Here is a 144,179-nt window from a genome sequence, read left to right as displayed (position 1 = left end):
AGAAGAAAGGTTTCGGTCCTGTTACGGAACCCAATAGAACTCATTATAATTTATGGGTTCTTGGACCTTTAACAACGATGCTTGGCATCCACTAAGACAGCCTGAGTGGCGGAAGGGTTAGCGTAGCGCACCGGTTTGTCACCCCCACCCCTACGAGGACGGCTCCCCGGGCAGTCACCCGGTTCACCCGGCCCTGCATTCCGTCCAAGGAAAACGAGTGACGACAAATTTCATTTGGTTCAATGTGCTTATTACATTGGAATGTAAAAATGAATGTTATTCCTTTTAAAATAATTCAAAATAAATCATTGCCACAATTTCGAAGTGTGTTAAATGCCTTGCTCCACTTGGAAGGGTGTTATTTGTCATCTTGAAGAAAATAATGTTTGCCCCCCCCCCCCCCTCCTTGGAGAAAAGTCTTGTTATAATATGATGATTCGAAATCAATGCTAGTGTTGATCCGTAACTCTGCATACACGTTATATAGACGAATGAAACTCACCTCTTCTAAAGATGTGCAGACCATATCAAGTGTGCTTCATCGTTAGCTCCTACGCACAAGATTCTTCAACAAGGACGTTATTGCAGGATATCCATTCTGAAAGCAGTAAGAATGCTACAAATAGTTACATTTCTTCAAAGTATTTGTGTTACCGATCTATCTCTAATAGAATGTAAATTTTATAGGCTTTACAGGCTTGAGAACCTCATTTCCACTTGTAGAAGCCAGCGAGAGCTCCGTGCGGTGCGAGATATCGCCTGCACACTACACTTCAAGGCCAGTAAGCAGCAGTGTAGAAAAGGGGGAGCCGCTGTGAAAAATGCCCTTCTTCACACGGAATTACATATTGTTTCCATGTTTACAATGGCGAGAGATTTCGCACTGCACGAACGCGACCGACGAAGCCTCCTGCCTCGCTCACTTCCTTTTTTCCGCCAATCTTATAATGCCACATCACCTTTGCTTTCCCTGCAGTCTACCAGTGCATACGAGAGCGCTCTCTCACAAATCTGGCAGGTTGCCCAGGCCTGCCTGAAAGTATATGGTGTCTTGAAACGCTTCAGTTGAAGAGCACTGTTGACGCGACGTCAGTAACAAAGTGACAATACATTTCCAGCAATTTGTTTGGTCAGAAGAAAGCATGGAGGAAGTAAGAGGAAGGAGTTAGCCCTGCGCGTTATTACTGAAGCCGATGGCCTCCCGGATGGCGCAGTGGCAGCGTCGTCGCCTTGTAATCAAGGGGTCCCAGGTTCGATACCCGGTGGAGGCAAATAGTGGTTCAGATCCCACTTTAAACTGTACGTCCAGTCTCAATTATGCTTACTGTGTATAAAGTGGACTTAAAACACCAACCCAATCAATTACTAAAGCCGCATTAGGTGGTAGCATCGGCGAACTATAATCTGTGACTCAGACCATAATATTCTTAGGCACCATAAAGAACCATATAATTTGGTGAACTTTTGAATGCAAGTTAGCAAGGCGATGATGGCCTGTTCAGCATGTTGCTGCTGTACTAACAGAAGCGACAGGGAACCTAAAGGAATATAATTTCATTATAAAAGTTAATCACATTGTGTTCTTGTAATATTTAAGTGAAGTAAACCTTGCGTTCTTGCAAATAAAACCTGGTCACATGTCAGAGGTCTTTGACGTCGGGAAATAAGACGACCTTCTGTATATATATTTGATATAGGTGCAAATATTATTTAGATTAGGATGTCGTAGTATTCAGGTATGTACATTCCTTTCTTATGCATGAATGCATCGTTATTTAACACGAACGCACAAAAGAGCACTCGACAGCTGCCAGTTACGAGTTCGATTATTGAAATTATTTCAAAGTTTTTTTTTTCGGCCTCCCCCATGGCGCAGTGGTAGCGTCATTGCTTTGTAATCAAGGGGTCCCGGGTTCGATACCCGGTGGAGGCACAAGTGGTTCGGATCCCACTTTAAACTGTAGGTCCAGTCCCGATTAGCCTTACTGTGCATAAAGTGGACTTAAAACAGCAACTCAAAGTTTTTTTTTTCTGCTTGCTTATAGGTAACACATGTTATCTACTCTTAACTAATATGATACACCGTACACATAACCTTACTTTGCACTCTTGCTCAGAAAGCAAAATTTAGGGCCAACGGAAAGAAGAACATAAATCTAATTTAAGATAAATCCATATAGGTGGACCCGTCATGCGACATACGAAATATCACGGAAATATCTTCACTACTGACCAGCTTAAACGTGTTTCATTGACTGGTAGTTAACTACATACTTGTTTCTAGCTTTGGAACCCAATAAAATACATTTCAGCTTTCGAATCCCAAGATAATCACACGCGCACGAACGTTGCAACTTACTCCCACCGTATGTGCGCTTGCATCACGTATAGCGATGTTCTTCTGGCAGTTGAAGTAAATGCCGCCATCTTACGCAGACCATAAGCTCCGCCCACTGGCTTCAAGATCAAGATATTGAGTGGTACAGGTACTGCAGTGCCTTGGAAGGAAGATCTATACTCTGTTTGAGAATCTCTGGAGCTAGCTAACGATGTGTTTGTCTCTTATTCTTTCTCAAAAGGAACAAAGCAACAATAAGCAAAATAAAAATAACTTGCAATTAGATGTTGTTCATAACGTACGTGAACTGCAGAAAAGATGTGTATTTCAGAAAACCAGTTTCTTCACCCAATAAGAAGGAAATTTCACGAAATAAAGAAAAAATATGCTTCATTAAGGCTATTGCAATGCCATAAGGGTATAAAGGGGTGTCCTTTTCAGTCAAGTGTCGATCTCACTTCCTCACCCTGAAATTCATTCTTGCGCTTGGACACAAAGCCAGTATAACCGACTGTGAGACATGTGTTGTGTCCTGCCCATGTGTGTTTGTGACTGTCCTCTCATTAATTTTATTTTATCACTATCCATACTCATAGTCGCGATTAGCCAAGAGTAGTGCAAAAGTGACTCAAAATATGAAGATCAATGAATCAATTAAAATATTCAAAACATTTATATTCAACTTACGAGCGTACATATTAGAATGCACATTTAGTGATGCATTAAAGAAAACTGGGATTATGTGGTAATTCATATAGTGGAATGAAAGAACACTGTACGAAGATATGAAAGGATATCGGCTTAACCATCCTAACAAAACGGTACATAAATAAACCATTGTGCCAGTCTGTATATCAAACATCTTCGAAATGTGTGCAAGTATGTGAGCAGAAAGAATGAAGAGATATTTATATTTATTCATAAGAAGAAGTATTGTGTATATTTGTTTAATGACAATGTGAATAGGATCAGCAACTTCCATTTGTTTAATTCTATTACTGATGGTTCAGAATGTATAAAATGCAGTAAGATATTGTGTGATATTTATATTGAATGTTTATAATGATTTGTTGATTACTTTCCCCACTTAACTTAATGTAGGTTTGGTGAGATATTCTTATGTACGAGTAGAATCACTTGGTACAGTCTCAATATGTATTTTACATTTTGTATATGTATAACCTAACTTAGGTATTTTTCCTTAGGAAAAATGTTATAGTTCAAAATGTGAAAGACAGATTTATCAAGTGAAACAGGCAATAGTTCACTACTGTGATTTGACTATAGCTGTCGTACGAATTGCCTACGAGGTGAGAAGATCTTATCCAATGTAGGAATACCATCAGGAAAGAGAAAATTAAGTGACGTTCAAAACAGTCTCTTTTTCATGACCTAATACATGCAAAAAAATGCCCTATAAAATTAGAAAAATGACATAAAAATTCTGAAAGACTTGTAGAACAAATTTATAAACTACCAAGAGAAATTCAAATTACAAATTAACGTTACAGTATCTATCACGTGTTCATTGCGTATGATAGTACAAGTAAGAAAGTTCACTTTTTGTCATCTTTTACACTTTAAGTACTGAGTTGCAGTACACAATGAAAATCATATGAAAATTTTAAGAAGTGAATGATTGTCGATTGTCGGACAAGATAGCCTTCTCTCGACTTCCAATGAACTTGACTTGAAATGAACAATATCACTTGCTGTTAATTCACTTTCGATTTCATGTAGTGCAAATTGTTTCCCTGACAAAATGGTCCGATACAGAGCACAAAACTTTGTTCGGCGACAATGTATTTACTGATAGAGGGGGAAATCACATTGTTTGAGCTGAATTGTTACACAACAGCTTGTATCAACAATACAGTCGTTCAGAACTGCGCTGAAGGCATTTACATTTGCATGTAAAATGCCCCTTCTTTCACCAAAATGTAGAAAAATGCATAAGATGACTTTTAAAAGCCCGAAAAATGACCTAAACGGTTTAAAAAGTTTAAAAATGATCTTTATTCCAAAAAGGGTCAAAAAATGCAAAACAATGCCTTAACAAAGGCATCTCAATTTATTCACTTATGTGAATACGTTCCTATCTACTTATGCAACGTTTCTGCCTTACCAAAAGAAAGATGCATTTTTCATCAAAATCCTAGTCCTAATCATAACCCTAATTTCAGTACTGTATTTTAACCAGAGTGCAAGTCTGTATGGCTGACTGCAGTGGAAGTCAGGAGAGTCACGTAACAGTGCTCGAATACAAACAATTGCTCCTCGAAAAAACGAACGTGAATATTTTGAATGCCAGCAATTGAAAGTCCAGTGGAGGGATATTGACGGTTGAAATCAACATCTTTATTTCTCAGATCGTGGCAAGTGTGGCTACCGCAATGTAGTGTCGCACTTTTGGTGTGTGTGCGGTATTAGGAAACAGTTTTAGGTGAGTGTTCTCTTAAATCTGAGTGTATTATTTTATCGAAGGTTAATGCATAATTTTAATCAGATGCCTGTATTTTAAGTTTACAAGTGTTATTAATACATAGTATGCAGAAGTGAAGTACAATGATAAAATTGTTAATAATAGTAATAATAAATTATTATTATTATTATTATTATTATTATTGTAATGTCAGCATGGCCAAAAATAAAAGAGAGCCTAGGGGCCCTGCAGACATGCAGGAGGGTGTGAAAGTAGGACACGACACATTCACGATATTAGCCATTTGTAGAGGCGATGTGATCAACACCACATCCCCGACCGGGTTTACGCCCCAGTTACTCATTTATTATAAGTCTGGCGAACCCCATATTCACTCCGTACAGGGACACTGCCGGAAAATATCCCACCTGAAATTACACCACCCAAACCGGGAATCGACCCCGGGTCTCCCCCGTGGCAGTCAGACGCCCTGCCGGCAGAACTACAGTGGTTCTCGCGTGTTTGGTTATGGTGGTTTAGCCTGTCTACACATTTGGTGGGGAATTACTATGACGAGTAGGTTAGGCACGTAATTTTTCCATTAAAGCACCTTACTTTATGCTGTCATGCGAATCATTTAACTTAAGAATCAGTAACAATGAATTAAATGAATTCTTAAAACAATCAAAAATTTGACATTCTATAGTGCAAAAAACTTCATGATCTGGAACACTAACGTACGTAGCATTTGTTTTCGGAGGGGGTTAGGGGGGTTGGAATTGTAAAGGTGACTATTACATAGCTGCGTTCTAGGGGGAATGGACGGGATACGCTGTAAAATATTTCGTGAGTGCTACATCCAACCTTTGTTTTAAAAGTTGTTCAAAGACTAGAATGGTTACGAGGGGATCATTTTATGGAGGGGGATCATCTGGTTTTCCAGAGTTCTTCACTGCTTTCACTTCAAAATTTTGATTTTCTCTAAATTTCGGGAAGGGCCTCATCAGCTCTCTCTCTGGGTGCGCCAGTGATCTGGAATATATTCTGCAATATACGTTTCCTCCTCATTATTATTTCAGAACAGAAGGCCTTACTGATCATGTTTTCCAACAAGAAACCGTAAAGCAAGAAGGATTTACTCTATATCATTACCGTTCCATGAATGGCTTCTCATATCCTGCCCGGGCTTCAGTTATTTACTTATATCAATTTTATATGACTAAAATGTATACTGGTGCTAAAGTTTTAGAACCTTATATATTTTCAGGCCTCTTGAATTCATACGAATAATCTTGGTTGCACGACAGCAACTTGGAGATAAATTCTAACAGCATCAAACCTGACATGCCTAAACTACTTCCGGAGGCATGTAATAGCAGTAATAAACATATCAATAGGTTAGGTAGGTTAGGTTTAGTGCTCTTAGCGTAGCTTTCACAACATACAATAAATGTGTGACGTCATAACAGTCACTGCTGACAATGTATCTCCTAGCTCTCGCTAATCTCTAGTCATATAATACATACTACACACACATTAACTCACGTACCACATAGAGATGGCGCTGCATGTTCCTTAGTAGTTTCTGATTAAGTTATAGGTGTCGATTGTTGACTGAAGAAAAGCAAATAATAGCAAAATTGACGTATAATGTATAAGTTTGGATCTTTATTACTTTTAAATAATCAAAATTTAAAACTTTAATTTATATATTAAATATCGACAGGTCGCAATGATATCGATTGTCGAATAAATGATTACTTACTGTTAGTTTATATGTTCACAAACTTAATCACTGAGTGCACTGCTTAATCAATGTGGTTTTAGTGGTTCTATTTTTTAATGTTTCAGTGCAACAAACTCCAAAGCTCTAACTCTAAACCTGACCCTCCTAATGTAACCACATAATGCTTGTTTTGACCCAAGCGGAATTGTAGGCCAGGTTAGGAGCTCTTAGCATTTGAATTTAAATTTAAAATTTTGGGTGCGTCAGCACTTAGGCTATTTTGCACCCATCACATTATACGGGGGCCCGCCCCTTACTAGAACTAAAATAACATAACTAAAATGTGTAACTAAAATATAAAAATATTCTGACTGGTTAAAAGCTAAAGCTGTAGAGGGGCACTCAGCCCTCATAAGGACAAAAGAAGGACAACACACAGAATTATACTGGTCACAGGGGCAGACGCCAGAGCCTCGTTAGTCTGCAGTCCAGGGTGTACTACGTGGAAGAGAGCTTGACAATTGGGTGTACTAAGTGGAAGGTGACCCCTTACACTCCTTTCTTAGCATTTAGTTCTGGCGTTTGTTGACAGGTATAATTTATATTCACAATATTGCAAATTGTTACAAAATGAAATCAACGCAGTAGCAAAGTGGTGCCGAATAAATTATCTTAATGTCAGTATAAGTAGAAAGCAAATTGAATTCAATTACGGACTAAAAAATTACAAGGTGAACAAGATGAACGATCTTGGAGTTGAATTCAATCCAAAACTTACATTTGCAACACAGATTGTAAGAGTTGTAAAATGAGGCACATAGAAACCTAGGGTATGCAATAAGAACTAGTGAAGATTGTATAAATAAAGAAGTTATGAAAATAATATGTTAGGCTTTAGTCAGAACCAAGGTAGAATATGCAGCAGAAATATGGGCTCCTCAGGGCAAAAAATATACTCGGAAGATAGAATTGCTATAGTCTAAATTCGTAAGGTACGCAAAGTACAAAGAAACAGGCATGCATCCTCGATATAAATGCTACTACACTTTCCTCTGAAAACACCACAACCTGTCTTCTCACAGGAAAAAAAAGGCTGTTTCCTGTACAGAATTATGAACAATAGCATTCAGATATGTCCAGCTACTAAAACAAATACACATATATGTATCTCTCTCTATCTTCAAGACGCCCAAAGCAGTTCTCTTTTACTGTAGCGACATGAAATCAAAATTTATAAATAAATCACCTATCAGGATAATGTGTGAGCTTATACAGCGCGTTGGTTTTGGCTCTGAGCCGAGATAGAGCGTGAACAACTTTGAACAACTCTTATAACACAGGTTAGTACTCGTTCTGCAATATAAATATAATTGTCTACATGTTAAAGATACGTGCGTAAATAAGAGAGACGTTACGGGACGAGAATGCCGGCATCTGCGCCATGTCACGCACTCTCTCGGCCCAGAGCCAAAACGAACGCACTGTACAATAGATGCTCCGAAAGGGAACCAAAGTTAATTATATTTCACGTATTTATTGACACCTATTAAAAACATGGAATGAATGTAGGCATTTTAGTGATATCCATATGTTACGAGAAGACAACTGTTTTTCCTTGTCAACAGAACTTTGAGACACAGTATTCACTTTACACCTAGCCATTTTAGAACTCATATTAAGTAATATAATCCCTCTATCGTTCCTTGACCGTCTTATAAATATAGTATAATATCCCACATTTATACACTTCCATAATTTCATATTTGCGCGTCACTGTTATGAACTCATTTATTAAGACTAACTGCAATCCTTAAAGAATACAGAACCCTTGCGTAAGCTTTATTTTTAATTTGAAAATGAAGGACCAAATGTCACCACATCTAGTGGAGTTGTAATGAAAGAAAACAAAATGTGCTTCCAGTTCAAATAAGCAATCTGATTTGTGATATGTAAAAAAATACTCGATTAAGCTACAAAATTGTATATAAAAACATTGAGTCAAACGTAAGAAAATAAATAAGTCAGCATGTCTTATGATGTTGAATCTATCTTCTTTATTTCTCTGTATTAAATGTGAATTATTGTACTATTTTCTAGTCTGTAAACAACGTAAGAGAAGAAAAAATAACTTTACAATACTATAACGCACTCAACCGCGTTGTGCTTGAGTGAGAATGAGAGAGAAATCTATATTAAAAGAGGAAAATAGAAAAAGAAAGAATAACTTATAATGGGAGCGTGAGAAAGTTAAACAGCGTGTGTGTGTGAGAGAGAGACAGAGACAGAGAGAAATAAGAGAGAGGGGAGGGAAAAAGAAAGTGGAATTGAAAGTGAAGAGAATAAAAACGTGTGTGTGTATGAGAGGGAGAGAATGTGCATGATTCCGTACGGGAGAGTTAGAAAGATAATATGCATTTATGCGTATGAGAGAGAGAGAGAAAGGGGGGATAGAGAGAAAGTGAGAGGGAGAAGTACATACATGTACACACAGAGAGCGAGGGATCGAGAAAGAGAAATGTAAAAGAGATGGGAGAAAGAGAGAGAGAGAGAGAGAGAGAGATGTACACACACACACACACACACACACACGAAGGAGAGAGAAATAAATAAATAGTATGATACAATGATACATAGCGATACACACACACACACAAAGCGAGCGAGAGAGAAGAAATTCAACAACCGTAAAAGAACTACAACCTATCCTTTCACTGAACCAGTCAATATTAGAAAATATGCACTTTACTTGCGGGCAACCAAACTACGTTAATTGTTCCATTTAGAAATTGAATTGTATTCAACTAGTTTGTGTCTTGTAGGTAATCTTCCGCATATCTAAAGATAGACTATTGTGTAAACACAAACAGAAGAAAATATTTAGCTCGTGCTTTGTTCCACTTATTATTAAGAATGGCGCTCCAACTTATTATTAATTGATTGAATTTGCTAATCGAGGTGATGAGGCTGAGTGATGATAAAATTGATGAAGGGACACTCACAAAGAAAATCAGGCCGAGATTCGAACTCGGGACCCTTCCGACGAATTAAAAAGTTCTACTTTTTCACGAAAATGTTGTGGAAAATGTATTATAATCGAAAAGTTTATCGCAGAATATATGTGCAAAATATGAAACGCTAAACAAAATATACTAAATTTGCATTATTTCGAGTTTTATATTGATTGATTGATTTAGTTTATTTTACTTCGCGTTTTGTGCCTCTTGTCTAATTTGCGAAGATGGGGATGAGTGATGAAATTGATGAATGGAAATTCACAAACAACCAAGCCCGAGCGGGATTCGAACCCGAGACCCTTGGCGTCGCAGCGCGATGTGCTAACCACTCAGCCACAGGGTCCGGCTCGAGATTTGTAATCCTATAAAATAAGATTAGTGTGACATTTTACCTTTTTTTAAACCACATCTATTTTGTTTTTATTTTTTTCACATTTCATATCCTTAATATGCATTGTTATTTTATTGTTACACTCCTCGCTCAAAACAAATCTATGAAAGTTACGAGGGGTAGAGATTTTAGCCATCACTATTACCTTGTGTGGCCTCTAAAAAAAAATGAATTCTGGAAACTCGTGTAAACACTGATTAATCTTTAGATTTGGTGGTAGTATAATAAAGTAAAATTTCATTTACATTTTACAGGTAGTGTTGCCCACGGGACGAGACGGGACAGGCTTTTAAAAATTCGAGACGAGACGAGATTGATCATGTGTCATAAGACAAACGAATATTTTCGAGACGAGACAGCATTTCCACGAGGCTCCACGAGACGAGACAGGCCAAAGTCTCGTCTCGTGGGCAACACTATTTACAGGGATATTTATTAATTTATATTTATTTATTTCTGTGAATGATTGTCAAAAATAATAACTCTTTTGGTTTTATCACAGTGGCGGAGCCAGACTTAATGGTGTGGAAGAGAGCCACTGTTTCACTGCCAAAGGTTTGTGTGGGTCACGTCTTCAAATGAAAATATATTTTGAGTCTCACAGTGTTAGGAACACTCCTGTTACATGCAGCATTGTAATACACTCTTTCATTTCATTTCTGCCACGAAATTTGCATATTACAGGAACCTTTCGACAGGGTGAACAAGCAAGTAGACCAAAATGATTTTGATGTGGTCGTGGCCTTTCCTGGCCCTGTTTTATTTCTTTGATTCATTGATTGATTTTTATATTATGGGCAGGCCCATACTATCTCTGAGATCTGAAGTCTCCTTACCCTCCTTACCTATTAAAAGCTGAGGCTGTAAAGGTAGCGCTAAGCGCACACGAGGACAAACACAGGACAATACGACTCCACAGAGGATGTCATGGTCGTGGATCCAGGTGGCAGGACGTCGTTGGCCTGCTAGAAGCAACTACAGGGGCGTGCTACGAGGAAGTGATGTTGACTTTTGGGTCCCTTACCAGAAGGTCGCTCCCTTACACCCCTGTTTTATTTCTAATTTGAAATTAACGAAGCTAACTTGAGATGCCCACGACAAATAAAATCCAGAGAAAGGAACTGAGGAACTGTTTCTTGTGGCTAAATTCACAAATGAAATGCCTTGGATGCCCATTAACATCCGGAGTGAAGATAGCACTTGAAAATTAGGACCACAGTGACACAAACAGCAAAGTTGGTAGCAAATACCGCCTTGTGATTTCGCAGACGGTGAGTTTAAATTAAGTGAACCCGGCGTTAAGTGTGTCGAAAAAAAGTGCTAATTTGCACATCGACGCTGGAACCTTGCGGTCGTCGCCGCCCCTTTGGAACCAAGTCTTGGACATGCTTCGGCCATTGCACGTAGTTTCTCCGCAATGGCAGATCATTTGTAGGCGGACTGCGTCCCTCGCTCAAGTTTCGGTAGGGGCGTATCGCTATTATTCCCAAACCACGGCCCCGGAGGAAAAACTTTCCCTACGCCATGTTGTTGTTTCCGAAACGACGTCACAGCAGGCTGATCCGGGCAAAACTTGGACGCGAGGCTCTTGTGTTAGGCCTAACTGCGAAGGCAATGAGGCGTTGTGGAAGAGAGTTGTCTCGTTAGAGGAACGGTCGGGTTTATCCTGACAGCCATCTCTCCCCTCCACCTTTTTCCTAGTTCCAGCAAGGTAAGTTTGAAGCCGTGTGGACCTGGCTAATGGCTGCATTATGGAAATCGAGGTACTGCGAGAGGAACCGCGACTGAAAATCAGACGAGTTTCTGTGATGTAAGTCCGATCGACCCCGCGAAAGGTGGGGGGGGGGGGGACAACTTCAAGACCGAAATACAAAGCAACTCCCATTCTCAGACACACCTCTTTTGCCTCGAAAGCAGGTTGCTTTGGGGTCTAATAGGACTACAGAACGAGTCTTTCAGGGTGGGGTTTTTGCACTTCCAAAGAGCTAATGTTGCAATGCGCTTGCAACTTGGAGAAGGTGTATATTAGACGAAGATTGTCCAGAAAATACTAACCACACCAACCCATGGTTATACCTCTACTATGCAGGCTTCCAAGCGGTATAACCAGGATTGATAAAGGACTGGGAATGTTAAATAAATTCAATTCTGGTCCAGGAGAGAAAATCAACAAGTGTAAATGGGTTCTGGACCGTAAAGAACCTTTTTTATGTTTAAAGTATTTCAATTCGGTCCAGGAACCTTTTTTTTCCGAATGATTTTAAATACGGTCCGGGAACCTTTTTTCACTGAATACGCAACTTGGACCGAATTAAAATTGTGCGAGAATAAAAAAAAAGGTTCCGATCCTGTTGCGGAACCCAATAGTTTATGCTGGGTAGAACAACACAACATTTCAGCATTTTATCCATGTCTTGCTAGACCTGATACAGCAGAGGCGTCTGCTGAACGCATGCGGTGCATGTTGTGCATGCGTCAATTGTGGGGAAAAGGACGGCTTGCTCTGCGACGACATTAATGAGCATTTCTACATTCTAATTTCTTCATATAGGAGAAGAATTTATTTACACGAGAGCGCTCAACTAAGATTACATTACATTTCTTGGATCTGAAGTGATGCATGCGTCAGTTGTGGGAAAATAATTATTACTTTCTTTCACTTCAGTGGTTGCGTCATCGCCTTGTAATCAAGAGGTCCCGGGTTCGATACCCGCTGGAGGCACATAGTGGTTCGGATCCCACTTTAAACTGTAGGTCCAGTCCCAATTAGCCTTACTGTGCATAAAGTGGACTTAAGCACCAAATCAATCAATCAATCAATCCTATATGAAGATTGATTGATTGATTGATTTAGTTTATTTTACTTCGCGTTTTGTGCCTCTAGGCTAATTTGCGAAGATGGGGATGAGTGATGAAATGATGAAATTGATGAATGGACATTCACAAACAACCAAGCCCGACCGGGATTCGAACCCGGGACCCTTGGCGTCGCAGCGCGATGTGCTAACCACTCGGCCACAGGGTCGGGCCTCCTATATGAAGAAATTAGAATGTAGAAATGCTCATGAATGTCGTCGAAGAGAAAGCTGTCCTTTTTCCCACAATTGACGGATGGGCAGCATGCACCGCATGCGCTCAGGAGACGCCTCTGTGATACAGTGACCAAGGACGTATTTAGGAGGGAGTCCAGGTCCAGGAGTCTGGACCCTACGAGAGACTTATCAACTACCTTAAATTAAATAATGAAAATATAGTCTAGTAATAAATAATAAATGCATGTAATAATAGCATTTACGAGTGTAAATAGAGAGTTATTTACTTCCGACGAACGTACCGTACAGCTTTGAATGTCAGTACCAAAGAAGATTTATGTTTAATATCCATAAAATATTAAACATTGAATTCTACTTTTCGTCAGCTGGATCTAACATCGTTCTTTGCTATTGAATAATAAATATTCAATTATTTACCTATCTGGCATTAATTTCCTTGTTGATACTTGCAGAAGCTTTCTTAAGTGAATCTCTGATCTCTTTATAGGCAAGAAGCTGACGTCTCATCCTTCATCATCTAATGTGTGTTCCGGAAGTCAGGAGCGTATATTCTAGGCTAGCTACGCTATCTGCGAAGCCTGAAGTATAGAGAATAAAATAAAGGAGAAAAATCGTTCAGAAATTGTAAATAAAATTATTCATATTAGTGAGATGATGATGGTGATTCTGGAGTTGGCAACCTCATTTCTTGAGAGTTGGCAACCCCATTTCTTGTGAGTTGGCAACCTGATTTCTTGTGAGTTCGCAACCTGATTTCTTATGAGTTGGCAACTTGATTTCGTATGAGTTGGCAACCTGATTTCTTATGATTTGGCAACCTGATTTCTTAGGAGTTGGTAAACTTATTTCTAATCATAGCCTAGAACCACGTGATATAATCAGATAGCCCAGACCTTAGAGTCAGTATACGCCACTGCCGGAAGCTAACTAACTAACTAACTCTATAGCCTTCTTAAACCCGAAGGTTCATGGCTGCAGCAACACAGGCCTTCCATCTGTCCCTATCTTGTGCAAGATCTATATACTCTTTTCCATCCCTACCGATTTCCCTTAGGTCCATCTCAACGTTGTCCCTCCATCTTCGTCTTGGCCTTCCTACTGGTCTCTTACCATCAGGTTTCCCAACAAGAATCCTGTAAACTCCTCTTTCCTCTCCCATTCGTGCCACATGGCCTGCCCACCTAAGTCTTCTTCATTTAATTATTCTAATAATGTCTGGACATGAATACAAATTATGTAGTTCTAAATTATGTAACCTTCTCCACTCACCTGTCTCCTCATCCCTTTTAGGTCCAAATATTTTCCTAAGGATCCTATTTTCAAATACTCTCAATTTATGTTCCTCTTTCAATGTAAGGGACCAAGTTTCACACCCATATAATACTACAGGCAAAATTACTGTTTTGTATATTTTAACTTTTAGTTTCTTAGATATTAAACGAGAAGACAAAAGTTTATGAAGAGAGAAGTAACATGCATTTCCTGAATTAAGCCTACTTTTTATTTCCTCTTTAATATAATTTTCATTTGTTAATATTACTCCTAAGTATTTGAATTTGGAAACTGTTTTAAACGAGTTGTTACCAATAATTAGATTTTGATTATTATCTAACACTTGGTTTCGGCCTGTAAGCATATATTTAGTTTTCTCTTTGTTAACTTCCAAACCTATCTCTTTAGCAGTTTTGAAAAATATTTTAGCATTATTCTTAATTGTATTCACATCATCCCCCAGTAAGTCTACATCATCTGCATATGCTAACAACTGAGTCACACCATTTAATTTTAGTCCTTCTTTAGTTTCTTTAACCTTCCTAACAGCATATTCTAAGGCAAAATTAAAGAGCAATGGAGATAATGCATCTCCTTGTTTTAACCCATCATGAATTGTAAATTTGTCAGACATATTAATACCCACACGAATTTTACTTTCTGTTTCACTGGTGCATACTTTTATCATACTAACAAGCTTCTTAGGTATTCCAAACTCTACTAATATATTATATAATTTATCTCTTTTGACCGAATCATATGCTTTTTTGAAATCAACGAATAGCTGATGGACATTTTGATTATATTCCCACTTTTTTTCGAGTGTCTGTCTGATGTGAAAAATTTGATCTGTAGTTGATCTGTTGCGTTTAAATCCACATTGATAATCACCTATAATTTCATTAGCATATGGGGTTAGTCTTGTTAAAAGAATGTTAGATAATATTTTATATGTTGTTGAGAGTAGAGAAATTCCACGGTAATTATTGCAGTTCATTTTATCACCTTTTTTAAACACAGGAACAATTATGGATTCTTTCCACTGTTGAGGGATTTCTTCTTTATTCCATATTAAACAAATTAATTTATGAATTTGACATATTAATGAATTTCCACCATATTTAATTAACTCAGCTGGTATTAAATCAATGCCAGGTGCTTTGTTATTCTTTAGCCTTTTAATAGCATGTTTAACTTCAGTCAAGTTAGGTTCTGGAACTAAAGGTTCTGCTGTGTGGACTTCATTTACTTCTGATTTATCTCCTACATGGACATTTAAAAGGTCATTAAAGTAGTTCTTCCATCTATTTAGAATATCGCTTGGGTCAGCTAGAAAATCACCGTCTTTATCTTTTATCAAGTTTACTTTAGGTTGCCACCCCTTTCTAAACTCATTTACACCTTTATATAAATCTCTGATATTTTTATTTTTGCTGTTTGTTTCAATTTCGTTAATTTTGCTTTTCAAGTAATCTCGTTTTTTACTTCTAAACGTGCGGTTAACTTCTCGCTTTATTCTATTATAATTGTTTAGATTTGTATCATCAGAGTTATTTAACCACCTAAGTCTAGCCTGATTTCTTATTTCTATTAGATTATGACATTCATTATCAAACCATGGCTTACTTTTTCTCGGTTTATGGTATCCTATACTTTCTTTAGCTGCTGATTCTATTGCATTACGTATGTGCTCCCAATTCTTATTTACGTCTGTTTCATTTATATTTTCATCATCATTTAAATCCTGCAAAACATCAAATCTATTTGACAGTTTAATTTGGTAATCTTTCTTAATTCTTTCATCAGTAAACTTTCCTGTATCAAATTTTAGAACTTTTAGATTTTGTTGCTTATGATTTTTCACTGAGAGTCTTTCTCTTAATTTAGCAATTACTAAATAATGGTCACTGGCACAGTCAGCACCTCTATGTGTACGAACGTCAATTATACTAGTATGCCTTCTCTTATCAATGAGAATATGATCTATCTGATTATGAGTTTTACCATCTGGAGAAGACCAGGTATATTTATGGATATCTTTATGTTTAAAAGTGGTACTTTTCACAATTAAATTCTTTGAGGTTGCAAAAGTAATCAATCTTATACCATTATCATTACTTAATTCATGAAGACTTTCTTTACCAATTGTGGGTTTAAATATCTCTTCTTTGCCAATCTGTGCATTACAGTCACCTAACAGAATTTTCATATCATACTGAGAAAATTTATCAAAGACCTGTTCTAACTCTGTATAAAAATCATCTTTAGTATTATCATCTTTATCTTCCGTTGGTGCATGTATGTTTATTAAAATAATTTTACACCACCTACCCTGTAAAACTGCATATGATATCCTATCATTAATAAATTCTACTGTTTTAAGAGCCGAGATAATTCTATTATTTATGAAAAAGCCTGTTCCAAAATTATGATTTTCAGTACCACCATAGAAAAAAGTATAATTTTTAGTTTTACAATTCCCTTCTCCTGGCCACCTAACTTCCTGGACAGCTACTACATCTAATTTATACCTAACTATCTCATTAACTGTACACTGAAATGCCCCAGGCCGGTAAAGGCTCAGAACATTCCAGGTGCCTAATTGAATATCCTTATTCCTAACGTAGATCTTATTCTTAGTCCAGGGACCTCCCAAAGTAGTCCCCACCCGGAGATCCGAACGGGGGACTATTTTACCTCCGGAATATTTTACCTTGGGAACATCCATGGCCTTATATTGCTGATTCTTGACATGGCTTTTTACAGTGCAGAGTTGTCAGCTCTACGCCTAACCCCCAATATGAATGGAGGAACTACTACAGAAGACAAACACAAACACATTAGAGAGCACAACTACTACACAAGACATACACAAACACATTAGAGAGCACAACTACTACACAAGACATACACAAACACATCACAACTATAACACAATAAAAAACACAAACACACCACAACTACTACACAAGCCAAACACAAACAAATTACTACTACGCAAAACAAACATACTAGACAGCACAACTACTACACAAACATATTAGACAGCACAACTGCAACACAAGACACATACATACACACCACCGATACTACACAAGACAAATAGAAACACATTAGACAGCATAACTACTACACAAGATAAACACAACCACACTAGACAGCGCAGCTACTACACAAGACAAACCCACATACAAGCACATCACAACTACTACACAAGATAAACACAAACACACTAGACACCCCAACTACTACACAAGACAAACCGAAACACACTACAGAGCACAACTACTGCACAATACACCCAAACACATAGACAAGAAAAAACATAAACGCACAACTACTACTACATTTTAGTGCTAAGCACAGGGGAGCAATCAAATTTTAGATGCAAGAGAAAAAGCTATATATATATTTTTTTACTACAACATCAAATAACACTAAAATCATTAGTACACACACGCACGGAGGTTCTCTGTATGGAGTTGCGATCAAAAAAATTGCAAGCATCGCAAAACTGTACAGAGGTGTGACTTAACGTTAGTCGCAACCATTAGAACAATGAGTTGGGTACCACGCACCCTGGCGGGGTTAGGGGCCAGGTTTTTCCAAAAAATAAATAACCAAGTAACAGAAAGATTAACTGAAGAAGAGCGAATGGATATTAGCAAACCCTTTACGAACACTGAAGTAAGAAATGCAGTTTTCAAAGCGGCCAGAAATAAATCAACGGCAGAAGATGGCCTGCCCTCAGACTTTTACCAAACCTTTTGGAATCTAATTGGGGATGTTTTTACGCAATGGGTCAATGATGTATTACAGAGTGGGAAATTAGGGTCCTCAAGTAGAACAGGAATTGTGGTTTTCGTTCCAAAAAAACCGAAACCTAAACTGGTTACTGACTATCGCCCGATTACAATTCTAAGTAGCGATATCAAGATTATCAGTAGATGCATAAACATCCGCCTAATTCCTTACATGCATAAACTAGTAGGGGACACACAATATGCATGTAACCCTCAAAGAACAATTCATCATTTATTACAAACTATACGTGATGTAATTATTACAACACAAAACCAGCAAGTCAACAAAGCAATTTTAACAGTGGATTTCTCACAGGCTTATGATAGAGTTAGTCATAAATATATGTACAGTGTTTTAAGGGCTTTTGGTTTCGGAGATACCTTTAAAAAATACCACTGCCGGAAGTAATAAATAAATTTCATTTCTCTTTTCTTCTATTCCTTTCTCCGTTTTCCTATCAATTTCTCTCTTTCACTTATCCCTTTTGTTCTACATTTCTTTCTCTCTCTCCCTCTTTCTTTTCCCGTTTCATTCTCTATTTTTCTTTGTCTTCTATCTACCTGTATGTCTTTCTAGCTTCATCTCGTCTCTTTCTTTCCTTGATTCACTATCACTTCCTGGCTCGTTTCTTTCTCTCTCTCTCTCTCTCTCTCTCTCTCTCTCTCTGCCTGTGCTACTGTACAATCAAAGATTCTGAAAAGTTCTTAAACTTTGTTTTAGGTCCAGTTTATGATCAAATAGGCATATCGGGATGGCACATACAATTGAAAGTAGGATTCGAGATATTGTATTCTATATTTGTATATTTATTTAGCGTCACTTTTCTTCCACTTCTCGCTAATCACAACGATAAAGATGAGCGATAATTACATGAAATTAATGAAGGGGCAGTCACAATAAACACCACCTGTGCCCAGGTGATTCCAGGAACTTCGGTGGTGGGCTTCCACGAGAGATCGAACCCGGGACCCTTTGATTACGTAGTCCTATGAAAGTTTTCCGTCTAGGGCTACTAGGGGAGGAGCAATGGCGACATCCTTAAATATGTTTCTTTAGTGTCCAAAGTAACAGCCGGCCCCCGTGGCGGAGTGGTTAGCACATCGCGCTACGACGCCCGGGTTTAAATCCCGGCCTGGGCATGGATGTTTGTGAGTGTTCATTCATCAATCTCATCATATCATCACTCATCCCCATCTTCGCAAATTAGCCAAAAGTGGCACAAAAGGCGAAGTAAAATAAAGCAAATCAATCCCATTCGCATGTCGCTTATGAGAGTGGATGCTAACATCACGATATTCATAAATGTTTAGAAAACAACGACAAAACATCTGAACTAAGGTAAGCGTGAAACTCAGCGACTAGCTTTACATGTTAGAAGCACGGCATCAACTTTGTATTGCATTACCAGTACCTGAGAAAGGTTCAGAACAACCTTCGTGAGCGTGGTGAGCCAAAGAGATTTGAGACGCTGGAATATTTGGCGTTGTTATTTTGCAAGGGCTCACACGGAAGACACCAGGGTTAACTCGATTATCCTAGAGGGTCGGCTTTTGGCACAGCACCTGCCGAGCGTCACAGCGCTAACCACCCAAGTCTGGCCGCGGTCGGGCGTGTTGCATATTTCAAGGCGCCGGCAGCTCGTGTGTGTGTGTGCTCGCACGTGTGTGTGTGTGTGTGTTGCTCTCTGAGGAGGTTGTCTCGACTTCAGGAAGAGTAGGGGGGACACTGTAGCCGTCCGTCATTCGAGAAGACAAAACACGATCACAGTGCGTGTCTTCTCCACCTGTCTCAGCAGGGAACGTTCATGTTTCATTCACTTGGCCATTAGGAGTTTTCCGTCTAATGTTACAAGAAACGAAAGTTTAACGTGTGCTACCGACTGACAACATTTGTCTTCGGCGAAAAACACGGGGAACAGGGCCTCTGCGGGAGTTGGGACGGGGGGGGGGGGTGGAGAGTTGGGGTGGGGAAACCAAAGTTGACTGTTTTCACGAAAGGTTTTCCTTCCAGCAAAGTGCCATGAATTTTGAAAACAAAGCCACCGGGGGTGGGGCGGGGGGCGGGACTGAATAACAGTGTTCGGAGAAAAACAACTCTATTCTAAAAGGCATGGGATGGTGATAGGAGAATATCAACTATTTACAACGCTTTCGGAATTTACTAAATTTCTATTGTATCGAGCTTTGTTTTTCGTCCCTTTTTTCCTTACTAGTTTAATCGCGACGATGAGAATAAATGATGATATGGACTGGAAACCAGACATAACGAACCAGCCACGATTTGTGTGATATTCAATGAACCATTACTTCATTATGCTTAGGAAATATCTATGATATACACCTGGATTCTATGGATGAAATTGATTAAATTATTTTTGTTTAATGTCGCCTTTCTTCCATTTGAGTGAATCACGACAATGAACCTTGCTTGGGTGAATATCCGTAATCTGCTCTCACAACGTCAGCTCATTGAAATTCAAATAGTTCTCTTATCGGAATCGACTAAATCTTGTAACGAGCTTATCAATGTGTTTTATATTCGAAGCAAATTACACATTTGGGGCACTTGTGGTAAGAGGGACTGGACCTACAGTTTAAAGTGGGATCCGAACCACTATGTGCTTCCACCGGGTATCGAACCCGGGACCCCTTGATTACGAGGCAACGACGCTGCCACTGCGCCATCGGGGAGGGCCTGAAAGTCCAGATCGAAGTGATGCATTATCCACATATCGAAAATAAAAAGTCAAAGCTCTAAATCGAGCGCACAACTGCTTATGCCTAGGTACCCTGATATGTCCATTTATGGTTCCTAATTACTAAAATTCGTTACACTTTTTCACTTCAAGGTGTTTGAAAATGCAGATTTGCAGATGGAAATTCTTGAAAATGCTGACTTGCAGATAGAAATGCAATTTTTCTAATGTTTAATGCAAGGTCACGCTTCAGAATTATAGATGTTTTAAGTCCCTACTGTATACATTTAGTACTACACGTTAAACATAATAACGTGCAAAGAGACGTTTCGTAACTGCAAGGCAAATGTAAGTTGTTAAATTAGTATATTTTCATTTTGTTATCTGTGTTTTTCATGACGTTCTTTGTAGTTTCTAAGGAAAGTGAATTAATGCTATTTTCGCAAACGGAAATTGGTTGGTTAATTAATACTTTCCTTGGTTCCTTGTAATAATATGTTCAAAGGTGCCCAACCCCCACCTCCAATTCCAATGGCGTGTTCCCCCATATCACGTCATAATCCCCCAAAATTATTAAATTCCGACAGCGTGTCTTGTAGCGACTATCCTATCACTGAAATTCATTTGTTAAAACTTTACTTGATATGTCCCCTCCCCTTAATTATTCCATATCCTCATATGGTGCACCTAGTAGCGAAAGTGACTTGGAACTAGCTGAAGTAAGTGACTTCTAATGAAACATATTCTGATTCCTCTACCCCCCCCCCCATGTCATCGCACGTAGAGCATGCTTCCAAAATACAAACTTTTTATACACATACTTTACAAAAGTATAAGGCTATGAATGATGAATTTTATATAAATTGTAAGGATAATATCCCCCTCAAATTCTGACGACACGGTCTGTGCCATTATCCCCCACCCTGATGGCAGGGCCTGAAATGTGGATAGCCCCTTTCCCCCACTACACAAAATTCATAGTTTTTTATCTAAAATAATAGAAATTTCAGCAAAGAAAAATCGATCAGGACTCAAGCCCGGATATCTGGCACACCGTGCCATTTCTCTACCAACTTTTAAAAAAATATAGACTATATATATATATATATATATATATATATATATATATATATATATATATATATATATATTTATTTACAACTATGGTAAGATTACAGTCCTGATAATTGTACTTACAATAATGAGCATTATCTCTAATAACTAAAATAATATTACATTTCTTCGCACTTGTTTGATATATGTATCGTTCCATTTTGTTTAGGAAAGAACTACAACTGGCATACATGTTTTTTAATTCTATGTACCTTGTTCTGCATATTCTTAACAGCTTGGTTTAAATTTCATCTGTATTACTTTTGTTTGCGTATTCGAATCCAAGAAAGGTGGCTATTAACCATTGCAGCGATATTTGATTTGTGGGTGGAAAATATTTATGCATATTCAAATTTTACATCCTTAATGGGTTTACGACACATACTACTGACACAGTTTTGTAACCCTAACCATGTTGTTTTCATTTTGCTACACGTTAATTTGTGTTCCATAGTGTCCTCCTCATTACGATCCAGACAGACCTGGTCATCACGAAAACCCAGTCTATATATTTTCCCTTTATAATCTTCTAATTTATTTACTTCACTGAACCACAGTGACCTTTGAACCTTCGTGGGGTGCTTGGCATGTATATTTCGTCATATGCGTTACCAGTCATAAGTGCGATATTTTTTCATTACATGCGAGGTTGTAGCTATTTCGTTTGCTAAGTTTTGAATGATACGAGAAAAGTACATGCTATTGTGTTGGAAGCGTGTTCATTTCGTAGGGCAACTTGAGAGTGTTTATCGGAGCTTCCAAGAGAACATCACTAAATAGGTCACGTGAAAAACGTGCGTTGGTATAGTTCAACCTACCAGCCAGGAGCGTATATTCTGGGCTAGCTAGGCTATCTGCGAAGCCTGAAGTCTAAAGAGTGAAATACAGGAGAAAAATCGATCAGAAATTGTAAACAATAATATTCATATCAGTGAGATGATGATGCTGATTCTGGAGTTGGCAACCTGATTTCTTATGAGTTGGTAACCTGATTTCCTATGAGTTGGCAACCTGATTTCTTATGAGTTGGCAACCTGATTGCCTATGAGTTGGCAACCTGATTTCTTATGAGTTGGCAACCTGATTGCCTATGAGTTGGCAATCTGATTTCTTATGAGTTGGCAACCTGATTTCTTATGAGTTGGCAACTTGATTTCCTATGAGTTGGCAACCTGATTTCCTATGAGTTGGTAAATGTATTTCTATTCATAGCCTAGGACTACGTGACATAGTGAGACAGCCCAGATATTGGACTGAGTATACGCCACTGGTACCAGCACGTTCAAAGAACCTCTGACAAAACAAGTCACGTGCTTTTAACCAGTTCTAGGCTACCTCGAACGTGAGGAAGCGATAAGCTGGATTGTCTTGTTCGACAGCGCTCCTCCACATAAACTTTCCTATCAGTGTTTGTGTTGTCGCCAAATATTTCTGTGAGAGAGTGAAAATTTGAAATGCGTACCATACACATTTAAAAAAAAAATAACACGTGACAGTAAACTGAATTCGACATATTTGTAAGTGTTCAAAAAATACTGTAAATTTTTACACAATTTCTTTTGACTGAAATTTATACTATTCTGTATCGTAGTGCCAACCATGATGAATGTTTTGTGAGTTTACTGGAAACAGCGTCGGCAGATTTTCACTTCTTCGAAGATCCAACCGTCAACCACCAGTTAACCTTGATCCCTGATACTTTCGCATTTGGAAATGTAGTGACCAAGGGCATGCACATCTACATTGATATTACAAATGTCTGTTACATCATCTACACTGGAATTAACTCTATCTTTAAATTGACTTTCTGAGATTCCTCGTGTGCTATCATTCACCTTTCATAAAAAAACAACGCCAGTGACAAAACAGAGTGCATTTCCTTGAAAGAGTTCATTTCTTACGTGAAGCGTTGCAGAAATAAACCTATTTACTTTTGTTTTTATGCAAGTTTCTTCCATTAAAACTGATTTTTGTTATCAGGTCATGGTGTAATTCCATGTGTTTTAACACTACTGAGCTGCGGAGCCAGCCTGATTTCTCGCTGTTGCTGTTTCACCTGTGTGGAATTGTCTACATTCTCCTATGTGGGCCAAATCGCAAGGCAATGTTCAGGATATTTGTAAACATTCACATGACGAGATATTTTTCACAGAAACAATGCATAATTTTTGCACTAATTAATGAATAACTGTGTCTACAAAAAGCATTAAAGAACTGCTGGGATTACGAGATGGGATGAGAAACAAATTATATTAGCTAAGTGAGAATGTAACTACCCTTCTAAATAAACATGTATTTTCAAAGTTTTCGTGTCGTGTGTTCATATACGGGCACCATTTTTTTCTGCTTTGAAACTTGTGAACAATCGTGGTGTTTTACTTACCCCATCCCCTCCATTTCCACAATAGTTAGTGAATTTCCCATTGGAGATAAATTCTGGCTTATGAGCTGGGATCGAATGCCCGGCCATGTGTTTTATTCGAGAGGGTAAATTTATGTGAATAATTTATTTCTCATATTGGCTGTTCTTGTATATTTAAGATGAAAATGAAGAAGCAAAGAGAGTCCATTTAGTGGATTCCTTATATTATCTGAAAATAATTCATTACATTGCGAATTGGAAGTTCATCTCCTGTACAATTCCTCGTCATTTGGAACAAATAGCTGTCGCAATCCAGTTGAAATACTAATGCATATTTTTTTGATCTGCTGCCATTCCTATCAATATTTGTTCCTTGTTCTCAGCGTCTTAATTAACCATAATACGTAGAAAATGACATAGAAGAAAACAATGTAAGGTGCTTCCATCTACCAGTGTGAATTGAAGTTATTTTACTCGCATTTCTGTATAAATGCAACAAATTACCTTTTTTTCTGTATGTGTATCCAGGTGTGCCCACAGGGGAAAGATTAAGGTGCAGACTGCGCCATCGAAATTTTGGGGGAGGATTTTTTTAAAAATTAATATAAAATTAAGCATTTACATATTTTTCTAAAATACGTATATAATAACTATTACACCTTATTTAATACATTAGGTGAAGAAAACGACGTATTTTGTGAAAACGTGTTTCGCTCACCCAATTTAGGGTGGGGGGTTGTGATGAAAATGTGACTGAACAGAACAGCATTGGACGGACCCAAGTTGAATTATGTTATCAATTAACCATTGCTGCCATATAAATAGCAATTTGTATTCTGTCAAAGGAATTGTAACGTGTAGTACGTATTATCGGGGAGGAGGCAATATCAAACTCTCCTCTATTAGACCTTAAATTCATTCACAAGTGAGTTCTAGTGGGGGATTGAGAATTAAACTTTGGGAGGGTAATATCCAAATATTGAATATCGGTTAAGTTTTAGATTATGACGGGAATTTTAGTTGGGGGGATAGAGCATTAAATTGGGGGGAGGGGATATCCAATTCTTGTGTATTAATATCACGTCCTAGACTGTTGTGGAAATTCTTGTGTGGAGACTGAGAATTATTTGTTTTCGAGGGGTCAATATCCACTCTTCAATATAAACAGTAACTCTAATTGGCATGGAAATATTGGTGGGAGGATTGAGTATTAAATATGAAATGTGAGAAATGAAGCTCCTGATAAAGTGTTAAATCTTAGATTGTCAAGGGATTTCTGTAGTGGAGAGAGAGTTCGAACATTATATTTTGGGGACTATATTTAGCGATATAAGAGCACGTTTTCGGCGCCGAACGTTGGAGAAGATGGAAAAGAGAAGAGTAAATATCGCAGGATCTTATGAAAGTATTGACATCTCATAAATGAATGTTCTTGCAGACCTGCAAAGAAATGTATGTAAAAATTTAGCATTTTGATGGAGTGATGGTGAAGAATTATTCTACAGACATTCTCAGTATAGATTGATAATATAATTTATATTATAATTATTAGTGTTGGTATACTACTTTATAAAGCAGCTGCTTACTTTGGACTATGTTGTTCTATTATGTTACGTACCCAATAGGACCAAATAATGTAAACACTTTACTTGATATGTCCCCTCCCCTTAATTATTCCATTTCCTCATTTAACAGGTTAAGTAAGGTGCCATTGGAATTGGAGGTGGGGTGGGCACCTTTGAACATACTATTACAAGGAATCAAGGAAAGTAATAATTAACCAACCAATTTCCGTTTGCGAAAATAACATTAATTCACTTTCCTTAGGAACTACAAAGAACATCATGCAAAACATATTCTGATTCCTCTACCCCCCCATGTCATCGCACATAGAGCATGCTACCAAGATACAAACTTTTTTATATACATACTTTATAAAAGTATGAGGCTATGAATGATGAATTTTATATAAGTTGTAAGGATAATATCTCCCTCAAATTCTGACGACATGGTCTGTGCCATTATCCCTCACCCTGATGGCAGGGGCAGAAATGTGGATAGACCCTTTCCCCCACTACACAAGATTCCCAGTTTTTCATCTAAATACTGAAAATAATAGAAATTTCAGCAAAGAAAAATGCAGTCTCGATCAGGACTCAAGCCCGGATATCTGGCACACCGTGCCATTTCTCTACCAACTCATGGGGGTAGAGGAATCAGAATATGTTTCATTAGAAGTCACTTACTTCAGCTAGCTCCAAGTCACTTTCGCTACTAGATGCACCATATTTAATCTGTTAAATGAGGAAATGGAATAATTAAGGGGAGGGGACATATCAAGCGTGCAAAATTAAGAATTAACACAATATACGTGAATAACTTTATAAATAAGAACAAAACAAATTGGAGAGATAAAAGACAATAGAATCTACTATAAGAAGATAAAGAATAAATATAAAAGAAAAAAATTAATGTATATATTTGATAAATCAAACCAGTGATCATATGTAACTTGATCAGAAAACTAAAGAAGTCAAAGCACCAATACAAACTTGTGTCTGAACAGATCTTGAATCTGTCTGATTTGATTTACCATCCCAATAGTGGCGGCGCGTGTCAGTTCTTTGCACCAAGTACCTATTTAGTGTTGACGCGTTCCAATCGCAGCCTCAAGGGAGGAAATTAGTATAGTTCCCAAAACCTAAGGAAAAGCTGGATAAAGGAATTCCTAAATCGTAGAAAAGTGGAAATAGAAGGAAATTAAGATGGAAGTCCATATCCTCCATTAACAAGGAAGTCCAGATCCAGATATTCCAGCAAGAAGGAAGTCCAGATCCAAACCGTCCAATAACAAGGAAGTCCAGATCCAGACATTCCATTTAAGAAGGAATTCCAGATCCAGACCGTCCATTAAGAAGGAATTCCAGATCCAAACCATCCATCAAGAAGGAAGCCTAGATTCAGACCGTCTATTACGAAGAAAGTCCAGATAGAAGAATATTCAAATCGAGAAAAAAAAATGAAAAGCATATTGAGATGAAAATTGACTGGAAATGAGATATATAGAAGAACGTAGCTTATCATGTCAATATTCTGATTCCATGTATCCTATGTGTGAATAATAAATTCGTTTAACCGTCTCCATTGGAAGGCATCCTGTCTGGTTTCGTTGTCTACAAAGAACCCTACCCTGTAGATATTCTAACTGAGGTTTAAGATTAAGATTTATGCACCTTGCACCAAATGGAGGTAGCATAAGTAATTGGCGACCAACTTTTGGGGCTAGAGAATTAGGAACCAGACAGAGAGGAGAGAAATAATAATTGAAAATGGAGAAAAAGGATAAAGATGGAAATGAGAATGTAGAAGCTATGATGAAGGATGATGGAGAGAAAATGGAAACTTTCAGCTGTTGTGGAGAGGAAAGAGACAAGGAAGAAAATATTTTCTGTGCCACATGTAAGGAAATGAAATATTGGACGTGCGAAGGAATATGAAAGGAGAAATACAGATCAATATGTAAAAGGGAAGAAGATTATACATGTAAGGATTGCAAGAAGGAGAAGCTAAAAGAAAAGCAGAAGAAAACAGAAGAAATAAACTTGATGGAAATGTTTCAAAAGCTGTCAATGCAGATAAATGAAAATAACAGAGAATTAAAGGAGAAGTTTGATGAGAGTAATAGGAAGATAGAAGAAAGGTTCGAAGAAAGTAATAAGAAACTAAAAGATATGATAGAAGAAGAAAGAAGAGAAAGTAAAGAAATGTACATAAGAATAGCTAATGCCTGTGAAGAAAAAAAAAACGCTTTGGAGATGAGAATTAATGAAACAAATCTGATGGTCGAAGATGAAGTGGCAAGACTCAGAAAGGAAAATAAACAACATCTCGAAGAAGTCCATGAAAAATTGGATGTAACGAATAAGAAAACAATCAGTTTGGAAGGGAAAACCATGGAAAATCAATGCCAGATAGAAGTGGTAACTTTCAAAATTGATGAAGTAGAAAAGAAGATAGGGAAAATGATGTTGATACTAGAAAAGGAGAGTCTTGATATAAATAATAGAATTGAAAAGGAAGTGTTGAGATTTAGAGAGGAAAACACACGACAGAGTTCCGAAGTCCAGGACGAATTGAAAGAAAACAATCCATCTTGAGAAGAAAATTGTCGAAAATATCTCCAAACTAAATATAATCGCAGCTAAACTAAATAAAAGGGAAAAGGAAATAGATAAAATGGCTAACGAAAGAAGGGAACAATTGAACGATACAGCTTTCAGAACAAATAAAATAGAAAAGAAAGTGGAAGAAATGGAGGAGAAGCTAGGAAAGCTATTGACTCAAGAGAAGGTGGCGAGACTTAGTTTTCAAAAGAGTGACCAAGATGAGACTCATTTCAAGAAAGGGATAAAGGATGAGATTTCTAGCGATGAATCTACAACAGAAGAAGAGGAAAATAAAGATCCGAAACAACGAAGGAAGAGAAAAGGAAAGAGCAGTGAAGATGGAAGCAATAACGAAAGATTCTTAGATATATTAAATAAGGAATACCAAGAGAGTGAAAAATATAAAACTATAATACCTACATCACAAGAATTGCAGTAACTACTAAAGTTTAACGGGAACATATCGGAGAAGTACCCAAATAAATTCCTGAAGGAACTCAATACAAACGTCCGACTCATGAGGATTCCAGAACACATGATCCTAAGCCTCATAGAGACATGTTTCGAGCAGTCTGCAGAGGGATGGTATCAACTAAATCAGCACAAGTTCAGAAATTTCAAAGAATTTAGCAGAAAATTCTTGGATTATTACTGCAGTGAGGACATACAAGAAAGGCAGTTAGAAGTTTTAAAGAGGAGATATGAAGATTGGTCTAAAATAGACAGTCTAGAACAACATACGTGGGAGACGTTAAGGAGTTTTGAAAACCTGAAGAAAGGATGCAGCGAAAAAGAACTGGTTAAACTAGCTATACAAACATTGCCTTTGAGAGTACAGAGAGCTATAGCAGCAGCGAAGGTAAGATAAGTAGACGACTTAATAGATTGCCTGAGGACTGAAGACATACCGAGTAGAACCCAGAACTCGTGGGACAAAGAAAGGAACGAGAGAGAAGGGAGACCTTATGGGAAGAGACAGCATATAGAAGATGAGCGTCGTTAGGAGCCTAAGTTTCGAAGACAGGAATTTGGTGCAAAGTATGTGGAAATAAACAACCCACAACGAGATAGAGAAAGAAGAAACTCAGGAGAAAATGACAATAACTATGAAGGGAATCACGAGTCTGCAGAAGAGAGAAGGACAGTTAGAAGATATCGAAGCTCATGGAGAAATTACAGAGGCCGTAAAAACTTTAAACAGTATGACAGAGGAGGAAATCCAAGATGGAGAAATGAGCGAGATGAGAATTAACATCAGGGACATACCTCGAATGAAGAAGATGAGAGACGAAATGCACCATTGGAAGGAGGGAGAAAAGCAGCAATAGAGATGACGAAGAATTACTTTAACGACGAGAGAAGGGGTCCGGAAAGATTGCAGGAAGAAGATCACCGAAACCCACAAGATAGAATGGTAAACAGATGAAAATGTAGTAATATTGTCAAACTGTGAATAGAAGTAATCTATATGTAAATATTTGTAAATAACTGAAGTTATGGTTAATCAAATAATCTAATATAGATAAAACAGTGATTTAGTTCAAAGAAGAAACGATATGTTTAGAAGTTAAAAAAATAGAGGCTAGAAGATTATTTAGATAAGAGACTCACAAGCTCACCGGAAGACATCAGACAAGGAAAAGAATAAGATTAGTTATCGCAGTAGAAAGGGAATGTAAAATCATTGGAACTGTTGATAGGAATATGAATCGCCAAGGAATAAGATTCACAGAAAACTCAACCTTACCAAAAAGCTAGATGTGTAATGCCAAAGGTAGAACAACGATTTGTGAGAAGTAGGCTGGACATGATATACGCTAACGAAAGGAAGGCAAGAAGACAATTAATGAATAGGCTACGCGTTCTTATGAAAAATAAAGTGTGAAGTGCATTAAAAATGAGAATCTTGTGTATAAGACGAAGAGTAACATAATGCATATGTCAATGATACATGAGATAAAGATGATGCACGCAAGAATGTCCCCAAAGTAGAGACAGACGAAGCGAAAAATGTGCTATTGAAACGTAGGAATTCATTTATTAAGAGCATACACCTCCTTAATATATGTTTTGTCATGTACTGAAGAAGACTGACATCTGCCGATAAGAAATAAGTTGAGGGTTACAGAAACTATAGATATAGAGCATCTTAGGAGAGACAAATGAAAAAAGACGTTCCAGTTTCTGAAAAGAAAGCAATGAAATAGAAGCCAAATGAAGATGATGCGAATGCTAAACATAGTTTGTGAGAAGGAGAGCTGTGTATACATGGGAAGTTTTGTGAATCCAATGTGAAAGTTGATGAAGATCGAAGAATGGACGAAGGAAAGAAGAAATTTAGAAGGAAGATTTAAATATAGAAATACGTACGTACAAATTAGGAAGAAGAATTTTTTTCTATCTTCATATTTTACGATGATTTTTTTTATGGCAAACCGGGGGAATATTGTGTTAGGTATCCAATAGGACCAAATAATGTAAATAGTTTGCCAAAGAGGAATAGAGATGGCAGTACCAGCCATGCAAGATTAAGAATTAACATAATATACGTAAATAACTTTATAAATAAGAACAAAGCAAATTGGAAAGATAGAAAAAACAATAGAATCTACTATAAGACGATAAAGAATAAATATAAAAGAAATAAATTAATGTATATATTTCATAAATCAAACCAGTGATCATATGTAACGTGATCAGAAAACTAAAGAAGTAAAAGCACCGATACAAATTTGTGTCTGAACAGATCTTGAATCTGTCTGATTTGATTCACCATCCAAATAGTGAAAATTTTGTTTACACCAGTGGCGGCGCGTTCTAGTCAACGCCCCATATCACTTTTGGTTGCGCGTTTCAGCCGTGGCACCTACTTGGATGCGCGTGTCAGCCGTTTGGCACCAAGTACACACTAGGTTGTACCTAATTAGTGTTGGCGCCTTCCAATCGCAACATCAAGGGAGGAAATTATTATAGTTCCCAAAGCCTAAGGGAAAGGCTGGATAAAGGAATTTCTAAATCGTAGAAAAGCGGAAATAGAAGGAAGTCAAGATGCAGATCCTCCATTAACAAGGAAGTCCAGATCCAGATATTCCAGTAAGAAGGAAGTCCAGATCCAAACCACCCATTAACAAGAAAGTTCAGATCCAGACGTTCCATTTAAGAAGGAAGTCCAAATCCAAACCATCCATCAAGAAGGAAGCCTAGATTCAGACCATCCATTACGAAGAAAGTCCAGATAGAAGAATATTCAAATCGAGAAAAGAAATAATAAAAAGTACACTGAGATGAAAATTGACTGTAAATGAGAATGATAGAAGAACGTAGCTTATGTAAATATTCTGATTCCATGTATCCTGTGTTTGAATAATATATTCGTTTAACCGTCTCCATTGGAAGGCATCCTGTCTGGTTTCGTTGTTTACAAAGAACCCTACCCTGTAGATATTCTAACTGAGGTTTAAGATTAAGATTTATGCACCTTGCCCCAAATGGAGGTAGCAATTAGCAATACTATTGTATTACTGATTGCCTGTATGATGTTATAGTTGTACTAAGTGTACTTCAGAGTAAGACCTTGTGCATTTCCCGATAAAATAGAGAAATATATCATATAAAATAGGCATTTCTACACACAGAACCCAAAATGTGTCAATTGACACATATATTTTGATTTCAATAACACGTTATCGTGCATAAACTGCAAATGATGCACTTTTAATTCATCAACTGACACAGCTAAATGTGTAATTTTGTTATCTTCGAAATGATCTTGTCTGATCTTCCAAATTGATGCACGATCAGATGGAACTTCATCTCATAAAAATACCTCTTAATACATTCCTATGTGTATTTTGACACACTAAAAGGTGCATCATTTGCAGTTTATGCACGTTAACGTGTTATTGAAATCAAAATATATGTGTCAATTGACACGTTTTGGGTTCTGTTTGTAACTTCTGTCGCAGGACAATTTTACTTTGCAGTTATAAAATCCATGTAATTATTGGTATGTATTACTAAAATAATTTTATTGGTATTTACCCTAAGCAGAGGGGGCGAGTTCTTTGAAGAAGGCAACTTATTATCGTTCCGGCCTTAGGAATTTCTAGCTATGGCTCTGTATGTCTCGTGAAACAATAATTGAATCGGTCATAGAAACAAGCCAGTTTTGGTTAAGACAACTGGAGCAAGTTATTTAGTTTTTCCAGGTTGAATTTTCTATCTTAAGTTGCGCAACAATGTTTAAATGCATATTTATACTTTATGACATTTGAGATTTAGTCAAGCACTTATTCATTCATATTCCTTTATTTTGGACTTAACAAGTTAGGCATTTAACCAATCAATGTGCTAGCTTTCCGTTATATCGAAAATTTGAACAATTAAAAATATATGACGTTTTTGTTACCCTGAAGATGAGAGTGGCTTTAGCTCTCGAAAGCTTAGAATCTTTTCCACAACTCACCTGGTCGATAGCCTGAGCGAATACATTCATCACTTTAACAGAGTATTGTATTTAAATAAAAATAAACTATTATGAATTCATCTAAACTATTTTGGGGGATTATGATGAACGATTTTGGGTAATAATCATCCACGGTCTTGTGAGTGATGAACAGATAAATTAAAGTTTAAATAAAAGTTACTTTCAGTAAATACGCAAGGGGCTAATGAGATGATTTTGAGGGTGGCGTTTGACATGATTTGGGAGGGATGGGGGCACCCCTGTGTATCAGTGGTTGCGCTATACTTTCTGGTCTTGTTGCCCACTATGTGGCTGTCAAAAATTTAGGTGCGCCACATTTTAAAGAAATAAAATATATACGCCATTATCTATGCACGTTCATTTTATTTTTTTACGAAATTGGAATATTACACATTGACAAGTTGAGTCAGCTTAATCTTGGATGGGACTTGGCTGTTGCCATGGATGTTTATGAGTGTTCATGCATCAATTTCATCATATCATCACTCATCCTCATCTTCGCAAATTAGCCAAAAGTGGCACAAAAGAGAAGTAAAATAAAGCAAATCAATCAATCAATGGCGGACAAATTATTTTCTGGTGGACTCGCGCTTTCATTGCATCTCTCTTTTTATCTTTCATTTCCCTGTTTATACTTCTCTCTCTCTCTCTCTCTCTTCTTCCTCTCTTTTTATATTTATTTTCCCAATCTCTAACCTTTTTTCTCTTTTTATATTTATTTTTCCCTCTTTACACTTCTCTCTCTCTCTCTCTATCTCTTTTAAGTTTTCTATTTATACCTTTCCCCCCTCTCTCTCTCTTGTTTTATCTTTATTTTCCCCTCTTTATACTTTCTCTCCCTTTTTATCTATCTTTTTCCTAATTTATCTCTCTCTCTCTTTTATTCTTCTTTATAGTTATCTCTCTCTATATCCCTCTATCTTGTTTTATCTTTCTTTATCTTCTTTATACTTCCTCTCTCTTTTTATCTATCTTTTTCCTTCTTTTTCGTCTCTCTTTTTTAATCCTTCTTTTTCCGTCTTTGTACTTCTCTATTTCATTTTCATTTTTATCTTTATTTCAGTTTCGTTATCTTTTTCTACACTTTTCCCCTCTGTGTGTCTTTCTTAATTCGTATTTATTTCCTTTTCTGTCTTTCTATCTGTTTCCTGCTTATCACATTCTACATTTATTACTCCTGTTTTTATATCTTTTCTTTGTTTCCTCTCTGTCTGAAAATGTCTCATGCAAATTATCTTTTAATACTCGACATAGAGCTCCGAATCGCACGGCTTTGGAAGTGCACCATCAGACACTCCTTCTCAACTCGACAGCTACAAGCCTCGGACCCAGTGTTCTATGAATTAGGGAAAGTATGTGCATTTTTCACACTCCGTTGCAATAATATGACGTACTACTTGCTGTTGTTAGTAAAACTGGGATTAGTATTTTGAGCTCTTGTTGATATTATCTTTCCAGTATGCTTTCCTGAGTAGTTTCCTAAAATTACTTGTGTATTTCGTTGCACAAAATTTGTGTTATGATTGCATAATCTGAAAATTTGACCTGGGGGGGCATGATGCGGCGTTGCATAATGGAAAACTATCCCGTCTTTCCTCTGCACAATGTGAAGGATACATTGACAGTGAGTGTTGACAATGATACTCAGCACCGCCACTGCCAGAATTATTCTGAAGAAGGGTAGAGACAATGTTTCTGCAGGTGCGTCAAGCAAAGAAGTGGATCCTGTTCCTATTGGTGGTTTGTGTAAAACTTAATTATGAGAGTAAATTTACACTTATTTTTTACCTGCAGGACAAGTTTCATTTTATTATTGTGACTTTCTAATGTTACAATTTACGTATGAAAGTAAAAACTGTCATGTAGGAAAATATATGGGGAATAAGTTCTTTCAAATATGTAATTGATTTCAAATATACACACTAGCGTACACAGGATTTTTTTGGGAAGGGGCTGGACTTCTGGTGGTTAGTACATCAGCTGCTTTTCAGAGGGTTGACACACTCAGTAAGATATTTCATATAATTGGAATTTTCCACTCTCAAAAAAGGCAACCGGCGGTCATTTGAAGGGCAGGTTTCCACTTACCATTCTGTTTTTCCCCGAGTTTTTCACCGCTTTTATTTCCAAATTTTGGTTTTCTCAAAATTTCGGAGAAGGCTGTTGCCCCACTAGCCCTCTTCTGCGTACGCTAGTGAATATACATTTTTTTTAAAAAAATGCATAGGTTGTTTATGTAGATTAGTAACCAATAAAACAATTCCTGGTGAGAAAATACATATCTGCTTCCATTTAGTACCAAAGAAGTGAGGTGAATGGAAAAATTTAGGTACCCTCTCTTCCCTTGCTTAAGATCTGTTGTACGTAAGATACAACAGTATCATGTAAATATATTTTCAAAGTAGGTTTCTCGAAGCTAATTTAAACAGAACTATTAATTCAACTCCCAAATTTTAAAATTTCGTCCTATTTATAATTTTTAGAGGAGCCGCGGTGGTCCAATCGATCACCCTCGGTGGCGGAGTGGTTAGCACAACGCGCTACGTCGTCAGTGGTCACTGGTTTAAATTCTGTGTAGGATGATGTGTGAGAAGGAAAAAATTCATTAAGCTATCTGATTGCTACGTGGAAGATCTGGGTTCGATACTCAGGGTTAGTGATATTTTACAAGCGATCGCCCTCCTTGAAGTGGCTCTGTGGTTCACCCAGCTTCTGTTAAATGGATACCTGGGGGAACCATGAAGTGGTGAAGACAGCCGGAGGGTGGTTCTGACCTCAGGCAAGTTTATGAATTTTTTGCTTTGCATGCAGTAATGTGCAAGGGGTATCTTTACCTTTTCATTTATCATTTATTTAGAACTTTCTTCTGTAAATATGATTCGTTTCTCCTTTCAAGTGTTGATTGTTCTTCAGCAAGACAGCTATGCATCGCGTCTTAGTTGAGTTGAGATATTACAAAGAAATAATATTTAGGACATTCTGAGTGAGGAATTAAATTTTAATATACGAGGGTTAATCAATAATTTGGTGACAAATGTACATACGCACCTTTGTCATTGTCGAAACGATAATGTGACCTCAGCAAACATAATTTTCTCTTATAGTTCACGCATTATTCAACTGTCCTGTTAACACTTTACCATAGAAGCTGCTGCTGTAATTTCGGCGTTGAGGGTGACAAGATGCTTCTGTTATCAGATGAGATGACCAGGTCAAGGCTGTAAGACGGGTGATGCAAGTCCTTTCAGCAGAAGTTCCTTAGATATTCACGGCTATGGTTTGCAGTGTGAGACCGAACGATATCACATAACAGGATGATACTTTGGCGCCAATATTTCATCCACACATATCCTCCTGTATACTCTGTCCCGGGAATCTCAGGAGCTAGTGAACTAAAACAAGTTTCTGCGCAAGTAGCGATTCGAGAGGGCTCGACGAATGAACTTGTGAGAGGGGAAGTGAATGCAGGTACCAGGCGTTTGCAGCAGCGCGCACTGCTTTCCTCCGCCAAATCGCTTCCTCCCCTTCTCTTCCGCAATGCGCGGCCTTGCTCCACAGATTCTAGATACAGAGTATAGATGGCAAATTTCGGTATCCGATACGCCCTTGTCGCGTAGCAATGGGATCATGGGATAATGCCTGACCGCAAATGAATCCAGAATTTTTTCACGGGTGGGAAATATAAAATTGCGCTTTTTCCCAAATATTGTAAGCAAAATAAGTCCAAAGGGAGGGAGGGTGTTTTGACTGCCCTTGCTACTAGTTCATTAATCCTGATAATTATGCTAGGTATTTGTTGTTGGTCCTGATGGTTTCACGTTTATATCAATTGCCAAAAAAGTTTTTAATTAATATTTGATTTCTTGGGAATTTTATACTTTAATACAGCACATAAGTTTCAAAATTTGTACACGTTTACCCAACTATTCTACGTATGTAAAATTTGACTTCATAAAATTAACATGTTGAACTTTGCTTACCAATGGCTTTCAGCATATTCACTCTCGAGTAGGTGTTCCTAGAAAAAAGAAATACAATTTTAAAATAAACATATAAAATAATTTCGTACTGTTCTCCACAATAACTAGTGGAGAACAGTAACATAATATACCCCTGCAAATTAAGTTAGTAATTGTCTCACACAAGCATTTTCTTAAAAAAAAACAACTTTTTAAGTGTGCAATGTCAACAACAGTGCATTAACTATAAATTCTGATGGAAGCATTTAATTTAAGAAAGCCAAGTCTAGTTTAGTTTAGTTTAGTTTATTTGCGTCCAAGGACTACCGGTGTGTACAAATTACAGTACATGGTAATATAGGACATGTCAATACTTACATTACAATACAGGTACATTAATAGATTTTACAAATACAAAATATATAGCCAAAAATTGTAAAAAATTGGGTCTTACTCTGCTATTATATCAAAATCACAAAAAAATATAACATGAGAAGATATACTAATTACCCACTTTCATTTGACATTTAATTTACAAGAATAATATGTGATTATACTACATTATGTACATTTGTCTTATGTAAAAGTCGCTTCCATGTATTCAGCTATGGAATAAAAAACATGCTTCAGAAGCATTGATTTTATCTTGTGCTTGAATATCATCAATTTTGGTTCTTTCCTCACATCTTGTGGTAGTTTATTGTAGAGATCTATGGAAGAATTTAAGGGACCTTTCTTACATAAGTTAAGGCGGCAGTGTTTTATGTGAAGTTTGTCTTTATTTCTTGTGTTTAGGCCATGTATTTCCTCATTTGTGGCAAAGTTGGAAATATTTTGCTTAACATAAATTAAGCATTCATAAATATATATGCAGGGGAGAGTTAACACATTAAGTATACGGAAAAGAGTTCTACATGAATAAGTTTTCTTTACTCCAGCTATGATTCTTATAGCTCTTTTTTGAAGCATAAAAAGGACATTGGAGTCGCCCTTGTTACCCCAAACCATAATACCGTATCTTAGTAAAGCATCAAAGTTTGCCATATAAAGGCACTTTACAGTTTGGGTGCTTGAGATGTCTACCATTTCTCGAAGGGCATAGCACACACTACTTAATTTTGATTGTAGCGTGTTTATGTGTTCTGTATAGCTAAGGTGTTCATCCAGAATGATACCCAGAAATTTTGATTTTTTTTAAGGCTCTAGTTGTGTATTCCCAGATATTAGATTGAGGCTTATTTGGTTTCTGGTTTGGATTGTAGAAAATGTAATGTAATTTGTTTTTTTGCTGTTGAGGAGTAGATTTTTATTTAAAAACCAGTCATCTAATTTGTTTAATACGTTATTAGCCTTAGATAGTAGAGCATCTTTGGAAGTGTCTGTTACTATAATATCTGTATCATCAGCATATAATATTGCATTTGCCTCAGGTATAACATTTGGTAAATCATTTATGTACATAAGAAACAAAAGAGGGCCAAGAATACTTCCCTGAGGCACCCCACATGTTACACTTTTCATGGTGGAGTGTTGATGTGTTACATATCCTTTTGCTGTGGTGTGAGCGATTTCTACAATTTGCTTTCTATTGGTAAGATAAGATTGAAACCACTTTTGTGGTAGTCCACGAATACCAAGTTTTTGAAGTTTCCACAGCAATATGTCGTGATTTACAGAATAGAAAGCTTTTGATAGGTCACAAAAGACTCCTACCGTGTGATTACAATTATTCAGAGATTGTGTGACACATTCTACTAAGTCTGCTAACGCTGTTTTCGTGCTACGTTCGGACCTAAAACCATGCTGCGACAAGCTTAAGATTGAGTGTTTACTACAGAAATTTTCTACTCTCATCATTATTGCATGTTCAATAATTTTTGAGAAGACTGAGAGTTGCGAAATGGGCCTGTAATTTGATAAATCCTTTGGGTCATTTTTCTTCAGTAATGGTTTAACAACAGCTATCTTTAGCCTGTCTGGGAAAATACCCTGTTCAATGGAATTATTTATTATATGTAGTAATGGTTGACATAGGGAACTATAACATTTCTTAATTAGGAAGTCTGGTATTTCATCAATGCCGGAAGATCGTTTGTTTTTTATACGCCTGAAGATTATCTTTAATTCCTGTTCAGTAATGGGGAAAATGAACAAGGATTTGTCATTCACTGTTATGTGTGTAGAACATTCTTCTGGAGCAGCCATAAATCCATTCCTTCTATTTGGAACTGCATTTACAAAATACTCATTGAAAGCATTTGCAATATTAGGGGGATGTTGGACTTCTTTTCCATTAATGCATATCACCATATTATTACCTAAAGAGTGGTGTTTTGTTGATGCATTTCTTATAATTTCCCACATTGTTTTACATTTATTGTTTGAATTATTGATTTTACGGTCATTATGATTAATTTTTGATTGGTGGAGTACATTTTTATATATTTGCTTATACCTTTTGTAATATTTCAGAAAAGATGGATTGAGATTCACCTTATTTTCAGAATGGAGCATTTTTAGTTTTCTACTTGAGATTCTGATTCCGTTTGTGACCCATGGTTTACACTCGGTGGATATGTTTACTTGTTTAGGTGGAAAACATTCATTGTGTAACAAGATAATTTTGTTCTGAAAGAGATTAAATTTTTCGTTTGTGGAAGGTAAGTTATAAATATCTTCCCAATTTTCGCTGTTTAGTTTTCCAATAAACATGAGTATAGAACCTTCATCATATTTACGTTTCTGCATTTTTAGTGGCTTTCTATGATATTCAGTAGCTTCTCTTTTACATGTGAGACATAAAAATTGTGCTTCATGGTCGGAGAAGTGTACTGATATGTTTTCACATTGAAACTTTTTTGAGTGTACACTTATTAACATGTGGTCTATGAGGGAGAGTGTCTCTTTCGTTATGCGCGTGGGTGTAGTTACAATTTGCTTTAGGCCAAAAGTGTTTATTGTGGCTTCAAAGTGCAGTTTCCGTCCTGTATTGTTTAGAAAATCAATGTTTAGGTCCCCGCATACCAAAATTTCACATGTATAATTTTTTAATTCATCTAACAATACTGACAGATTTTTTATGAATATTGTATAGTCTGCATCAGGCGTTCTGTAGCAACATACTATTATTAAATTATATTGTGCAAGACGTACAACACTAACTTCAAAATGTTTTTCTATAGGTCTCACAGTTTTGGGGACAATTTGTTTGGCAATTATATCATTTTTTGTAAATATGCCTGTTCCCCCTCGTTTTATTAGAGACCTTGATGAGAAACTAGCTAGGTGGAAATTTGGAATTGAAGGTAAGTAATTTCGTCTTTGGACAGCCAGTGCTCAGTAACACACAGTACATGTGCATCTAAACATTCATCGGTTAGGAGCATTTCTAAATCTAACACTTTGCCTGTAATACCTTGAATGTTTAGATGCACAATATTGCATTGTATAACTCTCTTTTTCATTTGAGAGAAACTATTGGGTGTAAGACCTTGTTCCTTAGGTTTAACATTTACAATATTTGTCGTATTTTTACATTTTACAATAAAAAATCATCTTTAAATTTGCCCGGAACACTCCTTATTCTATCGGATGTTCGTGCAGATGGTTCTTTTTGTTTTACATTAACTCTTTTATCATTTTCCACTTCCTTGTCTTTTTCATCTTTTCTCACTTCACTGTAATCTTCATTTTCTTCACTACCATTTTTATCACTTACCATTTGACTGTATTTTTCACCATTCATCACAAGACAGACTTTTCCACTATTTACCACATCACTATATTTCTTTCCATTTACCACTTCAGTTCCCTGATTATTTATGGGGTGCCATTTCAGTTGAATAGGATTGCACTTTCTTCTTTGGTTTATAATGTAATCAGTTATCACCGTACCTATTGCTTTTGACACCTTTTCTTTTCCAGATCGGTTCAGATGCATGCCGTGATTTGTGAAATTGTTTCTCTCTAGCCTGCTTACATCAACAATATCGACATTACTAAAGTTTTTGCACAGGTGTCTGATATTCTCTTTTATGGCCACATTAACACAAGATTCCGGTATGAGATCGTATCTCGTTGGTATATTAACTATGATCACTTTAGAGTTTCTTATTTCAGGTAGTTTCTTTTCCAATGTATATATCACATTGTGACCCTCATTGCATGCTACATTGTTTGAACCTGCCATTAGCACTACACAGCTGCTGATTTCTTTGTTTTGAGGTTTTAGGCTACTTACAATCTGCCCAATTTTTGCACCTGGCTTGACAAAACCTAACACTGAAACATCGCCTAGCTGACTCTTCACTTTTTCTGCCATTCCTCTGCCATGACTATCAGCATAGATGATCACTTCTGGTTGACTAACACTCGATTTTTTTATTTTCGAGATGTTTGTGGTTGTGTTTTTTGACTTCACATTTCTTCTGTACGTTCTTGAATTAGTTTCTGGGTGTATTTCTTCAGTCTGGAAATCTTGTAGTGTAGAAAATCTGCTTTTACTCTCGAAATTTATGCTATCGATGTGATGTTTTTTCTTTGTTGATTTCCTAACCACTTGAGTCCATGAGGATGTAGAATTTGTTATTTCCTTTGCCTTTTCAATAGTTTCTAGTTTGTTTTTCAGGGCTTCATTTTCATTTTTTAACTCCTTTATATCACTTTGCAGTAGATTCACTACCTGTAAAAGATTCGCGAGTTCCTCATTTTCAACACTTTTTTCTCCGTTTTCACATCTTATAATATTTAAGATTTGCTCGTGCTATGATCTTCTTACACTAAACGTATGACGTAGTGCTGCAGGGAGAGAATTTTGCTCGAGCTCAAAATAGTTCGTAGGAACGACGCTAGACATCGCAGAATTGAGAGCGAATAAGGCTCCAATAAGCAAAATGAGCGTTATGCACTCGAAGTCTATTAACAGTGGCGTGCCCAGGATTTTCGAAAGGAAGGGGTTACGTACACTTTTTCTGGTAGTCAGCTCTCATTTCGCCATCTTTTCCTACCTTTGATGTTCTTTTTTTAGGAATACTGGACCAAAAGAGGGGTTATAACCCCCACCAACCCCCCTTTGGGCACGCCACTGTCTATTAAGTAGTACATCTATAACCGTACTGTGGTAGTGAGCCCTCAAATATGGATTGTGAAAGACGCAGTGAATTTGGAACTTAAGTAAACATAGTCATTAATTATCTCCATGTTAAAATGTAGTTTAGTATATTTACCAATACACAGTGCTGTGAAAATGAGATAGTTGATTGTGGGCTGAAACTGCTAAGGCACATATTTGGCCTTGATATATTTTTTTCTTAGATGCCTTTCTAAGCAAGGTTATTAGTTTCTAAGTGCCATCCTATATTTATCATAATACCTTCTTTTTTTTTGTTTAGCAGCAAAGCTTTTATTTCCTTGGTAATCGAAGAAACATGATTATTGTGATAGTTTGCTTTCCTTTAGGAATGTTTTTATCAATTACTTTCGACAGGTATTTATAGAGATTTAGTGCTATATTCCAACAAACATTTAGGAGGAGCAGTAAAATGGTCTACATTAGAAATCTAAAACATTATTTGTGGATTTGGAATGGAATGATATTTTTTTATTTACATTTTACAACCTCCAGTAATTCAAGAAGTTAGCTACTTTACAATTGAGTATGTTGGAAATTACTAGTATTGTATTCACTCCAGTTAATACTAGGAATGAAATTATTAAATTATAAAGTCACCAATTATTAAAAGGTTTTTTCGAATAATCAATAAAGTTGTTATCTATGAGCAAATTTATGTACAGTTCAAATATGTTAGTTGATGCCTAATCAGGCAGATAATGGGAACCTAGCACAATACTGCTTTTCTGGTAAAAACTTTTCACAAATTGATATCCTGGTAAGATATCAGTAAAATAAGATTGATTTTCATGAAACCAAGTTTCAACAAATAACAACATATCATATGATTCAGATAGTATGTTATTTTGTATGTCATTCATTTTGGAATTTAGATCTCTTACATTTTGAGAATAACAATCAATCTGGTGATGTTTCCTAATTGATTTGTCTATCAAGGGTTATTTGGGAGTTAGGTTCACCTGAGCCCTTTCATTGTTATGCTTAAATTCAGCAATACATGTTCCTCCTTACGTTTACCACATACCTAACCAACACCTTATTTCCAAATTTTACTGTATTTTCTACTTTCACACTATAGGTTTAGCACATGCATTATATTTTACACCTCTGTAACATTCAACTACCTTTTCTTGCACTGTGATAGCTTGTATTCTCTTGGTTTTCTTGTACACTACCACTCTGCGGACATGGCCTTTCAGTTGAGTTTGTGTTTTGAACCAGGTTTTCTGACGATACCCGCAAATGAGTTACTTTCAATATTTGCATCGATTTTCGAGTTCCATTCTAGATTTAAGTATTTTAAGTGAATTACGAGTACTTTCGTACGTAATGCTTTTATTTCATCGCATAGTTTGCCGTGAGAGAATAAAAGTTGCAGAATAATTGTCTTAAATCGCCACATACAAGTATGTTGCAGTCCCTGTGATTTCAAATTTTCTGAATCACTTTCTTCTTCATCGTTCTCAGACAGACACAGATTTATTCCATGTTTGAGAATGTGTTCTAAATTTGCTTTGTACATTTATACGAACATGTACCATTGTCCATAAACATTTCCCGTTCGGTTTTCAAAAGTTTAAACAACCTTACACATCGAAAAGTGCAAATATTGTTGTTTACCAGATATTTTACCATTACACAGTCGATAAATTACTAATATTACATTCTTGGTTTTGGACTTTTAACCACTGTGTTTTTTTTAAAAAAAATTTTTCCAACGTTTCGGAACACACCAACCCCCTTTACATCCTTTACAGATACATCTCCAACCCTGATTTGGCCAGTCAGCATACAAACGATGATCAGTGTAGCACACGCACTGGGAGAACTGTATGTCCACAACCATTCAGGGTCTGACAGTAGCACATAAGCGGCACTGAAGGATTTTTTTACATATTTTTGGGGTTGATATCCTACGGCATCAATCCTTTGACAAGGTAGAGTGGGCCACCGCAACATAATCCTCCCTGTCAACCTACATACAAAAATTGTTCTTGACGTGACCACCTGACGAAGTGGAGCCTGGGCCACTGATAATCCTCCGTGGCAACTTAATGTATATAGAGGTCTTTGTGACCGACAGACGAGGTGGAGTCTTGGCCACAGAGAATAATCCTCAAGGGTAACCATTTATAGACACCATATGATTTAACAGACTACACGCTACCCTGAAGATGGAGGCAGATTCAGCCTCCGAAACGTTGGAAAATTTAAAAAAAAATAACAGTGGTTAAAAGTCCAAAACCAAGAATGAATAAATCACCACTGATTAGCTACAAAGAATAATACTACATAACTTTGATAATTAATTTGTATTTATTGATATGTTTATTGTTTCATGTTGGTAATCATACCCACACACTGTGGTTTCACAATGACATCCACATAAGTTCAACATTTTATAGGACAGTAAAGCATTTGGTAACAGTTTCATACATCGGAGACACATTTCTTAAATTTTACGCAAGAAACTACTTAGGGAAATAAGTTTCTCCAAGGTTTACAACGTTCATCGAGGTATTTTCTTTGATCGTGGAATATATTTGACCGGGAAATGGTGTATTTTTCAAGAGAAATATCTCACAGACGCAAAATTGCCATTGCTTTCATTTGCTTGCCTTACGACAACCGGATGCTGCGTACGTTTGATGACGTAAGCCCCTGTCAGTGTTTCAACCCCCCTTTTTTTACTATGCTTGCATAACGTAACCACACCTAACCTAACCTTATCGGAAATGGTTCGTGAGGCTATCCGTGAATGGTTCGTGGGGCTATCGGTCAGCTACCGTGCATAATGGTTCGTGGGGCTATCCGTGAATGGTTTGTGGGGCTATCCGTATATGGTTCGTGGGGCTATTCGTCAGCTACCCGGGCTAAACGTCAGCTACAAATGCATAATGTATAATTTCCACCGGTGACGAACACGATAGTAGGTATTTTTTCGGTGCAGAAGATTGAAACACTGCATACCCACAACCTGAGTCAAGATGTGCCCGCCATATTGTGTGTTCCGGAAGCGAAGGAAAGAATAAAAAAAAAGCACTCAAAATGTGAAAAATGGCATTTGTTTTCGTGTAAAAAGCATAATGGCACCTTGAACTATGTTCCGCAATACACAATTGGTAAGTACGAACCATGCGAAACACAAAATATCCGATTTTAATGTGTCTCCGATCTATGAAACTGTTACCAAGCATTTCGAATCACTCCACTGAATCCTGTTCCGATTCCCACTCCGATTTGAAGTCAATCACCGTTACTGTTCGTCACGAAAGCAAGTCACTATGCATTGACATCAATGCTTCTATTTATTTTTTGTTGGGTTAATTATTTACCAGATAATCACTCAGTAAGTATTTATAATATCTTGGTATATTTTAATTTAAGCACAATTACTAAAAAAAACATTTCAAACTGGAATTAATACTACAAAAAACTGTTTTTTGTTTACGTACAGTGGGATCCATGAGTATTATCGTGCAAATTGTCCATGACTATTTTCATTAAAATTTCTCTTACATCCTATATGTTTTTAAGCGATGGATTTTTATGTATGGTGTTGCAGAAGTTGTCAACAGCTTGTTTTGAGTTTTCTTTTAATTCTTGAAGCTCTTATTAGGTCAAATAAAGTGCGTGAACATAGTGATGGACAATTTGCAGGGTAATACTCATGGATCCCACTGTACCAGGAATCTGCAAGCTGAAGTTATTCACAGCATACTTCCCACTTGTACAGCGGAAGGAATGCACAAGTATTGCTACGCAAATTGTCCATGACTATGTTTCTTTATTTTTTATCTTGCATTATACGTGTTTATAAGGAATGTGTTTTTAGGTGTGCTGGTGCATAAATTGTCAGCAGATTATTGGGCGTTTCTTTTCACCTCTAAAAGCTTCCTTTGAGTAGAACAAGAATAAACGTAGTGGAGGACAATTTGCTTGGTAGTATTTATGCATCCCACTATACGTTATTCAATAGGCAGGGACTGCAAGAGGAGTACGAGTTTTATACCACTAGGAATTTATCCCACCTTGCCCATAATACTTCACTGAACAGCAAAAAAAAAGTGTGTACATGAGACTTCTGTAAGGAATTGCAATATTTGCATAATTTAGAACTGAAAATTCAAACCAAAATATGAAGACAACTCTAAGTATTTGAACTTTATTTTAATTTACCTCCCCTCACTGCTAAGCTGGGAAGAGGAGCAAGGGGGGGGTGCCTTGAGACTTAACTATTTTGAATGTTGAAATGGTCCAGTTTTTTCTTTTGTACCTTAGACTTTTGAATTGTTTTTTTTTTGTTTTTTTTTGTTTGTTTTTTTGCAATTTAACGTCGCTTATCTACCACTTTGGCTAAATGCGACGATGAGGATGAGTGATGATACACCGAAATTGATGCACGAACACTCACAAAGAACACCAATGACCAGGCTCGGATTCGAACCCGGGAACCCTTGCGGGTTAGCCAAAAGTGGCATAACAGTGAAGTAAAATGAACCAAATCAATCAATCAATTCTTTCGCCCGAGTGGTCTACCTAAAGAAGGCTCAAATGGGAACAGCATGAATAACTAGGCAGTAGTTTCTAATATAGCTATGGCCGACCCTACCATATTGCTTCTGATTTCAAAATTCGACTAGCAGAAGTGCCAAAATCTATAATTCCATGTTTAGTATTCTTATTTAATGATAAACGTGATGCAGAAAACACACAAATATTAAGAAAAAACACATACTGTATTCGATATTTAAGGAAAAGAAAACTTAATGGAAATTTCCGGAAGCGAACTTGAAATATTTTTTTTTTTAAAAAAAGAAAAATTTCGAACTGAATTTAAAAATTCTGACAGTTGAAAACTTTCTGGCGGCCTGTATTTTTATATCCCTGTGTAAAGTCATGGCTATAATTAATAATTCAAGTACTTATTATAATGATCAGTACAGGTTATTTAAAAGAACTTGAAACCTTTTTGGATGCTTTCAGCAATATTATATTTTCATTGTTGGTATTCGAAGCAGGCTTCACTGCTTAGGGGGCGATGGTTGCAGACTCTTACTCCCTCCCCCAAAAGGACAATTCAGATTGACGCCTATTGGTGATTTACTTCTGTTACTCAAGTCTATGGTTGGAGTGATATTTTCAACGAAGACCACGAATTCGTAAACGATTTACTTTAAGGCTCCTCTGGATATTTGGGAGACAACAGCTAAGCAGTTTGAAAAAAAAATATCCTTTCGAAAGATTGCTGTGATATTCTAAATTACGAAAAATTGCATCTGCTTAGAATTTATTCTGTAGCATTTCGTGTGGTTTGCTTTAACTGTTGTCTAGATAGACAGTTTCGTACCTAAGTAAGTTTATTTTCTATCGCAGATATCTAGACAACAACAAAGGTAAGGAACACGAAAACTCATGTGAATGCTCTAGAAGGAATTCTAAGAACGTGTAATTTTTCAGACTTCGGAATATCATAGCGGTTTTTTGGAAGCTGAAAATATTTTCGAAAACTGCTTGGTTGGCTTCGACCAAATGTCGGTAAGCGGAGTTTAAACATTATGTCTACAGGCAATAAAAGATCGTAAGAAGAAATCATTTCGAATTGGAGCATTTGTGACACCTATAACATAGATTTATTAGGTTTCTATTGCAACATGCTACTTATAAGGGATGTATGTATGATTTTTTTTTTTCGGTGGAGACAAACCTGGAATAAAGTACATTGGAAAATTGTCAACGGAAAATAGTACTGAAATAACAACTTAGTACATTATATCTGTCTGCTGACTAATGTATTCATAATTTTATATTGTGCAGGGTATTAAATTGAAAGAAATAGTTGCCTTTATATAGGATGCGTAGCCTGTATAATAGCATTATAACAAAAAATAAAAATGTAGACTTTAATATTTCATTAACCAAATACAAAAGTGTAATTCAATCGATAATATGAAAACAAATATTATCTTCACTAGGAATACCCTCCGAATTTTCTAACATTAGACTGCATCCATAACAGATACTTTTCAACGTAAACTTTCTTCTCTGTTAACATGAATTTATAGTATATGTGTTATTTACGTGTACATACTTACTACATTGTAATTTATGCCCAATAGATAACACATTGAATTTATTTATTTATAATATATTTATGCCTCTATAATAGGAGAATATAATTCTCTGTTCGAGCAAATAAATAAATGAAATAGTACTTTTGCCAGAATGTTATCACTTCTATTTACTTATTCCGACTCTGTTCTACCTATAAGCGTGGAGGTGTTACAAACAAAGAATTAATAGAAGCAATACAAAGTTTCTACAAAGCAATGTCAGAACTGGTAATAATAGATTAGAGAAATTTATAACAACATGAGGAGTAAGACAAGGTATATTATCACCATACTTATTCATAAAACTATGAAAGAAATAAAACCAAAGATCAGAAAATTCAAAGTAGGAAATTTGAAATTGGAAACAGAAACTGTATCTGAACTTTTATATGCAGATGATATTGTATTGTTTGAAAATTCATAAGTAAATCTGCAAAGAAATTTAGAAATAATAAATGAAAATCTGTCAAAGAAAGCTATAAAAATAAGCAAATATAAAACCACCGTACTAAGAATAGGGAGGAAAGAAACGCCATGTATAATAGTCTAAGCCTTGAAGAGGAAGAGCAAAAGTACAAAGTTGCAAGTGTATAGGTGTTACAGTCCAATCAATACTAATGTAAAAATAGATGAAATTCATATAGACAGAAAATGTACTATTCTTGCGGTGTTATGTTCCTTATTACTGAATATGTGCAAATTGTGGTAAAATTCGTGGGAAACATTGAAAGTAATATAAATCAATAAATTTGAATTATTTTGCAATTTAACATGAATGAGAAATGTCTGCAATTTCGGGCAAGTTGATTTGGAAAAACTAGACATATGTGACATACGATACAACAGTGGAGGGTGGTATAAGTTACTCAACACGAAAACGAGCAAGACTCAATCAAGAACAGTTTACATCATATTGTATTGTAGAGCAGTAAAATTTCGCAAAATTTCGGAAGAGGCTCGGACCCGGAAAGTCAACACCTGGCTGCTCCCATTCTACCCATATCCTTTGCGTGCGTTCGTCTCGTATCTATGTCCTAGTCTCTAGGATGTCGAGGAATTCGAAGCTAGAATAAAGATGATTAACCAGAGTCCCTAGAATTACCAGGAGGTAGGAGAAGGACCTTCCTGAACACCTGCGAATGCCAAGATTCTTATTGTACTCTTTGGCGCACACCTGGCTGAAAATCTCTACCTGCTATGAAGATCCCGTTTGAAGAACTTCCACACACTGAAGAATAATTGGATAACCATATGTACATATTAGACCATACCATGCTGAAAATTTCAAATCACTACGGGTATATTTGACTATAGTTTTTTTTTCTTTTTGCACATTGATACTATGTTACCGGAAACTTACAGCGGCAACAAGAATAGTACAAGTAGGCAATTAGTGATATTTTTGTGATATTTCTTATTATACATGGAGATATATGAATATTTTTTTTAAAAAAGATATGTCCTGACTGTTAGCTGATACATGTAAATCAGTTTCACAATATTTGTGTCATTTTTTTCTTTCTCACCTCATTAATTTAGATGTTTCCTGCTTCATATTTTGGTGGGATCCTTCACTTATTGCTTATTAGTTATGGTTACGTTAATAAGATGTAAAGGAAAACTTATTAATTACGAACTGTTTGTCAAAAGAATTGAATTTCTTCTTCAAAAACATTTCAGTGCGGTTATCATTAATTTGTAAAGATATTAATTATCATCCAAAATATGTGAATCTGTAAACTTTATAAGCACATAGTTAATATGAAAGACTACAATTTTCTACAGTTACTTTTAAATTTAATTTATACTTTCTGAAAATAAAGTTTACTAGTTTCTCACACTTTTCAAATGTGAGCTATGCCATATCATTGAAGTATAGGTTACTGGTATTTTATATCGGACCGGTACAGTGGGATGCACAAATATTGCTCGACAAATTGTCCAAGGCTATTTTCATTCATTTTTCTATTGCATCCCATGTGCTTTTAAGGAATAGATTTTTACGTATGCTTGTGCAGAAATTAGCTGCAGCGTCTATTGCCGTTTTGTTTCAATTCTTGACGCTCTCATTGGGTAAAATAAAGTGCATCTACATGATGATGGACAATTTACTTGGTAATACTTAAGCATCCCACTGTACACTATTGAAAATATACTCATTCTCATATTTAATGGAAATAAATATTTAAATTAGCGTTTTCCTTCAATAATCTCTAAAGTAACAACGCGCAAGTGTTGAACTTTTAGCAATGTTGTGGTTTAAGTATAATACTTTTATAGATTGACTTTGTTTCTATGAAACATGTATATATTTAATGTGCATAGTTAATTCATAAGAGGATTTAGATGATCAAGTTACCTATAAAACAAAAAGGTTAGCACATACTCTGAATACTGTGACTCTGTATATTCATATAGGTTATTTAGGCATCAATGACATTCTCAGAGTATTTTACTGGAGCATTATGGAGATATAATTACTTGTGTTTTGCATGAAAAAATGTAATTCAATGTAACATAATACATTTTATGTTATTTTTTCAATGTAAAATGGGTAAGTGTTCTATTTTGAATTTTTGTTCAAATATAAAAGAATGATATGATAGACGTGATATTCTAATTTTATTTTGACTCTTCTCTTTCGTTCATCGTTTTCTGTTCCATAGCAATGTTATAATTATCATGTTTTTCATTCATTATTATATGTAGTACACCTATTTAATTGGCATACTCAAGGGACCCCGAGTTCGCTTTCCAAATTTCAAATTTCAGCTCTATTTGAATATGAAATGAGTGTGTGTACAACATATGAAATAATATATGGACCAATTTCAGCTTCATACACAATTGTTTAAGAAACGGTTTCATGAGAATTTTTTTTTTAATAAATAAACTTGGAATTAATAATCCTTCCAAATCTTTCGAACAATATTGTAATAACTTGTCGATGATTTGTGTATTTTCTAATGAGAGAAAAGAATGTAAAACTAAAATCTAAAACAAATCAAGTTTCTTAAGTACGCGTAATTAAAAAAAACTTATTTATTTCACATCACAAAAAGTAAAGTTACATCCAGGACTCTTTCACTGTGCAGTTATCACCAGAAATTGTGGTTGGCATTTTTTTTTAAACTCGGACACAGCAACGATTATATACAAACTGACAGGGTATCTGAAATAATGTGCTAATCCTGTAAGGACTATAAAATTAAACCCCCTTTTACTTAATGATTGGCCATGATTTTTGTATACGTTATGGGAACGTCAGTTTTTTATAACGTTAATAAGTTATCACTGTTGATTTTGACAGATTGAGGATAAGTTAGGTATTACCCTAGGTTGCTTTGCATTTTTAAGTGTCTGTCTAAACTGCCTCTTCCAATGTCTGGGATGAAATTTAATGTTAAATTATGATACAAGCCTTGCCAATCTTCCGTTGCAGATGAAGATTTTACTGCAACCATGGACGCCCCTCCACAATATTAGGATTTAAGAAGCCCCTTCCAAAAGCTGGAAAAAGAGGGGAGAGGAGGCCTGGGGAAGAAGATTCGAGAAGAATGGCTACAGGCACTTCCCCGACAAGACAATTTGTCATCGACACATACGGAGAGGGTTGGTGGTAAGTCCAAATAAAAGGGTCGCAAGTCTTGATTACCCTTGGTCGTCAACGTCTTTCGCTGCAAGGGAGGAACCACCAATCAAATTGAATCTGGAAGACATTTAGGTTGCACTGGAGCCTCTGACGTCACATGGAAGCTTCACGAAACAGCCAATGGTGGGGGTTGTCCAGCCCGTGAGAAACTTATACTGGAAGCAAAGGGTTATGCTGGAGCAGGTTTTACAAGAACTGGAAATCGCCCGGCTCTTTCAGGGCCTGCTTTTCTTCACAATGGAATCTGCGTCGGTCCTGAACTGTGCAGCCTTGCAAGGGCGGTTACACAACTAACTTTCATTGAAGGAAGGAATAACAGGAAATTCTCAAAACGAAAATGTTGGAGAGAGGATAGGAGCTGGTTGGCATAAATAAAGTTATGGAAACACTTGGCTTCAACCGCTGTTGTTGGGGGATTCAGATGTTCAGGTACTTCGTTGCAAAATTTATTCAGTTACTTCTTTTACAAATAAAATCAGTATTGATACTAGATGCATTTTCCCGAACGACACTAAACCTTACACTTTAGTCAATTCTCTTCATACATCATTTATTTTTTTAATGAGATTTCCAGTACAGCAGAAGCCATTTTAAACCCTGAAAGAGATAATAGTAAAACAACAGACTAGTCTTGAATAACAAAATAAAACAGTCCCAAGATTCAACAGACGGTCGTTTCACAATAGCATTATTTAAGTACAATTTTTTGTAGGTTGGTGATAAAAGACGAATAAGAGCTCTAGGTATCTATTTTGTTTGATTCAATAGCCTGTGTAATAAGGAAAATAAAAAATAAACTATAGAATCGAACTTTTCACACTATTCTCTAACATAGAAAACAGCTTGAACACCTATCACACCCTAAAAAACACAGCAAAGAATTTTGAGACTATCAATGACAAAAAATGCGTTTATATTAGTAATGTTGCAACCATATTCTTCATTACAAAAAATATTATTCCAGTCAAATGAAATACTTGTACTTAACGGAAGACATTCTATATATTAATTCCGAGTTACGTTGTTGTTAGAACGTTTATTTATTAAACAAACATTTCTACACACAACACAATGCATACCCTACTTTAATTCTAACTCATACAAAAACTAAGCCATAAAACCTATTTGTTCATGTGTGGCCTTGCTTCAAGTAACATTTAGCCATTCTTAGACCCTGATCATATAATTTCATCTAGTTTATATATATTGAACGATAATAAAAGCATCTGAATCTGAAATAATTTTGATTGTCACATAAATAAGTGCTTAAACGTTTTCTTATCCAATTCAGATAAACATACAAACTAAAGGTGATTTTATTTCGTCTTGTTCCACACAATACCAGAAATGTGTTAAGGAAGAATTTAATTTTCATACTGATGACTGTGTAACGTATAGTCTATGTTTAATGTAATAATAACAACAACAACAAAAAAATAACAGTACAAAATATTGCAAGGAAAATATAACCATTGAATTCTACTCTTTCATTCGATAAATTGCGATGATATAAGTTTATTGTTGACAATTTAAGATATAATTACAGATTAAATATATTGTTACTCTCAATCCATGGAAACGGATATAGACGTCAGTGACAACTTATGGATATAACTTTGAGTCTCTTTCTCCCATTAAAAGAAGTGAAGTTGATTCTTTGGACATAATTGCAAGGTAATAACAAACATGAAATACGAGTAATAGTATAATTTTTAGTTTAGAATGTAAAAAAGAATTGTATTCTATGAAATTATTTATTATAATTAGCTATAGCTATTTATAATATAATTAATTGGGGCATTCGAGCGTTACGCCCTACATGGATTTGGACCACTTTCCGTGGAATGCCCCAATTACATTTTATAGTATTCAAGAAGAGGTTGCAAACTTAAAATGAATGGTAGCTATGACAACGAATAATAATTATTTCTAATGTGAAAATAGTTCTAAAGAAATTGAAGCCACGTATTTTACCATGGACGTCCACAGGATTTTTTTCAGGGAGGGGCAAGCAAGGTAATTTTTTCCAGGGAGCAAAGGAGGAATATTTTCCCCCATAATAGTGATGCCCACTCAAAAAGCACTATTTCAGTCTGGAATTATCATGTTTCTTCAACGAATTTATAATAATTAACATGAATTACTGTGACTGAAATGAAATTATGTGTAAAATATATAATTTTTAAGGTATAACATTCATTTTCCAGGGTCCCCTTTGCCCCCCTTCCGGACATAACCAACAATTACAAAATTTACCACGATGAAAAAAGTGTTTAGGTATAGGTTATTTTTCTAGGAACCAATAGCATCATGGAGGTACAGACCATCCTTTAGGAGTTCTAGGGTTAATATTATATTTCCATAAATTCATCTGCATATTTGTCTCTGGGGTCATTTCCAACGGATAGGGTAAAAATTATATAATGGTAAGACCCATAGATTTACTAAATTTCTTGACAAAGAATTAATATATGTTAACCCTTCAATGTATTATTGAGAAGTTATGTGCAAATGATGCCTAGGCAGCATGTAATTTGTCCTCAAAAATATACAATATAGAAACTACCATTCAAATAATGGAAATAATTTCCGTGTTTCAAAAACGTTAAGGTATATCGTTACATTTGAGATCCCCCCCCCTCTTTCTGTCTCCCAAGAACAATGTAATATTTTTACTATAATAATAAGTAAACACGTAGTAAAGATAAGTTTTTTACTTTATAAATCGCACAGAATATATACTATCAAGTGGCCAAATACAATGTTATAATGTGTGAAGTTATGTGCATAAAAATTGTAGAAAGCTGAAGCTACAGAGTTATTTCATGAGAGGAAATCAGCTGGTATTACCTGTAGAGATATGGCCTTGTAATATATTAACATTTGTTCGAGTGGATTAGCCGGCCATCGTGACGGAGTGGTTAGCACATCGCGCTACGACGCCATGGGTCCCGGGTTCGAATACCGGCTTGGACATGGATGTTTGTGAGTGTCCATTCATCAATTTCATCATGTCATCACTCGTCCCCATCTTTGCAAATTAGCCAAAAGTGGCACAAAAAGCGAAGTAAAATAAAGCAAACCAATCAATCAATCGAGTGGGTTATTCTGTACCAATATTGATTTTCAATTGTTAACTTTCTCATTTAAAAAAAATAATCACAGGTGTGCTCATAATGATACGAGAATCTTTGTTAAAGTGATAACGAATACTTAGAGACTATAATTTCAATATTTCATCGTAAAACATCTAATAGTTTCCATCAAAATGGAACGTGAAGTTACGGTATTGAAACTCGCCTTAAGGCACCCCAAATAAATTAGCCTACGCACGCCTATGATTGAAAATCATAGTAAATGATTTATCTTATCAAATAAAAAGTACTCTTTACAAAGTTCTCGCAGAAGTCATTATAATCTACATTGAACACATCATCTAGAAATATAAAATGTTACAAATACATATTCAGATCCTTCTTAACCGGATGCTATGTACACAGTATGGACAGAATTTAGAGAAGTAACAACATTCAATGACCCACTTCATTGTTAATCAAAACAAAAACATCAGATGTTTTTTAAAAAATGTTCCGTTTTAACCAACCTACGGAGGCAGCATTGAAAGAAAAATGGTAGAATTGACCGCCTCAGTTAATTTTAAACCAGAATCTTTATGAAACATATATACAACATTTAGAGAAATAGCAGTATATTCGAATGTCCATTTCTATGTTAACCAAACCTATACAAACTGAGTTGACGGCATTCATAGAAATGATAGAACTGAACGTCTCAGTGCATTACAAATCTTCGCGATGAGCCAAAAGTTTCAGAAAAGAGAAGTGAAACAAATTCAAACAATCAGTCAATAACTTCATTATATACCATAAATATTATGAACTGTACAGACGACATTTAGAAAAATGAAAGCACTGAAAGACCCAATTCCGTGTTAGCCAGAACGAATAAAATCTAAATACTGCATTTAGAGAAATGAAAGCACTATAAATGAGAAATGAAAGACCCACTTCAATGTTAGCCAGATCCAATGCAATCAGTAAAGACGACATTTGGAGAAATATCAGTGCTGAAGAAACCAGTTTCTTGATAAATAGAACAAAGATAAATACAAGAGATACTTAAGGAAAATGTAACTTTTTAACCAGTCAATACAAACTGCGAGTACGGCATTGTGAGAAATTGTAGAACTGAAAGTCTTAGTTCATTATTAACCAGAATCGTTATGAATAGAACAGTCGACATTGAGAGAAATTACAGCAAATGAAGATTTAGTCTCTTAATAATGAGCATCAAGGAAGTGAAGAGGAGTTTTAAAGAAATAGTATCATGAAAAGGTTTGGTTCTTTGTTAACCAACATCAATGTAGACTGTCAAGAGGACATTTAAAGAAATGGGATCAAGGAAAAGTTTGGTTCTTTGTTAACCAACATCAATGTCGACTGTCAACAGGACAATTAAAGAAATGGGATCATGCAAAAGTTTTTTTCTTTGTTAACCAACATCAATGTAGACTGTTAAGAGGACAATTTAAGAAATGGTATCATGCAAAGGTTTGATTCTTTGTTAACCAACATCAATGTAGACTGTTAAGAGGACAATTTAAGAAATGGTATCATGCAAAGGTTTGGTTCTTTGTTAACCAACATCAATATAGACTGTCAAGAGGACAATTAAAGAAATGGGATCAAGGAAAAGTTTTTTTCTTTGTTAACCAACATCAATGTCGACTGTCAACAGGATAATTAAAGAAATGGGATCATGCAAAAGTTTTTTTCTTTGTTAACCAACATCAATGTAGACTGTTAAGAGGACAATTTAAGAAATGGTATCATGCAAAGGTTTGGTTCTTTGTTAACCAACATCAATGTAGACTGTCAAGAGGACAATAAAAGAAATGGTACCATATACAGCCTGGTTAATCAGCATATCAATGGAAACAAACAAACAAAAGAAACTTAGTCTCTTGATAACCAGCATAAATGTAAATAGCGGTTGTCCCTGTTTCTAGCTTGAAATAAAGTCTAAGGAAGTTAGTGTGTTTTAAGAAGACAAAACAGCAAATGCCTGAAACGTGGGTAGGATGATCCTGGATTGCAAAATCAATTTATTCGAAGTCAATGAACTTATGACTAAAGCAAAATATCCCAAAATGGCTCTCATGGATAATATCAATAGCGATATTTCATTTAAGAATGTTGCAACTCTTCTTTTGGCATTCCTTTCCAGGACACAGCTCTCGAAGTCGTTTCCAGGAAATCATACACAGTCTTCTTGTCTTTTCATTACTCTCATGGCGGTTACGGTTTCGCAATAAAGCAGTGCGGCACGCAAAAATAAAAAAAGGAAAAAAAATACGCCATCTTCTTTTCAAGGAACCTCCAACGAACACAGCCTTCAAAGGGTTTGCAAAGAGCAAGGCCATTTTCCTTCTTCCTTAATTATCTCAATTACGCTGCCTCTTAAAAGTAATAAAAGCCTCCCGGAGACTCAGACGCAGAGAAGAGGTTATATCCAAAACGGTTTCATTTAGGCCTCCGCCTTTTGTTTTCTAGAAATGAAGGGCCGAAGTTCTAAATTGCATTTTTTTGCCTTTCTGAAAGGATTTCCTTCCACCCTTTTTTTTCCTCTCTCAGGAGACTCAAAGACAAGACTTCCATGATTTCACAGAGAAGCACACACTGGACGTCTTTGATTCGAGTTTTATAGAAGTCCACGTATGCCAATATGTTTGATAATATTTAATTTTACTTTTACTTCTTTTTTTAAGTAACTTGTAGTACCATTTAATGACCCGATCTTTTTGTAGTGGTTAGAATAACGAGATGTTGGATATGCTCTCATTTCTTCATCAATTCATTCATGTAGACTTGTGATTAACCAATGAAAAATCTCGTGATTTTTTTTTTACTTAATGTTATCTTAGAATTGCAATCAGAGATGTTGCACGGAATTCTGATACGTAGAAATAAGCTGTATAACGAACAGAAAGAAAGAAATAGAGAAATTCTCTCATTCCAGTAATTAAAGTGGGGGGAGAGGGGGGGAGAGAAGAAATGTATTTTCGTTCTCTCTCTGTTTCTCTTTGATTCTCCTCTTCCTTTCCACTTTCACTCGTTATCTTCTTTCCTATTTTTCTGTCTCCTTCTCTTCAACTCTTTCGTCTATATCCATCTATCTATTCAGGCGAGGTGTGAGTGTGTCTTCATTAATTTCATCATATCATCACTCATCCTCATCTTCGTGATTAGCCAAAAATCGGCAGAAGATCGAGGTAAAATAAACCAAATCAATCAAGAAAGAAATTAATCCTTTCATTTATTTTCTTATCTCACTATTCTCTCTCTCTCTCTATCTCCTTCTAGATATAAATAGAAAGTTCCTTTCACCATTTCCGCTTAGAATTAACTATATGGTAATCCAGTGAATGGGTGAACATCGGCGCAAGAGTAAACATGGCATTTCCGTAGAATTCGCAACACCTGTAAGGAAGTGAATAGCGAAAACTGGGAACACATCATGGATGGCGAGTGTTAAAAGCAACAGAAAGTTTGGCCTTAACTGCGATGCCTAGGAAAGTGTCGTATCGTTGAAAATTGCCACCTGAGCAATTTTTTTGCAGGTATGTATGACATCTGATTGATTGAGTTGGTGTTTTAAGTCCACTTTATGCACAGTAAGGCTAATCGGGACTGGACCTACAGTTTAAAGTGGGATCCGAACCACTATGTGCCTCCACCGGCTTTCGAACCCTGGACTTCTTGATTGCAAGGCGACGACGATACCACTGCGCCATATGGGAGGCCCTGTTTCATCTGATAGCGTAGTATATAGGCAAGTTGAAGGTTGTAAATTTTCGTACAAAAATTTCTAAATATTATTTTGACATGGTACTGAAAAAGAAGACGTTCCCAACCGGGGGCTGACAGCCACGATTGTCGAAATTATGCAATTCCTGTCTGTCCTTTGAAGAATATCATGAACAAATCAAACAATGATAGATGTTTTCTGTGTACATGGGTATGTTTGTAAATACAATTATCTCGGTATGTGTGTATATTTGTTTATATATGAGTATTTACATGTGTATAGTTATAAATGTCTCAGTCTGTATATAGATATGTATCTTCTTCTACCTCAGTGAATATCATTTTTGGATTTATGTTCTCTAGAATACTTGTGCTGCTGTTCTTTATGAAACGATTATTGTAATTTTGCTCTCCTTCTTCTTCTTTTGTTTTGTATTGTTGGAATTGTATTGTTTTAATCGTTTAAAATATATATATATATATATGTAAGTCTATTGTAATTGGAGCGAAAGCTCTGTTACAGGTGAAATAAATAAATAAATTAATAAATAAAACGGCAATGCCAGAGTAAGATGGAACGCGCAGTCTTGACCCTCCTATAGATATTTTAGCTATCTCTCCACTTCCTCTCTTACAGCAGTCTAACACAGGGTGAGAGGCAAAATCAACTGTTCTTACAGCAGCATCACCACATAAAAATATGCTTGTAGAAAGAGCAAGGAAAGGAAAATGTTCCAGCCGAGACAATAGAAAGTCATCATTGGAACCAGAAGTGCCAGGTAAACAAACCATCAAAATACCTTAGTTTCGTGGATCTGATAATGAAACCTCTTCTATGCAAGTGGATGAAACAACGCCTGATACCTCTAAAAACATTCATAATACACCTTGACAGTTATGTGGTCAATTGTTTACCGAAACTCCCGAAGGTGAAATGTGGGTTCGCTGTGCAATTTGCCAGCAATGGTCTCACGAGCAGTTCACAAACTTTGATCCTTCACAGCCTCTGTACGTGTGCGACTACTCCAAGTGATATTTTTGTATTCCGCTGCTACTTTGTTTATACTTATACTTTTAAGTACATTATGAGGACTTCCTCATTGAGAGCCACCAAAAGTTACATTCAAATTATTTCATTGACAATAATGAGCGCGTATACTTTTTTCTCTGAAATATGTTCCAAATACAATATTTGAGCTCATTGTAATGTAATATCCTTTGTATTTCATTAAACGTCAACTTTACTTGTGCGTTCCTTCTTGCCCCGTTCACTGTTCACACTTACCCCATCCACCGGAGCAAGAGTGAATTTTTGCAGAGTTTGGAAATATTCCCTGTGGCACATTTGTAGTTTGTCTAATTTGATAAACGTGTCATTACTATGACACTAGAAACTTGTACTTTCCATGTCCTACCATTGTAATATCTTTACTCTAAGTGTTTAACTTATGATTGGTCTTCCAAACCACGGTGTTTACTCTTTCCATGGTTTCCCATACAATTTAGAACCCACGTTAAATCAAGTAGGCGGTTGTGGATCCTACTTTCATCAAACCTCCTACAATGGTTTTGGATTAAAATCAAATTTGCTTTTTTGATGCTGAAGGAGGGCGGTAAGGAATCACTTATTTATGAAACACAGTAATTTAAGATTCGTAAATCACGGCGGCAATTAATGTAGGTAGGAAGGTGATACCGGTCTTATTTTTAATATAAAGAGTCAGTAATAAACATTACCTTGGTATTGCGAATATTTTTTGAGCTAAGTGTGTGCCATGATGAAAGTTGAATAACAAAAAGCACCCGCCCCCAAATCTAATATCCTCATTTTTAGAAATTTTGAGCTTCCATGTGTCTTCTACATCATATTAATATTTGATAATACCTTTTTTCCATGTCAGGTACAATATGGACATTTTTTTTTTTTTTTTTAGGATTGCCATGCCAGTCAAGTCAACACCTGCTTGCTTCGAGGTGGAATCAGCCTTGTTTATTTTTAAAGAATAATATTACTCTGGAAACAAGTTATTCCTATTTGTATCGTGTATGCCAAGGATGCTGTTGAGAATTTATTAAAAATATAGTAGGAAGGGGCATTTGTTTATCACATTTTCCATTCTAGGATTCTGATAATGTTTCTAAGAGGGTGAAAGAGTATTTATGGGTCACAACGACTTTAAATAACAGTATGGCGGGAAAATATTATAATATTGTGAAAAGTTTTAACAATGGTCAGGGTGCTTGTGGATAAAATACTGAAGAGGTTGCAAAACCTTTGGTGGTGTTAGGAGGGTGTTGTAAATCACTGATAAATATTTTTTTTTGAATTTACACAAATAAAAACTCACACTAAAATGTTCGTTACTAAAGGCTGAATGGAAAGATGTTAGATAATATATACTAGGTTTAAATTAGTTAAGAGGCGTTGTTTTAAAATTGTAATTTAACATAAGAACAGTATGTGAGAATGAATGTTAGTATGTAGCACGAGTTAGTGCTGTGTATATATACGCACATACACGCGTTCATCATGCATTACCGTGAATAATATTCTTTCATACATTCTTCATTCTTCGTTCTCTACCTTAATAGGAAGGATTTTCACTGCAACCCTCCAGTCTTTCCGATCTTGCATCTTATGCTTCATGCAACCATGGGTTCCACTTAATTTAATACAATCTATCATCTGATATCATTTTCCTCTCGGAATACTTTCCCCATTAAGAGGAAGGCCAAGGAAAAGATGGTTGGAGGACGTTGAGGAGGACCTTAGGAGGATGGGAGTAAGACGGTGGAGACGTCGAGCAGAAGACAGAAGAGAATGGGCTATCATTGTGAGAGAGGCCAAGGCCCTTTAGGGGCTGTAGCACCCAAGGAGTAAGTAAGTAAGTACACTTTCCCCATTGACAATTTCTCCAGAGCGTCTTTTAGGAGGCAGTTCCTTCTTATCCAGTGTCCCAGCCATTTTCCCCCCTTCCCTTCATCACTTCCAGCATTGTTTCCAAAACATTTTTATTCCTTACTTTGTCCATTTCACACGCTCCATTCCTCGCCATGGAAGCTTTCCCTCACTTCTGCGTAAGGTCCATATTCGACACGATACAACGCTACACAAAAACTTCATTAGTTTTATTCTTAATTGTTTGTTCAAATATCTATTGATATTCTCACTTTTGACTTACTGACTGCAGCTCACATCATTGCTTATGATGCATACATCACAGGCATGTGAAGCTGCCAGCTTGTTCTCTACTGTGGCCTCGAATTCTCACGTTAATTTTCCCTGGTTCCTTCCCAATAACCATTGTCTTTGTCTCGTTCACATTGGCTTTCAATCCGAACTGCTCACAGTTGGCAGGCATTTAAGTCTTCTGTCATACTGCTCACCGTCCTTTCTAATTTTTGTCATGTGATAACATGTTGAAGGTTAGTTGTAGTAGAATTGACATGTTTACTCATGCCTAAGCACTTTATTGAATTCAAATAGAGCTTTAGATTTCCCAGGTAGCAAACTCAAAATTTTTCCAGAGCGCGTGTATGGCACGACCACAAATAGGCGTCGTTTAAGAAGCAAACAGTCGTTGAGAAGGAATATGAAGGGGGTAAAAGGAGAAGGGCTTCTGTAGAAGGTAGCAAAAAATAGGGCCGAGAATAGGGTGGAAAAGCGGCAAGGGACAGGGCACGCGCTCACGATTGACACAGGGGGCCAAGAGGTTCAGGGAAAAAAACGCAGGTAAGAGAACGGTCCACACTTTGGAAGGCCTAATGTATTGACGCCATGAAGGAGTCACGCTTTAGTCATTGTGCTAAGACTGACATACTAATAAGGATATATAATTATTTGTTTCGCATGCACTCAGAGAACTAAATGCATCATATCGATTGATGCACCAGATTGCATCGATTGTGCACTAAAGTGTGTTTATGGCTTCTTCAAAGAATAAGATTCACATTTGATGCATTTGGGTGCATGTTTGTATGTCATGAAAGAAACACCAAAGTGCATCATTTGATTCAAGTGAGGATTTCTTTCAGTCAAGATGCACTTCGATGCATCAGTTGATGCGTTTTGATGTACCATCCTGCATCTTCTTTGATGATGCACTTAAACGTTTCGTCTGAGCTACATAAACTCTGTAGCTCAGAACAAACGTTTAAGTGCATCATCCAAAAATATGCAGGAAGGTGCATCAAGGAACATCAACTGATACATTGAAGTGCATCTCTACTAAAAGAAAAAAAATCCTCACTTGAATCAAATGATGCACTTTGGTGTTTCTTTCATGACATACAAACATGCACCCAAATGCATCAAATGTGAATCTGATTCTTTGAAGAAGCCATAAAACACACTTTAGTGCATCAATCGATGCATTCTGGTGCATCAATCGATATGATGCATTTAGTTTTCTGTGTGTGGAGGGATTCCCTGATGGCGTAGTGGTAACGTGATCGTCTTGTATTCAAGGGGTACCGGGTTCGATACCCGGTGGAGGCACATAGTGGCTCGGTTCTCACCTGAAACTGTAGGTCCAGTCCCAATTAGCCTTGCTCTGCATAAAGTGGACTTAAAAAGAAAAACTCAAACTTGTTTTGGCTGCAGTCCCGAAATGTGTATGTGGTCTGGATACAGGGGACCAGCAGGTCTGGATTAAATTGAGATTTTTATTAGCTGAATCAGAGCTTGGGTTCCGATGGTTCCAGGTTCGAGTCCTTGCGTAGGTATGGGTGTGAGTGTCCCGTCGTCGGTTTCATCAAATCATCATTCATCGTCAGGTTTAGCCTGTTGAGGCAGAAAATATAAGAAAAACACAACTCATTTTGATACAGAGCCGCGCCTTGGGGATACGGCCCCTTTGTCCCCTCTCTTATGGATAGGTTTTTGCCTATTTCTCAATAATAATTTTGGTAAATTGTTTAAATTTATTGCTAATGTATTGTTTCATTATTGCCTGCAGTGAAGAAACGAGATTTCATCACTATGACCCAGTGGCGGCGATTAGGCGGGGAAGGGGGGACAGTTGCCCCCCCCCCACTTTTGCCACTTTTGTCCCCGCACTATGCTAAATCTTATGAACTAATAAACTAAGTCTCTAGCCTTCATAACCCTGAAGGTTCATGGCTGCAGCAACACAGGCCTTCCATCTTTTCCTATCTTGAGCAAGATGTATATACTCTTTTCCTTCCCTACCGATTTCCTTTAGGTCCATCTCAACGTTATCCCTCCATCTTCGTCTTGGCCATCCTACAGGTCTCTTACCATCAGGTTTCCCAACAAGAATCCCGTAAACTCCTCTTTCCTCTCCCATTTGTGCCACATGGCCTGCCCACCTAAGTCTTCTTGATTTAATTATTCTAATAATATCTGGACATGAATACAAATTATGTAGTTCTAAATTATGTAACCTTCTCCACTCACCTGTCTCCTCATCCCTTTTAGGTCCAAAGATTTTCCTAAGGATCTTATTTCCAAATACTCTCAATTTATGTTCCTATTTCAATGTAAGGGACCAAGTTTCACACCCATACAGGCAAAATTAGTTTTGTATATTTTAACTTTTAGTTTCTTAGATATTATGCGAGAAGATAAAAGCTTATGAAGAGAAAAGTAACAAGCATTTCCTGAATTAAGCCTATTTTTTATTTCCTTTTTAATATAATTTTCATTTGCCAGCGTCGAATAACATGGGTACCTGGGGGAAACCCTGGGGGGTAAAGGCGGTCAGGGGCGTGATGCTGATCACATCACCCCCACTCACGACCGGATCAAGAAAGTGTGGGGCGTTACCCCCACACCCCCTATACGCCTTCATGGCGTGGTGCTATGCACAGGGGAACACTTTACTTTTTTTACTTTTTTTTAATATTACTCCTAAGTATTTGAATTTGGAAACTGGTTCAAACGAGTTGTTATCAATAATTAGATTTTGATTATTACCTAACATTTGGTTTCGGCCTGTAAGCATATATTTAGTTTTCTCTTTGCTAACTTCCAAACCTATCTCTTAGCAGTTTTGAAAAGTATTTTAGCATTATTCTTAATTGTATTTATATCATCCCCTAATAAGTCCACATCATCTGCATATGCTAATAACTGAGTCACCGTTTAATTTTAGTCCTTCGTTAGTTTCTTTTACCTTCCTAACAGGATATTCTAAGGCAAAATTAAAGAGCAATGGAGATAATGCATCTCCTTGTTTCAACCCATCATGAATTGTAAATTTGTCAGACACATTAATTCCCACACGAATTTTACTTTCTGTTTCACTGGTGCATACTTTTATCATATTAACAAGCTTCTTAGACATTCCAAACTCGACTAATATATTATATAATTTATCTGTTTTGACCGAATCATATTCTTTTTTGAAATCAATGTATTGCTGATGGACATTTTGATTATATTCCCACTTTTTCTCAAGTGTCTGTCTGATGTGAAAAATGTGATCTGTAGTTGATCTGTTACGTTTAAATCCACATTGATAATCACCTATAATTTCATTAGCATATGGGGTTAGTCTTGTTAAAAGAATGTTAGATAATATTTTATGTTGTTGAGAGTAGAGAAATTCCACGGTAATTATTGCAGTTCATTTTATCACCTTTTTTAAACACAGGAACAATTATGGATTCTTTCCACTGTACAGGGATTTCTTCTTTATTCCATATTAAACTAATTAATTTATGAATTTTACATATTAACGAATTCCCACCATATTTAATTAACTCAGCTGGTATTAAATCAATGCCAGGTGCTTTGTTATTATTTAGCCTTTTAATAGCATCTTTAACGTCAGTCAAGTTAGGTTCTGGAACTAAAGATTCTGCTGTGTGTTCTTCATTTACTTCTGATTTATCTCCTACATGAACATTTAAAAGGTCATTAAAGTAGTTCTTCCATCTATTTAGAATAGCTAGAAAATCACCGTCTTTATCCTTTATCAAGTTTACTTTAGGTTGCCAACCCTTTCTAAATTCATTTACACCTTTATATAATTCTCTGATATTTTTGTTTTTGCTGTTTGTTTCAATTTCGTTAATTTTGCTTTTCAAGTAATCTCTTTTTTTACTTCGAAACGTACGGTTAACTTCTCGCTTTATTCTATTATTATTGCTTAGATTTGTATCATCAGAGTTATTTAACCACCTAAGTCTAGCCTGATTTCTTATTTCTATAAGATTATAACATTCATTATCAAACCATGGCTTACTTTTTTTGGTTTATGGTATCCTATAATTTCTTTAGCTGCTGATTCTATTGCATTACGTATGTGCTCCCAATTCTTATTTACGTCTTTTTCATTTATATTTTCTTCATGATTTAAATCCTGCAAAACTTCAAATCTATTTGACAGTTTAATTTGGTAATCTTTCTTAGTTCTTTCATCAGCAAATTTTCCTGCATTAAATTTTATAACTTTTAGATTTTGTTGCTTATGATTTATCACTGCAAGGCTTTCTCTTAATTTAGCAATTACTAAATAGTGGTCACTGGCACAGTCAGCACCTCTATGTGTACGAACGTTAATTATACTAGTATGCCTCCTCTTATCAATGAGAATATGATCTATCTGATTATGAGTTTTATCCATCTGGAGAAGACCAGGTATATTTATGGATATCTTTATGTTTAAAAGTGGTACTTTTCACAATTAAATTCTTTGAGGTTGCAAAATTAATCAATCTTATACCATTATCATTACTTAATTCATGAAGACTTTCTTTACCAATCGTGGGTTTAAATGTCTCTTCTTTGCCAACCTGTGCATTACAGTCACCTAAATCTTATGAACAAAGGGAAATATACTGTCTTTGCCCCCCTAGTTTTGGCATCTTGCCCCCCTCCTCCCCCTAGGTTTTGGGACCTGACCTCAAGTAGGCCTATCGCTTTCGCTAAATGAACTTATGTGGAATACAGGCCTCTAGTTTAAAATGTGTTTACTTAATTAGCTATCATTTACTCACTTTTTAGAATGATTTATGTGTGTGAAAGACAGTACTCTCGAAACAAAGAAAATATACACGTAGCGTAATTTGAATCAATGAAGAAACTGCTACTAAAGGTTAAGACAACAGACAAACTGTGAAATATTATATATTATCATAATTTCATATGAAAGTACAGTTACTACAAAAATTATGATATCGTTAAATGTCAATTAACAGTCCTGTGCGTTATTTTTATGGAAGCAAATTATTTTACTTGTTTGGTCGACTCCAGTTTTCGAGCCCGATTGCTTTCTATGCTTAAGCGCCACTCCACTCAATCTAACTCTTGTCATTATGCTTCTCAATAACTTTTTATCAATTTTAGCTTTGACAACGACCTCTCAGCTGATGATGACGTCATAGGTAGGATCAAATACAGCATATAAGCAGTTCATACGTTAGTGATGCTACTAGCCAGATTTATTTTTCCTATCATCAAGAGGAATTCTTCAACTACGCTGATGTTTGACATGTTTCTTCTTTTGATTTCAGTTGACACTACATTCCGAAAACAAATAATTTCTGTACCTATAGTGCAAGATACGTACATCTTCATATTTCTTCCAGAAATTAGTAGCGGATTCCACAAACTGCCTGTCGGTGTGTTCCGTTAGGGCTTAAAAAGGCGAAGATTTCTTTGATTTGTTCATACGCTGTGAAATCTATTGTTTACTTGATTTACTAGAATATCTAAAGCACGGTATATTATACAATCTTTATTTTATAACAATCCAATGGTCGTTATGAAGGTTTTCTTCTAATTTGGAAATCAACTCTACTTTTCTTGCGATTAACATTTTTTGTTTGCAGTTGTAGGGGCATAAAAATATAATATGATTGGTTTTAAGTTTAAACGCCGAAAGTAAAACTTTTGTGAACTATCGGTCTTCCTTATTTTATTATTCTTACTGTACCCCGAAGCTCGTGCACGTTCACCCCGCCCCTTTCGCACCGCTGAGGTTGCGGGGGTGTTATTTTCGTCACTGAAATATACCCCATTTACTCCAGTTAAGGTATATTTTTCCATGTTTTGCAAAACAAAAGAAGTATCGAAGAAAATCTTAAAGATGCATCAAACCTTTATTGATAATAAAACACTATTAATATATTTTCGCAGCAAGATAATATTTTCAATCAGATCAAGTACATGAAATCGAGCTTATTCAACTTAAATGTACTCATAACTTTAATGAATACATTGATGTTACAATTAGAAAAAGTATATTTTACGTAGCTGTTGAGATTCTCCGTTAGTGCTCCCTCTGGCGTGCACATTTTATAACCAAGGTTTTCTTTGCAGATAATATTTTATTGTATTGGTCTTATAGCTACGTTTTCTACGTTACCTTCACCAGAAACGGATAACTTTTAATTTTTGTGGCTGAGTAAAATTGTCTTTATGATCATTTATAGTGTCAGTAACTGAAATATTTAGTAGGGATAAATGTAATTGATTACTTGTATCTATCATAGCAGAATTATAGAATTATATTTCTTGTTTCTTTGATTGTATAAGTTTCTCGGTTTAAGTGGTAGAGCAGCCACAGGCTGAACTTCGCCCATGAATAAAGAACTTCTAATTCTAAAACGAATATGTTTCCAGTCCGAATGACCTGCAGTGGTGAACAATATACAGAATACATTTTCAGAAATATAGCTGGCGATGTTTTCAAACACACGGGGGTGTAGTCATACCTTCCACCAAATATGTTAATATTCTTTACCGTTCGAGTCATTACGAGAATTGCACAAGAGACTAAGTAACACAGCAGTCAGTCCTTTGTGGGACTTAAATCATGATGGTTGACTCAATGAAATCAGGAATAGTATTTATAGTACTTGTTATAGGCAAGAAAATTATGAAAATAAGAAAGGACCAGCATAGTTGTGTTTTCTACATCGTAAAAAGTATGGTAAAAATGTTGGTGTTAATGCTGAATTGGCGTTGTTCAACACCACCTTTGGTTTGCTGGTTGTCAAAAAACATAAAGTATTAACACTCGCATGGGTGTCATGTTACACAAATTGTGGCTACTACTTGAAAGTGGCCTGACTAGATCATAATGTGCAGATCAGATTGCCAAAACATGGTTGGGCTTGCCTTCACTAAACTGAACATTTAAGTCCATCTTATGCACAGAAAGTCTAATCGGGACTGTAGCAACAGCTTAAAGTTAGATCCGAACCATAATTTGCCGTATTCAGGTATGAAATGAAGTTGTAATTGTTATTGTGTCCAATATAAGTGTAGAAATGATACTTTTACGAAATCTACTTGTTTTGATGCAGCAATTTTAACACAAGTTAATTGTTGTGTATAATTAGAATATGTGTAGGCTATACAAAACAGAAATTGAAACCATATAAGATAAACCATAATTATGTGCATTTCTAATTATCCTTGAATAGCAATTTTTGTTCACATAGCCTAGTATCATATTTAATACGAATCAAAAGTTAATAACAGTTTATTTATTTTTATTTTTCATTATTTTTACGTTTGCATTTTTGTGTAATGCAACAAATAAGACGTGTTTCATAGCAACAAAATGTCTTTCTACTATTTAAATCCTTCTGATAGAGCATGTGTGCTAGATTTAATGCTACCATGAGAAAACTGTGATACAGGTAAGTGACTATAAAAATGTATGTTAAAATATAGAATTGTTAGTTTTGGATTCATGGGTGTAATCAGTTCCAATTAAGAGGTAACATGAAAATTATGTGACAAGTGTGATAGCTAGTTGCAAAAGAAGTTGAGCGACTATTATGTTATTTTGGCAAGACGCTTAATGTATAGAACGTGCTTCAATCTTCTTTCATGTTGTCAAAATGGGGGATGGGATCTGCCTACAAATTTTGTTTGAATTCCTAATGTGTATATGGAGGACCTGGTTTCCAATATTTCTTTTACGTGAAGTACCGATAATATTGAATGCGCAAGTGCACCTTGGGCAGCCCAATTCCTCCTAATTTCATTTCAATTGGCCATTTAATACTCACGTTAAGTAGGATAATCAATAGAGGTTAAGTACATTGCCTGGTTGCTCTGAAAATTTCTCTCGTTATTGGATTACATGGAAAAATGAAATTCGAACATAGGAGGTAATGTTTCTTTTGTTTGTTCATCATTTAGGAATCGAATTGAAGCACTTCATTACCGAATACTCTTGAATATTTTTAAAGACCGTTTTAATTCTCCTTGGTATCAAGTTTGATCGTATATATGGTAATATGCTGCTCGTGGCGCTTCATTTCAAAATATATTTCATCCTTTCTCTCCGTGAATATTATGCAATCTACATTCGTTATTAGTAAGACTAGAATTTTTGAAGTAGAAAAAAATTTCAAAATATGTACATAAATATGTAGAATAAATCACTGAAATGTGTAAAAATATGTAGGCACATCACAATATGTAATAATATTTCATTTCCTTCATTCCTGTTATATTTCTCAGTATTTTTCTTGCAAAATAAGCCATTTTAAAAACAAAGTATTTGTAGAGCCTTGATTTTGCAATGTGATTTGCATGGTTTATAACAAGATTAAATGGATATAAGGTGAGAGGCCTGTCACAACCATATAAAAATTTGCCAATTTTTTGGATCCTATATCATATTTTTAACATTTGTTACACACATATATCTGCATTACTCAATGAAAACCAGAAAGATGGCGAAAAATACACGTAGCATGTGTATGTGAAAAAATATGTACTGCTAATGCACCTAAAAATATGTAAAAATATAGGCCCATAATATAAAATTCATGTACTCGATTATAACCATACGATTCGCCGACAGTTATTTTTTTCTTCCCTAAATACATGTGAAAAATATGCAATTATATTAAACTCCAGGTTTCATTAATTAGTGGAATGAATTATCATGTTTGATAAGCTTACTATTATGTTCTTTTAAGTTTACGAAATTGCTATCAATAAATGTACAAATGTACACATAATCAAAATTAAAACATAATTATTCTTGAGTACCTACACTACATTTTAATTCAGTTACATTTTAAAAAATATCTTAATCAGTTGTTCTGCCGAACTTTTAACCACATTCAATGAAGAAGATATATATTTACAGAAAAAAATATTGTAATATATTTATATTGATTAATCTGAATCCTCTCCCACAGAAGCGAAGCATGAAAATTAAATTTACAATAGTAGAATACAATGTATGGGAATTTATTTTGTGTATTACTAATTTTTAATTACAACATATAAAACATTTTTTTAATCTATTCATGTTCTATGCTGATATGAAGAAGTGTCTTTTTTAAATGAATCCACTCATAATGTCTTGAATAAATTAGGAGCTTGCTACATGTGTTTACATTGTAAATCAGGCTCTACCATAGGGACGACGACGACAGGGGCACTATCCTTATCTCCCGCGCAGAAGGAGAACCTGCACAATCCTCAATGTCAGTCAAAATTTCACTATTCATTTAAATATGGTATGTACATAACATTACACGCACAAATGTAAATTGACTCTCGCATCTTATGTAAATAATTAAATTGAACTAAGAATTATGATAAAAATAGTATACCAAAATGAATATTATCAAAAAATTTCACCCTGCTAGGTAAATAATAAAATATATTTAGTGCACTATATTTAAATTTATTTTAATTATTGAAATATTACTTTAGTTCACATTATTTGAATTTTAATATCAGATTTTCAAATTACGTGTGAAAAGCACCACGTAAAATTGACACTGGAATTTCGAAATCAACATGGCTCGAGCTCGCTCATAGCTGTTGGTTTTAAATATTTCCTGGTAGTTTTCACATTTCCTGCTTTTGGTGGTATCCAAAGAATACACATCAATTATTTATTAATCACGACAGTGCTTCGAAACTTCGGGTAGAGTGTCTAAATCTCTAATTTTTCAGTATTCATCTCAGAAGTTTTCTTATAGGACCCGGGCCACGGACGCCAACAGAAAAAAATGAATGGAAAAGCAGAGGGTGCTGTAATTATTTTCTGCGAGGCAAGTCACGTTTAATATGTCAATAAATGCCTTGGAAGAGTTCATACTTAGGCTTAAAAAGCATTTCTCTATCTATTTATTTATTATTTATATATGTATTTAATGTCTAATATTTATCATTCAAATCACGTATCCCTCTAGGACTGTTCTGGTTGCTCTATTAACACTAACGAATTAAATAGTACAAACATAAATATACCTAATTTTACTTCTCATCGGGTTTTGAATTGTTAGTTCAAATAGTTGAATACTAAATAGAAATCACTGCATTGAAACGAATAAATAATTCTGATATTAAATTTACATAAACGATTTTTCCTTTTATCGTTGTTCCAATTTACTCCTTGTAAGAGTTCCTGTTATTTTTTTCCTTACTTTCATCGAATTCCTTGGAGCGGAAAAAAAAATAGGTGCACTAATTAAAGCAAAAAAAAATGCATGAAAGCTGAAACCTGAACCAATGATGTAAAAATGCATCACATTGAATATGAACATAAAGTCAGTCTGTTTTTTGCGTGTATTATTAATATAATATTACTCAAACTGCTAAAATACATAAAACATTTTGTGTCAAATTTCTTCGAAACAGAACTACATTATTTTCAGTTCTTAAAATGTAATCAGTCACTCACGAGTTTTGGATTTTTCTAATGCAATTTTAAAATGCATCAAGAGAATATTGAGTGTTAAGATTAATCCAGAGACACTGGAATGCTTCTTTATACATCAATCGAAATTTAATGCATTTCCTGGTATTTATGCATTCATTGCATCGTTAGTTCAAATATCTGCTTTACTTGCATTCATTGCATCGTTAGTTCAAATATCTGATTTACTTGCATTGCATTCTTGTGTTATTAATATTATTATTGCTAATTTGTTGCTAAAGGTATGAAAAATGCTTCTCATAGAGCAAGTTGGAAATGATAAAAATATTTAATACGTTATGCGCTATATATATATAACACTATTTGCTGCCTTAACGGTTCTAAACAAGAAGACTGACATGAATTAAAATTTGTACAATTTTACTGGGAATTATGTTTACCTAGTATTCGTACATTTCAGATGATTGATAATAATAATTTGTAAACTAAACGGATACATGTCAGTGTATATTCAGTACCTGATGCATTTATATGTTTGCCTGATGCTACAGTTTTTATGAGGACTTTTCTGCATTAATTAATGCCTTTTCTGTTTAGTCTACCTGGGTATTACAGAAACATATAACACGCTTAGATTTTATATTAGCATCTAAAATCAGTGTTAATGCACACTTTCTGCAATAAACACAGAAATTTGCACTTTTATTGCTTCCAACAATATATCCCCGCTTTACGCATTCCATAGAGTTATGAAGGGTAAATTTCATTGTTTTTAATAATACAGATAGATTGACTTATTATCTTTTGATTACAATGTATGCAGTGCAATTTGTACATCTTGTACGTAATGTGAATTTGTAATTTTTGTACAAGTAAGCATTCTCTTGAATTATTTTATTGAAAACTATTTCGAATCATTTTGTTAACTTGTTTGTTCATTTGTGTTTTTTTTGTGTTGTATTTTTTGACACAGAGAATAATGCCGAACTTTTTATCATTTACCAATTTTGTCACAGTTTGTTTGTGGTCATTTCGTCAACTATGTTGCTTTGGTAGGTGGCTGTGATTTTTTTCCTTTGTAATACAAATACTCAAAATGTCAACCGTTTATTTTCACCAGAAGAGTATTTCGGGAAACAACTTTTAAGCTTTTCCTCAGGGCACTGTTCACAGCAACGTGTGGAGCTGTGACAATAACTGCATGAAATTAAATAATTTCTGAAATTACGTAAATATTTTCTTCTGGCATGGCTATTATTGTTGCGGAGAGAAATCCACTTTTTTAAAAAATGCATTTGTTAATAAGCATAAAATAAATGTGTGTAATTTCAATTAAAAATATAACGTGAAATCGCCAGTGTGTGCCAACATTTAAGGTCTTGCTTCATGGATAAAATATTAATAGTACACTAGAATCAAGAGAAATGTTATTCACGTATGTAATGTAACATCATTGTAAAGGTTCTTACAGAGCTAAGCTTTGTATATATACATCAAATCCAATCGCGATTACTAAATTAAATTCATGTTTTACTAACTAAATGCTCATGAAATTTTATGACATTAATAAGTTAATTAGCTACTTGACAAATAAAGGATGTTTGTACAAAAACTAATATTAAAAATATATTGTTCTCATTGAATTATTCTTTGAATTGAAACATTAAAGTTTCAATGAAAATTTAATATTCCCGTTGAAGTGGATAATTAATAATTTTAAAAAATTAATAGCAGTTCGCTAAAGATTTCAACTATCGTCTCGGCTGCCGATAGGGGTTCGCCTCATTTGATTTTTGTAATTAAGAGTTGTTTTTCTGCAAGTCTTGGCTAGTTGCGACAAGGTTCAAGTCTCTAACAGGGTATTGTCTCTTTGTCACTGCATGGATTCTCTCGTCTACTTCATCTAATCATCATACATCTTTGTCATGGCGACTACCGTAGCTAAAAATGTTGGAAACTGAACGTAAATAAATACATAAGAAGCAAAAAAGGAAAACTTACCTTGAAAGGATGTTTTTTGGCAATAGATTTATTTTGTACAGAATGGAAACAACAAAAAAATATTCCAGCGTGGACATGGCATTTTGCAGCGAAAATAATATATATGAAGTTTTGAAAAATACATTAAAGTGTAAACTTTATAAAAGCACAGCTACCTGTGGAAAGTTAGTTATCAGTAATTATATTTTTCTAGTATAGTTATTAAAAATGAAGTTTTGAAATTATGTCGTTATCATCCATTTACCAACGTGCCTTTATTACAATAGTTAGAAATGCTGTAAATATAGTAAGAAATTCCCCTGTTTAAGTATAATAAATTCTAAAATTTAAGTTATACTTATTTTACAAGAAGAAATTATTTAAATTAATTAGGCTAAATGATTATAGTTGTTTGCAAAGTTTGGGGAAAATACGAAGTCTATAATTGCACTAAAATCATTAGAGTCAAATTATGATATGTGAAAAACGTGTTTTGTAAAACAATTCGGCTTAATGTTCTTAATAAGGAAGTATTGACGTTTCTTATAATTTTACATAAATTATATACAAATATTCCATTTAGAAATGTCACAGGTTTAATAAAGTTAAAATGTAAGATTAAATTTGAAAATAAAATATGTTTTTAATGCACTGAAATTAGGGAAACAATTTTTCATACTATCCGAACTGTGTATATACAGAAATAAATTGAATTCTCACTTAATTTATTTTCATTTTTGGAAGGTATAAACTTTTCCTAGATACTTAACAATTTATCGACTAGGAATAAAGGAGTAGCTTAATGGAATGGTGAGAGAAACATCTAGAGTGACATTCTACGATCTAGAATTTTGAAATTCAATATGCTAATAATATTATTTCACAACTTTGTGTTAACGAATAATACAGTATGATTTTCTGAAACTCGCTTGATAGTTTCTCTTAATATATAGACCTATTTCATTATCAATATAATGACTGATACAACCATAAAATTTTGCATTAGAAAAATGAAACTAAATGTAATAAGGTAACATAGTTTTCACACTATATTGCAAGATTTTTTTTCTTGGAAGTACACGTTATTTTTGTCTCTAGATTATAGAAAATTACAATTAATTCCCTCAAATTTTACTTTTGTGTCCAGAGCCTTGATATTTTAAAATTGGCTTATTTCAAATTATTAAATGTCAAATTTGAATCATTTCGTTCATGAAAGTTGCAAAAAACACAAAAAAAAAACTACAAAAAAACATGGATACAAGTTAATATGTATTTACAAATGGGTTAATGCTGAATAATTTTTAGGATGTTAAAGTAGAAACTACTTTAAATAATCTGTCTTCAAAAGTTGTTTACCATCATGTTCATACTGACCTCCTTCTTATAAGACAGAGTTCAATCCACTGTTATAATTTCCACCAGCAGTAGCATTTCACCTTATTGTCCTGACTGTTCCAGAACCAGGGGGAGCAAAGGAGATTCGTAAATCAGCACATTTAATACTCCATCAAGAATGGCTCCAGTTTAAGTCTGTAATGGTCTTCCAACCATACTAATCATTAAGCCCCAGATCTTTTTCTGGCCATGTGAAATATGTAAATATGGAAGTATATTAAAATAATATTGTTCGTAGTCTTTATTAATTTCCTTGAATACTGAACTAGTTTGACTTCAGAAACGAAGTAAATGTGTGCTGGTGTCATGTTTTACAATCGAACTCGGTGAATTGAAAGGAATCGACACTCTAAATGTCAAATCTTTTCTATTCCTTACTTGCTTTTACCATATTGCCACAAACGTTTTCTGCGTAGCTTGCAATGACCTTCGGTCTATACCTAAACCATCAGCATAAGCCAATATCTGCACAAATCTACAGCAAATAGTTCCTTTGAATTTTATTTCAGCTTCCCTTATAACTTTTTCAATGCAATATTAAGCATCAAACATATCAGAGCATCTCCGTGTGCCTTTATACCTGACCTTACCACAGTTTGTTCTGAGAGATGGCCTCTGATTGTCACCATATTCTGAGTAATAGTCGTGGTGACGTCTAGCATTCTAATTAATTTCTCTGGAACTAACCGAATATAATTTATCTCTATTTATGCTGTCATAAGCTGATTTAAATTCCATAAACAGATGGTGGTGCCTCCTCCAAATTCTATTATCTTCCAACATTAACCTCAGAATCAATATTGGTAGGTTGTTGTACAGTTGTCCACATATGGAACAAGTAGCAAGAACTTTATATGCTACATTTAGTAGTGAACATTCCATCACATGACTTTTCTTATATATACAGATAAGTTAATCTTCCATTCATGAGGTAGCCTATGTGTTCTTTCAACCAGATATCACCAATAATCTCCTTCAATTCAGTTTTATCAGTCTCACCATCGTAACTAATTAATTCTTCTGGTATGTCATGTGTCCATGTGGTTTTAGTATGTTCTGATCTTTCTTACTCTTGTACTGACATCCTCTATTGTAGGTAGCTCTGTCTCCTTCCCTGTGCACTCCTTCACAATCTTTTATTTCTCCCTTTTTATCATTGTCAGTATCTGTTCTTCAACATTTATTCAGCAGCACACCATTGAAATATGTCTGCCAAAGGACCAGTATTACTTTGTCATCACACTCTTTCGGTTTTATATAGTTTTTCTCGCATTATTAAATTAATTTCTGCTCTTCAGTAATTTATAAAACCTCCTTTATGTTTTGTGTTTTTTAAAACTTTCCAGGCTTTCCACTTTTAATTTCATGCATTCTTTTTCCTTGTATGCACTTTCTTCTTTATCTCCATTTTTCTTGTTTCACTTTTGCTTTCCTTTTACCACTAATTTGTTGTTTTCTTCTGTAACCTATGATCTGGTTTTCTGTGAAATTCTAACATTCTACTTCAAACAATTTGCTGGTTTTTAAACACCAAAAATATTTCATCTGCTACCTGCGTTGTCTAATTTCTTTCAGAGATGTCGTCTACACTTTTCCATATCAAATCTCATATCTAACATATCAGGAGTCTGTTTAAAGCAACGTTTTATAGGAATAATTATTGCTTTCCATACTTTCGAGACCCTAGCAGTAAGGAAATAACTGTCACTGCCCAGGAAAATAAAATTATTTTATACACAGTGAACGATTTTAAAATTTATAACAAAAAAATCAAGACGGAATATTTTTTAAAAAAACACCTTTATTATTTTAACGAATTTACATTTCTACAAAATAAGAGTTTATTGCTCCATCACCATAGCCCGTCTATTCAGTGGTAATCACTAACTATTTTATGACCATGATTTTTATATAACGCTATCAAGAATCTTCTGTTTGTATGATTTGTAAGTGCTATGAACTTCAATTCAGTACTTTACTAATTTTTAAGAGATTCGAGGCTAATGCAAATTGAAAATTTAGCACCATTATGTAATAGCTGATTTTCGTAACTAAACACTTTTATTTATTTACTAAATTCATACCTTTGGAATCTAAAATTATGCTGAATCGCGGGTCTATAAGTTTTTTCATGAGTATTACATGTTACATTTTTTTGACTAACGTTTCGATAAAGTAGATAAATTCGTAATATTAGAATTATTATTTTTTCACAACAACTATACACTTATATCATACACACTATACTTTTGCAACACCTCAATTTCAGTGAAAAAATAATGTTTTTTTTTCAACAAGAATCTTATTCTCTACAAGAATTGCTATTGATTGATTGATTGATTGATTTAGTTTATTTTACTTCGCGTTTTGTGCCTCTTGGCTAATTTGCAAAGATGGGGATGAGTGATGAAATGATGAAAGTGATGAATGGACATTCACAAACAACCAAGCCCGACCGGGATTCGAACCCGGGACCCTTGGCGTCGCAGCGCGATGTGCTAACCACTCGGCCACAGGGTCGGGCAAGAATTCCTATTATAAAACATTTTATAACAGATTATTTCTCACAAAAAACAGAAAAGAGTGCTTCTTGAATGTTATGCATGTGAGAGACGAGAAATCTGTTGGGAGAAATTTTATGCACTGAGAACATCAGTGAAGAACTATATGTTTGCTAACAATTACCAAAACTTGGAATTTTGAGACGCATATATGTATATATACTCGTATATATACATATACATATATTCCACATTTACCTTAAGTAATTCCAGGACACATTGTACATGTATAAATGGAGTAAAAGTTTGATTTTCTTGAAACGAAAACAAAATTTCTGAGAGTACAAAGCGAATTGTTGATAACCTGGCAAAAAATAAGAATGGATTCTTTTAAGCATAATGTCGGAGAAAATTCTTTCATAGTAAACAACTAAAAACGAAGTTTTTGGTTGTTATGTTTTCGTTCTGGCTCTATATATCACCGCAATAACTTTTTGCTGAAAGATGAAACACACCATCTCCGTGAGCACCATATTTTAGAATTTTCTCTGTATACTGTTAACATTCTTTGTGTTATATATATTTCACATGTAAATACATCTCTATTGCACCAAGGGTGTACACACAGAAAAGTACATAAAATTGTAGCCTCTAGATAATGTCTAAATGCATCAGATATAGGACGTGCACTAAAATGCATTCTCTTTTATAAATGCTGTCAATTTTACATTAATCGACACGCAAAAATGGATAAAATATAATTTTGTAAACTTTCTTCGAAACGTTTGGATTTTAAAATGAATTAAGTCCATCTTGATAGAGTAATGTTTCTTTCATTGAATGTAGAAATAATGTTACATATTCCATAGCCTAGTCAATGTTAGTCACATACTACAACTTTACCTGCTACAAAACTTTTTGTTAGATCTTTAGCAATAAATTAACACGAGTGATACTGAGAAGAATAGAAGAAAAATGGATGGAAACAAACCGCAGTAGTAAACAAACCGTATCTACCAATGATTCAGCGAACACAAACGCACCAAAGTTTTGGTTTAAGTACAAGAAAGCATTCCTTTACGCGTCGTTTTCAGCTGATAGTGCATCCCAGCGTTACGTGTGGGACATTTTGCACATACAATTTATAGTTCTGGACAAGAGATTGGATTAAAATATTCATTGTTTTCATAGAATTTATGAAGTACTTTATGTTGTCTGCTAACAAACGAAAAAAACTTGAGTATGATGGCACAGGTTGAATGCATGAAAAGCATTTAACAAAAGTGTGTTACGTGTGAGACACTAAAAATGTAGAAACTTTTAACTTCATTTGCCTCAGAAACAAAATTAAGGCTCTGTATGCTAGTAACTGTTATTGGTAAATGTACAAATTATATGCGTTCGAACATCTAAACCTTAATGCAATTAAGAACAATAATAATTTTCATATTAATTCATTTTGTTATTAACATGAAGTAGGGACACTTTTCGTCGAATGGCTCTGATACATTAAAAAAATATTCGTATCAAATGCTTCGATCAACAACGGACAAAGAAAAAACTATTGTGTATCAATTGATATATTAGAAGTGTATACATCAAATTTGGTGGGTTTTTTTCTGTGTATACTAAAGGGAATGGGTATTTTTTATGATGGTTACAATTATCAATTATCAGCAATCACATTATCATTAAATATGGGAATCTACTAACAGTTTAGAAACTAATTTTTTGAAGGTTACAAAATGTAGAAAATGACATATCCATATCAGTAAAGGATGGATTTTATGTGTATTTTCTATAAAAAAATACGGAAAGCAATTATTACGAAAATTTTAATCTGACAATGAAACCTGCAAGATGTAGTATAGGAAACAATGAACGTCTATGGTTTTTATATTAATTTTTCCTGTTTTCATAATTACACAATTACACGGTATTTGCAGAATTGATTATTGCGTCATTATAATTAGAATCATCATATGAGATGAGGTAACGATTAATTTATTATAAATATTATTATATTTATTATTCGAATTGATTAGATTTGACAATAATACAAAACAGCCTAAAATAATTTCAGTATTGGCATCAACATCTAAAGTCACTAGCTGGTGTTATCAAGTAGGAGGATATTAAATTTGTATCTAACTACAAAAAGATTAAAATTACGTGTTACTTTCAGATAACAGTAACAAAAGATTGTTATGTAACATCATGTTTATGTAGTCATTGCACAAGCAACATGAAATAATTTTCAGAGCTCTGTAAATTTAGATATATTATGAAATGTTATATACAAGTGGCTATTTAAATACGTACCTGTGCACACGAATAGATGAGAGTATAAGTAAATTGTCCGTACTATGTTCGTTCACGATATAATCCAGTCACATATTGAAGAGAACATACACAAAATGAATGACAATTTCTGCAGTATCATAAATAAAGAATCCACTCATTACAAGTTCATATCAGAGGTAATTACATGAAAATTACGATAATTGATTTGCTAACACTTGTCTCTACTATCAAATTAACACGTTTAAATTTCATATACCTTATTTCTGGGTACGATTTTTATGCTACTTCTTCGTTTTCCCTAAATTTTAACTGTGTTCATATTGTATAATAAATGTTACCTGGTTCGTTCAAAGCTTAATTAAATTTTAATATTTCCCACTAATTTTATATTAGTATATTCTCTAAATATTTATTCTTTCCTTTTTCTTATGTACTGTTTGTAATGAATTTAATGTTTCTACAATACTTCTTGCCTCTAATGTCTTCTAAGTAAAACATGCTACGATTACAGGGGATGTAATTCCTTATAATTAATTAACATATTTTCTTAGCCGTACATTTTATTAATAGAAATGGCATTATATTATTATTACTATTATCGTTTGCACTTTTTGAATATCTTTCACTCGCTGTGAGTCGAAGAGAATTATAAATAAGAACTCCATATTCTTGTTTACGTTGTCCTATACTCATGTAAGTAACCTTATTTTTCCTTTTCTTTTAGGTCTGAGTAACCAAAGCCTGTTCGGCGACTACAAAAATTAATCATTCTATCGGCGATATGGTCTTTCTAAATTAATTTTTCCTTTTGGCCTGTGATTTAATAATTTTTGAGTGAAACGGCTATCTGACATCCTCAGAACATGTTGATTTCGCTTTAACTGATATTCTTGAATTTCTTCCACTATAGCTTTGGCCTTCCATTTATTTGAATTTCTTCACTACAAACAATTTATTCTCATTTTATAATGCTGACGAATAGTCCAACATTCGCTATCATATAAAAGCCGGTTTTGAAATTATGTTATGGTATCTAATTTGAATTCCTCTTCTCATTTGCTTTCCAAAATTACTTTTCAAAATTCCTTTTAATCTATTATATATTTTTCCTCAACATCTTTCTCGTGTTTGAACTGTGAAATATGGCTTACCAAATAAATCAATTATGTTACCTGTTCAATTATTTGATCGTTTATCCCTATTTTCAATCTAGGAAGTCTTTTTTTAGCATTAATTGCCATTGACTTTGTTTTATTCTCTGAAATGTTAATGTTGTATTTGTAAGAATTGATTGAAGTTTGAATACAGACCTTTGTAGAACATCTTCACTTTCTGCCATCAATATCTGGTCGTCTGCAAATATTACTGTTTGTAGTATTGTATTTCCATCAATATATATTCCTGAGGGCTTCAAAGATTTCCATTCTTGAATTATTTTATCAAGGTCCAGGTTAAATAATAATGGAGAAATACTACACCCTTGCATTAGTCCTTGATATATTTCAAAACGATAGCAGATATAAATCAGTTGCATTCTAAATAGACCACGGCAAAAATATCTTGATTTGTTTACAATTTGGAGATAGAATATTTACATTCTAAATGAACTATATAATTATTGTAATAATAATTACAATAATTAATTATACTAATAGTGCTCGTAATAGTCACGGGTTCGATTTCCGAGGTGGGTAATTTCAAGTGGGAAATTTTCCCATTAATGTTCCTGAATGGAGTGATTCTGGGGTTCACCCAGACTCTAATTAATGCAGACTTGGGGAATATCAAGAGGTTAAGAAGGGTTGTGCTGATCACATCACTTTCACAAATGACAAGAGATTGTGAAAGTGTGGGTACCCTAACTCCACATCGCCAACATATGTCTTCACAGTATGTTGCAGTGTGATTACTACAATGTGTGTGTGTGTGTGTGTGTGTGTGTGTGTGTGTGATATGAAATATTTGCCAATATCGAAGAAGTTTTGAGAAGGTTAAATTTGTTGATACCCACCAGAGATATTCTACCAATGCGAATGAAATTGCAAATGTCTCTTGAAGAACATAAATGGTTCTTAAAAACTCAATATGCTGACCAAGGCAGAAATTAATTGTATTATAAAACTTAAACTAAACGTAACGTTTCAACCTTCTAGCAAGGTCTTCATCAGACTCCGCACCAAGTACAAATGTAACAAGGTACACAACAGGACGATATATATACACAAAAATACTCCCCTCCAGACTATTAGAAAGTAGTTCTGGAACAATCTACGTTTAGTTTATGTTTTATAATAAAATAAATTTCTGCCTTGGTCAGCATATTGAGTTTTTAATTTCATGGAAACAAGGCTAAATGGTGTTATAAAGGGTTCATGTAAACTTGGTGACTGTAATGGTTTTTCCTTAGAAAAATATACTGCATATTTAGACATTTGCTTCACAAAAACAAGACATGTTAAAAAAACATGTTTATATTAGTAAAAATGATAATAAAATGCCATAATTTTGCGCTAAGTTACAGCGCCAGGGGTCTCGGGTTCGAATCTCGACCTGAGTATGGATATTCTTTGTGAGTGTCCCTTCATCAATTTCATCATATCAACAATCATCCTCATCGTTGGGATTAACAAAAAGTAGCAGAATAACAAACAAACAAATCAAATCGAGCACTAAGCTACAGGCTTATAGTTATATGGTATCGATAATATCGATTTGAGCCGATACCTATAGTGTAACGACGAATCTGTCGTTTTCCAAATATATATACGTACACACATGTATCTTATATCTCTGCACACCTCTTATTCCAGGCACGGTACCCTTCCCACACGAAGTCCCTTCACGAACCTGTCCTTGTAGCTGGAGCAGGTCCACCGAGCAAGGAACAAGACTTTGCCCTTTCATTGTGATGTTCGCTTTGGGGGCGAGGGGGGGGGGGCGGGTGGGGGAAAGAGAAGACATGCAGGGGCTGCTTTCCCTGGAGTCGTCTTTGACGGCCTTGTCTCCACGCGAAACTGCAGGACGTTTTCTGCGATTGGGGAATAATGTACAAATAGCGACCGGGTATTTTTTTAATTTCGTTTCCCAACCTCTGGAGGACTGACTAAGGATTTATTTGCCTTTTGTTAACGATGAACAACAACTTAAGCCTCTGCAAATGCGCTAGCAGTCATATGTTGTTAGGTTATGCGCATGCGTTCCATAATGTTCCGTGTATCGTAAAGCATCCTTTTAATATTACCTGCTACTCCCTATGTTATTAGAACCACAGAACGATACCTACACACACATATATAGTTACGATATTTCCTGAGTATAAAAACATATGTAGAGAACTATACACGTATCCAAGTTCGTGCCCGTCCGAAAATTTTGCGAAATTACGATGCTCTACAATGAAATATTTACTGCGAACGAAAATGGCCCTTTCATTATAGATCCATGTAAATACATATTTTTTACAATCTAAATAGCAACCAAACAAACTGTTCAATCTTACCCGAAATTTCTCATGAGTGTATACAATGAAATGCTTGATATGTCTGTACATATTATGTCAGAAATAATAGAGGTGTTGTAGTTTACGTATTTTTAGTATTTTTCGCACATATTCCGTACAGAACACCGCAAATAGTCAGAATGTATACAAAGTAGTAGTTACGACAATTTTAATTTAGTTTTTCAATACCATATTTATGTAACAAATTTTCCAACACACTTATTTTCTTATATCAAACGTTGGGTCCTAGAGGAAGAACTTCCTGGCTGCTCCCTTTGATATTCTTGACTCAAGGAATAAGGTGATAAGTGAACAATTCATATTAAATACTTTCAAGAACATTTACAGGTTCTACAAATGGGAACATTTTATGTAAATAATGTTAGAATATTGAAATTATTGTTACTCAAATACTGCTGTGTCTAGGTTCACTGAGCCATGTTCAAATACACTTATATCTAACATTAGTAAACAAATAAAATTTGTTCTTTTTTTGCATTATATAAAAATTTGTTCGTAATTTTGATATTCGAGTTATAAAGCTTATGATTTATGCCTTATTATTAAGCTTACTGTCTTCGTAATTTTATGGTGATGGCATTTTGAAATGTTTTATTACTTTAATTATACATACCTAGTATAATAATGCATTCCCACTTTTAACTATGAGGTAGATTCATGTGTGTAGGCTTCCTGTACTTCAAGTATATATTGAGAAGCGAGGAAATATACGTGCCTTACCCAGGATCCCTTGCGCGGGAAACACTTAGGCATTATGGCTGCCAAATCGGGAATACGCTGAATCTGGTTTCTTATAAACTTCAACAATGCATCGTAAAATATGCAGAACTACAAATAAGCCCTATGCCTACACCAATCAGAGTTGAAGCTCAATCCTGAGGAGTCTTAGAGAGAATTCACACCAAAGAGACATGCGACATGCGACACGAGACACGTGTCGCTTGGAAGCGAACTCTCAGTAATCAATGTAACCTTTCGAACCGAAGAGACAGGGCTAGGTGTACGTGTCGCATTCGATCGGACTGTGCTGTTTTCTCAATATCGTGCATCGTGTCGCCTCAGTTTGTTGTTCGCATATGCGCAGTGAATGCTTCACTCCAACAAGCTGTATTTAGACTCCAGAAGAGAACCAAATCGGAGGCCTTACAACGTGTTTGAAGTTCAAATTTGTTGATATAATATAGCATCGATATGTACAATGTTTCAAAAATGTTTTAAGATATAAATACAACGTTCTTTTAGCTTTATCAAGTTTTTTTTATGCACTTATCGGCTGTAATTTGCCTTCAACATCGTGTAAAGAGTTTTCGCCAATTAAGACGTGACTGCTTTTATTTGAAAAAGCCAGCATATGGAGGTACTTTAGTCCAAAATAGATCAGTCAACATGTTAAAGTACTCTAGTGCATTGTTTCTCAACCGCCGGACCCCTCGAATCAGCTATACTGAGCTGCGAAATATTCTGCCGAAAGTGGTTGACAACTATCATATTTGAGTTGTGACTTTTCGTTTTTTAAGTCCATTTCATGCACATCCATTTCAGGACTCGACCTACAGTTTAAATGTGAACCCGTGCCACTATGTGCCCCCACCGGTTATCGAACCCGGGGTCACTTAATTACAAGTAGACGATGTTTTTCGTTGTCCATATTTTTATACGTATTTGTCAACAATCCCACACACGTAATCAAACTATTATTACTCTTTATGTTTATGCTAGAATTTATTTATGAATATTTAAGTTAATAGGTACATGTTAATTCATGCGTAAAATCTTAAATACTGCAAAGATTTACGAGGATAATTCTTGGACTACGGGCATTGACTTAAAAAAAATACCGGGCATGGTTTCACGAAGGTTGAGAACCATTTCTCCAGTGTTTGGGTTTTCGCTTCATTCAGGCTGGAAAGTCTAGTGTATACAGTTTAAGGTCAGTGCATATTATTTCTCAGTTTTCTCATACACAACATGCCTCTCCCGAGTTTCAATAGTTTGCACAAATTTTACAACGCAGTTTACATGTAACAATGTCTCTTGTTACGTTTTTTCCGGGTGACTAATAAACTGATCAATGGAATTACATCGGTACAATCATGCAAACTGAGCAAAGTTTGCTTGCTGCGTGTCGCGTGCATCTTGTCTCTTCGGTGTGAAACTCGCGTGTCGCATGTCTCTTCGGTGTGAATTCTCCCTTACGATCTCCATTGGGAATCCAGACAGGCTACCATTAGGCTACCATGAAGACTAAAAAATATTTAAGACTTGGATTTCTTATGGCTTATGAATAATAATGTAAGACGACAATGTAACTAATTAAATTAGAAAATCCATAATAATAGTCGTTTAATTATTTCTTTTAATTTGAATTAAAATTTTTGGGTGTGTCAGCACTGAGGCTATTTTGCACCCATCACACGATACGGGGTCCAGAACCTTATCATAACAAAAATAAAAGCGTGTCTGAAAACTAAAATTTCCTTACCTTGGTTAAAAGCTGAGGCTAAAAAGGGTGCTCAGTACAAATAAGGTCAAAACACAGGACGACACAGAATTATACTGGCCATGGGGCCAGTCGTCCAGAGCCTCGTTGGTCTGCAGTCCAGGGTTTACTACGTGGAAGCAGCACCCCTTACACCCCTAATAGTCGTTTATTATCAACATAATATTAGTAATGGTCAGTAGCAGAAAATAGTATATTAGAGTTTCTCATTCAATGTATACCTTGTGTAATCTACTTCATATGAGAAAGGCAAGATAAGATAAAGTTTCAACCTGTACATTGCAACGATTTATTCCAGATTCATGATTGCCCTCTCAGGTCTTTACCAGTTGGATATTTCAGAGAAATATCTTCCTGACCCAGGAAGTCCTACTAATTGTCTCGGAGTAGCACGAATTGGCGTTTGAAATAGCTGAAATTCCGCGGACCTGTGTAACCTAACCTACAAGCAAAATATTTACAATATACTCAATATTAGAGAAAAGAAAACTCCATGTAAAGCACATTAATTTTTCTGCAAATGGATATATATCTACGTACTATTTCAGGGTAACGTGTAGTAATGATAAGAAGCTCTCAAAAACCTGTCCTTACCTCTTCCCCATCTTTCCCGAGGCAGCCGTTCCTGAGTTGGGACCATTCCACTCCAACTATTCCACCTGAAAATTTCAGTTCCTGAATTGGTAACTTTCGTCATAGTTCCTGAATTGGAAATTTTCGTCATAGTTCCTGAATTGGGAATTTTCCTCATAGTTCCTGAATTGTGAACTTTCGTCATAGTTCCTGAATTGGTACCTTTCGTCATATTTCCTGAATTGGGAACTTTCGTCATCGTTCCTGAATTTGGAACTTTCGTCATATTTCCTGAATTTGGAACTTTCGTCATATTTTCTGAATTGGTAACTTTCGTCATTGTTCCTGAATTGGTAACTTTCGTCATAGTTCCTGAATTGGTACTTTTCGTCATATTTCCTGAATTGGTACCTTTCGTCATATTTCCTGAATTGGGAACTTTCGTCATCGGTCCTGAATTTGGAACTTTCGTCATATTTCCTGAATTTGGAAGTTTCGTCATATTTTCTGAATTCCTAACTTTCGTCATTGTTCCTGAATTGGTAATTTTCGTCATAGTTCCTGAATTGGTACTTTTCGTCATAGTTCCTGAATTGGAAATTTTCGTCATAGTTCCTGAATTGGGAACTTTCGTCATAGTTCTTGAATTGGGTACTTCCGTCATAGTTCCTGAATTGGTAACTTCCGTCATAGTTCCTGAATTGGAAATTTTCCTCATAGTTCCTGAATTGTGAACTTTCGTCATAGTTCCTGAATTGGTACCTTTCGTCATATTTCCTGAATTGTGAACTTTCGTCATAGTTCCTGAATTGGTACCTTTCGTCATATTTCCTGAATTTGGAAGTTTCGTCATATTTCTGAATTGGTAACTTTCGTCATTGTTCCTGAATTGGTAACTTTCGTCATAGTTCCTGAATTGGTACTTTTCGTCATATTTCCTGAATTGGTACCTTTCGTCATATTTCCTGAATTGGGAACTTTCGTCATCGTTCCTGAATTTGGAACTTTCGTCATATTTCCTGAATTTGGAAGTTTCGTCATATTTTCTGAATTGCTAACTTTCGTCATTGTTCCTGTATTGGTAACTTTCGTCATAGTTCCTGAATTGGTACTTTTCGTCATAGTTCCTGAATTGGAAATTTTCGTCATAGTTCCTGAATTGGGAACTTTCGTCATAGTTCTTGAATTGGGTACTTCCGTCATAGTTCCTGAATTGGTAACTTCCGTCATAGTTCCTCAATTGGGAATTTTCCTCATAGTTCCTGAATTTGGAACTTTCGTCATATTTCCTGAATTGGTAACTTTCGTCATTGTTCCTGAGTTGGTAACTTTCGTCATAGTTCCTGAATTGGTACTTTTCGTCATATTTTCTGAATTGGGAACTTTCGTCATAGTTCCTTAATTGGGAACTTTCGTCATAGTTCCTTAATTGGTACTTTCGTCATAGTTCTTGAATTGGGTACTTCCGTCATAGTTCCTGAATTGGGAACTTTCGACATAGTTCCTGAATTGGGAACTTTCGTCATAATTCATAAGTTATTGAATTGTAAACCTTCGTCATAGTTCCTGAATTGGTAACTTTCGTCATAGTTCCTGAATTGGTAACTTTCGTCATAGTTCCTAAATTGGTACCTTTCGTCATATTCCTGAATTGGGAACTTTCGCCATTGTTCCTGAATTGGGAACTTTCGTCATAGTTCCTGAATTGGGACCGTCGCGACAAGCCGTGGAGACTCGTAGAGGCTGTGGAGTTAACGGCTCCTCACATTCATGATCTTGTCAATTGTGAGGTAATGTGATAAGCACCACTTTCTGGCACCTTTACGCTACTAGGATTGTCCATAATTATTTATTAGAGGCTGGATGAACCTCAGAGCCGCTCTATGCAGGGACATTGAAGAAAAATTCCAAAAGGAGATTACCTGCCTCAGGAATCGAACCTGGGTCTCCTGCGGGGAAGTCAGACTACTTCGTATGATCATTGTTGATTTAATTTAAAGATTCTAACTCTTACATGCTTGTAGTATTTAAATAGTGCGTAGACATGCATGTCTGTGTGTTATGTAGACGAAGTGCTATGTTTTATAACGTTTGGCTGTCCATAGCTCAACAAAAATCTATTGTACTTGAAGGATGTTCGAATCACTTAAATCTTTTGTGCATTTGATCATATTTTATTGTATGGTAAGTGAATTAAAATAGTTGATAAATTTCTAATTTTAAAATTACATCTGGTGAGAGTTGTTACCTTCATTGCATCCGGCTTCATTATGTGTATTTGTTAAATTGTTATATGTATTACTTACATACAGTTCGTTTTCTAAACGAAGGACAATAAATCAACTCGTACATGAAACGCAAATACTATTAAGGAGGTCCCAGTAGATTGTTTAAAAATGTGAGCAGGACAATTGTATAAATTATTTGACGTTAATAATAATGGGTCAGAAGGAAATATTACGTGAGATTACAGTAAACAAGTGAATAACAAATTGACTTTGTCATTTATCCATTTCATTTAAAATATTTAAAATAAATTAATTTGCTTTAAACGTAGGGAATCCTTATATGCATAGATGCACTACATATTCTATATCCAAACTTTACTGGTCTGAACTACTTTGTATAGAATACTTCTATGATAGTCCAGTGTTATATAGTACAGTGCTGCATAACTTAATTAACAGTCTGTTTAATTAATTGATGGAATTATACTTATAATTACTGATTGGCACAAATACTGTTGATTGATTGATTGATTTAGTTTATTTTACTTCGCTTTTTGTGCCACTTTTGACTAATTTGCGAAGATGGGGATGAGTGATGACATGATGAAATTGATGAATGGACACTCACAAACATCCATACCCAGGCCGGGATTCGAACCTGGGACCCCTAGCGTCGTAGCGCGATGTGCTAACCACTTCGCCATGGGGGAGGGGGTGGCACAATTTAGGCCTCAACAACATCATTGGCCTGTCTCTTCTGTTACAGATATTTTAATGAACCATATATGGGAAAGGAGGAAGAAAACTACAAATTAATAATGAAATGGAAATACAATCGGAAATCACAGTTCTGAAATACTATTTCATGAATAAATTGGCAAATACACTGCACAAGTAAAATAATTACAAATTATATGTAAAACAAACTTTTGGTTAATGCTCATGTCACGTTAAATTACAATAAATATTCAAAGTAAGATTCCAATTTTAATATGCCCTTTATTATTTCCATTTTGATTCCTCGTCTTTTTCACATAAAAAAATATAATTAATAGTAAAAAAAACTTGTGTAATAACAGAATTTTTCTGTGAAATATTTGTAGGTTAAATATTGTTTTCTGGGATGATGAACTATACCTGGACGATGATATGCGATTAGTTATTGTTTACAAAATAATTACATTCCATATATTACCAGTTTGTATAAATGCAGATAACACCCCATGTTAAAGTATGAATAACGAGGTATAATCATTGTATTTTGAAATTTTGTATTTCGCCTAGGAACCTTAGTTTTGACGTTTCTAATCGGATATTTTCCCTTCATTTTTGTGAACAAATAAACAATTTTATATCACTAAATTTCTCAAATATTTTCTGTGATTTTTAACATAATTTATTGAACATTTATTTATTAGTCATAATATTCTATTTACGTTTTACAAAATGTTTTACTAAAGTTCCAAAACGTTGGAAAAATAAGTCCAAATTTTGACGCTAATGAACTGATAGTTATAGCAAACAAAATTGTAGATTATACTGCACTTTACGAAGAGTGTCTTTCCGCCAACCTCAGACATTTCTTCAATACTCGTGCATATGTAAGTGCCTCAATAAATATGTTATTCTTAAACATTGTAAGAGAACACACACACACGTATGTTTCAAACCTCACTATTGAAAATGTTTACAAACAATTCCATAGATAACTGAAGATAAATAGGATTCAAGGATTTAAATTGTTAAACAATTTTCCATAATATGTACTGTTCTGTTCAATTTTGACCATGTAAAAACTTAATTTTACTTCTTGATTCATGTGAATTTCAGCAATAACATTGCTTGAATGAATTCTGTGTTTATCGTGCTAATGTTTTGTAATGTACTGCATCGTTAATTTTATTAGCATTGGAGAAAAATTGTGTTTTTGAACCTCTGATACGATAAAAGATAATTTCAGAAAATTACAACGCTTATGCTTTCCCCAGATAAACTGGTACGTCACCTTCACCAAAGAAATATAATAATATATCTTAGTTTTAAAGGGCAATATCAATCTTCGGTAATGCACAAACAATAATTATAATATTTATTTAATTTTGTGGAATATTAAGCCAAATGAATGCTCTATTACGGGTGCAATCCAAAATATGTTTTTCGATTTCAAACTCAAACGAGATGTCAAATCATTTTAGTGATATCTTTCAAGTTTTCAGATAAACCCCAATGAAAATTATATTGATGAATATAAAAGGAAACTTGGTTATGGAAAACGTATGCAATAGAACACCAAAACTAACAGAACTAAATTTTCCTTATCTAAATATGTGTATATCAAATCTCACCAATTCTTATCTTACCTTCTAAATTTCTGTTTTCTTTTATTATTATTATTATTATTATTACTAACGGAATTTACTATTATTATTCCGTTTTCCGCGAATAATAAATGTAAGAATATTATGAATAATGTACAAGTTCTAAGATAATGTCTAATAGATTTCATTAAAGAACGAAGAACATCTCTGATTACTAATATAATAGATTCTAGCAATAACCACATTTCTGAGAGATTATTTACTGGAACTTGAATGGAAACTAATATGTGAAACCAAAATATCAAGTTGCTATCTGTGTTTTTTTATCCATGTACTGAAAAACCCAACCGCAAGACTAAACAATTCTAATACTGATGTGCGTGTGCGTGAATGTTTTTTTACCCTCTTTCTTTTTTACGTGTTGTCTTGATATTTAAAATCTCGTCTTTGTTCTTTCCTTGTAACCATTTTATTTTCATTTTTTATTTTTTTTATTTCAATGTATTTTCTTATCTTTTTTATGATTTTGCTTACGTACACTAGGTAAATGTCAAACGGGGTTAGGTGGGAGAACAACCACAGGCTGAACCTCGTCCTTTAATAAAGAAAATTTGAATTTGAATTTGAATTTCATCCAAAGTTTTGTAGGATTTTGTTATATGCTTGTTTACATGTAATCAAACATAATAACTATGAAATTATACCAATCGAATGAAGAAACTCTTAATATAGTTTTTCAATAAAATCTGGGTATATATTGCTTTGCTCATGTTTAAATTCTATAACACAAATATCCTATTTTGAATTATTCCCTAACTTAGTTCACTGTGAAGTTGATACTATGAACTATGGCAGAAGAAAAGCAAACAAAAAACTCAGATAATTAAAATTCTGAACAATTTTGTTGACACGGATTAAATATTTGCATTATATCTATTAACATTTAGTTCATTCTGTTTATGTAACCTCATACGTGGAATATAGCGACAATTGATTGATTGGTGTTTTAAGTCCACTTTATGCACAGTAAAGCCCCTATCACACGGAACTGGATTTCTAGTAGGAATGCCCTAGTTGGCGCTGAACTGACTTTCTAGTTAGTAATCATGGCCGCCTGGCTGACTGCATGACTGGTTTGGAGGAATAGGACATGTTCTTATTGCTACTAGCTTTCCTCGACTGGATTCTGAGGAACAGCCAATCAGAGCAAAGTTTGGCCATGTGAAGATAATCTGTGAGTTTGCAAAGGAGCGTTTTTTGTCTGTGGTTTCCGAGTGCTGGCTGTTTATGTTATAGTTTCTCCGTTTCTCGATAAAGTAAAGAGATGACGTGCAGTGCATTCGTGTTCAGTTCATTAATATTTAGGTATTTGTGCAAAGCGATGAGATGTGTACGTGACAAATATGATTAGCTGAAAATGAAAATCCTTATTATTACAAGTGTATTAATAAATACTTTTATATATTTATTTACTTATTTATTTATTTCTTTATTTTGTGAATGAATCCTGCGAATCTCATGTATGAATAATGCAAACCTAAGTTAAAAAGCTAGTTCGGTATCCATTGATTACCATAATTTTTTTTTCTAGCCAATCTCTAGTCCATACTTTTCTTCTTTTAATAAAAGCACAAAGCAGTAATTCTCCTTCAACATTCGTCCACGTCCACCTTTAAGTCGGCTTTAGACGAAAGCATAAATGCTACGTAAATCCTTCCAAAATTCTTATAACAGATCGTACTTTACAGTTTTACACCAAAATATTTCATGGATCATTTTGGTTAGCTGTTTCAATTACAATGTATAATACATACAGCACCAATGGCACGTCGAATTACACCGTCCATGGTGAGTGCACGGTGTTTACAATTGAAAAGGCTAAAATATTCTTCTATATGTATGCAGTAAACGTTGTAAAGTATGTATTTTATCAGCGCCATTCTTCTCTACCTAAAACCATTTAATACGAAGCGATATTCCTCTCGGTTCAATAGTTATCGTCTTTTAAAAACGTGAAGTGATACGTTGTTTACATCTCACACGGCCGCCATTATGGGAACAAAAGACTATCGACAAGTACGGTGTAACAAGTACCGTGTGAGGCGAAAACTAGCAAATGTGTAGTCAGTCCAGCGTCCTACTGGAAATCCAGTTCCGTGTGATTCAGGCTTAAGACTAATTGATACTGGACCTACAATTTAAAGTGGGATCCGAGTCACTATGAGCCTCCAACGGGTATCGAATTTGGAACCCCTTGATTACAAGGCGACGGGGGTAACATTACGCCATCGGGGATGCCAGAATATAACGAAAACAATGTTTCAACATTGAAAAGACAAATTAACTTGACCAAATGTTTCGAAGGTAAACAAATTATATTGCGAATGATTATTTATAGTGTTGCCCACGAGACGAGACTTTAGCCTGTCTCGTCTCGTGGAAGTCTCGTGGAAATGCTGTCTCGTCTCGAAAATATTATTTTGTCTCACGACACATGGTCAATCTCGTCTCGTCTCGAATTTTTAAAAGCCTGTCCCGTCTCGTCCCGTGGACAACACTAATTATTTAAGTCTACCGCTAATTCCTCCAAGGAATTATTATTCACATATACTTGAATGGAATTTATTATATTTACGAACAAGATTTAGCTACAATGGTAGGTCTGTGACCTCAGATAACACTACAAACTTGATTCGAATCCAGGCGAAGTACTCACAAAAGACTAAATGCATCAAATCTATTTTATTTGCCTGAAACCAATCGCTTGATGCACTAAACTGTATTTTTTGGCCTTCGTTAAGAATCATGTTTACAGTGTGATGCATTTTGGTATATCATTTGAAAAGGCAACGACACAGTGCATCGTATGCATATGCAAGCGACTATTTCTTTCTATGTCGAGCTGAACTTTAATGCATCATCGATTTATATACTTTCCTACATCTTTCTCGATGATGCACTTCAACAATTGGTCTGCGCTTCACACTTTATGCATTTCTTGTTTCAGCTGATGCATTTATGAAGATTTTCTTTTTGTTTGTTTCTTCAACTATTCCCTCAATTTACCTTTCATTTCCATCGTCACGAATATGATATAGAGGCAAAATATGCAAACGACAACATGCAATTGAAGGGGTCATTATAACATTGCTAGCCCCGATATGTATAAAATTTACCTAAACACTACACTTGGAGAAAAGAAAACTGCAAGTGATATGACTTTTAAAATTATATGTAATGTTTTTGTATTTGTCTTTTTGCTATTTTACGTTGCTTTTCTGCCATTTTTGGTTAATCACGAAGATGAAGATGAGTGATGATTACATAAAATTGATGAAGGGATACTCACAAAGAACATCCAAGGCGGGAACTCGAACCCAGAAAGTTCGGTGACGAGACAAAGTCATCTACTAAACGCAATTTGTTACACTTTCTTACACTTGAAGACAGAAAACATATATTCATTTACAATTTATTATATGAGAATATTATATAAGAGCATGAATTTTAATTGAAATAAACATCAGACTTACAAATCTACAAGTAACAATCGTTCAGAATTTTAAACTTGTATGGGTGAAGTATTTATATACAAATGTATATGTTAATGATCATACAATACTGTTATTTAATTTAGGTATATCACATTTTACAATTTGCATTACCTTACGATATTTTTACAGATTAGGATATTATGCTTGAATTCAAAGTTTTCGTTTTCTTGTATTTTCTGAGATTCTATTCACACCTGTGTGAATGTTTGCTCTTAGAAACTGCAATAGAATAATTCAGTTCTGTATACATTTATTTTCAAGTTGTGTCTTGAAGTAAATAAGTTTTGGGAAAAAAATTATACCGTTCAGGGCTCGTGAGGCCTGAGCCCACCCAATAGTTTATCGTTTTATTCATTTTTTATTATATTTGTATAATTGTTGTCGTGATTCATGCTAATTGAAATCAGTAAATACCACTATAGATTTTAAAAATAACATTTAAGGATACGTTGTTGGTGTGCATTAGTATCATGACACATGAAGGAATTGATTTTTTATCACTATTTTTTGTGAACTTATTACTCAATTATTCGAGCTCACCCATTGTTTTCCAAAGTTGGTACCCTTGGTCCAGGGCGAACTTTACTCTGCTTGAATGCTATTTTTCATCTACTACTATGATGTTGCAATTGCTTTTTGAATCATTTCAAGTTATGATTATAATTTTATCCTCATTGAAAGGACAGAAAATATCATTATTGAAACTTCACCTACTTCTTCGGATCCTAGAGTTAACAGAAGACTACTTCTTTTTTTATATAAGATAATACATAGAGTGGAAAACATTGGTAGGTTAGCCCTGTGTTTATTGGCCTTTGTTAACGAATTAATATCCCAGATGGAAAAGATGTGTTTCGTCCGAAATACTCTTATCCTCACGTGTTTCCAAATGAGGTGGGAAAAAACTTAAAACATGAGAAATATCTCCATAGTACGCAGGCGTACTTTTTTTGGCCCCCCTTCTAACAGCCCCCCACCCCCGCAGGTCTTTCAACAGTACAAAGATTCGAGTCTGCTAAATAAGTTTATTACCCAAGCCAGCTTTCGCAGGAAGGTCTTGAGCAGGTCGTAACGTGCTCCTCCCTGTTGCCCCCCCGTGCTCCCCGACCGCATTCGGGGGGGGGGGCGTAATGAGAAATAAAATTTCGAGATTCACTACACCTCGCAGGGCCGGTAGGGAAGCGAGATAACGGGTGCTGGGGTCCGACGCTAATGTTCCAAAAAGGGTCTGCCCTGACAAGGATGGAAAATGGGCGTGGTTAGGACGTAGCTTTATATTAAAAGTAAACACTGGTGATTTAGTTAGTTAATGAGGTTCGCCTTATCTTGGCCCGCTATCTTGTTGCGCGGCGAGGGTGGGGCTCCGGGAAGAGGAAGGAACCAGGGCCTTCCACCGATGGCATTGACCGCGCGGACAATGTCTTTGTACGGACGGCAAACATCGTTTGGTTTCAGATTACTTTGCCCCTGGTCCGGATCGAACCCGGGTAAACAAGAGAGCGGTAGCCAATGGGAGGTTCTGGACACTCCCATCTGGGCGGTGCTTTTTTTTCACCCTAAATGTTCTTTGCTCCACCCAGAGAGACCCTCATCTCCCTTGGGGGACATATTCGTGTGTGATGCTCTTGGAGCCATGGAGAGGAAGAAGAAGATGATGTACCGCTTGTCTGGGATGATTAGAGCACAAGACCCTCCCTCTCTCTCCCCCTCTCTCCCACACACACACATACACGTAAACACCTCCACATAAGTACGTAAATTGCCTATAGGTGAGCTTGTGTTCAGTTTTGCTTGTACGATACGTATCTTGGTCTTCCTCACAGAATACTGCGGGCACATGCTCTCCATACATTATGTATATGTATGCAAATGAAGGAAATAAAAACGCATAAACCACCAATATATGAGCCATTACCAAAAAGGATTCGTATGCATCTGTGTGTGTGTGTTGCTAGTGGTTGCTACAAAACTCACCTAAAGGCTATATGTTGTGTATATATATATATCACACAAGCACATAGGTTTATTATTTCTGGGTAATAACAACTTATGTAGAATGTAAAGACAATATCCATAAATTTTAGGTAAATCCTGAAGATGAAATTCACAGCATTAGATTCTGATATTTTGTTCAGATATTTTGTTTTCAGGTTATCGTTCATACTTACATTTCTCTCAACTCTCAACTAAGTGAATAAGGTAATGATACACTATAATAGTGATAATGATAATAATAATTAACGTTCTCGTTATTATTGTTAAGTTGGAATTTGAACGATTAAGATCAATGGATTGATACAAACTTTCTAAATTTTTAAGACAGTTTCCATAAATCAAGATACGTGATAGAAACAGTCCTATTTATTGAAGGGAATTAAAAAGAGAGTGACAATACCAGTGGTTGTTATAATTAGTGTAATTTTCAAGTAAGTTCTAGGATGTACCAGAAATATCTGACGCAAGAAATATTCACTTCATGAAAATGCAGACATTAGTAAACTCTGAGACTAGCCACTTAATTGTCTATGTTGCGAATGATGATAATTTATTTTCAAAATTGTCCAAGAATCACAGAGGAAATACACCAGACATTTTATTTTTTTAAAAAAATCCAAGAATTGTAGCCTAAACCATGCACCAGATATATCTCTGAAATAAGCATTTATACAAGTTGGCATGTGATCTAGTTGTTGTTGTTTGTTGTCAGTCATAATTTTATGGATTTGCCAAAACAAATTCAAGTAAACGTTCTACAAATAAAAGTTTGACTCGAAATATACCATCACTGAGCTTTGGCTAAGCGATATTCTAAATAGATGGAAGAACTACTTTAATGACCTTTTAAATGTCCATGTAGGAGATAAATCAGAAGTAAATGAAGTACACACAGCAGAACATTTAGTTCCAGAACCTAACTTGACTGAAGTTAAAGATGCTATTAAAAGGCTAAAGAATAACAAAGCACCTGGCATTGATTTAATACCAGCTGAGTTAATTAAATATGGTGGAAATTCATCAATATGTCAAATTTTTAAATTAATTTGTTTAATATGGAATAATGAAGAAATCCCTCAACAGTGATAAGAATCCATAATTGTTCCTGTGTTTAAAAAAGGTGATAAAATGAACTGCAATAATTACCGTGGAATTTCTCTACTCTCAACAACATACAAAATATTGTCTAACATTCTTTTAACAAGACTAACACCATATGCTAATGAAATTATAGATGATTATCAATGTGGATTTAAACGTAACAGATCAACTACAGATCAAATTTTTCACATCAGACAGACACTTGAGAAAATGTGGGAATATAATCAAAATGTCCATCAGCTATTCATTGATTTCAAAAAAGCATATGATTCGGTCAAAAGAGAGAAATTATATAATATATTAGTAGATTTTGGAATACCTAAGAAGCTTGTTAGTATGATAAAAATATGCACCAGTGAAATAGAAAGTAAAATTCGTGTGGGTATTAATATGTCTGACAAATTTACAATTCATGATGGGTTAAAACAAGGAGATGCATTATCTCCATTGCTCTTTAATTTTGCCTTAGAATATGCTGTTAGGAAGGTAAAAGAAACTAAAGAAGGACTAAAATTAAATGGTGTGACTCAGTTGCTAGCATATGCAAATGATGTAGACTTACTGGAGAATGATGTGAATACAATTAAGAATAATGCTAAAATATTTTTCAAAAACTGCTAAAGAGATAGGTTTGGAAGTTAACAAAGAGAAAACTAAATATATGCTTACAGGCCGAAACCAAGTGTTAGGTAATAATCAAAATCTAATTATTGATAACAACTCGTTTGAACCAGTTTCCAAATTCAAATACTTAGGAGTAATATTAACAAATGAAAATTATATTAAAGAGGAAATAAAAAGTAGGCTTAATTCAGGAAATGCATGTTACTTCTCTCTTCATAAACTTTTGTCTTCTCGTTTAATATCTAAGAAACTAAAAGTTAAAATATACAAAACCGTAATTTTGCCTGTAGTATTATATGGATGTGAAACTTGGTCCCTTACATTGAAAGAGGAACATAAATTGAGAGTATTTGAAAATAAAATCCTTAGGAAAATCTTTGGACCTAAAAGGGATGAGGAAACAGGCGAGTGGAGAAGGTTACATAATTTAGAACTACATAATTTGTATTCATGTCCAGATATTATTAGAATAATTAAATCAAGACGACTTCAGTGGGCAGGCCATGTGGGACGAATGGGAGAGGAAAGAAGAGTTTACAGGATTCTTGTTGGGAAACCTGATGGTAAGAGACCTGTAGGAAGGCCAAGACGAATATGGAGGGACAACGTTGAGATGGACCTAAAAGAAATCGGTAGGGATGGAAAAGAGTATATAGATCTTGCTCAAGATAGGGAAAGATGGAAGGCCTGTGTTGCTGCAGCGATGAACCTTCGGGTTTAAGAAGGCTAGAGAGTTAGTTAGTTAGTTAGCTGAGATTTGGCTGTTCGTTATCTAATATTCACCTTAGTTTGGAGTTTTCACAGACTACGGTTCCCGAATACTATTCGCATTTACGGCAAACTCTCGATTTATTAAGTCTTGGGTTAACTTACTTTTTCCGTATGCACTTGGGATTTCTTTACTCAAAGGAAAGTGACACTTATTCTTCGGTGAATATTGGCAAGTGTGTGCACTTCTCGACTAATTTAGCAACTTTTTTTTCTCCCATAGGACACTAACAGTGAATCAATTCTTCCACTGAAACTTAAATTTACATAGACTGAGTTTCCTGAAGGTTAATTTAATGGTCATCGTTATCATTGTCTAAACATGTTTACACATATGGGTGCAGGTATAGGCGACGAAAACAATCCTATCGAACAATACTGGTTGGAGATTGTCCATCAACTACACTTAAATACAGAATGTATATACCCATTTTCAATAGTGAGGAGAGTGGTGCCTCATTAGTTTGAAATCTATAAGTTCCCGCTATTTGAGGAAAGTGTTTGCCAGCAGGTTACAACAGCCTTTCTCTATTAATTTAGATAGATTGTTCTTTCGCACCCTACAAAGCTATGCGTGAAATAAAAGAAATCGAAACGAATAAACTGTACTAATAATTATTCTAATGATTAGCATTATAACCACTCTTCGAGCCAGCTTTCTAGCTGGCATTTGCTACAGTTTCAACAATTCTTTCCATTTATACAATTCCTAAAAAAACCTCCTAGACTGTCCTCAATATTAATGAGAGTAGACAACATTCACATGCAATTATTGTTGCAATTTGTTCATTTTATATAGCTTTTATAAAATATTTATCTACACTTCCGGCAGACCTATAATAATAACCATAAATGTACACTTCTACAATTTTTAGACAATGACTTTGCTGATATTTTTTGACATAATTTTGCTCTATATTGTAATTTTTGTTACACGTCTTACTGGAATCTCACTCACAATTTTTCACACAGATTAGAGACAATGGTCAAATATCATCATAAATTCTTTGTTGACGTTGTCATTGTTTTATTTAACCACAAAGATTTAAAACTATGGCAACTTGATCCATAGCTCTATTGCATGTTCTATATTTCTCAGTAAGTCACATTATTCTATTTCTCAAAGTATAGTGAGAGCTAATGTATATATTGATGCGGACATAAATATTCTATGCATTTCCATACAATCTCGAAAACGTTTCTTTGGACATTACTCACTATGGACTAGTAATATCATGGCAAAATAGAATGTTAATGATCTCGTATACGTCGCTAATAATCTCACACACTATATTTCACAAAGTTCTACGAGCTACACTAGCAATTAGAAAATATTGCTTCTAAGTTATTCGTTGCCACATTATCTAAAGAGAATGCTACAGAGAATGGTGTACAAATTTTATTAACAAAGATTGGATATTTATAAACTTGATTGTAAATTTCATACACATTACGTTTACTAAGAGACAATGGTAATTGACAGACACTATATATAATGATATTTTAGAAATCTGTAAATTGCTACTATCTCAAATTGGATTACATATTTCATTTCTCCATATTTCTCTCTCTCTCTCTCTCTCTCTCTCTCTCTCTCTCTTGAATTAACAAATTAACAAGTTATAAGAATGACGAACATTGGGGAAGGGAACATGCAGAAAGGTAACAAGGCTATATCGAAGTATAACCTGACGCTTATATAATTACTAAGAATAATTTATTGCTTTTATTCCTGTGAAAATTTCTAGAACTAAAATTGCAGTCTACTCAAAATTAGAGAATGCGCTACTAGTAAAATATTGATTCAGTTTGTGTCATTGTTGTTACATCATCACAATGATTGAATACATTATTCAAAAAAATTGTATAAACTGATATTCGATATATTTGCGGACGCTAGAAATTTTCATATAGTACATGAAACAAGCTCTCACTTTTTTCCAAGGTTCGTGGTAATAGTTAATCCATAATAGAAACAGTCAAATTTTTCATTGGACACTATTCATTGTCTCGTCATCTCTATAAATATCGAAGCCCATACATCCTAAAGCATAATATTTGCTCTCGTACTATACTGTGCTATTTCGGAAATTAAATGTACTCAGATTGTGTATTTGGCCAGGCATTATCCTTCAATATCATATTTATAATTAGTTCTGTTCAGTACAGGCTAAATTATGTCGTATTCTCGATTTCCCTCTCCCTCTCTCTCTCTCTCTCTCTCTCTCTCTCTCTCTCTCGAATTAACAAATTAACAAAAGTTTATTTAAAATAAAATTTGATTTTTATTTATTAAATTATTATTGTAGTTGTTGACATCATGAATTTATTTTATCTTATATTGGAAGTAATGTATTGCTGTTATATTTATAGCACTTGAAATTATTTATTTTGAAGTACTATTTAGTTCATCCCTAATAGTTTTTATTTAATCCCTAATAATTTGTCTCAGTTCAAAATGATATAATTCCTTCACTGAGTCAACAACTCAGAATTTCAAATATTTACTTATTATTCCTAATTAATAGTAATGACCTGTTAAAATACATAGATATATTTACTGTCTCAAGACAGTTATGGGGCTTCAAAAATTTGTAAAAGTATGAAGAGTTATCAAATTTAGAATCATCTACGGTCCAAAGTATTTAAGTACCAGATCAATCTTAATGCATTCTGTTGCATTATTCATTCATTCCTATCTCTCCAAGAGAAAAATCGCAGAATTCTTGCTGCTAATATTCAAAATCACAAAAATTCCTTTTTTCTGTAAAATCGAGTGTGTAAAATTTTGTTGAAATTTCAGCATTCAGGAAAGAAATCGAATTAGTGATTATTACTGAAATTTAAGCTTGTGTTTTACTGAAAAATAACGATTTTCCCTAAAGTCTGAACTAGAAACAGTTCAAATTATTTAAGAAAACTTATAATTGTCTATTTTACTACATGAGATTATTTTGTTCTTATTTAAAAATATCACACAACTCTAATTTTTCACATTGAAATAGATTTCTTCAAAAATTTATAATCAGGGACATTAGAATGCAATTGGCAAAAAGAATATTTCTATTTGTATCTTGATGCGCAAATTGTCTTAAAAATTATAAACCTCACCATTCAAATTGTCTTTGTAGTTCAAATTCTGTGCATTCCATTTCGTATGTAGCCTCCATTTACAATATTTACTCAAGATAAGAAATATTCAAAATATTACCGTCTCTGACTGCTTTGGTTTTTCCTTGAAATTATTATTTGAATTGGTAAATATTTTGTTCAAAATCGTATAAAATTTAAGAAGCATATACTTGCAATAATTAAAACCTACCAAAAGTAAAGTGTTTTTAATTTTTTGAGTTAGCAGGCTTTGCTAATTGGCTTTTTATTCGTTGTATAAAATGATAAACAATGTCATTAATAAATTTTAAGGCCTTTTGGGATTTAGATTTTCATCAACTTGAAGATCGCATTGCTGAAATTCAGATATATGAATTATTATAATTATGTTATCTGTTATGCCGGAAACCTATAAATGTTACAAATATATATGTAATCAGAAATAAGTACATTAGACACAACGTTTATATTAAAGCTAAAGGAGCATTGCCAACAGAGTTCTTTCAGATTTTTGTGCTTTGGATGTTATTTTTATAAAATGGAGACAATTTCGAAAGACAGGACAGGCTACAGTTCCAACCATCAAGATTAATTACATAATTTTCTCTGAAAATCCTAGTCGTATATAGAATTTGCTGAAAAATGTTTTTATAGTTGACACCATTTAGGACACGCTTAGAATTAATTTTAAAAGTTTTCATTACCAATTCATGTATACTGACTGCTCAAAATTCAACCAAAGTCATGAATTAGAAGTGAAAATAACACGAAACCGAACTGAAGAAGGTGGCTTAATAACGTAATAAGATGTATAATATATTCACTGTTTAAAACTCATGAATATATGTACTGTAACGTTTAATTTCCAGAGTTAGGTGGTAGAGCAGCCTAAGGCTTAACCTCACTCTGTAGTAAATAAAAATACTATTCTGTTCTATTTTTATCTGACGTTGACTACATTTAAACACACGAACGTTAATAATTCTACAAGTATAGTTTCAAACTTCACTTTGTTTAGGTGAACTTCCGAAAACAAATTGCGAATTTCTTTGTAAAAACAATGTACAGATATTTTCAATTTTTTCCAAGAAATCCTTATAAATATATATTTTGTTGACACACACAAATATGCACAATATATATATTGTACCATCTTGTAAAACATGTAAATAGTGTGATAATACTAAAATATCTGATACTTTTTCTACAATAGTACATTTTATGAGTAGAATGTATAATCTGACAATATTTCATGTTTGAAATGTTAAAAAAAATGGTGCATGGTGGTGGTGGTGTATTCATTCATTCATTCTTTTATTTAGGACGTAACAGCTATTAAGTCGTTTTTCTATCTAAAACATACATAATTTCTTTACATTAAAAATATCCTTACATCTTTCCCCCCTTATTTCACAGAAGTTATTTTAAAAAATTTAAACGTTCCTCTTCACAGTTCTGTGTTACGTTTTCTTAAGAATGTTAACCAACTATATTCTAATCGAACATCTCGATTGACCAAGACACTTGACAAATTTATTGGAAACTGAACCTTTAAATTATATAATTCCTTTTTCGGTCGAGTCGCCCGTGAAACGGCGGGTAGGGCGGCGGAAAGTAAGATCGCGTCTGCCGGCAAACAGGATGCAATATCCGCGTAACTGGAGCCGCTAGCAATGTAATGAAAGAAGCTCGTACAATTACTTTGACAGTTACAATTAAAATGAGCACGTGCCTTGTTACACGAGGTGTTGGAAATAATGTCCTCCTGCTTTCACACATTTACGGAATAAATGTATAAAGCTTTATATAAATGGTCTCCTCATATACTTTGGGGATTCCAATATTATATATTTCACGTCTGCATTTTTTCCAGCCACATTAACATTTCTTATTGTTCGTTATCCCAATTCTGACTAAATGTTGTCTAGTACAAAAATGTCACGATCACAGTTTGTTAATTAATACAATTACATTTCTTGAACCATGGTTCTTGTGGCTTGAATTCAGCAATTGATCTGTACAATTCACCAACTGTTAAAGTTCATGTCGACACCAACCAAACCAGCAGAAAATATTCTTCTTTACTCTAGGGAGTATAATATAATGATGAGTTTGTAATATTGAACAGCACGTCGCTTTCCTTGCACGCTCATCAACATGGGAATTAAATCAGCAGAACTTCTTGACACTTTCCATAGTTACAGCAGGTCAAGTATGAGGTCGTTCGTGGCTATGTGGCAAAATAGACTTAATAAAAATAAAGCACAATGAATGTGTATGAAGTGTTCGTGGCTATGGTTTGTTTGCGCAGCCATTTCATCAAGAATGTATTCATTACAACTTACACTGCATTGAGATTCTTATATTGCTTCAATTACCACCAATTGCTGTGTAATATTTGCCAATTAAGTCCCGTTATACCAAACTTACTCTACTGCATTAGCAAAAGTACATGAGATAAAAACAACAAGGGTGTTATTGGAAATGTATTTGCCGAAAGATTCTAAACCTTCAGAACCATTACCTTTGCAGGCAGAAGTTGTGGTAGCTGTTATGTATACCCTGTCCCAGCTAACTTTGTAGCAAGGCCGCACATAACGTCAGAGAAGCGAGTGAAATCGAGTGGCCAGAGCGAAGCAGTACACGATGCTGGGAAGGCAGTCGCTTTCTCCCACTCCACGCAATTCCGTTCCTCTAATGTGTTCATTGGTGGAGCCGTCTCGCGTCACTACTTGCGTAGAGACTTGTTTTCGTTTGCCTGCTCCACAGTTAGCTGAGACAGAGTATAGATGTCAACTTAAACTTGATTTTTTGAGTTTTTGTTTTACTTTGTGCACATTATACAAATCAGGACTTGATCTATAGTTTAAAGCGGAATCCGAACTATGGCACTCCACTGGGTATCAATCCCGAGATCCCTTAATTACAAGACGCTACGGGGGAGTCCCAAACTTTAACTTGACAGAGTGCCATATTGCAACTTACAGGATCAGTACTACAGACATTATAATGTTCTGTAAACAACGCATGTTAATCGCATTCATATTCAGTATGCATTATAATATTTGTTGCTCTTTTAATCTTTCTCATTTCATTCATCCCCGTGTAAGTATATGTTTTCGGTTTTGTTTAGTTTACCATGAAGTATCAACCAAATATATACGAGAATATAATTACTTAAATTATGATTCACAAACAGCAAAAATAAAAATATCAGAGATTTATATAAAGGTGTAAATGAGTTTAGAAAGGGGTGGCAACCTAAAGTAAACTTGATAAAAGATAAAGACGGTGATTTTGTAGCTGATCAAAGCGATATTCTAAATAGATGGAAGAACTACTTTAATGACCTTTTAAATGTCCATGTAGGATATAAATCAGAAGTAAATGAAGTACACACAGCAGAACATTTAGTTCCAGAACCTAACTTGACTGAAGTTAAAGATGCTATTAAAAGGCTAAAGAATAACAAAGCACCTGGCATTGATTTAATACCAGCTGAGTTAATTAAATATGGTGGAAATACATTAATATGCCAAATTCATAAATTAATTTGTTTAATATGGAATAAAGAATAAATCCCTCTACAGTGGAAAGAATCCATAATTGTTCCTGTGTTTAAAAAAGGTGATAAAATGAACTGCAATAATTACCGTGGAATTTCTCTACTCTCAACAACATATAAAATATTATCTAACATTCTTTTAACAAGACTAACCCCATATGCTAATGAAATTATAGGTGATTATCAATGTGGATTTAAACATAACAGATCAACTACAGATCAAATTTTTCACATCAGACAGACACTTGAGAAAAAGTGGGAATATAATCAAAATGTCCATCAGCTATTCATTGATTTCAAGAAAGCATATGATTCGGTCAAAAGAGATAAATTATATAATATATTAGTAGAGTTTGGAATATCTAAGAAGCTTGTTAGTATGATAAAAATATGCACCAGTGAAACAGAAAGTTAAATTCGTGTATTAATATGTCTGACAAATTTACAATTCATGATGGGTTAAAACAAGGAGATGCATTATCTCCATTGCTCTTTAATTTTGCCTTAGAATATGCTGTTAGGAAGGTAAAAGAAACTAAAGAAGGACTAAAATTAAATGGTGTGACTCAGTTGCTAGCATATGCAAATGATGTAGACTTACTGGAGAATGATGTGAATACAATTAAGAATAATGCTAAAATATTTTTCAAAACTGCTAAAGAGATAGGTTTGGAAGTTAACAAAGAGAAAACTAAATATATGCTTACAGGCCGAAACCAAGTGTTAGGTAATAATCAAAATCTAATTATTGATAACAACTCGTTTGAACCAGTTTCCAAATTCAAATACTTAGGAGTAATATTAACAAATGAAAATGATATTAAAGAGGAAATAAAAAGTAGGCTTAATTCAGGAAATGCATGTTACTTCTCTCTTCATAAACTTTTTTCCTCTCGTTTAATATCTAAGAAACTAAAAGTTAAAATATACAAAACAGTAATTTTGCCTGTAGTATTATATGGATGTGACACTTGGTCCCTTATATTGAAAGAAGAACATAAATTGAGAGTATTTGAAAATAAGATCCTTAAGAAAATCTTTGTACTTAAAGGGATGAGGAGACAGGTGAGTGGAGAAGGTTACATAATTTAGAACTACATAATTTGTATTCATGTCCAGATATTATTAGAATAATTAAATCAAGAAGACTTAGGTGGGCAGGCCATGTGGCACGAATGGGAGAGGAAAGAGGAGTTTACAGGATTCTTGTTGGGAAACCTGATTGTAAGAGGCCTGTAGGAAGGCCAAGACGAAGATGGAGGGACAACGTTGAGATGGACCTAAGGAAATCGGTAGGGATGGAAAAGAGTATATAGATCTTGCTCAAGATAGGGAAAGATGGAAGGCCTGTGTTGCTGCAGCCATGAACCTTCGGGTTTAAGAAGGCTAGAGAGTTAGTTAGTTATGATTCACCTTATTTATTGAACAACGGAAACCACACATCATGGATAACGGATCACCCAATAAACATCATTTTGGAACAATTAATGTATTCATTTAATTCGTTACTACATTTTCAAATATTGCATTGAGACGGGACGATTTTACGATTTTCTCGTATATTGAAATTGCAAGAAAATAGCTAACGAATAAGATGATAGTACAAGAAAAATGAAATATGGATTACTTCAGATGTTCTAAAGACTGTAGCACATATGAAAAACTAGTGCTTAAATTTTAAAAATTTAAATTTGAGTACGAAAAAATATGAAATTGGCAATTTAGCTCTTCCACATAGAAAGGTTAATATTTTAACCACTTTTCTCCTAATGTTGTATCTGCTACAAGTGCGATAAAATACAGATACGAAAGTACAAATGTCACTGGATCTTAGTACGATATAGTACTTCATTATAACCCACATTCAGTTGAATCCAGTCTTGACCAAAAATAAGAAGTCTGAAGTTGACGAAAAGTGGTATACATTCGGATGAATTTTCCTACACATTTTCTGATTATAAAAAAATGTCCCTTGGATTTGACTTTTGTTATTTAGCGTCACTTTTCTACTACTTTCGGCTAATCGCTATGATACAATGAAAGTGATGAAGGGACACTCACAAGGAACACCCATGATCAGGCCTGAATTCGAACCTTACCCCTGGCGTCGTAACTCTCTATCCTAACCACTTCGCCACGGCAAAATTCTCTTCGATTCAATTTCCGTTCTCTGATGATGATGATGCAGGAAAGTACTTATTTAGCAAATTCTATATGACTATTTACTCAACAATTTTCATTGACTGATTGATTTGCTGTATTTTACTTCGCTTTTGTGCCACTTTTGGCTAATTTGCGTAGATGGGGAAAAGTGATGATATGATGAAATTGAAGAAAGGACACTCAAGAACATACATGCTCAGGCCAGGATTCGAACCCAGGACCCCATAATTTTCATTGAAATTGTTGAAATTTTGATATTAAACTATTCTTCATTAATTAGCGTTTCTACCACTTAAGTTAATCCCGACGAATATTGTGTGAAAGAATGGTAGTATTTTAGAATAAGGTTGAAGCATTGAATATACAATACAAGTGTTAGAAATGAATTATACCCTTACATGTTACTCGCTTCCTAAATATGATTCTATAAAAAGGATTTTCAAAACTATTATCTGAGACTGCTTTCTCACAAGAATTTATATTAGTAAATGCTGTCACAATTGATTGTTTATTCGAAAATTTAATTTTCAAAATCGGAATTTCAATCAATTTGTATTAATGTGTGCAGGTGAGGTAAACTCATTGAAATATCCGAAACGGTTGGTTAATAAGCAAGCAATACTTTAATGCAAATGAGAAACAAAACTTAAGTAATGTAATAGGATTCTCGACAATTTACAATGTCTTTAATTGGTACACATATGTCCCAGTTGAAAAATGTCCAGATTATGGTGTATGATTATAAAATAACAGTTTCGAAAATATTCTCCAAAAATCTGTTTTAAATACAAATTATGCTCAGTAACGAAGCTAGATGAAGTCTCTAAAATTCGCATATTACGTAGAATAAAATCACTTGTAAGAAATCAAAGGATAAACACAGAGCTTAGAAAAGTATTTAAACATGTTTGTTGTAATTGATTATTCTAAAAAAACTCATTTAACTCATTTGCTTATAATTGTGCTCGAAAAGTTAGTTCTCTTCAAAGTGTTTTATAGTGTTTTTGAGAACTCAAACGGCTAGAAGTATTTCATATGAAGGAACCTGCATTCATCCCACTAATCAAGGAATGTCATAGTAACATTCATAAGATTCCTTCTTTATCGCAACGATATAAGAACATTGCGCTATTATTTTGATAAAAAACGAGTTCATATTTATGTTGGTGTGATTCTTCTTAGAACTTTTCCAAGAATTTTGCAAGAAAAGTAAAGGAAGTTGTGTAATTTTCAGAAATGTAGTTTGTAGCCAGTGTCAATTTTCATTATTGTAGAAATTACCAGCCATATGGGGACAAATTTTGATGGGCTTGTAGATCTATCAAATAGGTGTTAAATGCAACACTATTGAACTCGATTAAACGGTCATACTGACCGTGAAAATCAACAATGCATCTAGAGACCTGTCGATACATCGGAAACTAGCAAATGTCATAATCATTTTAGATTCAAGCCTTAGGAAATGATAGTTTAACGTGAAATAAATTATTGGATCATTTGTCCGGGTAGTAAAATAAAATATTCATTTTTTTATGTTGTGTTTCCTTCAAAACTATCCGAAATACAAGAACGGTGAACTCAATGAACAAGATGCAATATTCAACTGAAACCCAGAATGCACCACTGGGAACTAGAATAAATTAAAAATAAATAAGAGCGTCACATAATCATAATAACAGAATTAAATGAAAAGCACAAAATAAAAATTAAATAACACTGATGAACAAAATTAAACTTTTTTTTGCTCCTTTGAACGAAAATAGGTGATTATTTATAATTCGACCCCGCTGAATCCAAATCTGAAAGTAGAAATGCTGTATCACCTATCGTTTTCCCTGGATTTTCATATTTTGTTTTTAATAAAAATTTAATTCCCTTTGTAATAATACATCGAAATTTGAAATTATTTTTGTTTGTTTGCTCGTGAAATAAGATTTAAATATTGAAGTGAATAACTATGAAATATAAAAAAATTAAAAAAATATATATATAGGACCGATTTTGACTGTTCAATTAAGAAATTTCATGCAAAAAAAGGAGAAAAACACATTTTTATTCACATTTTCAAAATTTCCTTCTTGAACTCTGCCGTTTGTAACTGCCACCAGAAACCTCTTCCTTGAGGTTCCAACAGTAGTCTGCTAACATGTTCTGTACCGATTTTCCTGCATATCGTTTCTCCATGACACAAATATCCTGGTGAAATCTCTCGCCGCATTCGTCACTAACCGCGCCCAAGTTAGGGGGGAAAAAGTCCAAATGCGAATGTAAAAAGTGAATTTTCAAGGACATATTGCACCCCATGCGCTGATAACACTTCAACAAGTTCTTAACAAGTTCCTTGTAGTTGTCAGATTTCACATTTCCAAGAAAATTACAGCTTACTTGTCTGAAAGCTAACCATGCGCATTTCTCTTTTTCTGTTAGCAATTCCACAAAGTTGTCATCATGAATGATCTCACGGATTTGCGGCGCAATAAATATGCCTTCTTTTAACTTACTATCACTGAGTTTAGGAAATGTTTTTATCCAAAGCCTTAACAAATTTTTTCATCAGCCCTAACTTTATATGCAACGGTGGTAACAAAATCTTGTCTTTCTCAAGTAGAGGGTGATTCCTAACACTCTTCTCTCCAGGAATTAAGTTTTTCCGTATGGGCCAATCCACAATGTTGTAATGTTTATCTCTTGCCCGGCTGTCCCATTCGCAAAGAAAGCAACAACATTTTGTAAACCCAGACTGCATGCCTAACAGTATACCAATCATTTTGAGGTCTCCGCATATCTGCCAACCATATTTTTCATAATTTATCACTTTTAATATTGTATCCATATTTTCATATGTTTCCTTCATGGTGGAAGAATAGGCAAGGGGTACTGATGGGTATATATTACCATTATGCAACAATACTACTTTTAAACTATTCTTAGATGAATCTAGAAATAGTCTCCACTCGTTTGGGTTGTGACTCCTTCCAAGTTCTTGCAGAAGGCCTTCTACATCATTGCAGTAAGTTAACTCATTACTAACAGAAAAAAAATGTGTCAGTGATTGTTGGCGTTTCCAATATGACACCTTAACACCATCTTGTAATAAATTCCACCCTCGGAGACGAGAACCTAATAATTCCGCTTGAACTTTAGAAAGATTGAGGTCTCTGACTAGATCATTTAGTTCGGATTGGGAAATAAAGTGAGGTATATTTGGATCAGGAAAATTTGGATCGGTGTTTGAATATGAGGGTCCAGGTTCGTCATCTGGAGAAGCACTGCTTGGTTCTGTTTCATCCACTGTCCATTCTTTAGGGGGCTTAGGAATTGGTATAAAATCATGACTCATAGGTTTTTTGGCTGAAGGAACATCAGGATAAAATATAGAATGTTTTGATTTTGAACTATATCCCACTATGTTTGTTAAACAGAAGTAACAATCCGTAGTATGATCTTTCTGTTTTGTCCATATTACAGGTTTCCGAAGGGCATTGATATGTGAGTGCCATTAAGCCAACCACTTAAAGTTCGCAAACAATTACAACAAATTATACCTGGTGACCAGCTTTTTCCCTCGTCTACTTTACTTACAAAATACAACTCGTATGCTTTTTTCACTATAGGAGTGATAGTATTTCTCTGTGACTTCGGAGTAAATTCACAGCAAACATAACAAAACAAGTTCGGGTTATTCACACATTTCCGTGACATGGCGAACTCATTCATTGAGTTATAATATATTTCTTTAAAAAAAAACAATTATGAATGCTCTGATCGTTTTGTTAAAATACAACGTACACTTCACTTCACTATACACAATATTACATTTACAATTTCACGAACATACACAAACATAAAATACGGCTACTCGCGAAGTTATCGGAAAGGAAGTTAAGATTCGACTAACCCACAGAAGAACAAATTTTAACAAACAGGAAATTACTCTACTGCCAGATGTTTCCTCCACGAAATATTAAGTGCCAGTCATAAACGCACAAGGTCGCTAAAAGGTTCTTATCCATTTGCTAGGAACCGAACGTTAAGCCGTATGCGGAACAGGGTGCGGAGACCTGAAACCATAAAACTATAAAATGTGGGTGTTCTGCAAAAACTTTAGGTGATACAGGAAAACGGATGCGATATTCGTTATACATAAAGATCACTTAGTTTTATTTAAAGGAGTGTTTCATTGTTTATCAGTGTAATTAAACAATTAATGTAGCACAAATTATATACTTTAACAAACTTTATCAAACATCTGTATTCTATCAGGCTCATTGCAACGTGTAGGCTAAGGGACTGAAGCGTAGTGACCCATTCAAAAATTTTGTTTACACACTCCTGGAATTTTCTCTTTCCCAAAATAGTAGTAATAGTACGTTTTAAAATATGTTCTTCAGACACTATGACATAACTGAAATATTTTTAAATATGCTAAACTCTTTTTTTAATTAGAAATGCAAATTACGAATTGCATAAAAGGTATATTATTTTTAAAGAGTTTTTCTATTTCCTCATTTCAAAATTTGTACGATGTAAATGTCACAAACCATTGCTTAAGAAGAAAAAAATCGAAGGACACACATAAAATGTCGATACTTGGTAGTATTTAAGGGGGAGAGTGGTCAAATCACAATCCTGCCTAGTATGACAAAATATCTAGGTACTGGGTTGGATTCTTTTATTTAATATCCTCTGCAGGTTTATCTTATGCAAAATTTGGATTAATCAACATTCAGTTTTCTTTTACAATCGGAATATTAGTTTTTTTGTGGTATATAGCAAAGTGAAGATGATAAGTAGGATGTATTTTACTACACTCTTCTATATTATTGTTATTTTACTGAACTTTGCTGATATGTCATATTTTTTTGTAGTTACCTTTCACTTACATGAAACTGACTGGGAATTTTCAACGAAATATGCAATATACGTACTATCAAAATTTGTACATTTCTTGTCAGAAAATCTCGAAACAAAGAATTAATTCTGTTAATAATATTTTTACATAATTTGAGTATATGCTAGATATCATTTTTGTAACATTTGACAAGTTTATATTTGCTGACAATGTCAAGATTTCTGAACATTAGAGTATGTATCGTATGCATAACATGAAAACTAAAACGAATGAAAGGCTCTTGAGTAATATTTATAACATTATAAAAAAAAATCCTTCATATAAATATCCAACATGCTGGAATATATTCTTCTGCAATTCTGCTAATACTTAATTACAAAATTATATTCAATGAAATGTCAATCTCAAAGAACTTGTTAAAAACAGAATCGTTCAGGTGTCAACCTATTCAAATACGACAAATATTATGTAGTTTTAGTTCTGGGAACTATTTTCTCTAACACTGAAATAATAATAATCAGCTAAATCACAAAGTATTCCATCTTATATTTAACTAGATCTTACAAAAACTCTATTTGTAAATCGAAACTGAATTGACTTGCTTTTCAAAATTATCCCATTGTGTTAAACGAAATGTGTTTCATGCATTTGTGTTGAATTGTGGGCATTTTAATCAGTTTTTCTGTGACATCTAAAGTGGCTAGTTCACAAATTCGTTTGATAATTGTTCAGTTAATTAAATACAAAGAAAAGAAAGTTTTGTTGAAAGCAAAACAAAGTCATTGGCGATTACATCTAGGTTTTTCTAATGGAAGGATTGATTCCCAATACTGCATGCCCTTCCTTGTTTTTCTTCGGAGAAATTTACACACTACAATCTCCTCTGAATTTCCATGACAAGTGTGGGAAATTATACACTCAAGGTAGAGAAAGAAAACATGGTTGACAATCGCAAACGCTTTGTGCGAGCGCGCATGCGTGGTTAAGAGAAAGAAGTTCGGAGAAACAAACACAGACAAGATTCCTTTACCTCACATCTTTTTCACGTGATAGATGCAGAACTCCATGCATCTACAGTTAAAACACACAAACACACATTTACATAAGCTTTCAGGCTCTACGAAATAAAAGCTTGCCTTGATGCGAATGTTGCTTATGACACTATATAATGACAGACATTGTAACTTTGCGTTACATATTTTTGTCCTTCACATGCGGTTTTGTGTATCCACTTATTTCATTAACTGTCAAAAATTTAGAAACATGCCTGAGGTGGATGACAGAGGGAAAAACTTTGCCTTCTCCATACTAAAGAAACAAACATTTCTCATGTCACCATTTGAACACTCGTCACATGGTGTGGAATGCTATTACATTTCAAACGTATATTTTCATGAATTCAATTGACATCTTGAACAGATGTGCATTGATGAAGGCAGAAGTGCAATATATTTTGATAATCAGGTGTTAATGTAAAAAACAAATCTTAATAGTTTTTATTCCTAATGGTTTCCCAACATACATTTTTATGCTTCATATGCTACAATTGTATACATTTACAATTTATATTCTTTGTGTAAGTCAAAGTATTTTTATTGTTGTGCAGAATAATAACTAATAACATGTTTTTTCTAGATAAATACTTTTTAAATGTCAAGACGGACATGTCAAAAATAATTATTGTGTTATATTTCTTTCGAAAAAAATATTATGGATCATAAGTATTTGATATTAAACGGATTCCCTACTACGTTTAATATACGTATAAGTTTCCGTACGTACAGCAATATAATATGAATGCAATAGTTAAAAGTTGTAAAACTTCTAATGTAAATGTTAATGGTTTTTCATTGAAAGTGCAGTTGTGAACACATACCATTCAGAATGAATTATTGTTTTTAGTTGCGAGGATATTTTATAAATTTAGCATTGAACTTGTAACTGAGCAAGGCCATGGTCTCTGTGAGTTTAATTAGTGTTATGTTTTTAAAATACCTCCTATCTTGAACAGCCAGAAGCAAAAAAATTATTCAATTTTCGTTCTTATTTGCATAAAGATAAATTACATCATCTGTTGTCGTTTTGCAGCAAATAATGTAAGTTTCCCTTTTGTCAATTCATACAATTGGCCATTGGCTCAAGCTCCAAAATACATTTAACGTTCCTTTCAGAAAATTTGGCCACAAGTAATATGTTTCCGGACAGTGCAAGAGAATGTTCTTTTCTTAGTATGTTGGAACTAAAATGAAAGTATAATTAATTGCCAGTGTTTCATAATAGATCTATTTCTTTTTACCTGATGGAATTTTGACTTCTTAATGATAGTGATTTTCGTGTTCAAATGTCACAAACAGAAATAAAAAATATGAACAATTAAATAGTAATAACGATGATATTACAATTTGTTGAATAATTTATAATGAGACCAATACATTTTATATCTGAAGGCATAAAGCAATTGCAAATTCATATACTAACATATTTAAATACACACTAGAACATTTGTAAGCATCTGCCATTAATTGTGATAGTATTTGAATTAAATATTGTATTGGATTATTACATAATGTAATTGAAATTAAGAATTTTATGTTTTGGCAACAAATGACATATAAATGACGCACTGCGTTCCAAGATATATATAAATTATATAATTTTTATGACCATTCTCTGATCAAAAGTCTCTAAAATATATCGTCAGGTTAGAAACCTGCTTTACAAAATCGTTGTTTGTTATGAATTAAATTATGATGCCGAGTATTTGGCATTAATTCATTAATTCAATTTTAGCTTATAATGATTTCAGTTTTCACAGCGTTTAAACATGCTTTATCAAACATATCAATTCTGTATATATATAATGCTAATCTTATTTCAATGAGTAATTTATAAATTCCAGGGGGAAATGGCTTTTTACTTTCGTAAGAAAATGATTGTTATTTTCTATTCAGCAAAGTGTAACTTACGATAACTATTACATGTCTCTGGCCTTATGCTCCTCATATAACTGTTCATATTATTCATAAGAATTTCTTTGAGTATGGTATTGTTTGATAGCGTTTCATAACCGTGTTTGTAATCATGGTATATAAGAATTTATCTTCTTTTGAATTGCATTTGAAATGCATTCCAATAATCATATTGAAATATGTATATATAGTCAGTTTAATAATTCTGAGAATTTAAAAGCATTTTCGTAAATTTCAAATACAGTTTATTTATTTTTGAAATTTTGAATATTCATTTTTGAGTTTAAAAACTTGCTTAAGTGTTAGAATTAATTTATAACTAGATTGGTTTTTGATGTACTTCTAAAGCTTGTGTTAGATTTGATTTTTGTTATTTAGCAGCTTTCCTGACACCTTCGGCTAATCGCGACGATGAAGATGAGGATATTGTGAAATTGATGAAGAGACACTCACAAAAACACATTTGGCCAGGCTGGGATTCGAACCCGGTACCCCAGCGTCGAAGCGCACTACATCCTGTGTTAGTCGCGACGATGATAATGTGACGAACTAAAGTAGATGATGGTACAAATTCATGTCTTTAATCAAAAGGTTCATGGGGGTTGTACAGTCACGGACACTTCTGGATTGTAACTGTTATTATCTTTCAATGGAATCGTTAAAACCCATATGTGTCCGCGACTGCAATCACCGGCAATAACAATGGTACACCTAGTTCCTGAAATACCTGCAAGGCGTTGTGTGTGTTACCTAACTCTACGGCGATAAGTGGATTTAATTGGCAAATTTTCAATGGCAACTTCTATCTCCGCCGTAGAGTTATGCATTGCAGGAAAACTAGCATTTTAGGATCTATGTTTACCATTTATATTGACGGTGACTGTACATGTTCAGGGGTTCGGATTGCACTTTAAATTGCGAATGTACATAATGCTAATTACATCAATCTGATTGTCTTCCCACTAGAATATATTAACATTAATGCAAGTCGGTCAGAGTACCAATTGTGTGAGGAAAAAGAGTAAAAATTAATCACACAACTGGCCATATTAAGCGTTAAGATATTGTTTATTAATACTCCGTGATATAGAATAATTAGAATCATTTGGATAGTTTTTTAACTCGATTATTTTAGAGCATTCATAGGGGGAGAGAAGAAACCAAGCCCAACTGCATAGTTTAAAAAAATAAACGTATTGCTACTATCGCAACAATTTAGAGTTTTTTGCTGTGAATTTCTATTTGGGTTACTTACGTCGCTTTTCTACCTTTCGTGTTAATCGTGACAACGGAACTGAGAGACGGAATGATAAAATGGGTAACTGGACAATGATACTCTAAACTGACCAGGTTTTGAACTTTCATGTACCTCATGATGCTACAGAGATCGGCATTTACAGTGCATCCACCACAACTAATTAATTACTCGCAACTATGCATTCGCCTTTCGAATAGATTCACTATTTCCGTCGAAAAATAGTACAGGCAAATAACAATGTATACAGTTGCTTACAAGGAGCAAATGCAATAATAAATATTAAGGGAAGTAACATTATTTGTGAAAAATATATTCTGGATACTTACATTTTACAGCATTTATTAGGGAGGTTCGTCGTCCATCTACTACATTCTGTAAAAAAGAGACAAATTTAATGTGCATATTCATTGCTTACATATTTCTAGAAATGACTCCAAATACGTTGCATCACACGTTAACATACACACTTATTTTTGTATAATTATATATTTTGCACAAAGTAAATAGTATTTTTCACTTTACAAACGGGATTTTTATCTCCGAAAGTTCGATGCGGATTTTGACGGCGAAGTCGGGTATGGTGACCGTTAACATTTTTCGGATTTGTGGACGCAATTCTTCGAAGTGCGGAAAATTTACCCTGCCAAGGTTTTCTCACAAAACAATTCCAATTTTTCTGCCAATCTAAAACATATATATTCGTAATGTTAAAGTAACGTTTCATAATTTATATCGAGTGTTTTAATTGAAGAGCAACTTCTGTTTGAAACTGAGAAATGAAACAAGTATTTTCGGGTGTAAGAATAACAATTTTAAATTTATTTTTGATAATCATAAAGTTCTTATTAATAATATTATATATTTCCGCACCATTTTGTAAAATCGTATTTTCTTTATGTAAGCAAACGAATGTAACATATTGATAGACAAAATTTAACACCTAGAATTTGATATGCCAACACGTTTCACGATTTATGTAATAATGAAAGTCATAGAATAATATTCTTATCAATAAATAATATACACACATTCAATGTTAGTTATCTGCAATCAGACGAAATGTATTATGCAATGCATTCCTGGAGCAATAATTGTTTGTTGTCTTTTCCTTCTGAAATTTTGCTAAAACAAATAAAATTTTTAAGTCTGAATTATGTGTCAGATCTATATATATATGATAATTTTATATGGTTCTATATTGAAACCACTAATTCACTTAGTTTTTTTATAGTTTTCATCTTTCCTGCTTGTATGCGGTTATCCATGTTGAAGTTGCGTTAACAGAGGAAAACATATCTTGATAAAACTATGTAAAAATCTTGATTTTGTAATCAGTTGAAGGAAAAATCGATTGAGTAGAAAATTGTACATTTTTTGTTTATCCGCTGCACGTAAACAACGAAGTAAAACATTTTGTCGACTCCTTGTTTTTCATCTTGCCTATGATATGTACAGGATGTTTTTCCTTCATATATTATTTAGAATTACTAAGTGATTCCGTTCATTTCAATATAAATAAATAATATGAGGATGTACACATGGTTTAATGGATTTGTATTATTTATCCTTATAGTTTCTTTAATAATGTTTTGTTTATACATGTGTGTAAAGAAACATATAGCGTTTCCTTCTATTGTGTCTATTATAATTGCTCATATTAGAAATGGCATATTCTCACAGCCACAATTTCACTAGATTGCTTCAGATTATTTTTTTCCTATGAAATAGGTTTGCTGCACACACCACTTTTACATAATTATCTGCTGGAATATCTTCACGTATTCTCTATACATTTCTTTTAAGGCACACATGATATAATGTAATTGATTTTTTAATATCCCCATTTTGAAGGGTTGACAGCATTGCACTTTTCACCTGTCATATTATATCGTTGGGGTAATTTCCCAATAATCTTAACTTCGAAGTTCACTTTGATGTCATTATTATTTCACGACTGGGTTCGTTTCTAGTCTGTTGCGAATTTGATCCAATAAATCTATATACAGTAATGTGACCTCGGATTTGATCTTGAATATTTTATAAACTTTATGCCAAAGTTGAGAATATAATTCCGTTCTCATGTTGAAGTGTTTAGGAAATTCTAAATCAACACTAACACAAAATAGGCATGTACATTACGTTTCGTTTCTAGTACGAAAAATCAACGATTCTCATCTACAAATGTGAAATTGATAATTACAATTTTAAAAATTAATGTATTTTCCTCTAAAAGCACTATTAATACACTCGAGAATCTAACTCACGTTTATAGCTGTTTTATAAATCTTACAGTCTATATACAATTTTTAGTACAAATGCAATGTACAGTACATTTACTCGTAATTTCCAAAACAAAATAAGTTGTATTTCAACACAGCAAGTTTAATCAATGGAATGCAAAATTTGACACCCTAGAGCAAATGAATACGTTTCAGTATAGATACTTATAATTTTGAAAATCATTCCGTGATTCGTCAACTCAACTGCATCTACATATATATATCTTGTAATATAATTTGCTTTGTTCATGGTTTTATAAATACGTATATTTTTATAAAGTGATCGAATTTGAACTTGGCTTGCAATATTAATTGTAGCTACAGTAACCACCGTCTTACCTATCTTAAACTGTGTTTCGAGAGAGAATGCCTTCAAATGAACAATTTTACTACAAATCCACAGAACCCGTTGCTATAGTAGTTAGCAAGCTGGTTTTGTAGTAAAAAAACAGCTCTGTTGTAAAATAAAAAAATTAAATGACTTGGTTTGATCATTTTTAAATGCACAAATATTATCGTTTGCTTCCATTCAATATTTATCAAAGGTCTCTAATTAGATAATTTAAGATTAATAAGAAATGATAAGGATCTATTTAATTTTGTAGAGCTGTTCTCGAACAATGGATATCCCAGAAAACTTTTTTTTTTTTTAAAGACAACTGAAGTCAATTCATGTATGTAGTATGTACCTTACTCGAGACTTATTTATTTTCCTTTAGTCTTCTGAGCTATAAGTGATGATAATACAATTGACATAACAGAGTTCTTTCCAAACGTATAAACTATAAAGAATCTGAAAACATTCAATTTTAAATCTTACAATACATTTAAAAAATTGATTAATCATTTTTTCTCTGCTTACAATTTCTTGTAGTGAATAATTATAATTCAAATTCTTGACCGTGTTGTTATTTTGTAGGAGCATTAAATATAATGTGATAACACTTATCAATTCATATGCAGTTGCAATTCAATAACAACAGAGTCGACAATTTGCATTTAAATTATTCAGTTCAAGGAATTGTACACAGAGAAAGTAAAGACTGAAATATTTTCTTGAGTCTGAATGAAGAAGAGTCGAAATAAGTACGAGCCAATACCCAACGTTTTCGTTAAGAAAATTCCGTAGATATTACCTTATTTAATAAAAACATATGCACGTATCTATACTTTTATTATTATAATATATAATGCATTTCACTTATATAGGCTTTACACAAACTTTTTTAAACTGAACGATATATCAATTATAGTAAAACGCACCCTTAATGATTTCCAAATAAAATGCAATTAATATAACTTAATGGAAGTGTAGTTTTTATGTAAAAAAATAACTTTATTCTTGCTAATATATAATTAATTATAATATTACAGACTTGACAATATAAACTACGCGAATAAAAATATTCGAGAGACACTCCTTTCATACAAGTTATTTTTAAACCGGAACTCAGTTTAGTATTTTGCAACCTTTCTTGCGTTGCACATTTTTACGAGAATAAATATATATTTTTTATACAATCGAACTAGAGGACTTCTTTTACACGACATAAGTCCCGATCTATAATTGACAATAAATACATTTGAAATTAATGATAAAGTTCAAGTTCCAGTATTTTCTAAACCCACATATCCGTCCATAGTCACAAAAAATTACTAAGCTACCATTTATATTATATATTAGTAAATCTTATTATCTATTGACGAATTGTACAGGGTGGTCCATATGTCTTGTTACCCCCCCCGAATCAATGTCTTGTTATCTATAATTCAGTGTTTCTTTTGCAGAGATGGCTGACACAAGCTCCTACAATGTAGAAGAGCGCCTTGTTGTCAGTGTTTGGGCCCATGAACGTCCACATACCGGCAAGACCATGGAGGATGTGCGACGAGATTTCACAAGACGATTCCAAAAAAATGCACCACCAAAAGTGACAATACTGCGTTGGGAAAAGAAACTGTTTATGTTGGGATGTATCAAAGACAAACCGAGGCCTGGTGCACCAACCAAAAGACAGATCACATGTGCAGACCGTTTGCGCAGTGACTTCTGTGGTGACCGAAGCACAGATGCCTCCACTCCTGCACATGTGATCTGTCTTTTGGTTGGTGCACCAGGCCTTGGTTTGTCTTTGATACATCCCAACATAAACAGTTTCTTTTCCCAACGCAGTATTGTTACTTTTGGTGGTGCATTTTTTTGGAATCGTCTTGTGAAATCTCATCGCACATCCTCCATGGTCTTGCCGGTATGTGGACGTTCATGGGCCCAAACACTGACAACAAGGCGCTCTTCTACATTGTAGGAGCTTGTGTCAGCCATCTCTGCAAAAGAAACACTGAATTATAGATAACAAGATATTGATTCGGGGGGGTAACAAGACATATGGACCACCCTGTATTTGTTTGTTGGCATATGTTAATACGTTGACTTCCAACAAGGGATGGAGGTAAATGTACAACCATATGCATTTCCTTGAATTAGTATGAAGTAATGAGGAGTCTTGTTGGGTGAGATGTAATTGAAACTGGAATCGTTTGGAGATAATGACACCGAACAGTCACTTATTTTCTTGTTAAAAGTTAAATTTCTGTTACTGCTTTATTTATTATCGAGGTTTACATATATTTGGCTATTGTTATTATTCTAAAGGAATATATGAACATCATGTTGAAAGTAGGCCTTATGTTCTGTTACTTGGGAACCTACAATTTGAGGCTCGAATCTTTTGTCTTACACTGCCTTAATTTTGTATTAAATAACTCTACTTGCTTATTTGTTCACCTTTGTAACTTCGTAAAACCTTTGTTCAACCCCAAAATTAAATAACATAGAACGTCAAGCAATGAGTTAGCTGGTCAAGCAAGAATAAAGTTTTGCCACATTCTACTATTACAATATTAACCATATTTTCCTACAGACTTAAGCATCGCTAATAATGTTTTATGTCTTCAAATGCTGTGTAAACTATTTCCTATAATAGTTTTGGTCCTATATCTAACTGTCCTTCAGTTGAACCTTCAGTTAATCATGTTGATTATGTCCCAATACTAACTTGGGTTGATAAAGTTTGTTGGAAAGCGGAAAATGTTTATCTTCGCTGTTGTAGCCATGCATGTTGCTCGATTTAGTTGAATTTTAAGTGAACGGTAAATGGGATTATTAGTTAGAGATGTGCCGAACAATGACATAGCATAGAGCACGTCTGTTGAAATTAGCTGTGTTGATAGTTAATGCATGCTTTCACAACTTCCGTCTGTGTGACAACCTCGTTTCTACGCTTTATTTGTTACTTATATAGTTATGGAAAAGTAATCAATGTTGAAAATAACATTTAGTTGATATTGTTATGTTTATAGCATCGGCACTAGATGTTGGATAACATTGGCCCAATTACATTTATAAACGTAGATGCTTGATTATCACAACGATGCAAATGCTTTCTTGCAAAGGTATTTGCATTGCTTTCTTGGTTTGAATTAGCAATGCTTTTCTTATTTGTTGGAGAATATCATGCCGCGGAATCAAAATGAATAACTGGGGAAGCGATCGCATACAAGTTACTCTCCCCAAACACTGGAACAATAATTTCATGATCGTTTCAATCAACGGTGAAAAGTATCCCGAAAGGATGATTGCATTCTCAGATGAAGGACCAACAGTGGTTTGTGTGGCAAGACGTCAAATTTTGGATAGGGCGGACAAAGAGAGATTGTATTCCATGCAGATGGGAAGAAGATTCTTACAAAAATAAACCTCCTCACAATCATTTCAAAACAGAATCACTTTTCTTTTCCTGAGATAGACAGTCTGATGTGATTCAATATGCAATGATAATCTGAATGCGATTGTGTAGTGTACCAACTTATCTTCACAATACATTTGTGAAAGTTAATAATTATTTTTCTTCACGAATATTTTTTTTAACCATTCTGATACCATGCATATCCCAAAGGTATCATAGATTTTGTCCCCTGTTAATTTTAAGCCATTTTCTACGGTTCAACATTAACCCACAAACATATTGCATTCAGATACATAGAATAAAAATTAGAACCAAAGTTACCCACGTCTTGGTAACTTTGTCACTAATTCAAAATAATTTATTTGGGCATTTCAAAGCTACAAGAAATTTTATTCGCCTACTTAAATCCAACACTTTGTCGTGTTGAATACGAAAATGAGCAATTATCCAATAAAAATCACATTGTTTCCTTTGAATTTTGCTAAAAATAAGCAAATGACACAATTTTGGGCCAAAGTTACCTCAAGTTACTCTCTCTAAAGGAATACAGCATGCTCGGTGGCCTCAATCTCTCCACCAAAGTTCAAGGGTTCCAATCCAAACATGTGCATGGGTATTCATTGTGGACGTCCCTTCATCAATTTCATTCAATCACCACCCATTCTCATCGTCGCGATTATCCGAAAGCGGAAGAAAACAACGCTAAATAACAAAAATACAAAAAAATACAACCTATCTACCATTTCATTATTCCTGGTCCTAAAATATTTAAAGTAAACAACTACCCATGCATTAAATACGTGTAATGGGTGAAAATATAATTGAAATATCTTTAATTAACCCAAGTGAAGTTAGTTTCATCCATGAAATAATCCATGGATGGCAAAATGACAAATGTGTGTGTGTCTGTGTGTGTGTGTGTGTGTGTATGGTTCAAATTATAACGCAATATATTTTTCCTTTTCCAAGGTAATATTATTTTATTAAATTATTTACCTGGCTAGTATTTTAGAGAAATTTTAATAATTCAAGTAAGACAGATCATGATAGACAGAATTAAATATTATTTCTTTGTTATCATAATTATGGCACTTATTTTTTACTTAGAGGCAGTGGCGGCGAATGGGTTCCAAAACTGGGGGAGGACGGCAAGGACAGTTTACTTTTCTTTGGTAAATAAGGTTTAGCATAGTACAGGAGCAAAAGTCATAAAAAGTGGGGAGGGCAACTGCCCCCACCAATCACTGCCACTACTTAGAGGCAAGACAAACTATCAGGTAAACATTTGCATTAAATGATATTATAATTTATGAAGGTACTAAGTGTATGTAACCTGTCAAGGACTGCGAGGTGATAGAACAATTTTTTTCTGACAACATTATCTTTGAAACAAGGTGTATACAGTTCTTTAAAAAATTACAGTAATATACATTTCATTTTCGAGTTGAACTTCCCCGATGGCGTAGTGATAAAGATGTCACCTTGTAATCAAAGGGTCCTGTGTTTGGTCCCAGTGGGAGGCACATTATACAGTGGTTCAAATTCTATTTTAAACCGCATGTAAAGTCCAGAAATTCCTATCTGAGCATAAAGTGTACTTAAAATAGAATTTGTTTTGCCATTTTCGAGTTTTTATTTGTCATTGGAACTGATTGACAAAAATCCAGCTATACTCGAATTATTTTATACCGAGACACATCTATTCTATATATTGCCTAGATGTGTCTGAAGAAAGGTTTCCAGGTTTTACGGAAATTATTTCCTCTGGGATTTCTTTGCATATGCTGCACAAGTAAGAAATGGGTTTCTAAAAAGTCTATATAACTGGCAAGTAAATGCCACCTCTTGCAAAGAAGGAATACGATATTTTGTCGCTGAGATCGGAATGATAACGGTTGTTGTGTGTTGAGGATAAAACGCTAAGTTGTCTTGTAAAATGTTTTCTGTTATCTACAGGAGGGAGACGGTAGAATGCAGAGAACAACAGAGAATATGTGTGGTGCTGTTGACTCAGTGATAGTTAATAGTGTCAGTAATTGAAGCAAAGAGCAGAACAATGCCTCATATACACCTTCATCACTTCAAAGTGATCTTTCTTCTCCATTGACATGTTTCAAATATTAAGGCATTTTTAAGCATACCGTTTATCATGGTCAAGACAGATATGGCTATTTTTCCTGTACTAGACGTTCTGATTTATTTTCTTTAGTTCTGAACATCGAAGGACAACGAATTTACAGTGTCACAGCTCTTAAGGGTGTGCAGTTCAAAAAGCACTTGATCCAAGCAGTGCTGGCTGGAGTCTCACTATTTTCAAAGGGTCCTGCGGTATGTTTCGTGAAAGGTTAAATAGAGATTATTGCTTCATTAACTTTTGGATCACATTTTACTCAAGGCCTGCACAAAAAGACCAACCAAGCGAGAAAACGTTCTGCTAGTGTTAACTATGTACAATGTGCACATTTCGAAGACAAAAAACCTATTATTTTGGCCGTAATAAGTTCATGGAGTAATGGCCAAATTACATAAATAAAAATAAGTAGTAGGTATATGAATTGCAGAAAAAGGTGTAAGCTAATGATTAAGATTAACAAGAGAGTAAATGGCGTGTACCGCCCTATACCCTCGCCTACAGCCCTGAATCCAGGTAAAACATATAGATTTGAAAATTCTTCTGTGAAGGAAGTTGTATCCTAATGTAGACTAAATTACCAAAAGTAGAATTCTGATTTTGTTTCACCTCCGGACATCAAATAAGAATAATGAATTTGCACTGTTACAGCCCAAAAGGTACTGAGTTCAGGAAAATTTCAGAAATCATATCTGTGACAGAAATCATATACACCTACATGACCAAAGTGCGATTCTGCTTTTGTTTCATTTCTGGCAATCAAACAAGGACAACGATTTTTCAGTGTCACAGCTCCTAAGGGTATCGAATTCAGAAAGAACTCTTCCAAGTAAAATGTGCAAGGTGTAATATTTTCTAAATGTTTTATCTTCATGAAATTTTGGTTCCTTATTAGGACTATATCTTTCCAGTCAGGAATATTTCTAGCAATACATTGCACATCTAGAACCGACCTATCTTTCACAAGAATTATACACAATTTGTCGACACGTAAATTATGGTCTTGTGTCATGACGTAAACTGCTTCTATTTTCATTAGGCAAATCAAAGTTTTTATGCGATGCATCACAGACACTGTTATGATATTCTTTGAACAGTGCGTCTCCAATTCTTAGCTCTCATATTCAGGGCATTTCTTCCAAATCCTAGCTGATTTCAAACACCGCAGAAATATTTGAAAGTGTAATAATGGAATTGTGATTTAGGAACAAATATGACATCCTTTCATTATTTGTCAAATGCTTCCATTATGCGAAATGTGTATGACTGGACCATGTGCGCTTAGTTACCTTCCGTATTGAACCTTCGTAACTAAAATTTGACAGTCTTCTTTCAAGCATAATATTATGTTAATCGAATTAATATCGTTCACAATTCATCCTCTGATAATGTAAGTACTCCTTTGCTTCCTTTCCCCCTCATTACTGTCTATCGAATGCACTAGATAAGCATATAATCTGCTCTACAACATATTCTACTCATCCTTTGCTAGAATGAAAATTAACAAGGCACGTGGTGTTATGATTTTACCTTGAGTGATGTCAGTTACCTTTATTCAAATTGTGTTCTGTAGTGGATTTGATGCATAGTATTCTTGTAAATTTTTAAATGTAATATGAGGAATGTATTCTCTTCTATTTAGTTTGGTTATTTTTAAGTTGCTTCTCTTCCTCCCTTAGGTAATTAGAACGATGAAGAGGAATTTCTTGTAGATCACACATCCTTGTCTTAGCAATAATTTAGAAAACAAAGTGGCAATATGGCAATTGTAATCCAAACAAGGGAATAAGACAATGTTTATTTATTTTTTTGATAAAATCAGCTGTGACATTTTTTATCCTATTTACTCTTCAGCAGTCTAATCACATTTAAATATAATCTCCAATATGTATAATACAGTTCGATCAGAACCAGAGCTAGAGATTTGCGCGCGTGGCTGAAATAGTTTGGCTCAAATGCTATTCATTGGACTAATGCTATTCTTTCAACATGCACTTCATTTTAATATTCGCCGACAACGTAAGCCATCTAAATAATATATATATATATATATGTATTTCGTCTCAAGTGCAAGTGCTCCTCTATAACAAAAATCTTAACTGCAGCAAAGTTGAGTGAGATATAATTGTAATCCGCCAAAAGTTTTGAAATGTGCATTTAGTGTTACTTACTTATCAGTTCCTTGGATAATTTATATGTAACTGTGTAGTATAGCTACTGAGAACAATTATTATGGCATAGAGATAAGGGTTGATAGTACTTCTAATGTAACAATAATTGTATTCCGACTTGATGAACCCGTCGTGTGGACTGCAGAACGTACAGCATTGTTAAGACGTTGGCGAAAGGAGCGAGGAAGCGAGCAAAGGCTTCGTCGGTCGCGTTTGTGCAATGAGAAACCTCTCGCCACCTGATTCTTGAGTAGCATTTCAATGTGGCATTGTAAACACGGCAGAAGAAACAAGAAGTGGTCAGGGTAAAGGGAGGGCAGTGTTTTTACCTCTCAAGAAAGCGGCTGTCCTGCTACACTCTGCTGTTTACGGACCTTGAGGTGCAGTGTGGCCTCCAGAACTGCAAGCAAGGTACTCAAGACTGTTGTCAAAGATGCATGTGCTATAAATATACTTAAATGAACACCAGTAAGGAGAGTTGCTTTTCAAGTGAAATGCATCAATGTATATTCTGATCAATTCGGTTATGATCAGGACCGAATGCCAAAGAGAAAAGTAATTAAAAATCCTGCGTGTATGTTTAGAAATCACAACTATGATATGACTATCGACTTTCATAGAATTAGAACATGAGTCTCATTACACGAGAGACAACTAACGGGAAAGTATGTTTCATTCTAGTTATAAATGACTCGATTGCTACGTGCTATTCTTTTTCTTCTTCTTCCTGTTGTAGGTCTGGGCAACCAAAGCCCTTTCTGCGATTACAAACATTGATCATACTATCGGAGATATGATCTCCTAACTCAATAATTATCGAGGTAAACGACATCCTCAGAACATGTCGAATACACTTTAACTGATATTTTAAAATTTCTTCCATCTTCCTTCCACTTATTTCGGATTTCTTCAATTCTAATTTTGCCTCGTAAGGTTACTACACTTAATGACTGAAGAATCTCTCTTGTGAACAATTTTTTTTATCTAGTTTTATCTTGTTGACAAAGAGTCAAACATTCACTACCATATAGAAGAGCCGGTTTGGAAATTATGTTATATTATCTAATTTAAATTTCTTTCCTCATTTGTTTCCCAAAATTTCTTTTTAAAATTCCATTTAATCTATTATATTTTATTGAATTTTTCTCAGTATAGTTTTGGTTTTCGAACTGTAAAATATGGCTTAACAAATATACAAAGTCCATTACCTGTTCCATTATTTTATCGTTTATCACCGTTTTCACACTAGGAAGTTTTTTACCATTTATGGCCATTGACTATGTTTTATCCTCTGAAATGTTCATGTTATAGCTGGTAAGAATTTATTGAAGTTTGAAAACATACCTTTGTGGATCATCTTAACTTTCTGCCATTAATATCTGGTCATCTGAAAATATTTGTAGTGTTGTATTTCCATCAATATATATTCCTGAGGGCTTTAAAGATTTCCATTCCCGAATTATTTTACCAAGATGCAGAATGAATAATGGAGAAAGTTCACATCCTTTTCTAGGACCTTGATTTATTTCAAAGGCTTCCGTTGTGCTTCCCTGATCTATTTTCATTTTCACTAAAGGCTCTTTATTGTATTTACTAACTTATTTGGGACTTGTTAATGTTCTAAGACTTCCCTTTATTTATGTCTTTTACTCGATCATATGCTTTTTCAAAATCCATAAATAATACGTTCTAATTATTCCAGATAAAATATTATGATCAGGATACTCCTAACACCTATACGAATTCTGAAAGAAAATTAATATTTTATTTATGCTGTATGATTCGTTATATTTTACCTATTATTTTCATAATATTGTCAGAATATGTTCTAAATAATTAAATTAGTATTTTTTTTACTGCTAGACATAAGCAGAAATTTCAATATTATTGACTGAAATTTTATTCAAACTTATAATTGAATTTTACGTAAGTAAAATTGAATATGCAAAATACAATACCTAAAATTAAAGAAGGAGCAGTTCGGATACATTATAAAATATAGCTAAACAATGTAAAATCATTGTATAATTTTTTTTCTGATTATTTCGCAGATGGAGGCAATCGTGCACTACACTAAGTAGAGGATACATTCAAAGACTTGAATTTATAATGAGAGCTGTCGCAGATGCATCCCTTCTTTATTCAACATGATTCTGCAAGTTTAAACTTTTCGGAATACCGAAACATATTTTTGATGGAGACAAATCCTACTAATTAATATGGAAAATACAAGAACATGGATTTCGTTATGCTTAAGTCGAAGAGCTCGAGGGGTTAAAATCTTTTATGAATTATTTCTCTCTCTGCGTACCTTGTTTGGAGCAAATATTTTAAAATTAAACATATTAATCAATATCATATTATTTGAAACAAGTAAGGTGAATGTGTGTACTGGAAAGTATAAATGTTATTATTAGTACGAGGTTAACAGATAGTAAGTAATCTATGGGGATTAGTACAGGTAAAAAATAAATGACAAAATGGAAAAATGTAGAAAAGTTGATGATATTGAAGAAAATTGCAAAGAACCGTGTAAACACGAAGAGCATTATACTATGCTTTGAAATTGGAAACAATACTTCCAGATGGAATGTTTAGAATTACAAATTAATGAAACATTGAGCAGTAATGTTATTTTAAAATTGTTTCAAATTAGAACCAATAACATGATAATTGTAAATTTGTTGTGATTAAAAGTGAATAAAAAAATAACGAATAATTTCTAAATTCAAATTGTAGTAGTATATCCATTTTTTTCTAAATCTTTGATGTACATAAAAGTTCATCAACAATCGATAAAATCAAATCTTGATTCGATTTTAATTTTCATGTGCAAGGTTCTTGACAGGATCTATTAAGATTTTGACGATGAGAAGCATAAACATGTTAGTCCTGTATAATATTTTTGGGCGTAGTGATATAATCCGTAGAATATATAGTAAATTATTCTTATGCTAATATAAATGTAATTTCTCAGAGATCAAGATGAAGAACTTGGATGCTTTTTCTAATTGCAGTCTTTATTATAGAAACAAGTACATACAGTCATAGGGGAAAAAATATTGGTTAATGCTTGAAAATTTTGCAATCTATTTATATTTGTACTATGCAAGTAATAAACTTCGTACATGGAACGAAACAGAAAATTACTGAAAGATAAGGAACAGAATTAACCGAAATTGTAATATCTGGAAAACGTCAGAATAAATTTACATTTACAACTATATGAGAAAACATTTTATTTGGAATTTAAGAAGAAAATGCATGTTCACTTTCGAGATTAAGAAACATATTGTCTTGAGTTGTTAACACAGAGAAAAATGTTTGGAATAATATTTTTTTTCTTCCGGGAACCAAACATTTGTTTAAATAGTAGGCAAACAAATTATTGTTCACTAGAAATAAATCATTTTGGTAATTGTGCACATTTATTTAGAGTTACCATAAAGTTTGGTCAAAATAACCGAATTTACTAAAGGCTACCACTTTTTTTTGTTTATGCTTACCAAAAAGTTTAACCACACGCGTTTTGTTAATTCAAATAACTGAGTTTTTCCTGTAAATGATCTATACAATTCTATACAATAAGAATAAATAGAATGTTGATGAATTTTCAAATGCACCTCAGTACACATATTTTTTTCCTGTAAGAAACACTACTGTATAGATAACGATGCATATTTATTTTATAAAGGGGTCCTACGTTCGATTCCCTGTGGAGACGAATTAGACAGTAGTTCGGATCAACCTTTAAACTGTAAGTTCACTTCCGATTAGCCTCTTTCAGAATATATAGGGTGAGGCAGTCAAACAGGAAGATTAAAAAAATTCACAGAAAGTAGAGAAAGCAAATATTAGTTAATTTTTGAACATGAATGTACTGTACATGAGTTGAAATTACTAGTGTACCTGAAAAGTTATCATTTTTTAATATGGTGTCAGTAAGATGACGTCCTAGGTGTTGCACACATTGCCGGAGTCTCAGAGTAAATCCGCCCATGACGTTATGCTGACATATTGGTAACAAACAAAAATTAATTGTAACCATAAAAATTCAAGAAACAAAAATAAAGAAGTACGGTAGCATATATATATATATGTATTTGGAGAAAATAGTTAGTTTAAATTTCTAGAAACTGCAGACAGTAAGAATGATTTTCGTGTTGCATAAAATATTTGAATCCAAACCCTTGTAAGAGACTCATGACTTGAACGTCACTGAACGTCTTGTGTGAAACATTCTGCATTTTTCTTCAATGGAAATATAAATAACACTATGTCCAAGTAATTGTCGCCGACTGTAATGGAACAAGGCATATTCTTATTCCTCAAAATCCCATAACAGAAGCAGATGTGCACACAAATAAATAAAATAATATTCATGTCAATCTCCCCACCCCGAAAAATATGAAGTCGGCGCTACTAGAGCTATGGCGGATGGCACGATAGAGGCTAGTCAATAGGTAGCCAATCTCATACCCCGAAATGTATCGTGTAACAAACGGTTTAATAATTAATTAAATACCTAATTTTATATTCAACAATGGAATGCCAAATGTCATATCATACATTTCTAATAGAACTTAATGAACTGAATTTTTTCCTCCAGAAAAAACACGTAAAAGATAGGAAATATAACCTTTCTATATTCTCATAGGAACATGCATGTTTTTCGAGAGAAATGTCGGTAAATATATACGTATCAATCAATTAACGGATAAAATTACCATTTTTTGTTATAAGTTAACAAACAAAAGTTGTTGAAAACAGTTACATTGTCATATTTAATCTAAATTAGAATTTCTTTTCTTCAACCTTTCTTTAGTCTTCCTTCTTTTTTTCCTGGTTTTAGGTAAGGATTTCATTTATTATTGGTAGTTGGGCGATTTTGTGAATTAATATTTGTTTCTTGATTATTTTAATTAATTAATTGGACACGTTCCCATCATTTCCATTTCTGCTCTCTTCTATACATTATGTTTTTAGCTTCGGTCTACTAATACTGCTTTTTCATCATATCTTTCTCCACAATCGTTATCATGTCCTTTATCTGAACGTGCGTACTGATTCCTGTGAATACATTCTTTCCATGGTATGTTGTTCACGTTTTATTGCCATTTTGTTTTATGTTTCTTTTAGTTTGACCTATATCTTTGTCTATAATTTTTTTTCTCTATTTCTTATTGCAACTTTCACGATAAACCTCTTTCCCCATGTGTCAGCTTAGTGCTGATATGGTGCCTTTATCTTGCATGCATTACATTTGCTCTGCTAGTAGTTTTCTACATGCTAATGTTTTTATTCTGTCTTGTTAAATTTTAATGCATGCAGATACACCTATATTGTGGATTTACTAATCTTTAGTTTTCTAATTGTGATTTTTGAAATGCTTTGATAATAGTGTTAAGTATATACTTTCATGACAAGCATTCATTTTCGTCAATTATCTCACAAGTTTTTATTACAGTTAATATATCATCCACATATCTTCGATTTTAGTACTATTTCTTATTTTAGGAAATGTATTATCTTTGCTACAATCCTTAACATCCGTTTGGCTGTAAAAGGATTATCTTACAGATCTGAAATAAATGTTTTGGCACATACTTCTCACAACGTCAGTGGCAACTTTTTCTTTTAGTTATTTTCTCCAGGTTTGCTTTACAGCTCGATTGTTATATTGTCTGTAAGTTCCTCATATCTGAACTTCCTATTGCATATTATTCTTTCCAAGTAACATCTTGAAGTTTTTCTTATTATTTCTCTTATTGATTTTGGTAATCCGTAGCGTACAGTATTATTATATTGATTTACATTGATATTTACATTACATTTATATTAATATACAAGAGCTCTTTCTCCTTTCTGTACAAGGCCAGTCTCTTTGTATTATATCGTTACCTGATTTCTTATTTTAGGAGAAAAATATTCCTTTATCGCAACTTTTTGTCTTATTTAAGGCATTCCTCCAATTTCTTCTCGAGATTCTAATTGTCATTTTTCCTCATGGAGTATTTTCAGCAACCAACATCGTCGCCTTTACTAACTGTCGGGATTTAATTTCAAATATGTCTTCATCTCCTGGGTCGTAAATGTTTTCTTTCCTCTGAATAATTGTCTCCAGATTATTTTATCGATATCCATTTCTTTATCTTTTTCTGCAAATTCCATTTCCTTACTTGAAATTTCTTTACATGTGCTGCAATGTGAACAAAATAAAATAAAACATCAGTACATAGGAAACCACTAGCAGGAATAGATTCATGCAAAATGAGAACACCATACCATATATGGATAAAGTACTACGGGAATGACGTGGAAATAGAAGAAGAGAAACGTATAATTACCAATTGATTCAAGAGAAAACACGTGGGAAGAGAGTAAGAGGAAATAACACAAATGGACAAATAAAGGGGCAAGCAGAAAAATAAATTAAAGTCAGTGAAGGTAAAAGTATAAGCAAGCGAAATATAGCATTATTGAAAATTGTAAAAAAGGGAAAGCAGATAGACTTCATAAACTTATGGTACAATAAAACAAAATACCAGTATATAAAATTACCAAACCACTGAAAATGTTTTCGACAATACAGGAGATATGGCCAAGAGAAAATAGAAATAAACGTGGTTGAACGAAGCACGGGTACACAGAATATACAAATATCTGAAATGAATAAATATATAGGTGAAACAGGAAGAACTGCGAAACATAGTTGGTATGAACACATGAACGACACAAAATGGAAAAAAAAATCATTCTCACATGAAAGAATGGTGACAGAATCTTGATTTTAAGGCAAAATAACCATTAGAAAGTACGATAGGCATGAGAAGAAAGAAATAAAATACAAAGGAGAAAGCGGATAGAGGCAAATTAAATGTAAAAATTACTTTCCACCACCCATTATACATTAGACAGTACCGGTACTTCAGATAGATTAAAAAGTAACTCACTAAGAAGCTGAAATGGAAAAATAAATATAAATAGAACAGTTTTCAGTTTTTTGTTTGTTAACAGATTTTTAAAAGTTTATATAATTATCTCCATGATAATTATTTGTACCCCTTCAGACCTGATTTTTTTCAAAAACGAAAGAAAAAAAATTGCTCAAATGTAGCTATAAGAGCTGCCCTGGTTACAAAAACGACATTTATTTTTTCTGAAAACATTTTTGGCATGTACATGATCTAATCTAAATCTATGTTAAAATTAAACAAATTGTAGGATATTTACTTTCAATGTCGTCAACTATTCCCGCCATCATCGCTATTTACTCTCTATTTTCTGTCGGTGATACCAGGTGGCAGTAGCTTAGCGATTTCTCAGCAGACGAAATGTACAAAATCAAATGCTGAAACATTCGCTATCACGCATTAAAAAATAATAAATGTGATGTACATGATCATGTACAATGGGTCTGAAGGGGTTAAACCTGTATATTTTCTCCCAACGCATTTTCAATGTACTTCTTCAAAAATATACAAGTTTGTTGCATTGAAAATGTCGAGAATAGGGATATTGTTTTTTATGCAATTGGAAGGTACATCATACAGAGATATTCAGGATGGGATCTGATCCCCAGACTATACATTTATATTATACATCGAACACCGATCCAAAATGCCCACACAAATATAACAAATATTTCTAATTTATGGCATTTTCAAAATTTAAGTACATTGAATGTTTGAAGATTAGGAGACAAAACAAACGTTCTTGTTACACCACTTGTGTGACAATTAAGCAATCAGATATGGTGCATAGTTGAGGAGAAACGGGGTAGGAGTCAAAGTGGGTATGTCACCTCTTTTATAACCACAATAAGTGAGGTAAATTCAGATGCCTTGGGTTGATAATTTTGTAGGTATTTTATAACTTTTAGGTTTGTTTTCGAATTGGATTTAATCGAAATCATGCGGTGTGTTTCAAGATGGCGGACAACAAAGAGACTCCTCCTATATTTCTAAAGCTATAAATTCTGCTACTATTTTCAAATATCTTTCTGGACTGCATATTCGGATTGAGTAACTGGCAGAGGTTTCGTACATAACTTACCCTACAAGTTGGTGATGCAAAGTTTGAAATATAGTTCTTGTTTGGGAAGGAGCGATAGAAGAATAAATGAGGCAAGTCTCTGACTACCATTAAATTCGTTTTGAAACTAAAAGTATCACAGCTACTGGAAAATCTATTTGACACCGTTGATGGAAAGTATTTTAATTTTATCCAAGTTTTAAAATTTCCTATGTATCACACAAACACAACATTCAGATTCATTTCATAACATTACAGTCACACGTTATATTTGTCCTCTTCTACAACATTTACATTGAATATATATATTTGGTGTATAAATTTTGAACAGATCAGTGTAGCATTTGTTCTCAAATAATCTGACCTCTTTCCATAAAATATTATAGTATTAGAATGAATGAATGAGATAAAAAAATTGAATACATCGGTACATGCAGACCATTTGGCACTCTTTAGTATATGGGGAAAATCTCATCTAAACTCCTTAATAATTTTTAAATAATTAAAATATTTTCCAAAAATATATTTGTAAATGTTGCAGTATATAAATCTGTGTTCGTACGTTTTAATTTTTTTTCATGCAATTATTAGGCAAGAGATTACCATATAGAATGTTCAATATCCTTTTGCAGAAAAACTGTTGTGTATGAAATGTTCAAAGAAATTAACACATGGTTTCAAGCTACTGCAAGGTTTCTTACCTTTCCACGTCAAAAGTAGAATATCATTACATGAATATTTTCAAATAGATATTGGTTTACAAACGTTAAATACCGTTAATATAGGGTCTTCCTTTTATAATACTGATAACATTTCTCTCATCTTTAATAAAACCTTTGTTTGCCCATGGCTTTGTGTTATGTAACATAAGTAGTGCAGATGTACCGTAGTTAGTATAGTATATAAAATATAAGAACCTACAACATAATTATTGCATTATTTATTATAATATGTTGATGTAATTTTTAACAAAGACATCATAATTTCCAACAATTATTTTCTGCGACATGTAGTATAAATATATTTTGTGAAGACATTTTTAATTTATTGCTATTATTTAATAATTCCAAATTGAAATCATGTGTATTTTAAAACCTCAAAGATAATATTAATCGTGTGTTTTCCCTTGATAAAATATCTTAATATATAAATTAATTTGTTTCAAATGCATATGAAACGCCTAGGTTTCCTTAGAAAATATAACTTATCAACTTCGGTCGTAGGTTCTGAATAGAAGTTAGATGTAAAGTTCGTTGTAAATTCATATCAACATAAATCCACGAATTGTCTTTTAATTAAGCAGATGATATTCTTAGGAGTGGCAATTATGTCTCGTATTCATTTTCACAATACAGATTATTTTTGTAATAATATTGTAGTATTTATTAAATTAACTAATTTATTCGGAAGTTTCTTGACACAAAAAATCTTCTAAATTTGTAGAAGACAGAAGTACGTACAGTAAAAACATTGTTGCATTGACAAATTTATAATCTTCATTTTGTTCCAGTAATAAATTGAACAATTTTACAAATTCAGTTTAATATTCTATATTTCCTTATTTAATATAGTGGACATTATTTACTCAAACAATTTAAAGCGTTGCATGATATATTTCAGCAGTATTACAAGCATTATAAAATAAATATTCCTACGCCATTCTCACGATGTAGAGAATAAAATAGTTATTTCCAGATTCATTTGTGTTACGAATTTTGGCTGTTTTCTGGATCCATATTTTTGACTTTGATTTCAAATTAATGAATTGTGAAGATTTGTAGTAGGCTATTTTGACGCTCTTCAAAATTGAATTTTGATACTTGATTTTTCTATGGTTTCACTAGGAAATTCAAAATAGATTGTCTTAGATTTCAAAATACAGTGTACATTAGTGTCAAGGGAACGTAAAGGTAAAAAAAAAAGGTAAAGTGTTCCCCTGTGCTTAGCACCACGCCATGAAGGCGTATAGGGGGTGTGGGGGTAACGCCCCACACTTTCTTGATCCGGTCGTGAGTGGGGGTGATGTGATCAGCACCACGCCCCTGACCGCCTTTACCCCCCAGGGTTTCCCCCAGGTACCCATGTTATTCGACGCTGGGTGGGCACCGGGGCCGCTTCCAACGTTAGAAAAGTTCCCGGATTTGAACCGGCCGGGGATCGAACCCGGGACCTTTAGCATGGTAGTCAGACGCGTTACCGACTGAGCCACCGCGGCCAACAAAATACAGTGTACATTAGTGTCAAGGGAACGTTTTAAATATAATTAATGGCTGATATATATACTAGCATTGTCAACAATCTCAAGTACAGTTATTGTAAAACAGACAATACACTAACTTTGCCTACGTGTAAACGTTTATATTTGGTAATATGTTTTAAATAAGTTTCTCAATGCGAGAAATGTAAATAAATGCCTATAAAAGTATTTACAACTTATCATCTTGTATCGTGTAAAATTACTAAATATAAATAATAAAGCGGGATTTCGCAACCCACATTTCTGTAAAATTTAGAAATATTTTACATTAGCTTGGGGTATAATAATATAGTTACCGCATTAGATCAGTAACCATTGGCAGAACCACTTAACCATTAGCAAGGAATAGGCTGCAGTAGGATAAGAAGAGAAAAGTATATATATACTAATTTAGAGTTTCTGAGTTTGAGTTAATTTTCAGTGACTGACTATTTGCTTTTTTCGTATATTGATTGAAGCTCACTAACGTAATGCTGGGCAGACTTTTCTGACTGAGGCCTCTTGTTCTTGTGTATCATATCGACTACCGTTTATTTTACAACGAGTACGTATAGTTTACCGTTATTTTCTCAACCTTTAAAATGGGTTTCTGTGTACATTTGCCGCGTCATGTCCGGCAGCGCCCGGCAAGAGGTATCGGTGAGGACGGCGTCGACTGCCGCAGGGAATTCGACCCATGCGGCACTACCTGCGCGTGACAAAATTGATTACAGACGCGTGGAATGTAACAGCATGAACTGCCAGCTATCTCATTCGAAGGTAATGGTCTTATATTTACAATACGGTTCTGTACAAATTTCTTTTTGAATGACACGAATTAGAACAATAGCGATAATCGTTTTCATATTAGCAAATTCCTCAGTTTCTCAATAAAAATCAAACGAAATCACGTGTATTAATGGCAACATTTTTCATAATTGTACTACAGAGAACCGATGAAAATGTGATTACTTAACTTCTTTCCCTTACATATTTCAATCAATATGCCTTTATTCAACATTCAATTAAAAAAACAATTCGTATATTTACAAACGTTTAATACATTTTCCGTTAAACAGTGAAAACTGCGCGCTGTCACTGAGAGTCGGTGTGTACGGTGTTGCCACATTCCACGTACATCTTTACTCCGTTGACTAAAAATCTGTATAAAATCTGTTTCATAATGTGAATCGACTATGACAATGGATTTTAAAAAACAGATGCAAAGAGCTTCAATGCAAGACCAATATTGTACTTGTAGGACTACCCAAATACGAAGAAAATCTTGTTTCGCAAAATTGATAATAACGGTGTTTGGACAAATCTTAAAAATCTGAAAATTAAGAATTGTGTTTGAAACTTTTCCGCCTGCACCATATTAAAATTTCATAACAATCAGACTACTCGTTTTTTATTTGTTGATTTTCAAAGAAAGCGATAGTTTTCAAAACACCAAAAAACAGGCACTTTTTTTGTTCTCACCAATATAAAAACAGAAGCCATACTCGAAAAAAAAATTGGTTAGCATAAATTAACGCAGAATTGAATATGCTAAATTTTGATGTAACTCGTTTTTATAGGTCCACAGTAAGTATGTGGATGTAATAAAGCAGACCTAATAGTATAATGACATAGTGAAGCGAAATTAATTTTCTTGGGCATACAGAAATTCGCGTGGACTGCTAATTAATTCAGTTTTCATTAACTTATACATTGTTGAACTGCAAACAATAGTGTTGCAAAGAACCACCTATTGTAAGAATAAGAATGTGAACTATCAACATTAAAAGCATGATCTATTTCTCTGCTAGTTACGGCATCCATGCATGTATTCTATGAACCGACTACAAAATCTGGAGACTGTTATGAAAACTTCAGTCTAGAGCAATGATTAATTTTGTCATTTAAAATAATGAAAATGAACAACTATAGTTTTGGTATTTGGTTCTTACTACCAAATTCGAAATTTTTTCACCTACATTATGAAGTCTTATTTTTTAATATTTCAATATTTTTCTCTGACTGTTTACTCATCAAAGTTCTTTTAAAGCAAAATAAATATTAGATGGAAATTACATGTAGCATTCTTTAGCTTCTATTTTAAGTCTTGCAATCTTCTCTTGGTTCCATTTGGGCCATGCACAGTAACAGACACGTATTACAACTTTTACTTTCCAGTATTCAATTATCTACTAATAATATGTGCAGGATGTTAGGAGAATATTATGTAAATTCTGTCAATTATGAAACCAAGTCATGAAAGAAAATTAGCACATAAAATATGCAGCAGATGTTGAAATTATTTCAATTGAATTGTAAGTTCAAATGAATGTACGAATAATATGTTTAATGTCATTGACATTATTCTGAAAGCAATCATTGAAAATAATCTATTATGTTAAATATAATTTTACAACAATATTTAATTATCTAGTTATCTGATAATTACTTACTTGAATAATGGAATCTAGAGTTCAAATTAATTTCTGTAGTGTTGTATATTTTGTTTCATAAGGAGATAAAAATACTGTCAGTTATTTTGCATGAAATATTGAACATAAATAGGTAATATGGTTGATATGATATAGATAGTGCAATGAGTTTTGAAAACCTTGAAAGAATAGACAGACATCTTTGTTTTGGGCCTTACAGTTAGGTAGTCTTAATGGGCAAATAAATGTTTGAAAGGGGGTACAGAATCCCACACCTATTTTTATAATCAAAGTTAAATGGATATGTTTTATTAAAAATGAAGATTGACAAGACTAATATGCATAATTCTGAGTTTCAATCTCATTGTATTACTCAGAACACCTTGGGTGGGTGAGGGCCTCTCCCATGGCGCAGTGGCAGCGTCATTGCCTTGTAATCAAGGGGTCCCGGGTTCGATACCCGGTGGAGGCACAAGTGGATCGGATCCCACTTTAAACTGTAGGTCCAGTCCCGATTAGCCTTACTGTGCATAAAGTGGACTTAAAACACCAACTGAAACCACCAACTGAAACCTTGGGTGGGTGAATTTTATTAATAGGCCTACCTTGAATATCACTTGTGTAGGCAAAATTTTAAACTGCATTTTAACGTTTCATTTACTCCAGAAATTACAGTCACATATTTTGGTTTACATTATAAAATGAAACCTAATAATTATATTTAAAAAATGTTTGCAATAAGATGTATGAAACGAAATTGGAATGTTTTGATGTATCTGCTTGTATTTATGATTGGAGAGTAACATCGTTGACAGAATTCCTTCTTGTTATCAATTTCAAAATTATATTTATGCAATCGTGGTTCCTTTATTTTTAGTGGAAATGAAAGGACCCTCTAAAGTAAAGAAGACAAGTATAATATATACATAATCAAACTTTGATTATTCCACATGTTGAAACGAGTTTGTATAAAATTAAGAATACTACAATTAGTAGAAGTTACGACACAAAAAACTGATAAGAATTTTATGTAGAAAATGGACAAGATACAATAAAATAACAAGAAATGTAGCAAAGGTTGGCTATATTTAAGATATATTGTTCCTCATGCTAATACTCCATTGAATATGTATTGTCTTTTAATGATCTTCATCGCTTATTGCAGATCAATATGTAATTTGTAATTGTCTCGTTGTGTTTTTAAAGTTTCTTTACTTTCTCTATCTCTTGACGTCAATCAGAACGATGAGAATGAATAATGATTGATGAAATATATAACAAATGAACTATCGCAAAGAAACGTCAATCCCTCTTGCAAACAACTACACATTCGATTGTTTTATCATAATATGATATTTATTTTTCGATTAATGTTCTGTGATAATATATCATGCTCAGGTCACATTGGAATATTAAATGTTCAATACCTATTGAAAATGCGAGTTTAGTATCTGTATTCATTTTCTGTACAGGTAAGAAAATACAACCAGAATATAATTTAAACTATACACCAACAAGGAAACACATTTTTCATAAGTTTTTTTTACGAATAATACTTTTATCTATGTGTTTATTATCTGAATTGAAATGCTTGTATATTCTAAGTGGGATAATTAAGGTACAGAACATCGAATAGGAGCTGAACAGGAAGCAAACTTAGATCGTAACACTAAATCAGTATAAGCACATGTGCTCTATAAGAAACTTACATATCTTCTCTGTTACATGTATTTCAAAATATTTCTTTGTAATGTTCTGTATGTTAAATCTTCTACGAAAATAAATGCTCAGAATAAATTAAAACAAACATGTAATCCTAGCACTGCATCAATAAATATTTGAAGTATGCAATTAATTATGTGTCGTCTGTCTAATTTGCTAACAAACTTCACAGAATTACAATTTCATATTTTTATATTTTGCAACATATGTTATAGTCACTGAAATGTGTACTAATTTATAAATAACTAAGAAAATACACAGACTCATTTTTTGTAATTTCAATTATGCTACAGTTTTCTTCTTACCAATCATTGAAATCCAACATTAACATGTTGTGTAGTGCAAATTTCCCCTAATATCTTTTTAAATCCATTCAGTTCAGTGCAGTGCAAATGTACATATTTTCTGTTATGTGTCAATATCGTATGCATAAATAATGTAACTTGTGCAAGCAATTACAAATATAAATTCCTGTGCGAAATACTATTTATAGATACCAACGATAAAGAATTATTAATCACATACTTGAAGGTAGAAAGTAAGTACCGAATGTAAGTTGGGAACAATAAAGTCTAATTTATATTCCTTCTTATTAGAGTCATCTCTGTAAACTTATTCAATCAATAGCCACACCTTAGTCACATCAACAATAAAATTATATGTATGAAAATTAGTTTTCATTTTTAAAAAATACCGAGGACATCCATGAGCTGATTGTTATTATTATTATTATTCACACATAACGTACAAATTTTTACTTGTAAATAATGCGTAGTAAGCAATGAAGTTATAAGATATTTTCAAATACAATTCTTCAGTTTTAAACCACAGTGAATACAAATTTTAATTGTAAATGTATTTTCCTCAAGCTTGCTTTCAATATTCCCCACTTTTTCATTTTCGTCATCTCGAACGTTTCTTCTCAATTATTATTTATTTGATACAAGATAACGATTGAATAATTTCGATTACTTTTCATTGACATAAATAAATAATTTAGTTATGTTAGTGACAAGGCTCTACGGCAAAACATCTCTAAACATACTTTATTTTGAGGAAAATATCCAAGCAATGGTGTGACATCTGAAAGTTCAACGTAAAATAGAATAATTATTTTGTACCTGGACATAGGGATACATACCAGTAAGTTTGTGTTCGTATTGTAATGTAGCCTACAGTATGCCGAAGCGTTCCAAATACAAAATTTTCCTACATAAATTTTCATTGCTTTACTTCAATAAAATCTGATATATTACTATAAAAGTGTGTATTTTTGAGTTGACAATGCGTAAGAGATAAACTTTTACATGGCTTGTAAAAGATACCATAAGCGTGTGCATTGAAAGTGGCCAGTTCAAGAAACGTACATACTTCTTATGTAAAATGTAGTTCATGTATTATGAACATATATTATTATATTGAACTATAAACACTACAATCAATGTTCAATATTTAGAAGAAACGTTCAAAGAAAGTGATAAAGAACGTATTTGTATTTTTGGAATTAGTTGATTTTTATTTTATTCTAAGTATGAAAGTATAAATTTACTTCGACTCAAAATTATGATTTTTCCTCAAGCTTATGTGATTAAGCTAAGACACCATAACATTTAGTCTTCAGCAATATTATTTTAAGGGGAGAAATTATTATTTTCACTGTGATAAAATACGCGCAACATAATACTTGCATGTAAAAATTGTGTTTTTTGAAGAATTGATGTACGAAAATGTTACTAAGCTAATTGAAATTCAAACGAAAAATGTCGTTGTAGTCCGCTAAATAAATACACATTTGAAGTCGATGAAGAGATTTTACATTGTGCGATAATTTCTATCTTTTGTATTCGTATTTTAACTAAAAATGTACAAATATCACACTAAACAACTCTGGACAACAAGAACATCAAACACGCGAAAAGCGCTTGAATTTTGTTAAACTCAAATTAATGCAAATATATGTATCTTAACATGAATCGAACTTCGGAAAAACCGGAAATCCTTGACGAAAA

The sequence above is a fragment of the Lepisma saccharinum genome, chromosome 16 (genome assembly GCF_977018435.1).
Source record: "Lepisma saccharinum chromosome 16, izLepSacc3.1, whole genome shotgun sequence".
Lineage (NCBI taxonomy): Eukaryota > Metazoa > Arthropoda > Insecta > Zygentoma > Lepismatidae > Lepisma > Lepisma saccharinum.
The sequence above is the reverse complement of the archived record's forward strand: the minus strand, read 5'-3'. Positions refer to the sequence as shown.